The 144179-nt window shown below is 39.1% G+C and overlaps 2 protein-coding genes, 1 long non-coding RNA gene and 1 pseudogene across 11 annotated transcripts; 3 read left to right on the top strand and 1 right to left on the bottom strand.

Annotated features, from left to right (window-relative positions):
• The first annotated feature begins 57023 nt into the window (after positions 1 to 57023).
• Positions 57024 to 71371, top strand: CCDC90B (coiled-coil domain containing 90B). 2 transcript variants are annotated; one of them, XM_045818260.1, is made up of 9 exons: positions 57024 to 57528; positions 59766 to 59885; positions 61121 to 61224; positions 62712 to 62813; positions 63471 to 63512; positions 63608 to 63679; positions 63776 to 63829; positions 65176 to 65290; positions 70085 to 71371. In XM_045818260.1, exons 1-9 carry the CDS (start codon positions 57429 to 57431, stop codon positions 70138 to 70140), a joined length of 765 nt encoding a protein of 254 aa, XP_045674216.1. In that variant the 5' UTR covers positions 57024 to 57428; the 3' UTR covers positions 70141 to 71371. The 2 variants fall into 2 exon arrangements, with proteins under 2 accessions (XP_045674216.1, XP_045674217.1); XM_045818261.1 differs by having other exon boundaries at positions 57027 to 57169.
• Positions 71372 to 76851: 5480 nt separating this feature from the next.
• Positions 76852 to 138507, bottom strand: ANKRD42 (ankyrin repeat domain 42). 8 transcript variants are annotated; one of them, XM_045817996.1, is made up of 12 exons: positions 137603 to 138507; positions 135914 to 136080; positions 130016 to 130123; positions 125638 to 125757; positions 123992 to 124127; positions 112492 to 112692; positions 106121 to 106246; positions 100074 to 100179; positions 97180 to 97355; positions 85673 to 85799; positions 81361 to 81505; positions 76852 to 76992 (listed from the first exon to the last, which is right to left on the bottom strand). In XM_045817996.1, exons 1-12 carry the CDS (start codon positions 137658 to 137660, stop codon positions 76903 to 76905), a joined length of 1560 nt encoding a protein of 519 aa, XP_045673952.1. In that variant the 5' UTR covers positions 137661 to 138507; the 3' UTR covers positions 76852 to 76902. The 8 variants fall into 8 exon arrangements, 7 of the variants coding, with proteins under 7 accessions (XP_045673952.1, XP_045673953.1, XP_045673955.1 ...); XM_045817997.1 differs by having other exon boundaries at positions 125659 to 125757; XR_006783304.1 differs by lacking the exon at positions 85673 to 85799.
• LOC123805299 lies at positions 112901 to 113629 on the top strand (annotated as a pseudogene).
• Positions 138508 to 138706: 199 nt separating the features above from the next.
• On the top strand, positions 138707 to 141892 carry LOC123805504. Its single transcript, XR_006783315.1, has 4 exons — positions 138707 to 138885; positions 139150 to 139192; positions 140244 to 140287; positions 140614 to 141892. It is a non-coding gene; the product is annotated as an uncharacterized LOC123805504 (long non-coding RNA).
• Positions 141893 to 144179: the final 2287 nt, after the last annotated feature.

The following is a 144179-nucleotide window of genomic DNA, read 5'->3' as shown; positions in this document are numbered from 1 at the left end:
AATGAAAACTGCGCTGGAGCTGCTTGGCATCATATAGACAAATAAGTGAACAAAAGGAATAGTGGGTAAATCCAACAGGAGCTATGATTTCCTACCGAATTGGAGAGGCTGCTTTGTATAATATAAAAACACTGCACATGGCTCAAGAAGACTTAAGTTCTGGTACATGATTTTTTTGAGCCTCAGTTTCCTTACCTGGAAGATGGGCATAATATTGGCTGTACTATTTTCTTTCTCTGTCATTGTGAAGATCAAAACAAGGTAATTAACCTGGAAAGTGTAAAGGGCTGCATAAATTTAAGGAAAATCAAAGTGCATTTTTGCATTTCTTTATAAGCCATGAAGAATAATAATGCCTTAGTTCTGCAGGCCTATCAGTCCCATGGTGTCCCTGCTGCATTCCTACCTCCTGTCACAGGGTCTAGCAATTGTACCTGCCTAATTAATGTCTGATAAATAAAAGAATTAATAGCTACCACCAGCATTTCCATTTTTCTAATCTTTAACACTCAGTGAAAACATCATTTTAAGTGAAAGAAAAGTATAACTTGGTGACTCATACAGACCTGGGTTCAAATCCCAACTTGACCACAGCTGTGTAAGGCTAATCGGTTAATGGCTCTGAGCCTTCACATCCTCTTCAGGAAACAGTAGACAGAGGATTCTTATCACACCAAGTTGCTGTGAGGAAAAGATGCAGAAACAAATGTACATAAAGCTCCTTAGTTGTTACTGGTTTGCCTCTGATGTTTTTCTCAATTCAAGAAGTTAGTTTCATATTAACTCGGAACCATAAAGATTCTTAAATATTTTTTATTCCAGTTTTATCAGTGGAAACCTGAGGCCTGGGAGTTAAGACAACTCTCCAAGTTCACAAACCTCTCACATGTGTTCCTTTAAGTTGCCTTCCATCTGGGGCACCTGGGAGTTTTGGGAGGTGTCACAGCACAAAGAAGACCCCATCCTCTCCCAGACAGTGCAAAGAGCCCCATCTGCCTGCTGTCCCCCTCCCAGAGGGCAGGGAAAGGCCCTATTAGGGATTGTAACAGTGGGTTTAGTGTAGTTTTTCTTAGTTGAGCTCCTCTGATCTGCTGATTTCTTTGTAGGTATTTGTTCTTGATGAAAGAAATTTTAAATGTTTGAGACTGAGCATTATCTTTAGTGTGGTTTTTTTCTTTTGCTTGTTTGTTTTTTAATGATTCTACATTTTAATTACCATAATCTCCATCTGCTTTTTTTCAATTAAGAAGAAAGTACTGGAGCACATATCCTATGACATTCCTCTAAAGATACAAAGGACCTGAATTCTGCATAGTTCATTATATTCCTTAGTATGCAATAATTACACTTACCCAAAACATGTGCTCCCATTCCAGCTGAGAAACATCTACACTGAGAAACTTCTGCAAAGCAGAGCAGAGCAGGCAGAAAACTGACTGATAGGAGAAGGGCTTCTTTGGGGAAAGGAGTCTGGATAACACTCCAAACTTCCTTCTTCACCTATCACTGCAGAGAAGTACGGTGATGGCAGAATCTAAGGTCAAACAAAGAGGCAACTTATCTAAATACTTGCAAGGACATCTTTTGGCAGGACACATGCAACTTCTTAATCCTGGAAGCTGTGTGAGACATTTTAAGTGGTTTCTCATCGCTGAAGGTCCAAGCAGAGCCTGATGACTATTGGGGGTGGGGCGGGTAGCATTGTCATCATAATGATAGTTCCAAGTACACACCAAGTGCTTCACATCTCTCATTTCTAAGTCTCACAATAGCTCTATAGTGGGTATTATTATTTCCATGTAGGACAGATGTAAGAACTAAGGCCTGGAAAAATTAAATTAACTCGCCCAAGGCTCTATAGCTGGTAAGTACAGAGCCAGAATACAAACTTGGGTCTACCGGGCTTTAAATGAAGACTATGTGTTTTTTCCAACTATCTCACACTAATGCTTAAGGCCCTGTGTTCTTTCCTACAATGCATTCCAGAGAGAAAGACGGGTTGACATATGAACGAGGAGTCCAGCTTCAAGTAGAGTCTGATAAGCAAGGCCTAAGGATCCTTCCTATCCTGTGGTGCAAAGACTACAAGATAATGTTTCTGTGTGTGTGCTGGCAATCACCAAAGTCCTCTGCAGTAACAAATTGCTCTTAAGCCTCCGATTCGCAGCTTGTAGTGGCCTCTGATCACTTGTTCCTATTCTTTGGCCCTCCTCACCTCTCTGTACATTGTCTCCACTGAGAAGAAGAACCAAAATGTATAATCACCATAAAGTTCCTGGAAAAGGTAACTAGGCTATTCTCTGCTTTGTTAGGGGAGGTGGGGATGAAGCTCTCTGACCTGGAGAGATGGAGCAACAGGCGGTTCCTGCCTCAGTATCAGCTGGAGTGACACTTGCTTTAGAAAAGTTAAAGTACATATTTCTTACCAAAAAAAACTATAAAGAAAGTACCGAGACTGATAAATAACCCCTTTTTTACAAACCTCCATTTACAAATGAGGAAATGTGAGGTGCAAAGAGATGAAACAACGTGTCTGAGCTGATAGGGAGCAGAGCTAACATTCAAGCCCAGAAAGTCTGGCTCCAAAATCCAGATCTGAACCATGGCCATATACTGTCTCTTAAAGCATATTGCTTCCTAGGGTGGCACCATAGGTAAACACAGCTCACCTCCTTGCCCAATCACATCAAAATTACAACTAAAATATAGAACAACCATCCCTCAGAACCATCAGAAATTGAGTTGAATGGAAGTCTGACTACTACAGAATTAAAGAAACCACATCCATCCAGACTGGTAGGAAGGGCAGATATGCAGAATGGGCTGGTCCCATATCCATGTATGGTAGCTAAAAATTCAGGAGAGACATCTCAGGAGCAAGAAGTCCCAGCCCCACACCAGGTTCCTCAGCCCAAGTTTCCAATGCCAGGAAGATAAGTCCCCATAGTTTCTGGCTGCAAAAACCAGTGGGGATTGAGTCAGTGGAAGAAACTTCTGGAGTCCCAAGCAGTTCCCCTTTAAGAACCCACACATAGACTTACTCAAACTCACTCTCTCTGAGCTCTATCACCTGGGTAGCAACTGAAACAGCACCAGTGGCATACAGGGAGAAACTAAAGTGTTCAGAATCAAGAGAGCAGCTGGGATAAGCTTTTTCTCAGACAGAAAGACAAGCAGAGGCCATTGCCACTTTTCTGAGCCCTCACCCCACAGAGTCAGAGCCAGCAGGCAAATGCCATATCTGAGACTCCATCAACCTGGCTAACACTGTTTGCCCTGCCCTGAAGATCCCCTGAGAATCTGTCCAACCCAACTTATAGGCCCATCCAAACTGTTAACAGAGACTTTTCATATGAATGGCTGGTCTTGGCTAATGCTTCACAACTTCTTAAATCCTATTAAACAAACAACAGCTAAGTTGTCCCAGGCTTGGCACAAGCAGCAGCCAGTTTAGATTCATAGCTTGGCTTTGCCTGGGAATCTCCAAGCCCAGCACAAGTAGCAGCCATCTCAGATTGTTTTATAGCTCAGGCAGGATGGCCCTGGGTAGAACACAAGTGGGCACTGACCTTGGCCTGCACCACCCAGGAAACCCCAGAGCCTATGCATCCAGTGGATAGCTACTGATCATGTTGGAGCACCACCACCCAACCCCTGCACAGCTGATCCTCCACAGAGGCCAGAGTTTGGTGATCAGTGGTCACAGCCAGTCCTTGCAGCTGACTGGCTTGGGTAAATTCCTCATTAACCTGCCAATAGCAATCAAGTCTCCACTATGAAAGAAGAGTATACTCAGCTCACACAGAGTACGTACCTTGAGCACCCAGTCTGGATGATAGGGGAAGCTGAGCCACTGGACTCTACAGGACACCTACTACATTAGGCCACACTACCAAGACACAGAGTCAGAAAAGCTCTACCTAGTACATAAAAATAAACATAGGAAGGCTGCCAAAATGAGGAGATAAAGAAACATGGCCCAAATGAAAGAACAGATCAAAACTTCAGAAAAAAAAATTTTTTAATGGAGATAAGCAATCAATCAGATGCAAAGCTCAAAACACTGGTTATAAGAATGCTCAAGGAACTTAGAGAGGATCTCAGCAGCATAAAAAGATCCAGTTAGAAAAAAAAATACATTAAATGAAATAAAAAACAATTTACTGGGAAATAACAATAGAGTAAATGGAGCCAAGAATTAATGATTTGGAACATAAGGACGCAAAAAACAAACACAAAAACAAAAACAATCAGAACAACAAGAAGAAAGAAGAATCTAAAAAAATTAGGATAGTGCAAGCAGCCTATGAGACAACTTCAAGAAGTCCGACATTCACATTATAGCAGTGCCAGAAGGAGAAGAGAAATAGCAAGAAATTAGAAATCTATTTGAAAAAATAATGAAAGAAAACTTCCTTAATTTGGTGAAAGAAATAGATGTGCAAGTCCAGGAAGCACAGAGTCAAAAACAACATGGATGCAAAGAGGCCCACTTCAAGACACATCATAATTAGAATGCCAAAGGTTAAAGGTTAAAGATAAAGAGAGAATCATAAAAGCCAAAAGAGAAAAGCAGTTAGTTACCTACAGAAAAGTTCCCAGAAGACTATCAGCTGATTTCTCAAAAGATACTTTGTAGGCTATAGGGTTTGACAAGAAATATTCAAAGTCTTGAAAAGCAGGGACCTACAACCTAGATTATTCTATCCAGCAAAGCTATCATTTGGAATGGAAAGGCAGATAAAGAGTATCCCAGACAAGAAAACAACTAAAGGAATTCATAATCACTGAATCATTATTATATGAAATGTTAAAGGGACTTATATTAAAAAAAAGAAGAAAATCAAAACTATGAACAATAAAATGGCAAAAAATACATAAACATCAACCATTGAATCTAAAAAACAAACTAAGACAACAAGAAGAACAAACACAGAATCATGGATTCAGAGAGCATTTTGATGGTTGCCAGATGAGAGGTGGGTGCAGGGGAATGGGTAAAGAGGTGAGGGGATTAAGAAGTACAAATAGGTAGTTACAGAATAGGCTTGGGGATGTAGCTAAAGAACTTATACACAGGACCAATGGACAGAAACAATGGTGTGGGGATTCCCTGAGGGATTTGGGGGTGCTGGGTGGAGGGGTGCAAAGAAGGGAAAATTTGGACAACTTAATACTATAATCAATAAAACATAATTTAAAATATATGCCCTGGCTGGTGTGGCTCAATGGATTGGGTGTTGGCCTGCAAACCAAAGGGTCCCCAGTTCCATTCCCAGTCAGGGCACATGCCTGGGTTGCAGGCCAAGTCGCCAGTTGTGGATGTGTAAGAGGCAACCACACATTGATGTTTGTCTCCTTCTCTTTCTCCTTCTCTTCCCCTCTCTTTAAAAATTAATAAAGTCTTTAAGAAAAATAAATAAACTACATGCAAAGTAAATAGACAAATAAATAAAACACATTGCTTCCTAACACAGGTCTAGTAATACTAGTTGTAAGAATGATTATGAGGAGGTGCCCAAAGTCCAGAACTGTCCACAATATGTGCCACATGGTGCAGAGCAAGCACATTTGGAGATCGACGCAGGGTTTATTGGAGGGAAGATAATTTGTCAGCCAGGGAGAATGACTGTATTCTATACACTGCTCAACTGTATACAACTGCCAGATATGAGCCAGGGATTAGGAGACAATTCCTACCACAGATGATTCCACAGTACTGAGGACATCAGCAGTGACCCATGTAACATGGTAGATGATGTGACCCCATGCCCAGCGCTGCTTGTATAGCGAACTATAGATTTCAATCAGAAAAAAAATTAAAAATTAAATTGTTAAAATTTCAAGTCAGGTCAACAAGTGTGTATATTCTGCTTACTATGTGCCAGGCAATGAGCAAGGCTCTTACACACTTTATTTAATTTAAACCTCATAAAATTTCTCATTACCAGATAGGTAAACTGAGGCCACACAGCTGGTGACAAAGTGCCATGATGTGAACCACTTTTTTCTGGCTTTGGATCCTGTGCCCTCCTCCCATAGAAGTTAGAACACTGGGACCCAGAATGAGGGTTCCATGGGACACAGGCCCATGACACAAATCAGTGTGGGAAGAATGCTTCAGGGAAGGTGGAGGTGTTGTGGTGGGGCAAAGATGAAGGGAGAAGAGCCAGCATTCACTGCACATCCACTCAGTGTCAGGGTCGTTGACTGTGTTACACAAGTAATCCTCGCAAGGACATCCAGCGTGAGCCTCCATGTTCTGGTTCTGCAGATAAGGGAACTAAGACACATAACTTGCCGAGGTCACCTAGATGTTAAAGTTTAGAGCCACGATTTGAACTCAGCTCTCTTTAATTCTAATCTCTTCCCATCATACCATTTTTTAAATAAATCACATCAGATTGAGGGTGGCAGAAGGGGACCTGAGTAAATCTTTAGAGAGAATATGTTACTTAAAAGGACCCATGGAAAGATCAGTGGGATTTCAGCTGGTGGAGTTTGGAATGCAGTCTGGAATGGCAGGGAGATCGCAGGAGCCACAGCAGAAAAGCTCAGGAAGTGTTTGCGGAGCATGAGCCATGGTGTTTGGCATGAGCTTGGGGTGCAAGTGGTGAAGAGGAGGCAGAGGTGGATGCTAACTGCACGCAGGGCCGGCCTGAGCAGCAGGTCCCGTCCACCCTAGCACAGCTGCAGCAGGACAACTCCTCTGAGGACAGCGGTGACCAGGTTTGCAGAGAAAGCTCCAGGAGCAACAAAGCTGAAGTCGGCTCAGCAGAAGTTTGTTTTGCCATCTGTGCACGGGCAACAGGGACTGGAGATCTGGAGCCATGAGCAACTGGGAGATTTAGGCAGGAAGAAACAAAGCTGTCAGTGTATTTGTCCACAGATGATGTGTATTACACAACATCCCAAGAGAACCTACATTCAAATTCTTAGAATTATAGAAATATTGGTAGACGAACAAGATATGGCATATCCATATAATAGAATATTATTTAGCTTTAATAAGAAAAGAAATTCTGACATATGCTACAACATGATGAACCTTGAAGACATTAGGTTAAGTGAAATATCCACAAAACGATCAACACCCACTTATACTAGGTACCTAGAGGAGTCCAATTCACAGAGACAAAAAATAGAATGGTGGTTGCCTGGATCCGGAGTGAGGGGCAAATGGGGAATGATTACTTAATGGATAAGAGTTTTGATTTGGGAAGAAGCAAAAGTGTAGATGGATAGTGGTGATGGTTACACAATAATATGAATGTACTCAATGCCACTAAACTGTGCACTTAAAAATGGTTAAAATGGTGTTTTATGTTATGCATATTTCACCACAATTTTTCAAATGATATTTTTAAGAAATAGGTGTGTAGATAAGAAACTTGGAAACACAAAAACATTATTGGGGTAGTGAAGTTGTGGGTGACTTTCTTCTATATGTTTGTTGCTATAAAGCACTTGCAGAGAATAAACACTTCAAAGAAAAAAAAATGGGCAAAGGACTTGAATAAAGCTTTTTTCCAAAAAGATATGCAAATTATTAAAAAGCACATGAAAAGATACTCAATATCATTAGTCATTAGGGAAATGCAAATCAAAATCATAATGAGATACCACTTCACACACACTAGGATGGCAAAAATAATTCTTTTAAAACATGGAAAATAACAAGTGTTAGTGAGGTTATGGAGAAATTGGAACCCTCATAGGCTGCTGGTGGTAGTATAAAGTGGTGCAACTTCTTTGGAAAACAGTCTGGCAGTTCCTCAAAAAGTTAAACATCAAATTACCACATGACCCAGCAATTTTGTCCCTAAATACATAGTCAAGAGAAATGAAAACACATATTCACACAAAAACTTCAACATGAATGTTCATAGCAGCATCACTCAAAATAGCCACAGGTAGAATCGGCCCATCTGCTTAAGAACGGTGAGAGGATTCTAAGTTGGCAGTCACTGTCTCTCAGCCCTTAGAACATAATCCACCCACATCCCTGGCCTTTATTATTGACGTTGAAGAATCTGAATGGTGTTTTTCCTTCTGGTTTTGTTTCAGATTTTTTTCATTTAAGGTTTATTTTTTGTTTGTTTGTTTGCTTTGTTTTTTATTTTTTGGTGGGATTTTTCTTTTTTGCATTTTCAGTATGAAGTATCTAGCTGCAGTATTTATTTTATTATTATTTTTAATGCTGCTTGAGACTTTTTGGGCTTCTTAAATCTGATTGAAGTTTTCCACAAGTTCTAGAAAGTTCTGTTATTATTTCTTGAATGTTACCTATTCTCTGTTTTTGGAAATGCCATTCAACCTATTAAATTTCTTCCATTATCCCCATTTATTAATATTTCCACCATTTTTTCCATATCTTTATCATTCCATGCTCATTTTCTCTATGCTCATAGATTGGACTCAGTGGATGTTTTTAAAAGTAATTTAAAGAAACAGTTTTATCCATCTACTGTGGCATTTTTTTTTAATTATTCTTTCCCTTTTAGAGGTCTCAATCATGATTTGTTTTTGTATTTATAAGGCCAATTTAGAACTTTCTAAACCACCTCTTTTTTACACTTTTTCTTTACTTAGAGTTTCAATTTACTTTTTTATTTATTTGACTATCTTTTAAAAATATCTACAGCCCTGGTTGGCGTAGCTCAATGGATTGAGCACAGGCTACGAACAAAAGTGTCGCAGGTTCGATTCCTAGTCAGGGTACATACCTGGGTTGCCGGCCATGACCCCCAGCAACCACACATTGATGTTTCTCTCCTTCTCTTTCTCTCTCCCTTCCCTCTCTAAAAATAAATAAATAAAATCTTTAAATAAAAATAAAAATATAGTCTCTCAGATTGTTCTATGTTACATAATTTTTGGAGCACTAATTTTTTGTTTTTGTGTCTGTTGATTCTTTTTCGTTGCTTTCTTCTGGGTTTTTAACTTTGTGATCCTCAGCTCATGTTCAGCCAGGCTTTGCCATCAGACTCTTACATAGCTTGGGGTCAGGGAGTGTTCCTCTGGGTTGGGGTTGTGATCAAAGGGCTCAGGAGCCAGTTAGAAAAGGCTCCTACTGGACAAGGTGGCACAATTAAAACTTGGATAAGAATAATACTTGCCATTGATTGGTATACATCATATATGTTTAAAGCCATGAGTAATGACACATTAAAATAATTTTATTAGTCACCTTTGAAAGATGCTCTTTCCTGTACATACTATATGTAAAGGTAACTACTAAAGAGCTGATAAGAAGTGCCTTTCCATAAAAGAATTTCCAACTAATAGATGAAGAAGAAATGATTCAATAAGATATCACCATTTTGCAACTTCAAGTGATACAACAGTTTTAGTCAATCACCATTAATGGCCGCAGAGGGGAGCAGCCAGTCCCTCGGTGGGAAACAAAATCTGGCATTTCAAGACAGAACATTACAAATGTCCTTTTCTCACTATTGACATAATGAAGTTTATTACTCCTTTCTATTAATAATGGGGGAGCTAAGCATTTTAATCAAAAGTCCTCATTTTGAATCCTCTCTGCCATTTGTTTCTGGTACATTGAGTTCCTGGGTCCTTTTGTGAAAAGGCCGGAAACAAAAGGCAAAATGTCACCATGTGAATGGAAATCAAGCATGAGAACTTATTACAGACCCAGGTGAACTGAAAATAGAATAAACAGTCACCATAGCCCAAACAGGAAACCACTAATGAGATTTTGAGCTCAGCATAAACGCCTCCTAAATTGTACGTTAATACAGGAACTCACTGTATATTGATTCAATTTTCCTGAATTAAAGGATGCACTGACTAGATGTGTCCCCAGAGGCTTAATTGTGCTGAGCATCCTCCATCCAGCAATGGTTGCACTGAAATGTAAATAGCATTGTGAGTCATCACTTGTGTCCATAGTGTTTGGAACCTGGTGGTTCTGAATTATTATTTTGATCTTTTTTCTTGTCTTGGCCTTAGGAAAATACCAAAAAATGGCCAGAACTCATTCCCAGTTCAGACAAACAAACCCCTCTATATTAATTAAACACAAAGAAGGCCCATAAGGCTAAGTCCCTGTACCAGTATGACAGCAAACAGTCCTCAGTAAGGATGCGGAGTCCATAAGCCTTAGGCTTGGGGACAGGTAACTGAAAGCATGGCCTGCTCTTGGCAATCGCATTGTTTCAGGGTGAAAGCAGGAAGGAAAAGAAAAGAGCATCACAAGGTTGTAAATAAAGGACAGAGGAAGGTAAATGCACCGTGGGGAACTATTTGCTGGGTAGTGGAGGGGCGGGACAAACTTTCCTTTACCCTCAAGATTTTTCTGGCTGCCTAATAATCAAATGGACAGGAAACAGATTAACAAGAGAAAAGAACCAAATTCAATACATATGCATGGGAACCCCACATACATGAGACAGAGAGACAGAAACCTCATATGCAGGAGAGGTTCAGAGAGAGAAAGGGAACGTGGATATGTAAGACCTCCTGAGCTGGGGATGAGGTGATGCGCCGGGGACATCACAGGGTCATTGCAGGATGATATAAGAACAGACATTTGGTAAATAGAAGGTTGTCCTGCCCTACAGGTAGGTCAAAATAGGTTATCTCCAATAGTCACTTACTATGGAGAAGTCCCCTAATTCAAGTTCTCCTAGCAGTTAAAGGGAGGGACAGAAGTTTCTCTTGAGCCTATAGCTAAAGTTGACTTTAGCTCAAAACAATCTGCATACCACAGAGACACATCTTGGGGTGACTCATTTTGGACCCCCACAGTTGAAATGTAATTGAGGAAGTTTTTAGCACTTGAAGACATAAGCCTAACATTTCATCTTGACACAGTTTAACTCAGTCCACCACCAGAATAAACTGAGTACCAATCAGACATACACTCAGGGCTCAGGCGATAGGACAGATATTTATATACAGTTCTCCTGGGGTTAGCTTCCTGTAGAACAGTTTGCCTCCCAGCCTGTTTTATGTTTGGAGAACAAGGGTGGCTGCCTGATTTTGAATTTCCCCCACCCCACAGTCCCTTAAAAGAAAATAAAATCAGCAGTGAGACCAATGAGGACACTCCTGAAAAGAGTAGGAGGCAGAGAATAGGGAGAGGAGGAAGGAAATCTACCAAAAATGAATTAAAGTTGATCAAGCTTCTCCTGAATCAGTGGTTCTCAAAGTGCGGTCCCTGGATTATCAATATCACACTTGTTAGAATTGCCAATTCTCAGGCCCCACCGCAGACCTACCATAGGGAACTGGGTGTGGGTCTTGCAATCTGGTTTCTCAAATCCTCCAGGAGATTCAGATGCAAGGCAGGACATGAGAACCACTGTCTTCACACATTACCTCCCTAAGATCGTGCCCCTTTTCCAGTTTTTAAATCAGTTGCTTCTATTTCTAACACAATATTGTAAGAATGATGCTTCAATCTGACACTGACCCTCACACCCGACTCCTTAGGAAGGAAATTCAGACAGAACCTCCCCCGTGAACTCTGACCCTGTGACAACTACCCGTCCCCTTGCCGTGTTTGTGACCCGGGTCTGCCTCTGAGCTCAAGACTTCTCATTTTGTTTTTCTTTCTAATTGTACTGTCTTGCCTGCTAATCGGGTACTGCAAAGAATCTTTCTAAGGAATAACTAAGTTAACTCCATGCAGATTTCAAGTTCAAATCAAGCAGCACATTGATGTGGTCTCAAGAAAATTAAACTAGTAGCATTACTGCACGTTTATAGTCGACATCGCTTTCATAATTTATAAACAACTTTATTAAATCTCCTATCAACTTCTAATAATTATTTTCCAGAGAATTCCTGGTATTATGCATATAATTTTATATGTATATAATTTTTCCAGAGACTCCTGGATATTATAAATACCCTTGGTTTTCTCACTTTTAAAATAAGACAGTAATACTAAACTTTCAAGGTCATTTTGAAGACCAAATACAATATAGTGTTTGTCACCAGTGTGCCCTTAGTAAATGGTATTTAATATTGTTATTTTAGCTTAGTCTATTATATCTAAACTTCCTAAATAACCCAAAATAAAAATTTCACTCTAATAACCCTATGACTAGCCTAGGAAAATAATGGCAACTTAAAGTTTTAATTTTCAGAATCCTTAAATACTTAAGAGAATAAACACAATAAAATAATCTTCACCAGAAGATACGTTTATTCATTTTAGAGAGAAAGGAAGACAGAAAGAGAGAAACACTGATGTGAGAAAGAAACATGGATTGGTTGCCTCCTGCATGCACCCCACCAGGGATTGAACCCGCAACATTTTGGTGTACTAAACGATGCTCCAGCCCACTGAGCCACCCAGCCAGGACTATCGTTCTCTCTTTCATAACCACAATACACCAAGTAGAATGGTTCTTAAAGTCCTGTAGGTTGTCACTATGGACATGGGCTTGGAAGAGAAGCAATCACTAACTGAATGGCGGTAGCAGAGGAGGTAGTGCTCAGAGTGAAGGACTTGAGCTCTAACAGGAAGTGAGTGGTCCCATCCCTTCTCTTCTCTACCAGGGAGGAGCTCAAGCATGTGTGTGGCCTGTGAGTTGAGACTGCCTGCATTGGAACCTGGGCTCTGTCACTTCCCAGCTATGTGTTCACACACAAGTCATTTAATATTGCTGCATCTTTGTTTCCTCATCACTAAAATGGAAACAAAGATAGCACTTGAATTGCCTGGCATATAAGACTAAGTTGTCTCCAAGGGCTTAGTATGAGCCGAGTACCATTCTAAGTTCTTTATATGTATATGTACTAATTTATTTAATTCTTTTTTTTAAGATTTTATTTTTTTTAGAGAGAGGGAAGGGAGGGGCAAAGAGAGAGAGAGAGAAACATCAATGTGTGGTTGCTGGGGGTCATGGCCTGCAACCCAGGCATGTACCCTGACTGGGAATGGAACCTGCAACACTTTGGTTTGCAGCCCGTGCTCAATCCACTGAGCTATGCCAGCCAGGGCTTATCTAATTCTTAGAACAGTCCTGGGAGCTAACATCATCCTACAGCTAAAGAAGCCAAGGTACAGAGTGGTTGAGTGATTCTCCCCAGGGTTTCATAGCTAGCCAATTACAGGCCCAGGGATCAAACCCAGACAATCTGAATGTAGAACCTTCTCTTCATCTGCTACCTTGCGTGGCTCCCTTACAACAAACAGGAGCAATTATTATTACCACCACTGCTTCTACAGATGGCATATAATTTCAAACTCCACAAAACTTAAGACATTGAATAAGCACCCGCTGTGTTCAGAAAACAATTTTGTCAGGCATAGCTCTAAAACTCGGTCCCTCTCCTCAGTAACTTCTAATCTATTGGGGGAGATGAGATAGGCCAGAATTTGCTCACTACTTATCAGATGTGCAAAGGAAGAAGGGGAGGAAGGGAGGAAGGAGAGAGAGAAAACTGTGGGTATCATTTCCTATAACTTATCTCACCTTTCTCTTAAGCCCTTATCCTACTAACATGAGGGGCGGGGAATGTGGGAAGGAGAAAGTTGGAAAATGTAAACACTAGGTTAAGCTATGCTTCTTCCCCTTGTTTTCTTCCCGTTCCTGTTGCCTCCGTTGTTGACAGGCAACAACGTTGCCTGGCCATCAACGTTGATGACTGGCCTTCACTGGGTCTTTTCCTCACTGAAGTTGAAGACTGATGTCTTGCTCACTGGCGTGTCCCGCCCTGGATCTTACTGGAACCAGTGGTCCTCCAGGGACCTGCAGCTGCTCTGAGGTACCCAGCATTGTGGCCTGCCCTGCCCTCTGCTTTAATACCCCATCACCTATGACTACTGTGGAGACCCACTTGGACTTCTCAGCGCATCATCCAGCATCTCCCAAGTGCCCTGATGCCTGAGGGCCACACATACTGTACTTTCTGGATGCTGCCGTAGGGGACAGATGGTAGAGAACTAAGGCCCATGTCTTGGGTACTTCTTTTAGTAATTCCTACCCTACCACCCATGCGCCATATAGGCAAAGGTGCCAGAACAAATTCTGGGTTTCTCTCTGGGGTTTATAATGTATTTGGGCCACGTGTGAAGAGCACCAGGCACCAGATCATTTGTTTTCTGTCTTCATGCTTCTACCATCCTGTGCACAGATCCACCACCATCCTCAATATCTGATCCCAGAGGGAGGGAGGAAAGGTCATTTGCACCTAAACTTTGCCTCCCTTCTTCTGTCTCACCTCTTCCACCCAGTACCAAAAGGTCTTCTAATTTCTTTTTCCCTCTAGAAAGGGACATTGCCTTCTGCTTTCCTCACTTCAGCCTTCTGGCCTAGTTTTATTGGAGAAGACATGATGGGAAAATAGAATTAAGAAGTAAAATAGCAAAAGAGTTAGTTTGAAAATATTATCTCTGTTACATGGACTAAACATTAAGCTGTCCAAGAGGGCTATGGTAATCACTTGATAAGGTATAACAAGATTCAGAGGAGTTCAAAGGAAAAGCACTCAAAGCTAAGATAATCTAGGAAGCCTTCATGAAACCGATGGGATTCAAGCTGAGTTTTGGAAACTCCATATTCCTTGGACAAGCAGAAAAAACTGAAGCTGGCATTGTAGGAAGGGAAAACCGGATGAGAAATGGCATGGCACCTGCAAGGTTTCCTGGGCACACCAGTTTGGAGAGATCTAAGGTTTATTTAAAGGAGCGGTGTGAGACAAGGTGAGGGAGGACACTAATGGCCAGATGAGGATGGACTTGAAATGCCAGACTGGTGCTATCCCAAACGTCACCTTTTTTAATCCTCACAAAACTCTATCAGGTAGGCAATTCTTGTATCCTCATTGTAAAGATGAGGACATAGAAGACCCAAGAAAGTGAGACCAAAGAGTCACTTGGCTCTAGCCAGCTAGCCCAGTTAGTTAGAGCGTTGTCCTGATATGCCTAGGTTGCAGGTTTGATCCTCAGTCGGGGCACATACAAAAGTCAACCAATGAATGCATGGGTGGGCTGAACAACAAATATCTCTCACTCTTTCTCTCTCTCTGTCCCTCAAAATCAATAAATAAAAAATTAGAATAAAAAGACAAAAGGACCACCCTAGCTGGTTGTGGCTCAGTGGATTGAGTGCTGGCCTGAGAACCAAAGGGTCACCAGTTTGATTCCCAGTCAGAGCACATGCCTGGGTTGTGGGCCAGGTTCCCCAGTAGGAGGCATGTGAGAGGCAACCACACATTGATGTTTCTTTCCCTTTCTCTCTCCCTTCCTCTCTGTCTAAAGATAAATAAATAAATTTTTTTTAAAAAAGATGAAAGGGCCAGTTTGATACAAAACCTGTCAAGTCTTTCCCTTCATACAACTAAAATAAAGTTATATTTGATGACCAATGCTTTCATCTTCCCCCTGATGCCTTGATGTTGAGAGGCTGGTATCCATATATCAGAGTCATTTCTAGCCTCTCACCAACACACACACACGTGCACACACCAGGTTTCTCTAAGGTCAGCTTAGATTCTTTATGCAGCTTGAACTTCCATATGTTTGCTGTAGGCATCATAGATACCGTTGGCACTGACAGTTGGAGGCAAATTGAGTTTTCTCCTTGGCATCTCCACAGGATGCAGTGTACCAAGCAAAGCCCTCTCCTCTATTCCCCAGCTCTGAAAACATGACCATGCAGGGCACCATCATGTAATGTTGGTGTTACAAGTTCTAGTCCATTGACTCTGAAATGTCATAAGAAATTGCTTCTGTCAGAGTGCAGGCCTTGGAAATGAAGGTCTGCTGGGGTGTTGTTGCAGCTGATGGGCAATCACTGCTGCAGGCTGTGGGTGGAAACCAGGCAAGGCAGAGAGCCCAGCATGGAGAGAGTCTTTAAGTTTAGACAGATAAATATAAGAATGTGAGGGAGCTAACAGGCCAAAGTGGTGGGTAAAGTGCTCACAAGGAACTAAGCTAAGACAAAACACTCCTCCCAACCTCCACTCCAGGCCCCCAGCTCTTCCCATGAGGAATAAGACTCTCGAAGCCATGTTCACTCTGAGTTCAGCGTCTCCACTAGGAAAACTGATCCAGGGCAAAGCAGCTTTGAAATATTTCCACTCTAAACTTCTCTCAGCCTGAGTACAGTGACTTCACCATGATTAGGTTAAGTATAAGATTCTAATCAACGTCTGACCTAGACATATGGATTTTTTTTATTCAATTTCAATTATTTCCTTTTTAGTATCTATTTTTAGTTTTTTCTCCACAACTTCTCTCAGAAAATGGGTCAACATTCTCCACTGACTTTATATATTAATGGTTATCATTTCTCTCTCTCTCTTTTTCTTCTTTTTTAAAGCCCATTTACTTATATTATGTAATCTTGGCTATAAAAATATGCCCTTGCTTCTCTAAATCATGCACCAATGCATTTGAGACAATGAGCAAAGTATATTAAATGTCAGCTCTTTCTAATAGACATTCACCATGAGAGTCTGCCCTGGAGTGCCACATGGGGAAGGCCATCCTGGTCACAGCTGTTCTGAGGAGGCCGCGACCACATGCACTTGGAGCTCCCCCCGCCCCCACTCTCAGATTCTGTAAGACAGGCCATTTTTACCTGGGTTTGACAGGACTGCTCTCTCAGCGTTTGCTTGCCTTGTTTTTGGCACTGAACTCTGGTGCAAGATTAGCCCCTTTCTGGTCCTTGGCTACAGGTGTGCACAGGCATGTTATTGCTTTTTCTTAACTTGTGAGCATCTTGTTTCATTTCTATACCTTGAATTTTGATTTTGCACAACTTCCTCCTGCACAGATGGCCCTCAGAATACATTTTGTTTTCCCATAGCTTTGGACCTTTGCATATTGCTCTCTCTGCCTGAGACACCGCTCTCCTAGAAGATATTTCCTGGAAAGCCTTCCTTAAGTATCCCCAGTGGGGTACAAATGCTTCTTTGTGATCTCTTTGCACTTTATACATGTGGGTGACCTTTAGGGCAATCTTCACACTGAAGCAGAGTTGCTTGTTTGCATGTCTGTTTCAAGAGGCACTGAAGTGCTTGACAAAAGGGACTATCTTAGTCCGAAAAACAGAGCAAATAAGATATAATATATTTTTTTATTTAAACAAATTAACTCATGCGATTGTGGAGTCTTGGTGAATCCAAAATCTGATGGGAGTGGCTGACAGGCTAGAGACTCAGGAAAGAGCTGCCATTCAGGCCCAGAGGCGACCTGCTTTAGAACCAGAAAGAGCCAGTGTCGCAGATGAAGTCTAAAGACAGTCAGCTAGAAAAATTCCCCTTGCTTGGGGGAAGAGGTCAGTTTTTTGTTCTATTCAGGCCTCCAACTGATTGGATAAGGCCCACCCACATTATGGAGGGCAATCTGCTTTACTCAGAGTCCGTCAATTTAAATGTAAATATCATCCAAAAACACTTCCATAGAAACATCCAGAATAATGTTTGACCAAACATCTAGGCACAGTGGCCCAGAGAACTTGACACATAAAAATTCATCATTGCAGGTCTCTGTCTCATTTGTCTTTGGAATCCTCAGCACCCAGCAAAGTCTTAATATACAGAATGCTATTTTAGGAATAAGACATTTTATTATTATTTTACTATTTAAAATAGTAGTGAATACACTTGACTGCATTTTCTCAAATGGCAAACGAGACACAAGATAACATTTTTCTTTGATTACTGAAAACATCAATATCATCTGTCTTTTGTAGGATTCAATTTCTTACAGTGTCTGTGATACTGCCCATAGGGATACCAACAGTGCTTTGTAGCAAAGAATATTTTGCTAAGTTGTTCTATCATAGGTCCTTGCTCAAAGCGTCCATCTTTTTCTTCTAATTTTGTTTTCAGTACTTGATCCAGTGCTTCTTCATCATTATGCACAGGATCTGGCCGAGGGATAGGTTCTGTGTGTTCACAAGGAATGTCCACAGAAGGATGGTAGCAAACTATCGTCCTGCCATCAGACGTCAAAGCAAGCTCTCCTTTGCAAGGATAGTCATCTGGAAGAGAAGAATATGTGGTTTTATGACAAACACAATACAAAGCTCCGTCTTCACAGCTGCTCACCACAACCCTGCCGTCTTGCCTGCCAGAATGTTTTGAATGAATACGGTCCAATGAATAGAGAAGCAACTTTTCCCAAACTTGATCAGTATGTCCCAGGCATTTTCTTTCTCTTATTGCTATAATTACAAAACTTCTTAAAACAGTGGCGGTATTTTATTTAGAGATTGATGAATAATCTTGACCTGTACGCAAAAATGTTAGGAACAAATACTGTGCAGAGTAAAACAAGCCTGTGTCCGGGGATGAGAAAGGATATGCCATGCCATACCTAAAGCTGAGACCATGTGATGATATTCCCCCTCATGGCTCTTTTCCTTCACTGGGCCCCTGAGGGAAACAGAAACACATCCAGCAAAAATCTTTAAACAAACTCCTGGGCACAGGCTGCACTTACTCTGCCATCCCTCTTGCTCTTAAGCCACACAAACCACAGGCAGAGATTTCACTCAGTAAAGTTCAGGGTTTTGTCCAATAAATTCAAAGAAGCTACTTCCCCCATTTTTCCATCCTTTGGTCTGTATTTGATTCTCCAAACCTTGCACATGGCTCCTGAAGCCAGGGTGGGAAACGTAGGGGTTGGAGGTGCCACTGTGAATTCTACGAAGATTATACAATATTTAAAAGTAAGAGAATGTCCTTGAAAGACCTGAAATGGTTTAACAGACACATGAGGGCATTCTATCTAACCATCAATAGAGGGAAATGCTCCTGGAGTTGCTTGAGGGTTGTATTTATTTGATTTATTGCACATCTTTTTAAATGGAATTAGTGAACTGAGCTCCTACCTTGGGACTCATTTTTGTGATTTTGATATGGCTCCATAATTTTTGAGAAGAGCAAAGTGTCTGAGCACTTATTTACTAATTCAAAACACATTTACTAAGGCCCTATGTTAAGCTACAAAGATGAATAAGACCCGGTCCCTGCCTTCAAAAGGCCCAGTGGGTGGAAGCAGCCATATTCAGATTGCTGGCAACCAACCAAAACCATCCATCAAACAGAGAATAGAAAAATAGCTTGGAGTAGGCCCATAATCTCTAAATTTTGCAAACTGAAAGTGACTTCATAATTATTTGGCAGAAGAGCCTGACATGAACCAACATAAAGCTTACTAGTGTCTTTATTATTTCACTTAGAGTGAATATTTTCTACATTTTAACAAGAAATATTCATATATCTGATTATAAATGCTTCTAAAATTCCAGTGGGTGTGTATTATGTAATTGATGGAATTACCTATATAAAAACAAGCAGCCCTGGCTGCATGACTCAGCTGGTTGGAGCGTCAGTTACTCAGTGCACCAAAAGTTTGCTAGTTTGATTCCCAGTCAAGGCAAATACCCAGTTTGTGGGTTCGATTCCCAGTAAGGGCACATGCCTAGGTTGCCAGTTCAATCCCCAGCTGGGGTGCCTATTGGAGGCAACAAATTGATGTTTCTCTCTCACATCGATGTTTCTCTCTCTCTCTTTCTCCCTCCCTTTCCTCTTTCTCTCTAAAATTCACTGAAAACTTGTGCTCAGGTGAGGATTAAAACAAACAAACAAACAAACAAAAAACAAGCAAAAAAGGCTATGGGCCCCAGGGAATTTTACTAAAGTCTTGAGGACCTGTATACTCATACAGTCAGATTCCTACCAGCAATGAAAATGAATGAGTTACAGTTATACATAGCAACATGGATGAGTCCCAAAAACATGTTGAATGAAAGAAAGCAAGTCACAAAAGAAAATATTCAGCATGATACATTTCCTAAAGTTCAAATTCGAGTAAAGTTTAACTGTATTACTTAGGAATGCACACATTTTACCAGTAACTAAAATTGTAACTAAAAGTGAAGAAATCATAAATACAGATTCTGAGTGGTGGCTCTTTTGGGGGGTGGGGTTCACAGTGTAAAGTGATCGAGTAGGTAGGGCATTGGCAGCACTGTGGCACAAAGGCTTGCTGAAGCCTCTGCAAGCCAGGTAGAAGAGCTTGAGAAGAGAGCCTGTCGGGGTGGGAGATGTGGTAATAGGCTCGTATCTACTAATTGGGAGGCTGCTGTAGTCCTCATACAATGAATTCTTTGCAAAACCGGGTGTGGAACCTGTGTCTAACATGACTATTGATGTAGTTTCCTACGTCTTTCTATCCCTAAATTTAACCTCACATTTCCTGACTGCACAAAATAAGTTGGTTCATATAGGAGCTGTCCATAGGAGGCGGGCTAAAAATGAAGGTGTGAGTAGTACAGGGTCCTCTGATGAGAAAGGATGCAATTAATTATCTCCACTCAACAGGAAGTCAGGGTATAAGTGATTCACCCCTAAGCTTGCAATCCTGACTTTATGAGCATTTCAAACAGTTTGTGGAAATTACAAATGAGCATGGAAACCAACTTGATATGCAGAAGAGTTAGCCTCATTAAAAACTAATTACACAGAAGCCGCCTAACTGAACCCCACTGACGGGTAGAGCCTGAGGATGAAATTGCAGAATTCTTAAATTGTCATAAGTTTTACAATCATGGCAGTGTTCTCAGTAGTACCTGGGGGAGAGGTAGACGTGACTGGGAACAGTGGATGACGGAAAATAGTATGTATCACATGGTCCTGATTGTAACTCACTGAAGATTTTTATCCATCCATCCAACCATCCATCCACCCATCCACTCATTCTTTCCCTAGACAATCAATGTTCCAGGCACTGTGCCAGACACTGGTAGTTAGAAAGTTGACTATGGCCCTTGCCCGTAAAAGAGCTCCTGTTAGAAAGGGATACAAACTTGAGAATAGAGTATTATAAGCAATGTAGTAAATGCTGCGATAGAGTGTACACAAGGGCACCCACTGGACGACTTTGTAGAATAAATAGACTATTTATTTACAGAATAAAATTTCACTGCTTCAATGATGGGTGTTAGGACAACTGTGGATGCTGCTGAAATACACAGAAGGACTGGCCAAAAACTGAGAAGGCTCCATGAGAGTGTGGTATCAACCTGAGTTTGGTAGAATGAGTAGAAACTTGCCACATGAAAGAGAGAAAAAGGTGGGTGGGTGTGCATGAAAGTACAGTTTTGTTTCTCATGACATAAGGTTTATTCTTTAGCTTGAACCATTTAACCATGAAGGTGTCACATCTACTTTCTGTCAGTTCCCTTCATTCTCGAGAAAACTTCAGGAGGTGACAATCTGCAAATTCTACTTTTGACAGGAAGAAACACCACAAGGTGCAACAGACCAAGCACGTGTAACTATCCAGGGGAATCTAGAATTTGAAAGCCTATGAGGGAACAAATAAATGTAAAGAATAATAAAAATAGTTCTCTTACTTGAGTGCCAACTCTGCTGCAGACCCCGAACAGGGTACTTTGTGAATAACATCTCAATGAATCCTTGCAAAAACTGTGAGTGGTGTGTACAGGCACTGCAACTGAGGCTCACAGCAGTGAATTTACCTGCCCAACGCCACAAAGACAATAAGTGGGGGGCCTAGTGTTGTTTGATCCCAAAACTTTGCTCTAGAGGAAATGAAATAAATGAAAACATAGTAAATCTTCAAGAAATCTTGTGAAATTCTCCCTGTTCCAGATCACTCCAATTGTAGTTTTGCAGGAGAATCTAATTCACTCTACCACCTCCCATGGCCTACTGAAGGACCCACTTCTTTCACAGATGAGTAAGAGTAAAATAATAGTCTTGAACTTGTATCTTTTTAGACATTAATCTTAAGTGATGCATTTTTTTAATATTCTCAGGCATCCCCTTTATTTTTATTATTTTTTAATTATATTTTTTAATCACAGTTTACATTCAATATTATTTTGTATTAGTTTTAATTGTACAGCATAACGGTTAGACAATCATATATTTTACAAAATATTCCCCCTAATATTGTCATTACCCATATGACACCATACATAGTTATTACAATATTATTGACTATGTTCCCTTTGCTATATCAACTGATGCACATTTTTGAGAAGCATTTCCAATACTTCATTACAGGTACAAATCATATCTGTATAACTGCCAAAGAAACTACCAGATAACAACTCCAGCTTCAGTAAAATAATTATAAGTTATTGTGTGCAGTGGATTTTATTACTGGTGAGAATTATACAAGTATATCCCACTTTCTCATACAACTGAAGCCTAGAAGGGACATTGTTCAACAAGTCAAAGGAATAAATAAACAACATTGACATTGAACAACAATATCCCCTGGCATAAACAATAAAAATAAGCCTTTGCTTTCTCTTTTAAATCATGAACCAGTTTGAACAAAGCATTTCTGAGTCATAGACTTGAATGAAAAGATATCCTTCTGTATTAGTAAAAGTTCTCCAGATAAATAGAACCAATAGAACGTATACATAGAGAAAAGGAGATGTAAGGAACTGGCTCACAGGATTGTGGGGACTGGCAAGTTCGAAATCCACAGGGCTGGCTGCCAGGCTGGAGACTCAGGGAAGTTGACATGGAGGTCCTATGTCCGAAGGCCATCTGGGACCTGTCTGTACTCTTAAGGCCTTCACTCGATTGAATGAGGCCTACCCACATTATGGAGGGTAATCTTCTGTACTCAAAGTCTACTGGTTTAAATGTTAATCATGTCTTTAAAAATGTCTTCACAGCAACATCTAAATTGGTGCTTGACCAAACAACTAAGTACCATAGCCTAGTCAAGCTGACACAAAAAATTAATCATCACATCTCCCATATTCCAACTCTCAGTAAATGATAGCACCATGCACCAGCTGTCCAAGTAAATATGGAATCTTCTAGATCTTTTCTCTTCCCTCGCCCCACATATCCAAGTTCCAAAAATACTAACCCTCAAATATTTCTACACTTAGTCTTCCTCCTCACCTCATTCTACTCCCAAACCATTGTCTCTGACCTGATTTATTAAAATGATCCCTTGACAGGTCCTCAAGTCTTGAATGTCATCATTTTCCATTTCAAAACCATTAAATTCATTTTCCATCTTAAAATGCTTCAGTGATTCATTGTTTTTAGATAAAATCCAAGCTCCCTAGAGCATGGCTTACAGGCCCTTTATGATCTGACCCCAGCCGGCCTCTCCAGCTTCATTTCCCTCCACTAACCCTTCCTCACCCCAAAACTGGATGGCTACTTGCAGATGCCAAACCTCTGTGACTTTTTCATATTTTAATGGCAGTTCACATGCTGCTCCCTCTGCTAGTAATGTCTTGTCTATCTGGCAAATGCCTCCTCTTCTGTCATCATGTCCCAAATTTTCTTTCTTTCCTGATCATATCGACCTTTGCCACCCACATTTCATACATTCTTTTTTTTTCTGAGTTCCCATGGTACTTGGCTCATACTGAAATCGATCACATTTTAGGTATACATGAAAATGTATCTATTTACATATTTGTCATTACCATTAGTATGTGACCTTGTTAAAGAATTAAATTTTTGCCTTTATTCATCTTTGTACTCTCAGTTCAAAAGACAAAGGCCAGTATGCCCTAGCTAGTGTGGCTCAGCAGGTTGAGCCCCAGCTGCAAACTGAAAGGTCACCAGTTTGATTCCCGATCAGGACATGTGCCTGGGTTGTGGGCCAGCTCCTTTGTTGGGAGTGTGGAAGAGGCAACTGATTGCATTTCTCTCGCACATTGATGTTTCTCTCCCTTTCTTTTTCTCTCACTTTCCCTCTCTCTAAAAAATAAAAAATAAGAAACATTAAAAGAAGACAAAGGCCAGTATAGTGCTCATCACTTAGTAGTAATAACCAAAAATGTTTGCAATGGCTTTTTACTTATTTGTAAACATCTCCTTCTAGACTTAAGCTCCTTAAGAAACATGATTGAGTTTGTTTGGTTTACCCAATGCCTGGCATAGAGGGAACATCTAAAAGAGCTTTGTCAAATGAGTGAGCACCTTAACCATTAACTTTGATTGTCTCAACCTCAAATGTTCTCTCAATTTTTCTTGTACTGAAGTCTGCAGCTAGGAAGACTCTTGCTGGCAGAGACAAGTTCTTCCAGTTTTTTTTTTTAATTCTCACCCAAGGACACTTTATCACTGTCTTTTAGAGAGAAGAGGAGGAGAGAGAGAAAAATGATGATGCAAGAAAGAAGCATCAATCAGTTGGTTCCCAAACGCACTTGAGCAGAGGATCGTACATGCCGGCACGGGAGATCTGACCCACAAGCTAGGCACATGCCCAGACCAGGGACTGAGTCCACAACCCTTCCATTACTAGATGATGCTCCAGCCAACTGAATGACACCACCCAGGGCAAGTCTTCCATTTTTTTATTGTGCTTTCTCCTCTCTGTCCCCACCCATCCTAAGATATAGCCCAGTACCAAGTGCATACTAGGGACTCAGTTAATATTTGTTGAATAAGGGACGAATATGTTTTCCACCTGTGTATTCTTTTTTCTGAATCAGAGCTTGCTCATATCAAAATTCACCCAAGCCTGTTGCAGTGAACTGTGGAAAATCAGGCTGAGAGAGTCTATCCAACAAGGTCAACTCTGCCCAGGAGAGATGGAATGCATGTCTCCTGTGATTACCTGTACACATCTTAGGAAAGTACATACCCATACTCTCCAAGATGATTATATTTTGTACATTTCCTCAATGATACTCAGGTGAAGGATGAGGGCAGGAAAACTCAGAAGGTGGAAAGCTGATTCTGAAGAAGGGAGTTACATGTAGGTACCTTGGGACTAAAGTGAAGACAGAGCTCACTGGAGTTAAGTCACAGGGAAGTTGAGGCTTCATCAAGAGCCAAAAAGCAAGAGCTCACCCTGAGCAAAGCAACTTGCTGTACTTCTTGGGCAACCAGCACCTGGAAGACAGTAAGCCCTTTATAGCAAGGGTATTTTGATCAGAGTTCTGGGCATCCCAGCCATAACCCAGCCAGCAAAAGTCCTGAACTCCCAAATTTCATTTCCACCTTGACTCCTCACATCTCTATTCTTTTTAACTGTATCTTCTGTTTCTAGGTCCAGGATGAATAGGTTTTACATCTGTGTATTTTTGGTCAACCCCCAGGACAAAAAACCAAGTATGACTTCTCCAGAGTGGCTCTCAGCCCCTCTCTTGGACGTGGTTTTATAGGATAATCAGTGTATCAGAATAGAAACAGCATAGGCCGTGGAGTTATCAGACCTGGACTTGAATCACTCACCACTGAGTTCCTTAGGCAAGCTTCTTAACTCCCCCTTAGCCTCTGTTTCTTAATGGATTAAATCAGATTTACCATATTTTTAGGACTATAAGATGTACTAGACCATAGGACACACCTAGGTTTCAAAGGAGGAAAATATGAAAAAAATTTTGAAGCCAAAAAATGTGGTAAAATATTTAATAACATAACATAGGCCACCACCCCGCCCCCCAGCCAGCCAGGTAAGCTACATTCAGACTATAACATGCACCCCCTTTTCCTCCCAGATTTGGGGGCGTGCATCTTATAGTCCAAAAATATGGTAATAATATTTACCCTATTAGTAGTCTGTTCAGACTGAGATAACTAAATATGATAATTAGGTATCTTATAAATGACAAACATTTATTTCTCACAGTTCTAGAGACTGGGAAGTTCAAGATCAAGGCACTGGCAGATTTGACATCTGAAGAGGGCCCCTTCCTGGTTTGCAGATAGAGTCTTCTTGCTGTGTCCTCATGTGGTGGAAGGGCTAGGGGAGATGTCTGGGGTCTGTTTTATGAGGGCACTAATCCATTCCTGAGGGCTCCGCCCTCATGATTTAATCACCCTTCAAAGGCCCCATCTCCAAATACCATCACATTGGGCATTAGGTCCCAAAAATAAAATCTGGAGTAGGGGGCAGGACACAAACATTCAGATGACAGCAAGGTAGTTTTGTGTATTAAATGAGATAAGAGTAGTTATTATCACCATCATTCACCCTCTTTCTTGATCTGCATTGGTTGTTCCTCCAACCTAGAGGTAAATGGTCATGTCAACACATACAGCCAATTATTATATCCTCTTCTTCTGGCCACAGCAGTTAAAATGGGCATGTGCCTCAGGCCTAACAAATTAGATCAATGACTATGAGGTTTGAAATAGAAGATGGGAGGTTTAAGTCTTACTTTTCTTTGGAATCATAAGCTCTAAGAAAAACACGAGACTCTAAGAACAAACTATATAGCTGTCTTCACCATCACGTTGAAAGACCTTGACTGAGAATTAAGCCAATAGAGGAAATCTAAACCAAGATATGCAGAGACTGGGTTTTAATATGTCTGAACTCCAGCGGTACCTAAAGCTAGGTCTGCTCTTAGATTTTCTGCTACAGAAACAATATTTCATCTTTTTTGGCTTATTTTAATTTGAATTGAGTTTTTATCACATGCAACAGAGTATACAACCTAGATTCTATAGAGCATAGATTCCAAAGGAGAGCTGTAAGGGAAAAGATGTCTCAGTCCCTACTCACTACTGTCTTTCTCTCAGATCAAGTATCATCTGGCCTTTCTGAAAAACTATATATTCTAAAATTTACTAAATCATATGCTATATATCAGAAATGAGAGGATGATAAGAAGTTTTATCCAGACAGATCACAAAACAGTTCTCAGTTAACTGGTAAGAAAACAAGACCATTCTATAGATTTATTTCTGTATCAGTCTGTGAAGCTGTCTGGGTCTGGTCAGGAAAAAAGAAACCACTCAGAGGATTTCAGTAGGGGAAATTACTACAGGCAATTGGTTAGACAGATATCAGAGGGTTGAAAGACAAAGAGGGAACTTTTGAGGTACCCAGAGACAGTAACCACATTAGATATCACCATTGCTAAGGCTGACAAAACATAGAGAAAGACTAAGGAGGTACCTCATGGTGCTTCATTTTGCCTCTAGAACCTGGCTGCTGCCAATAGCACTGAAGGGGCAAGATGAGATCAATGGTGGGAGTTCCCAAAGAAGCTAGAGGCTAGAATCACTGGGGCAGAGGGCTTTAGCTGGAACAATGGCGACCAAAACAAAAAGCAAAGAGGACGAGGAAGGTCGCTTTGGCCCTCCTCTTGCCTTCCAATTTCCTTCTAGTACCTCCTAGGAAGATGCCACCCGGCAAAGGAGATAAACATTATGCACAGATCTAGCACCAGCATCACAAAGAGGAATACAGAAACTTGGATTGGGAGCTGAGTGACAATAATTTAATAACCAATACAACTTACTTTTGAATCATATTTCCAACTTGATTTATCTCCCCTCTTAACAGGTTCCTAGACAATTCTCTTATCAAGGCAATCTTCCCAGCTCCATTTGTCTTGCCTGTCAAAGACAGAGCTCAAATAGTTCCTAAAAGGTTTTGTTTGTTTGTTTTCCAAGAGTCAACTACATCTTTCCAAGATATTTCTCAAATGGAATTCCAAATAATCTCACAGAATCTTATGAGAATAGTTATGAATGTTTTGGGATCTCTTCTCCAGGGACTACCAGCATAACCATAGTAAGGCAGAGAGCAAGAGAATAAAAATCAATCTAAGGAAAATGCTACAGCCCTTACAGGAGGAAGTAGGTTGTATTGCTATCACTCCTAAAAAGTTCGCATGTCCTTAGAAACCCTTCAAAGTCCACCTTTCAATGATATATGCAGTACTATTGCAATGATATATGGTACCAATTACAACCCATATGTGCCCTCAAGCCAATGAATATGTATAGTTTATGTAATGTCTTTATTCCTCTCCATTTATCCCACTATACACATTAGTGTGACCCAAGGGCAAGGTCTTAAACTGCTGCTTAACTTGATTATTCACCAGAGTGCAGTGGATTCAGAGGTACAGTAGAATAAAAAATAAACATGCTCCGACAATTGATTGCTTACGTTGGAGTTGTGACATTTCATGATATAATAAAATGCCTTGAAGTAGGGATTTTTTTTTATTCATTGTACTGAGCATTCAGTGAATTCAAAAGAATTCTTTATTCTTTTAGAGTTTTCGTTTTCTCTCTTGAATATTTTCTCTCTCCTTCTTGGTTCTGGACATATTTGCAAATAATATCTAAGGTACTGAAAATCAACTATTGAGCCTCTTGGCTTTTCCTCTAATTGCATCTCCTTTTTCCCCTATATTCCATCTTTGTCTGGCAGTCTGGCTTTTGGTAGCTTCGTGGGAGTAAGATGGTTTGTGCCTCACTGTCTAATATGTAGGCTTTCACTTAATTTCTACTGTTTTCAATAAGATCTCTGTCCTCTGCTGTCCCTGGTATCTTAAGTGCAGAGCCTGCCTAAGTCAATTTCTCCAAAGAATAAACTCCTTTCCCTTGTCTGCTGGAACTTGAGAAGTGGTTGCCTGATTGAAGAAGGTTCAGAGGGCATCCAGTGGTTTTCCTTTTCCTCATATTGTATAATCCTGTTAGCCCCATCCCTCATTTCCACCTTGTGAAGCATCTCATACTTCCAATTTCTCAGACTTTCTGAAGTTCTGGCATTGAACTGCCCTTGCCTCTTCTTGGTATCTCCTTGTGTGAGATCCCATAAAGTGTCTAAATAATATAGTAAAGCATTTAAGAGCACAGAGCCTATGTCCAGATAGCCAAGGTTTGAATCTTGGCCCCTCTTCCTACTAACCATTTGACTATGGACAAGTTATTAAACATCTGTGTTTCTCTGTTTTCATTTATAAATGGAAGTCATAACAGTATCTATTGTTACAAAGATAAAAGAATACCTTTAACACATTTACGGAGGTGAAAGGGTTGTACATTGAAAACAAGAAAATATTGCTGAAACAAATCAAAGAATATAAATAAATGAATCTCCAGATTAGTATAATTCTTACCAAAATCTCCAAAGCATTTTTGAATGAAATAGAAAATTCCATCCTAAAATTCATGTGGAATATCAAGGGACTCTGGAGAGCCAAAACAATCTTGAAAAAGAACAAAGTTGGCGTCTCACACTTTCTGATTTCAAAAGTTATTACAGAGTTACAGTAATCAAAGCATTGTGTTTACTGGCATAAAGGCAGACATATAGACCAATGGTATAGAATAGAGTCCAGAAATTTGGACAAGTGTGCACAAGATATGGCATTGGAATAGCTGATATTTGCATATGAAAGAATGAAGTTAATTCAAAATGAATCCAAGACCTAAATGTAAAACCTAAAACTATAAAACTCTTAGAAGAAAACATAGGGGAAAAACTTCATAACATTGGATTTGGCAAAGATTTTTTTGGATATGACACCAAAATACAGGCAACAAAAGTAAAAAGAAATATGCCTTGGCTGGTGTGTCTCAGTGGATTGAGTGCCAGCCTTTCAACCAAAGGGTCGCTGGTTCAATTCCCAGTCAGGGCACATGCCTGGATTGTGGGCCAGAACCCTAGTAGAGGGCACATGAGAGGCAACCACACATTAATGTTTGTCTCCCTCTCTTTCTCCCTCTTTTCCCCTCTCTTTAAAAATAAATAAAATCTTTTTTAAAAAAGTAAAAAGAAATAAATAGGACCACATTAAAATTAAAAACCTCTGTGCATCAAAGGACATAATCAATAGAGTAAGAAAGCAAACCATGGAATGGGAGAAAATATTTATAAATCATATATCTGAAAGTGGTTAATATCCAGAATATGTAACAAACTCCTACAATTCAAAATAACCTGATTTAAAAGAGGGGAAAAGACTTAAATAGACATTTCTCCAAAGAAGATACAGAAATGGCCTTTTCTCATCTGGCTTCAGTCCCAAAGAGGCAACCCTACCCTCCCAGTTATCTCTGGTGAGAAATGAATCAGACAGTAACTGTCTCTGTTAGGATCATTATCAGTCTCTTAAAAGGCCACCTTACAATCCACAAGAGAGTTTTGAAAACTTGAGCACTTATTACAAACAATCTCATCTACCTTAGGGCTCTTGCATGTAAGATGAGGCACCTGGCCTTAGATGATGGGTAAGGAGGAAATCTTTACTTTCCCAGATAGTAAAGCTGAAAGCCCAGGACAGCCTGCAAGGCACACAGATTGACAGACATTCAGTGGCTGCTCCCTCTCTCCTATTTAAATCACAGCCTGGAGAGTCTGACCTTTCAGCTCCCCATGTTTCTGGTGCTAAATCATAGTCCCTTAGAAAATCAACACTCTGAGAGGCATTAATCATTTCTCTTCTCATGGATAAAATATTTTTTTCTACTGACTCTGGGCAGGAAGCTCTCTCAAAAATGATCTGCATTCTTTGGTTAATCTCTTCCAGTCTCCCCTACCCTCTTCCCCTCTGAAATCTGTCAGCCTGTTCCATGTATCCATGCCTTTGGTTTTATTTTGTTCATCAGTTTATTTTGCTCATTAGATTTCACATATGAGTGAGATCATATGGTGTTTGTCTTTCTCTGACTGGCTTATTTCACTCAGCATAATGTTCTCCAGGTCCATCCAAGCTGTTGCAAAGGCATAGCCTATGGACACAGCAATGCGGTGAAGGCTGGGGTGGTGGCAGAGATTAGATGAAGGGGACAAAGGAGGAGAAAGGGGAGTATATGTCAACAATAAAAAGATAAATAAATAAAAATAAACTTAAAAAATAAAAGGATCTGTATTCCCAGGTGACTCCTTTCAATCTTCCCATCTCACGGAAACACTTTTCCATCCAGGGTTTCAGCCTGCATCCTGGCACTTCTCCTCATGACTTACTCTGGCATACAGACATCTTAGAGGTCATGTCATTTGCCCCTCCCTGCACTTTGTATATAGAAGGAAAACTGAGGTTCTGAGAGAGGTATAAGGCATGACCAAGAGGCTGAGCTGTGAGGGCCTGATGCAAGTCCGGTTTCTATCCAGCCGCCTGTCCCACAAACAAAAAGCAACCATGTATTTTCAGTACCACCAATACCACACTGTGGAAGCCTCCAGATAGTCTTAAGAGACTAGGTTTTAAGGACCTCCTTCTTTCGTACTGTGTGATCCTGAGTGTGTTACTTACCCTGTGGTCCCCAGATCAGCAGCCCTGGTAATACCTAGGAAATGCAGAAACTCAAGCCCCACATCAGACCTACTGAATCAGAATCTGACTTTAACAAGATCCCCAGATGATACATATTAAAGTTTGAGGGAAACTGAATTAAATTATCTGAGTCTCAATTTTTTCATCTATTAAGTGCGATATTAGTGCCTACAACTTGTGAGATTGTTCCAAAAATTAACAGTAAAGTGTCTTGCAAGCCATAAGATGCCTTGATTTGAAAACTCAGAGATTCTCTTCAAGGAGGTTTCAAACTCAGCCATCTGGTAGAACTAAAATAAGTGAAATCTCCATACATTGCTTCAATTTAATTCAAATATCTTATAACTTATGGTAATGATTACAGCAGGAGCTAGAAAATTATTCAAATTAAGAAACTATATATTTAGTTGTTGGCTCTTGGGTGAGACTGCCTGGGTTTGCTCATTTCCTAGAGAGGCAACCTTAAGAGAGATATTCATCTTCATTAAACTCAATGTTTGCCTCTATAAGGTGAGGATAACAATGATACATCATGTGAGGACAAGAATTCAGTGACATAATCCATGGGAAGCACTTAGTACAGAGCCTGACACATGGTGCATTTCCAGGGAAGGTCAGCTCCCATCACCACCCTCATCACATGTGTCCTTGTCATTCATGACATGTCCTCCATTATGTCACTCAGTGACTGTGGCTTGGGAAGATCTCAGCAAAAGTGCTCCTAATGAGAGACAGGACAGGAGCCTCTCCCTCTTCGACATGAATAATCAATTGAAACCTTCGTTTCCCTTCCATGAAAATAATCTTACCAGTGGCAAGTAAACTCAGCTTTCTCACATTTAAGCTGCACTTCTTACTAGTTCCCTTTGTCCTAGCTAATTAAGTAAAATTTTCTTTTTGCCAAACATTTCATGGGGAAAAGCTCAAGATGGCTGCATGCAGCTTGCTAAAGGTCTTTTTAGTCTCCTCCAGTTGAGCACAAATAATAGCATTTCAGCAAGTGAACAGCTACGTTCAATTGAGAATTGCAAACTAGATTTTCACCAAGTTTTCATACTGTCTGCAATGCGAATTCTCTAAAAAGGCGTTGCAGGACTGAGATACTCAACTTATCCCCCTGCCCCACCAATTACACAAAAAGAGCAGCCTCCATCTTTCATATCAGAGCATGTTTCAGAAAAGGAGATTCAATTCAGCTCATGTCTTGGTATAATATATACAAAATTACCTCAATACAACTCCTAGTACATAACTGAGGTCCAGAGATCCTTGATAACTTAGCAAATGGTAATTGAGGGACCTTGGTAGGTTGGCTGAAGTTACACAGTTGACCTAAAGGGACAATACCCAGGTCTTAGAAAGCTCCAAGGTCTCACAGTCAGTGCCTCCTAACTCTTAAAACCAGGTTTATTCTTCTGAAAGTATGACTCCATCCCTTCTGCTGTAGTCCAAGCCTATTTTCTCTTGCCCTGCCATCTACAGGGATTCATCAGTGGGACTTGAAAAGTCCCACTGACCTTGCCTTTCACACAGATTCTTAATGGGGAAAATTTGCTCAACCCTCTTAGCCTCAAAGTCTTTGAATGGGAAGAGGTGAGTCAGAGTGTAGTACGTTCACTCCCTTGAGAGTTTGAGGTAAAGGGGCAGCTTGTGAATTGCGGGCACCCTACGGTAACAATCAAGGTCACTGTCTCCAAGCAACAGAGAACACAGGGAGTAATTACAGGTTCTTGCTTTTGTATTGTGCTCAGCATTTTTCAAAGCACATCAACATCCTATTGAGCCTTCCAGCCATCCCATGAGGAGGGCAGAGCAGGAGCTATCATGCCTCATATCAGGCTCAGGAAGGCTAAATGATTTTTCCAAAGTCACAAAGCTAGTGAGCAGCTAGGCTGGGACCAGACAGAATCAAGACCATATATTGTTCCCAGGCTTTCTCTCACACATTTGAAAAGAAATCTCAGAATGGAGCATGCCTAAGCTATTTTTAGAAATTCTCTTATCATTAGTTGATGCTTTAACGGCAATGAAACTGACAACTGAGAACAAGAATGGTACACAAACCCAATATCATGGGGAAGCCTGGGTGGGGCCAATTGGAAAAAAGGGGAGGAAAGGAGGCTTCCCAGACAAACACCTCGAACTCCAGTTTTACTGAAGAGGAAATCTGACCATACCAAATAAACCCATATGAAAGCTCTTTTGGCTCTGGTCCTAGGCTGGGACTCTGGGGAACAGAGACTTTATGTCTCCAATGGCCAGCACTGTGCTGGGCACAGAGTAAATTCTCATACAGGTTTGATGAGTGGATAAATGAACGAATGTCCATTGTAACTCCTGGTTTTGTCTTTCACAAGGTCATTGCCTTCATCTTTGGTTTTCTCCTCTGCATCTTCTCCAGTATCTCTAGCAGGGTCAGGGCTGCTAATCAAGAAGGGAGTTACAGTCCAGTGAAGACCTCACCCTGGCCCAGCACAGCGTGCAAGCAGCTCCGGTCCTGAGATGGCAGTTTCCAGCTGAACCAAGCTAATCAGGTCTATTGCTCATTGCTCTCAGACACATCAGATTTGACATTTCTCCCAGTAGAGGGATTTCTTGTTGCAAAACAAAATGAAATCAATACAATTTTATTAACCATCCATTGTAATAAATTTGCCCCAGATGACAGCTTCTAGGCCTGAATCTTATCAATCCAGCCCAAGTCTGAGATACAAAAGGAATTTGTTCAAGTATTATCCACTCCTCCAGCCCCACACCCACCCTCAGACCCCCATCCTGAGCAGCAGCCCAGCAATCCCATCCTGTATCACTTTTGCCTGCACTTCTGCACAGTCTCTTTTTCACTCTCCACTGCTCTAGGCTTTCTCCCTCCAGCCATTCTTCTCCTGATCTGAACATTTCCCTCTTCCTGTGGCATTCAAGGTCCTTCACAGTGTGGTCCACCTCTCCTGACTGGTTCCTCACCACTCCTCCCAATCATCCTAAGGATCAAAGGAACCATTCTCCAGACAGCGCCTGAACTTCACCGCCCCTGGACCCTTGCTCCGGCTAGTTCTTCTGCCCAGTATGTCCCCCTACTTCTTTACCAGAACTCCTACTCATCTTTCAAGGCCCACTTCCTCTGGGAAGCCTTCTCTAAAGGCCCCAGAAAGAGGCAATTACTCCCACTTCCATGCTTTCTTAGCATTTTATTTATAGCCTGATTCCCGAGATATTATCTCTTAATATTCATTACTTGTCTTTTCTCCCACTAGTAAACTCTGAGATGAGAATGGAGTGTTAGTCAACCTTTACAAATCCTTAAATACCCCATGCCTGCCACAGTGTCTGTTCCAGGCACACAACAGTGTGTTGACCTTCCACAAAAGAGCTACTGAATATTGTCCAAATCTCTAGAGAACTCAGGAGCCATTGGTTCAGGCAATTCATAGATCACACACTGGTCAGAGCCCTTGAAAGTTTTGCATAAAGGTATGCATATTAGTGAAACTTTTTAGAGTGTCATATAGCAATATATTTCAACATTTTAAATTGCAGACTCTGGCTTGGCCATTCTACTTCTAGGAATCCTTCCCATAAACATTTTATGGGAATGTATGTACCGAAAAGGATCTACAGGAATGTTCAGTGCAGTTTTGCTTATAATAACAAAAAAAAATTTGGATACAACTTAAGTACCCATTAATAGGAATGCTAGTTAAAAGGAAAATGCTTTAGCTATCCCATGTATTAATATTCAGTTACTAACAAAAATGGAAAGACCTAAATAAACTGACTTGGAAAGATGTCTGAGATACAAATAAGAAAAGCATAGTGCAGCACAATGGAAAACCAACACACCAAACTATGAACAGTGTCTACCTTTAGGACATGGTGTTAGAGAATAATTTCATTCTTAACACCATAGACTTCCATACTTTTATTTCCAGACAAGCAATTGATTTATAATACATGCTGTTGTTGTTGTTATTTTATGCAGCATCCTAACTGGATACTGTGGAAGATGAGCCAGGAGCTGTTCACAGGCTAGAAAAACCAGAACCTGCTTCTCTGCAGGCAGGCACAGCTCTTCCTGCAACTCCTTCCCAGCTGCTAATCACGCCCCTCTTCTGCTGATGCTGGGGGAGGGAGATTACAACAAAGCAGGTAGGGAGGGAGTGGGTAGGTGGAAGAACTGTGATGTCAAAAACTGCCTCTGCCTCTCTGTCTTACCCTTAAGGCTGTTTTACAGAGACCAGAACGAGAGGGGAAATGAACTGCAGGTACATCAAAGGACTGCAGAAACAGCCCTCCACGTTCACTTCCAGTGGGATCCCTGGTCCTGGACAGGGTGTCCCACACAGCAGGGAATTCTGCAGACACAGAGGCTGGGCCACTCAAGCACTGGCTAGAGGCAGATAGGGACACAGCTCCTTGGGAAGGAAAAGGACAGAAACAGTTGAATGAATTGTTAAATTGCCTAATCTAATCTATTCATTTGGATGAATGTCCTTTGTCTCTGCTTTATGTGATGGAAAAGGGCACTGGGGTGAGGTTGCTGCCAGCTCTCTTCTCACTAAATGACAGGACTCAGGTCTGACATCAATAATATTCCAGAAGTCTTTTCCAGAAAGAACATTTTGGCAAATGAGCCTCTTCCTCCCTCCCACGGTGTGTGCTCTAGGATATGAGCTGGGCTGGGAGTGCCTGAGATAAACATACATGGTAAATAAAAATAATTCTAGTGATGCTGTTATTCTAATAATGCTATTATTATTATTATTAGGTATAGAATAGGTCAATAAGTATGTATTACCTTTTTACTCTGTTAAGTACTGTGTAAACGCTTGATATACATAATCTCATTATAAAGATTTTATTTATTTATTTATTTTTAGAGCGAGGGGAGGGGAGGGAGAAAGAGAGGAAAGAAACATCAATGTGTGAGAGAAATTTTTATGGGTTGCCTCTCGCACACCCGCAACCAAGGACCTGGCCCTCAACCCAAGCATGTGCCCTGACTGGGAATCAAACCAGTGACTTTTTGGTTGGCAGGATGACTCCCAACCCACTGAGCTACACCAGTCAGGGCTAGCCCCATTCTCAACCACTATACTACAGTTGTTGGTACAGTAGAATCTTGGCATTCATGAGTGATACACCAAGATGAGATCAAAATTTTCAACTGAGCATACACACTTACCTCCTTGTTAAAATCCTATAAAGCTTTGGGAAAGATATTTTGAAAAAAAATAAACCAACTGACATGAAAAGCAGTGTAGTATATTAGTTAAGCATATAGCCACTGGAGCCAGATAACCTAGGTTCAAATCTCACATCTACCAGCTGTGTGACCTTAGGCAAATTATTTAACCTCTCTGAGCCTCAGTTTCCTCACTTTTAAAATGAGTTGTTTTGAGGATTAAAAGAGATTATAGTTAAATTATTCATTTCCTATTGCTGTAACAAATTACCACAAATTTAATAACTTACAGTAACATATGTTTATTATGTTACAGTCCTGGTAGTCAGAAGTCCAAAATGGGTCCCAAAGGGACTCAAAATGGGCTAAGTCAAGGGCTGTGTTCCTCCTGGACTGTCCAGGGGTGCTTTCATTTTCTTACCCTTCCCAGTTTCTGGAGGCCACTCTCAGTTCTTGGCTCATTGTTTGTATTCGTCTTCAAAGACAGAACAGCATCACTTCAACCCCTGCTTTCAGTGTCTCAGCCCTTTGTCTGACTCTGACTCTCCTGCTTCCCTCTTTCCTTTATGAGGGTAATCCAGGGAAGCACCCCATCTCAAGATTTTTCATTTAATCACATCTGCATAGTCCTTTTTGTCATTAAGGTAACATATTTACAAGTTCCTGAGATTAAGATATGGGTATTTTGGGAGACAATTATTCCACCTATCACAGTGGTACCAGATAGATAGATAGATATGTAGGTGGGTAGGTAGTAGATACATAGACAGGTGGATGGAGAGATGGTAGAAAGATGGGTAGATGGTGGCTGACAGCCAGGTTTGCCCAGTGGGAGTGAGCGCTATTGTGCTGCAGGCTGGGAGACACGCTACCAGCACGTGTCCTGCCTCTCTCCTGCCATGGTAACAAAAGCAGAGAGTATAATCTTTATCCAGAGATCTTTAAAGTATAATCTTTATCAAACACAAATTGGCATGTATAAAAATAAACACTAATGAGGAGTCATCTGAGGAAAACAATATCCATGAAGATTAGAACTAAATTTAACGAATAAGAACTAATACCTAAAGAGCTAGGAGAAGAAAACTTATTGTACATTCAGTTTAATTACACTTCTCAGGGAGATTTGAGAAGATATTACTTCCTAGAAAAAAAAAAGACTCAAAATAACTAAAATTAGATAACAATATTGTATTAATAACAATAGAATGAAATATATATTTGTTGAGTTGAAAATCTTAAAATACACTTTAAATTATTCTTAAAGAGAGAAAAATAAAATTACGAATTATTTTAAAAGTAAAAAACCATGAAATTACTAAATATCAAAACTGTCGAAAACCATCAACACAGTATCAGAAAAAAGAATCTGCCCCGGCTGGTGTGGCTCAGTGGACTGAGCACCAGCCTGCTAAACAAAGTGTCACTGGTTGAATTCCCAGTCAGGGCACATGCCTTGGTTGCAGGCCAGGTCAGACCCCCACTAGGCAACCACATTGATGTTTCTCTCCTTCTCTTTCTCCTTCCCTTCCCCTCTACCTAAAAATAAATAAATAAAATGTTTTTTAAAGAAAAGAATCCATAACCTTACACACATTTATTAGAAAACAAAATAGAAGCTAGATGGAGGGAGATAACAAACCCCCCTAAAAGTAGAAGATAGAAATTAATAAAGTAAAAAAAAAAAAGAAAAAATTAAGCTGATTAATACAATCAACAGCTTATTCTTTAACAGGCCTAATCAAATAAAAAATGTCTAACAAATTTAGTCAAGGGGAAAAAAAGACATCATATACTAGCATTAAGTTAAATGAAAAGAGGTATTATAGATGCAGAGATTATTAAGTTATAACAGAATAAGATCTTTGCTAGTAAATTTGAAAATCTAGATGAAAGGAATTACTGTTAGGAAGTATAAATTGTCTAAATAATTCAAGAAACGGTAGAATGTCTGAATAAGACACCAATAACCAGGGAAGATATTGAAAAGGGTCTTAAAATATTCCTTTTCAAAAGACAACAGGTCCAGGTTTTGCTAGGGAATTCTACCAAAGTTTTAGGAAAGAAATCAAATGCAGCAATAGTAAAGAGCTATAAAATACTTAGAAATAAGCTTACTAATATTTTTAAAAACCCTATGAATGACACAAAAGAAAGTCTGGATATACCATATTCTACATTGTGAGGCTTAATATTATGAAGATGTCAATTCTTTCCAAATTCATCTGTAAATACAATTCATTTCCAAGGATAATTCCAGTTGAATATTTTACAGAATTTGGAAAGAATGGGGAATGCACTGAAAATCTTTTCAATACTCAAGTTACAAATATCACTCTTTGCTTATAATTTTCTTTATAAAACTTGTGTTGTCTAGCTAAAAATCTCCATTCCTTATTTTATTTCCACAAGCACTAATAGCAATTGGCTTTTTCTCTTGGATTACTATTTTGTAAAAGAAACAAAATTCATTATATATAAAATAAATATAATATACTTCATACTTATTACATACTTCACGCTCTATGTGAATTCATCAGGTACTGTACATATTATCTCATGCAATTCATGTAACTCTGTATAAGACACCTTCAGTTATAAGAAGTACCCTTGATTTACGTACCACTAAAAAAGGAAAATCTCCACCATTTAATCTACACATCCCAGTTTCAGAGCTTATGTAGCTAAAAAGCAAACATGTCTTAGAGAATCAGGGAAGGATGGCAGTACAGCCATGGCATGGGTGAGAAAGGTTAGGTACATTCCGAGATTTAAGCACACCCTCCTCCGTTGGTTTCTCCTGTGCTCTGGCTTGGATATGTCCTATGTGGATTGTGTTTTCCCTCCTATCCTCATTGAATACTTAGAGCTGGTTTTGTCTGTGCATTTGTCTTTAATTAAGCATGGGCATAAAAACTACACCACACTTTTCCTACTAGAAGAATCCAAACTTGAATGACTCTAGAAAGGCCATGACCATTTAGAGAACTGGGTTCTCTGTGTTCAAAGGCAACTCTGGTGTTTCATATAATGTAAAGACAGGACCCCTTCCTCAGGCAGATTATTTCTTGACTTTCCCACATATTGGAAATGTCTCAGGATTTGGGGAGACTGAATGGGAACACTGGAACAGGAAGGAAGTATTCCTTAAAAGATGAGCACTTAATAGAGATCCTGAGGCCTCATCCCAGTGGTGATCTTCTCTTTGGGCCACCAGGATTGCTGAGAGCCTGTGAGGAGCAGCAGCTACAGCCTCCCCAGCTTTCCTCATTCACTCACTCAAGTTGGAAGGGATCCTAGAGGACCTCTGCTCCAACCTCCATGCTACAATGAGGAAACTGAGGCCCTCACAAAGGGAATGACCAGTCCCCACCACACAGTCCATGGGAAGAATATGGGCTCTGGAGTCTGTCCCAGGCCTGGGCACAAGCCCAGCTCCTCCATTTGCTGTTTGAGCAACCATGGGCAGGTCCCTTAACCTCAATGGAAAAAGGTGTAATGGTTCTTCCCTTCATGTGGTGAGGATTAATGAATATCTGACACACATCCTGGTACAAAGAACGTAATCAATTAATATCACTTATTATTCACTACTTGCCACTTGCCATCATTTAACCTGATTATGCCTTCTTGAGCTGTGCAGAGTAAGTCTGACTCCTGTGTAACACGGCAGCCCTTCAAATAATCAAGCAGCACAGGCCTGTCTCCCAAGTCTTATCCAGATTAAACTACACAGTCCCTTCAATTCCAGTTATTTTATTTTTTATTTTTTAAAGATTTTATTTATTGAGAGAAAGAGAGAAAGGGAGGGAGAGAGAGGGAGAGAATCAGCAGTGTGCGAGGGAAACATGGATCCATTGCCTCTTGCATGCCCCCAACTGGGGTCCTGGCCTGGGCATATACCCTGACTGGGAATCAGAATCAGACCAGTGAACTTTTGGTTTGCAGGTCAATGCCCAACCCACTGAGCCACACCCACAAGGCACAATTCCATTTTTAGGTGACATGACTTTTTGCTCATTGAAAAATTGCTTTTCTAAATGTTTCTTTTAAAATGACACAAAATACTAAGGAGTCAACATAGAAAGAAAAAGTGATATATCATGGAAAAATATTCACAGCATACATTAGATAAAGGATTACTATCTCTCTAATATTTAAATGGGAAAAAATTAATACCATACACTACATTTTTTTAAATTTAAGAACCTATTTGGTAACTGGACAAAGGCTATAAACCCAAAATACACACAAGAGCTAGCAAACAGCTGGAGAAATAATCAACCTCATTAATAAATAAATAAAGATTAAAATTGATTATGAGATGTCATTCCATATGTAAAATTCATAAAAAAAACACAAGGTTTTGGTCATGATAATATCTAGTGCTAATGAGGGTACTGGAAAACCAGTGCATTCAAAAGTACAGATGATACTAGGATAAACTTATACTGCTTAATTTTTTATGACCTTAAATTTCCTTTTTTCATATTTTTTCCACTTTTAGTTATGTTTCACTGATTTTACTATTACAATTGTCCTGATTTTCCCTTTTTGCCCCCCTCCACCCAGCACCTCTAACTCCCTCAGGCAATCTCTTCACCATTGTTCATGTCCATGGGTATTATAATGTTCATGTCCATGGGTCATGCATAGGTTCTTTGGCTACTCTATTTCCTATATTGTACTTTACATCCCCATGACTATTATGTAACCACCTATTTGTACTTCTTAATCCCTTCACCTCTTCACCCATCCCCCCCATACTCCCCTCTCACCTGGCAACCATCAAAACACTCTCTGTATCCACGATTCTGTTTCTATTCTTGTTTGCTTAGTTTGATTTTAGATTCAATTGTGGATAGATATGTATTTTATTATGCCATTTTATTGGCATTTTAATGGCATTTTATTATGCCATTTTTAATATGTCATTTCATTGTTCATAGTTTTCATCTTCTTTTTCTTAAATAAGTCCCTTTAACATTTCATATAATAATGGTTTGATGATGATGAACTCCTTTAGTTTTTCTTGTCTGGAAAGCTCTTTATCTGCCCTTCCATTCTAAATGATAGCTTTGCTGGATAGAATAATCTAGGTTGTAGGTCCTTGCTTTTAATGTCTTTGAATATTTCTTGCCAATCCCTTCTAGCCTGCAAAGTTTCTTTTGAGAAATCAGCTGACAGTCTTCTGGGAACTCCCTGTAGGTAAATAACTGCTTTTCTCTTTCTGTTTTTAAGATTCTCTCTTTACCTTTAACCTTTAGCATTTTAATTATGATGTGTCTTGGAGTAGTCCTCTTTGCATCCATTTTGTTTGGGACTCTCTGTGCTTCCTGGACTCGCATGTCTATTTCTTTTGCCAAATTAGGGAAGTTATTTTTCATTATTTTTTCAAATAGATTTCCAATTTCTTGCTTTCTCTTCTTCTGGCACACCTATCATGTGAATGTCAGATCTCTTAAAGTTGTCCCAGAGGCTGCTTATACTATCCTCATTACTTTAGATTCTTTTTTCTTCTTGTTCTTCTGAATTAATTGTTTTTTGCTTCCTTATGTTCCCAATTATTGATTTGATTCTTGGTTTCATCTACTCTACTGTAGTTTCCCTGTAAATTGTTTATTTCAATCAGTGTATCTTTCATTTCTGACTAGATCTTTTTTATGCTGTTGAAGTCCTCATTAAGTTCCTTGAACATCTTTATAACCAGTGTTTTGAACTCTGCATCCAATATATTGCTTATCTCCATTTTGTTTATTTCTTTTTCTATAGTTTTGATCTGTTCTTTCATTTGGGCCATGTTTCTTTGTCTCCTCATTTTGGCAGCCTCTCCGTGTTTGTTTCTATTAGGTAGAGCTTCCTTGACTCCATATCTTGGTAGCATGGCCTAATGTAGTAGGTGTCCTGTAGGGTCCAGTGGCACAGCCTCCCATATCACCCAAGCTTGGTACTCCAGGTGTGTCCTTCATGTGGGTTGAGTATGCCCTCCTCCTGTAGTTGAGCCTTGGTTGCTGTGGGAAGATTACTGGAAGGGATTTCCCTAGGCTAGTCAGTTGCAAGGATTAACTGTGAACACTTACTACCAATCTCCATCCTCTGTAGAGGATCAGCTGTGCAGGGGCAGGGTGGTAGTGCTCTGACTGAGTGTGCTGGCCCTGGAGTTTCCCAGGTGGTGCAGGCCAAGGTCATCCCCAACTTGTGTTTTGCCCATTGCCAACTTGCCTGAGCTATAAAGCAGTCTGAGATGGCTGCTACTTGTGCTGGGCTTGGAGATTCCCAAGCAAAGTCAAACTATGAATCTAGGCTGACTGCTGGTAGTGCTGGCCTGAGGTTCACTGAGGCCAGTGGTTGCTTGTTTGAGAGGATTTAGGAAATTCTGAAGCATGAGCCAAGACCATCGATTCATATGGAAAAGCAGCTTGGGTGGGTTCTTAAATTGGGTGGGGTGGAGTCTCTGGGGGTCTCCAAGGTGAATCAAACAGTGTTAGCCACGTTGATGGAACCTTAGAAATGGCACCAGCTTCCTGGCTCTGCGGGGGGAAGGTTTAGTAAAGGGACAACAGCATCTACTTGCCCTGATACCAGACACTTCACTTTCTCCCTGTATACCACTAGTGCTTTTTAAGCTGTTACCCTGGAGGTGGAGCTAAGAGGGAGTAAGCCTGAGTAGGTGAGCCCGTGTGTGGGTTCTTTAAGGGAAACCGCTTAGGGCTTCAAAAGTTTCTTCCACCAACTCAATTGCCACTGGTTTTTGCAGCCAGAAGTTGTGGGGACTTATCTTTCTGGCACTGGAACCCTGAGCTGGGGGGCCTGGCATGGGTCTGGGACTCCCAGCTCCCAAGATATCCCTCCTAAATTTTTATCCACCACACATGGATGTGGAACCTACCCATTCTGCATCTGTGCCACTCTTACCAGTCTGGATGGATGTGGTTTCTTTAATTCAGTAGTTGTCAGACTTCCATTCAACTCAATTTCTAATAGTTCTGAGTGATGGGTGCTCTATATTTTAGTTTTAATTTTGATGTGGTTGTGTGTAGAGGTGAGCTATGTCTGCTACACCATCATCTTCTATTCTGCTTATTTATAAAATCAATTTGGCAATAATAAATGTTTATAGACTTATGCAATAAAGTCAATTCTGGAATTTTATCTTTAAACATGAAACATTTCATATTGTTTATTAAAGAAGGCTCAAATGGCCAATGATAATAATTGTTTTAAAAATTCAATCTACATTGTCTAATATAATGGTTTAAAAGTCTCTGGAAAAATGGCAATAATATATAATGTAACTGTTAACTGTTTATTAACTGTTTAATTATTATATTAAACAGTTAAATAGTTCACATTAAGTTTTTTAAAGTAAGCTATAAAATTGTATATGTATTATTTCTTATGCAATTATGTTTAAAGAAAAGGTCTCATAAGAAAAAAGACTGTAAATAAACACACTAAAATGTACATAATTGTTTTACTAGGATAGTGGAATAATTTTGTACTGCTTTTTCACTGCAGCTCTGGTAGTTCAGGTGGTTGTACTCTGGTCTGCTCTGGGTCCTGGTGCACTCTGGGAGCCTGTGACCACAGAAATATCAAATACCTTGGCAGGAAAATCCAGCTAAGTGAATCTTTGCTTTGGCTAAGAAATTTCATCAAAAACAGTTTTTAAATAATAATAATTGCATTTATTTCAAAAGCAGGTATTGCCAAAAACAATTTTCCTAAAACCACTCTACTCCAGTATCTGGAGGCTGGTAAAAACATATCAGATTGTGAGGGATGCACACATAGCTGTATAAAAAGATTTCATGGCTATTTTCATTTGGGAACAGATCTTGCAGTTGAAATGATAAATCTGTGCTGTTTTTACCAGAAGAAGATAAAACTATTAAAAGGACAGCAAGTGTAATATCTTGTTAACTATACTTTTGAAAACAGCTCCTTGAGAACATTTTGCTTTATCTCATTAGCTGGCTATGTCGGGGAGGGTCTCCCCTCTAATCCCATTTCTGACTGTAATTACCTATAAGACTGAGCAAGTTATTTAATTTGTCTAAGCTTCAGTTCTCTCATCTGTAAAATAGGTATGAATCTTGGATATAGATTCAGACTATAATGAATAAATGAGAAAAACTGTGTATTTCCAAGGACTTATCAAATCACTGGGAGCCAAAGGGATTACGAGGTGGATGGTTGGACACCGTAGCCTATTCCCCTACCAACCCACAAGATTCCTGAGGGAAATATGAGTGGAGAGCAAGGTCTGGCCAAAGAACACCCTTCATTACTGTGAGGCTGGGGACCCTAATGCAGACTGTGCACATACAGAACTCCTTTGTCCAGATAGCCTGGATGGTGGGTTTGAAGCCCAGTGAGTGGCCTCATTTGCTCCTTCCCTATCAGCCCACACAAGAATCCCAGACCCTACAGCTCAGGTAGGAAGGACAGACCAATGCAGGAAGCACACAGGTGAATAAGAATCTGCATGTACAGGCCACCAGAGCTAGAGGTCCTGGTAGGCCTGTCTCCCATAGAGCTGGTCTGCGCTTCACAGGCTGGGGCAGTAAAAGCAACCCCTGGCCTGTCTCACCTTTACACAGCACAAGACAAGATGCTAAAGGAGCACAAGAGAGCAAGAGAGGTGATGACTTCATTGTTCCCTGAGCAAGAGAATGAAAACTTTCTGGAGGGAAGAAGTTCTGGAGAATTTAGGCCCATGTGTAAGCTCTGAGCTCTAAGTGGTTCAAACAGCAGATGCTCCCCTCTCTGGTCAAAAAGAACGTGTGCAGACCTGAGCGATCTGTAGCGAGGCTCTTCCTGGGTGAGGTGGAGAGATGAGGCAACAGTGAGGACCGTGGAGTGCCTGCCAGTTGCTTCAAAACCCCCAGCTGAGGCATGTCAGCCATTTCCTGCTGGGACCCGGACTGTTCCAAAGACTTACAAAGAAAAATAAAGAAAAGTCACCTTGATGGTACAGCAACAGAATAAGAAGCTACAAAATCCCACTCCTGAGGCCCTGGATTCTGAAAGTACTTCCTTTTGGGGCTCCATGGTGCCCTGACTCTACTAAGGATCCCCTCTTCCCCTGAGGTGAGGCCTTGTCTTTCAACTTTCCAGGGCTGGGCTCACATGTCTCTTCTATAAATGCCCTGTCATCTTGCTCTCGCACCACCTTTGGTGGCCGGGAGGCTAAAGGAGGGCAGGCCCTCACTCACTGCTGGTGGCCCACAGAGCCAGCCCAGCGGTTGGAAAAGCCCAAGTAGCTGCAGCCACCATTAACTGAGTGCTCGGCTCCATCAGAGAAGGAGAGGCCCACTCAGAGCCTGGATGTGGACTCGGACTGGGGCCCACAAACTCCACTGTTATCTACGTGGCAAAGTAAATGAAATAGGAGCAATTTGGGCCCTGCTATTACAAAGGAAGCTCACTTACACACATCCTCTTGTAATTCAAGCATCGTCCTCTCCAGGTCTTCTTTAGTGATGACTCTTTCCCCATCTTATGTTCTGCGGAAAGAAACTAGAGCACAGCCTCACCTATGTGTTCACAGCCTCAAACATCCAACAAGCTCTTATGATTCCTTTTGTGTCCTGATTGCATTAATATTTTTAAACTCGCTGTTACTTAATTTTTCTGTTCTTACACCTGTTCTCGTATTTTATCTGGGAGGCAACCTACCACATGTTGACCTATAAAATGAGAACCTGAAAACTAAAAAATAAACCAAGAGTTGGAATAAAACCAAAAATAATTTTAGTCACTCTCAGAGACACTGGAGAGGAGGAAGTTCGTGCAACCAGGACAGTTGGACTAGCTAACCTCCAGAGCCCTCCCAGCTCTAGGAATCTTTGTGAGAATGGCTTTTGCCTGGAAGTTACCTTTGCCTGGAAGTCGAATGCTGGTAGGCTTGGCCAAATTCATTGCTAGAATCCATACCCATTCTCTTCCAATGGGTGTGGCCTGGGGGTGCTACCTGACTCCTCCCTACAGCACCATCCTCTCCCAGTCTCTGGAGCGAGCCCTGTGTGGAAGCAGGCATGAGAAGTTCATCCTGACCATTTCTGTATTGTTCCTTCAGAGTGTCAGTACCCCAAGGGAGGGAACTCTTCCTCTGCACCTCCCCTGACTCAGGCCCCCAAACCCAGTAGGTTCTTAGTGAATGGTTGCTGATTAAATGAGGGCATATGGCCCCCTGTGCCTAATTCCTGTCCTGGCAGCCTTCCTAGCAGCCCCACTGTGTGAACTGGGTTGCTCTGGCCCCTCCATGGTGCTCTTAACAGAGGCTGCACAACTCAAAACACAATGTCCAAAGCTTCTTTTTATCCAGGTTCTGAATGTGATTTAGTTTCTCTCATCAGACGCACTGATGTGAGACTTAAATTAGGAATGGAGTTGCATGGGAAAAGAGACAAAGCCTGAGGCACCAAGTTTTTTGTGTGCTGGAGAGCTGAACAACAGCTGTGCCAGCAGCTTCCTGGTTCTGCAGCTTCCTGATCTTGGCGAAGCCAGCGACCCTGCAGTGTGATTCTAGGGAGTCATTCCTGAAAGGGGAGGTCCATCACTTTCTGTTCCTTCAGCTCTCCCAACAATCCTGTGAACCATGATGCTTTTTCATAAACACCTTTTTGCTTAACCAGGTACAACAGATTCTATTATCTCTAACTACAACCCTCACAGCCTGTCGGACAGCTCCTGGCCTTCCACCTTACCAAGTTAATCCCCAACTCAAACTCCCACAGTCCTCATCACGGCCTAATGTACCTAAACTGTATTAAGAACTTGCTCTGCTCAGGGGCCCTGAGCTAGATACCAGAATTATTGACGTGAATGGGACCTAGCCGCTAATCATATAATCAAAAATTTATCAATCAGAGATAGAAAACCCAAGAAGGTTTTCAAATGGGAGATATTTATGTTCGAGGAAGCTCATCCCCATTCAGCAGGTGTTCACTTGAGAGTTACTCTGAGCACCTTCTGGAAAGTGCAGCAAGGACCACAACGTTTTGTGAGATGAGTCTTTTAAATCTACTGTGTGCAAACAACACTGGTCCCCCGAGCCAGGTTGACTTCCATAAGGACAAACCACACACACACCCCACCAACACTACCCTGCTTCTCCATAATATAGGCTCCTGCTCATTGCTTACAGTGGTGCAACGGGTACCCACCCACAGCTGCTGGGGAAAAGAATGCTGCTTGTCTTGGAGATTCCAAGGGCTTTGTGCCGTTCCAACACTATCTCCTATCAATCTCTTCATTCATCCTGAGGCTTGGGCACATCTAACTTCCACCATCCCCCAAACATGACCTTCTCTGTCTCCCTCTGACCTACCATACTACTCACTTGACTTGTCCAAATCCTAGCCATCCTGCATGGCTCAGCTGAATGCCACCTGCACCACAAAGCTGTCAGTCACCCTGGGTACAGGATTAGTTTGTTCCATATCTGTATCCTAGACCCTTGACATTTCCAGACTTAACATTCTCCACTTTGAACATTTTTGAACCACCGTAAAGGTCCAACACATGGAATAACTTCAAAATTTGTTGAGAAGTTATATCACAACTGTTGTGTGAGGCTGGTGTACAGGCAAGTGTTCCTGAGCCAACAGGGCGGTAACAAAGTTGGGTATAAATGAGGCCCTGGAGGTTAAAGAGGACAAAGAACCATAGTGCTTCCTATTTCCACCCTCACCTTTACCCCACTCTTTCAGAGAAGAAGTGCTGGTAAGGGATTAGAATCCAGTCACTGAATCCCATTAAAAGGGTCTGGGGCATCAGGAGATGTGGGCCAGGTGCTCTAATGGGGGGAAGGGAAGGCTCTGCAGGGGAGTGTGCCAGGGACCCAGACAGCAGGAGTGAAGCACTGCTGATCAGAAAGCAGGGCTCAGACACCAGTTGTCAGGTAGGAGCTTGAGGTCTTAGAACCAGAGAGCTGACCAGGCACTGAGCAGATGAACATCGTATTTCCATAGTCTTTCATTATATCTATTGATTGAGCCTGATAGGGTCACAATATTTCTGTTACATTTTTTTCTGAATCCTGTAGAAAAACATAGAGCATCCACCAAATGCAGAGGTCCCAAAGGCCTTGGTATGTCATTTCTGAAATGTGAAAGTTTGCTGGACTTGAGAAGAGCCTCCATCACAGCACCCATCACCTGGGGAGTTCACGCTGGCCTGCGAATCTTTCCCTTTGAGTGCTTGAACTTGGAACCAGAGGAGATTCAGTCCACTTCTCTCTGGTGGTAAAGTTAGGTATGAAACTTCAGGGCTGTCAAAGGCTGTCTTCCTATCACATGGAAAAAGTCAATCTGCAGTTAAATGATAGAAATAATAGTACTAATAGCTAAAACTTGTAAGGTACCTTCTCCATGCTTAAACCAGGCACTTACGCTAAGCATTTCATGTGCATTAACTCATTAGTCCTCATAACAACCCCAAGAGGTAAATAATGTGGTCATCCTTGTTTACAAATGAGGAAGATGAGGCAAAGCAAGGTTAAGTCACTTGCTTGATATCACACAGCTAGTAACAAAGCCTAAGGTTGTCTGGCTCCAAAGCCCATTATCTCAAATACGACTGTGCCTTGCAGAGCTGGCAGGCAGAAAGGACTAACAATGAAAGACGGTGAGGGGGCCCATCATGTTCAAGGCCTTGTTCCAGCTGTTGCAGACTGCAGGAACTGTTCTGCCCTGTGTCTGTACAGGAGGACAGCTGTGCAACCAACACAGGGTTGTTTCTGAAGATGAGTTTCTGTCACTAACAACCAAAAAAATTCCTGCCAAACATGTTTCCCCAGCATGTAGCATGGTGTCCACCAACAAGTTTCTTCCTCTACATCTTACTCTCCCAAATCAACTGGACTGCCAAACTGAGAGTCAAACTCCACATGAAGTCATATCCTTAAAACCCTCCAATATGCTTCGAGGGCCCTAGGAGAAAGTTAAGACTTCCCTGTGTAACATACAAAGTTCCTCAGGGTGTTGCTCCTGCTTCTTTTCTCACCATTGCCCTGTTCCTGCCCCCTTCCCATAGTGATCTACAACTAAAGGGGAAAAAATGAATTCCTGGGCTCCCATGTGCTCTTCTCCCCCAACCCTACCACCATTTTTCCCTAAATTGTTGCTCCCAATTAGTTCCCGGGATTCATGTCTGTTCTAAATCCTGATACCTTCCCTTCCTCTGTTGGGAAGGCCAAAGACAGAAACTCGAGACCTTAGCATTCCCAGACATGGACTGCTACACCTGGCTGACTCCCCAGCATTGTACCCCATCATTTCCTCTCACTGTGCTTCAACTACCTGGGATTCTGCTACCTACCTGAAATGACATCTGAGAAAGTACCCCGCTAGTGTGTGGCATTTTCTCCCTTCCTCTCCTCCTCTCCGGAGAACCCTTTTATTGAAGTGCTATTGTCCTCATCCCATCCCCATGAGAGCATCTCAGGACAGACTCCCCACTTCATATGCCCTATCGCCTATCTGAGAACTGTCAGGCCCCCCATCCAACTCATGGGATCTCACAAGAATGGGTCAAGTTCTAATGCCTTAGGTCAAGGTGAGTATTACTTTAGAGCTGGGTCTCAAAGGATCTAACTGTGAAGAGGAAAGAGCTTCAGAGGCTGGCACCCAGCAGACCCAAGAGGGCTTGCCCACACAGACCTTTCCCTGACCCTAGAGTCACTATAAAAAGAACAGGCTCCATGTAAGCTGTCTGGAAACACTGTTCCATCTTCACAGCAATTCTATTTTTGTCAGAAGAAAGAGGGTTGGAGCACCCCATTTTGGTATAATTGGAACAATTACCCCTTAAATGTTATAATTATAGTTTGATCATTTTTTAGGCAAAGGGAAGATTGGTTCCAAGATTTTCTCCTCCTTGTTGGAACTTTCTGTGAGGAAATTGCCTATGTTCCCGAGCCACAGGCTTCATATTTCAAATCGAGATATGAATGTCTTCCAGTGCCTACCTTACCAAAGGAGCACAAATTCTGAAATTTCTCTTTTGTACTATGCTGCTCCACTTAGAGAAAGCCAAGGCAATTGTCTAGGTAATTTAAGCCAGAAGAACTAGACCCTTTACATGTGCCCATCAACTTCAGAGCTGTCTTGTCAGAAACCATCCTGACATCTTGGCATCCACTTGATCAAGGTGGCAGCATAAATAGAGTCTCTATCAAGCCCTTGAATACAGGAAAAAGCTTGAGTCAAACCACATTTTGTATCTGTGAGCTGCATAACTAGTCTGTCTGCTCTGGACATCAGAATCTTATCTGCATGATTCAAGGTTTAGAACCGTATCATGATGGCAAAAGGTTGAGAATGAGCAAACTCAACCTATGGAATTAATGATATACAGATTACTGTGCATATTATTTAGCACACGTATATAGAAAACCAATTATAACCACCACAGTGTGGTAAGAATGTATCTTTGGGAGTGGTGAAACTCTTTGATCCTTAGCCAGGCAAGTCTAAAGAAACACTTCTGCCCTCTTCCTGTCCAGAATAATCTTCATTTGTCATCCTGAGCCCGCACTGTGCTCCTTCTGTATATCCCACAGGGCCCAGGGCCCACACACATCTGCCCCTAATGGTCTGGAGGTTTTCAGAATTCTCAGCTGATCAAAGTTCATGCCTTAAGTACTGATAGAATCACTCCATCAATATTTTTATGGTTCCAGCAGCCGTTGTTCCCAACACACCAACATGAATATCCATGAAATGCTCACACTTAAACAGGTTCACAGGTTCACAGTCCTGCTGGCCTTTCTGCAGCTGCTTGGAGCTCAGCCATGTCACAGGTGTCCCTCGGGCTTCTGGAAGGAAGAGCATCACCGCCAGACAAAGTGCCATCATCAGGAGTCTCCCACCACCTGGAGGCCCTCTACCCTGGACTACTTTTCATGTGTCACAGACAGGCCTGCAGCAGTCTGGAGTTGCTTCATTTTAAATTCTCACATATCTAGCCTCACATGCTCTCCTAAATCTGGGGAGGATACTGCCTGTCATCTCCAGGCTTTCCTAGAGATGTGTGCTGGGAATGGCATATGTGCTGCCCCACCCCGTCCTGCATCCACAGAGGGCAGTGCCATTCAGCAGTGATATTCTTTCCCACTGCGTCAGAATGGGCCTCACACAATTCAGTGCTTTGTTCTGAGCAGTCAATGGAAGGGAGCTGCATGAAGACGAAACCTGTTTGCCACCTCTGTACTAGAGGAACACAGGAAAACAAAATGGCCCCTTGGAGGGTGAGAGGTCATGTGTCTCAGAGTAGTTGTGATTTCACAATTTGTGCCCTGTGCCCAAAGAAAATGAATAGTGGACCGAGAGTGACAAGGTGACTTCTCTGTACAGTATGCAGCATGTTCAGTTCTGAGCTCCACCACTTACTGGCTCTGTGCCCTGGGACAGGTCATGTCAGCCTTCTCAACCTCAGTTTCCCCACCTGTAAAATAGGAGCAATAATACCCAACTCAGAGTTGCTAAGGAGTTCACATGAGCTACTGCATGTGAATGAGTTCATAGGAAGAGGTAAAGCAACACCTGAATATCAGTTCTTCAGGGAAAAACTGTGGCTGGGGAGGGGAGGACACAGGCTATGGTGTAGCTTTGGTGAGATCTGTCACCTCTCCTATACTCCACTGCAGAAGTTGGGCCCCAAAGGTGAGGAGACCCTGAAACCCTATTTTCCAGCAGGTCTTGGTGAGATCCAGGCAGCCAATCCTCCCGGTGAGGAAGGCTTCCCTGATACCGCACCGTGACACAAGCCGCACAGAGTGAGGACTCCATGTGGACCTGCCAGGCGAGGGGCTGTTTCTGGCCAGTGGTGAGGGGCTCTCCCAGCTTAGTATCTAGCATGGGGACGTGAGTGAAACACTGTGCTGTGATTCCTGAAAGTCCAGACAGAAGAAGTGAGCAAAGAGCAGGCCAAGACCCTTTATTTTCAATGTCAGCCCCCAGTCTAACAGCCTCCAGTGACTCCACTTTACCCCTGATGAAGTCAAAGTGAGCTTGAGGGCCAGGCCCACCCTTGCCAAGCCCACCATCTGAATCCCTCTACCTTCAACCCGTCTCTCCAACCATTCTTTCAGTTCCTAGACCAGCCAGGCTCTCTTGCACAGATGTCCTGGCTTTTGCAAGTGTTGTTGCCTTTTGCACACAACTCACTTCACTCAACTGTCCACTAAATCCACTTCATTAAAACACTTTTCTAGTCATCCTTCCAAATGAAAGCCTTCTGAGGGCTCCCTGCTTTGGGTAGTATGATCCTCTCTTATGCATTCCCTTGGCGGACTATGCTTCCTTTCATCGTAGTATTGATTACAGTTAGACTGACAGCAACCTGAGGGCAGGACTGTGTCTCTGTGTGAGCCTCCTAGCTCAGCACATTGCCTTGAAGCATTGAGAGTGTGCACCAAGAATTAGTTCAAGGAATAAATGGTCAACAAGCATCACTGTCTAAAGGAGACGCTGCAAAGTACATAATGTCTTAACAGTTCTTTTTTTTCTTTTGTTTTAATCATTCTTTTTTTGTAATCAGCAAACTTGTAATTGGGTGTCTTTGCCATTCCCCTAGTACAATTCAGGAAAAGAATTTGCCCCAGATTAGTGAGGGACAGGGGTTGGTGGCCACTTGCAAGCCACGATAAGTGTGACATTCACATAAAGTAACACAAAGCTTTTGTGACAATGGACTCCTCTGATTCAAGAATTATAAAATGAATTGCAGAAATAAGAGCAAAGGATTGTCCTCTGTTCTGTCCTCTTACTCCCTCTAGCGTCAAGAACTCCAAGTAAGGAAATGGAGACCACTGGGTCTTAGGCTGTCTCTCTGTATTGTTCACCTGCTTCAAAAAATACCATTGGGATTCCTTCCCATCGCCGACCCCAAGAGAGAAGGCCCGACTCATGTGAGGGGTCCAGGCTGCATCGTCTCTCCTTGAGGTAACTGTGCAGGAGGGCCTTTGGCCATTTGTGCATTTGTGTCCAACCCAAGTGTCCAAACCTGAAAGAGGGACCCCTATTGGGGTCCTTTAAAAGGTTCTAAAATTTCAAAATGGCTAAAGAAATTGTACCATCACTGAGATAAAACTGAAAACCACCCCCAAAATTGGCAAGTGTCTTCACTTTCAGCTGCAATGTATCAGCGTGGTGTTGGATCAGCAACGCTCATCTTCCACTCACTCTCTGGCTTGAGTTGAATATAGCAAAATAATGCTACCTACATGTGGTTGATAAAGAGTGTAAGATATGTTTAAATTTGGGGCTCATGAGGCTGAAAAATAACAACGAAAGTGGTCCTTCACAGTGAAAAATCCAGGACCCACTTCTCTGCTACCCTACTGGCCTCTGAGGGGTGGAGAAACCAGGCCGCTTTCAGACAGGGAGCATTTCCCAGGGCCAGGCCACGCTGTGGGACATTTGGAGGAGAGGCGACTCATTAGCCTGCAGCAGTGAATGCCAAATAGTTATTCTGTGGAAAAGCACTCACACTGGCTTTCATCACTTTGGGCTCAAAAACTTTTGAAGTCTCCTGAGAGTCTCCTGTATGAAACCCAAATTTGTTTGTCTTTTCTATTCTTTTTTTTTCAGTTTTCTGTTCTCCAACTTCACCCAACCTTCCAAATAACTCCTATGTCCCAGTCTATCAACTTTCCTTATTAAACTAGGTGACTATATTTTGAACACTTACTTATTCATCCATCACATACTGACCACAGACTCATTATGGGTTAGGCACTGTGCTAGATGCTGGAAAAAATGGTGACAGATGTGTCCTCTACCATCATGAAGGACTCAAACAAGGGGTGCGGAGACATGGGAAGGTAGGGTTGCTGTAAGAGTCCATAACAAAAACACAAAATCCACATGTGGGGAGTGGGGCACCTCCTAAAGAAGTGCCATTTGAACTGAGATCTGAAGGACAGGAAGGAATGAACCAGGTAAAAAGGAGGAGAAAGCATCCCAGGTTGAGAAAATACCATGTGCAAAGCCCTGAAGTGGGAAGGAGCAGAGATTACTAAGCCATCCTTGCTCATTCCATCCTCTCTCTTAGATTCTGCCCTACAATCTCCACCTAACAAAAACCCTGAAAAACAGGGCTCAACTCTTACCTCTTACTGATAACCATGACTGAAAAGTATCATTCTCAACTGAACCAAAGGTTTCATTTTCTGTAATCTTTATATGACACTAATCTATTACTGCCTTGTGTGGAAGCTATAGGTATATTTGTTCTGTTCTCCCAATTATATTACAAGTTCTTGAAGAGCAGAAGTCTTTGCATATAGGAAGAAATACAATAGCTATTGGACTGAGTTATGTTTCTTTACATTCCTCACATTAACCTTAAACCTAGCTGGCACTTTTGTGAGTAAAATTGAAGGGATGAAAAAAAAAGTAAAGTCCAGAGTAGGCAATGATTGTGAAGAACTAAGAAGGGTCTGAGATCCAACCCTATTTGCGGGCTAACAAGTTAGCCTCTCACAGTTGCATGGATGCTGGCAGAAGTCATGAGGATCCTTAACCAGAGACAAAGGACATCATTACTCACGGCACAGCAAGCTGCATAAGCATCAGCATATTTGTGCCAGTTCCTTGGCCCCACGTCTCACGGGGGTGATGCAGATAGGCCCAGGGATGCACCTAAGTGTGCAGTAGATTGCATGACAGAGAAGGACGCTGAAAACCCAAATCTTTTATAATAGGCAACAAGCATGAGGCCTTTTGCTCCAGAGGGAGACACTATATTTCCCAAGGCTGCCCATGATACAAACTTCCTTAAAAGAGAGTCCATAACAAAAGGCAGAGAGGGCCTCTGCACGTAGGGCATGACAGATGCACAGAGAATTCTCTCTTAACATCGAGCATGGTCAACAGGCATTATTAATAAAAATGGCTACTGTTTATGGGGTGTGTATATGTGCCATGTAATGTGCTAAGCATTCTATTAGCTCCTTTACTCCTCTCAACACACTAATAAAAATATTAACAAATTCATAGGAAAATCTTTTTAGAAATTAAGACTTTCAGCATACAAATATATAATAGCAACCATGGAGATTCTGGAAACACACAGAAGCATTACAGTGTCTCAGGGAATAGCTAATCTATTAATACCACTCTTACTCTATGTGCTCTCCCTGCTACTGCCTCTTCGTACTTCTCTCCCCAACTGAGCAGAATATGGCTGTCTCAGCCCTGAGCTTACTTGCTAAAGTTCCAGCCAGGCTCAGAAAATGATTAAGAATCCCTGAATCCAAGCACCAGTTCTACAAAAAATAACATGATTGGTCTAGCTTTGGTCACATGACTATCAACACTTGTATTTGTGTTGGGGAGTTTTATAGTAACATAAAGCATAACCAGTATTAATAGATAAAGAGGCATACTTTTATTATAATTACTTAATTTAAGGTAAGTAGAAATATTGTGGTCCCACTTCTGATCTGTATCTTCCAGTGGTTGTGAACTCCTCCAGAGTAGGGATCATATCATTTAACAGAATTATAATCATACTGGAGATATACAGTTGACCCTTGAACAACACTGGCTTGAACTGCCCCGGTCCACTTATACACAGATTTTTTTTTCCAATAATTACAGTAGGCCCTTGGTATCCATGGGTTTCTCATCTGTGGATTCAACCAAGCTCGGACAGAAAATAGTATTTTTCTATTTACAACCACGATTCCCAACCACAGCCAGAAAATACCATTTTTGGTCCCCAGGTGGTTGAATCTGTGGATGGGAAGGGTCTATTACAGAGTCAAAAGTTATATATAAGTATTTTTGACTAGCCAGGGTCAACACTCCTAACCCCACCCCATTGTTCCAGGGTCAACAATTGAGCACACGTGTGTGTACATGTGCGTGTGTGTATGGATTTTCCTGTCGCTAAGATCTAAAATTAAAAAAACTTAATGGTTTCATATTATTCCAACTTGGAACATTTCTGTGAGTTACTGAATCACTCTGAATATTTAGATTATTTCCAATTTTTCATTATTACAAGTAACACTGCAAGGTCTATAAATCATAAAAGTCTTAGCTACAAATGTGATTAATTTTTCTTAGGATAGATTCTAAGAAGTGAAACTTTGGCTATTCACTTTTCAGAGTTTTCATAGACACTATTAAATTGCTTTCCAAATATGCTGTACTCATTTACACTCCTGCCAGCAGCATGAGTTGCCCGAATTGCATATTTGATAGCATTAATAATCATAACTTTAAAAAATCTTTAATGGTTTTCCTTAAGTGGTGCGATTGACCTGTCCTTTCTTATTTATTTTCAATTTTTAAATAGCCATTTATATTCCTCCCCATGAATGATTTGTTAAAGCCCTGGCTGACAGGAATTAAGTGTTGTTCTTTTTATGTGCCTCAGTGGTTAGAATGGTGCTTGCTACGCAGCTGATGTTCCCAGGGCTTTGAAAACAAATGGGTGGGAAAATACAGTGGTAACTGTTTAGACACTTGTGAGAATAATCAAACCCCTAAAAACTAACTATTGTGTACCATTTGAAGACCTACAAAATATGTATTAACCCCGCAACTACTGTGTGTTATTTTCAGCATTTTACCAAGTGGAGCAAGTCTGGAGTAAATGAGGTCTGAGAAGGATAAGTATAATGGTAATATCAATTCTACCCTAGAATCAGAGGAATTCAGTTTCCCTGACAAGAGGGACTAAACTAACTTAAATTCCTCCTTCTGTGCACTAGGGGGCGAAGCTGCAGGTTAAGTCCCCAAGAATGAGAAATTCTCTGGACTACACTTCCCAGAAGGTTTCTATGTGACCAGCTCCCCCAGAATGCTCACCGGCGAAGTACTTCAGGTCCCAGATTGCTGTGCGGCTAAATGTGACTCCAGCTCCCACCGACCCAAACGTGCGATGGCTGCTGGCTACCTAGGGTTACTCCGCTGTTGAACTGTATCTCATTGCCAGGAAACATGCGCCGGAAGGCTCAAAGACAAGATCCCGCTTCCTATGGGTGGTAACGGCGTGCAGGCGTTGGGAAGGGGTGGTGGGCGAAGCGGAGCCGCTTTGAACCATGCTACTGAATTGTGGGTCAGTTTGTGAAGAGGCCCTGCTTTGTGGAATCTCAGGTCAAGCAGGCGCTGTACGGAGTGTTTGCGACAGTTCAAAAACTACATTTCCCAGCATCCTCCCGGCCCCAGAACTACCTTGCCCGAAAGCCTAAGCGTGATTCATTCAGCCTTTCGTTCCCTCCTTCCAACCCGGACGCTGAGGATATGTGGAGTCGTAGTGTTTGGAGGCTCCTGTTATCTGAAAGCAGGGGAGGGCGACAGGTTTCAACTCCCCATGGGCGTTTCTCGCGGGCGCTGCGGAGAGGTGAGAAAAGGCGCCGTGTCACCAATGTTTGAGTGCGTTCTTGAAAGACGATTCTAGTCCCTGCTCCGGCGACTGAGAGGCGAGGGTGCCACGCCCTCCTGCCCAGCCCACTCTTGGCCCGGGAGACCCTCCTACCGGGTCTCGCCCCAGGGGGCCAAGGACCTGGAGGAGAACTGTCTTCCTCCTCTGAGAGCGAGTCTCTGACGGCCTGAGGTTCCCGCCAGGCTACACCATTAGAACCCCGCCAGGCTTCTTTCTGAGCTCCAATTCTCTTTTTACCGTCAATACCAGTGATTCCCACCCTCTTGTATATCTGTCGTGAGCGAGCAAGCGGAAGGTAATCTATGTCTCGGGAGTCCTGGTTTCTTCCGTGGCCTGTTCAAATTTAGGCCCTGTTATGTAGGTGCTGGACTCGAGCCTAGGTTTTTGGTAGACTGCAGCACATGCCAGGTCCGCTTTATTCTTTCTCTAATTCTCAGTCTCCTGCAATCATCACGTAGTAGTCATTCACAAAACTGAGTGTGAATGCTGGAACCTACAGGTGTTGAACTAGTTGGCACCCCTGTTAGCAGTGTGACCTGGAGGACATCTGACTTTATTCTAAGAGACGTTTTCAGAATTCTGCCCTCCCCCCGCAATTTCTAAACTCTTTAAGGTTGTCCGGAGAGTGGGCCCTTGGTACTAATATCAGCATTCACTGTTCACCTTGAATCTTCTGCGCCAGGTGAAATGACCCAACCAGTACCCACTGTACTTTGTGCTGTTTTGCTCATTGCTTCCTTTTCCTCACATGGTTGTTCATGCCGGGTAAGAAGGCTGTGTAGCTGCCAGGCCCTTCACGTCTTTGAGTATACATTTAGGTGTTTAGCATGCATATGCGTTAGATGGCCTTGACAAAAATAGGAGGCAGCATTTTTTTGAACCTTGGAAAATCACTCCAGTCTCAATCCTATCTGTGTAAACTTTTGGAGGCGTATGTTGTTTAAATACTCAAATGAAAACAATAGTTTAAAAAATTGCCTACTAATCTATAAAGTCAGTGAAAACATGTTGTGCCTGCTTTTGCTCATCATTCTCTGTACCTTAAAAATTGGGAATTTATTGTGGCTCAGTTGGTTGGGCGTCCTCCCGCAAGTGAAAGGCTGCCTATTTAATTGGTCTGATACCAGGTCAGGGTACATGCCTGCATTGTGGATTGGGTCTCAGGTGGAGGCCCGTACAAGAAGCAACCAGTTGATGTTCTCTCTCATATTGATGTTTCTACTAGCCCCTCACTTTCTCTCTTCCTTCCCCTCCCTCTAAAAATAAATATTTTTTTAAATTGGGAATTTATTTAAACAGGACATATATTTTTAAAATGTGAAACTTGTCCTAGGAGTTTGTGTTCAAAGTAAATAGTCCAGCTTTTAAAATAAAATTCATTGATTCAAAAATAAAATACTGTAATCCAACTGTTTGCCAGCACTGTTCTAAGTATTAAAGATACAGTATTGAAAAACAGAGTCAGGGCCTCATGCAGCTTATGTTCTGGTTCAGGGAGACAAATAGTAAACAAGATAATTTCAACTGAGAACTGTGTGGGAAATAACCTGTAAGAGTGGGAGTACAGAAAGCTACTTTGCATGGGCAGATAGGTATAAAAATTTCTCATAAGTGTATATAAAAGACTTCTAAGCACTGAGGAGAGTTGGGCAGTTTCTGTTCTCCAGTTATTAAAGAAGTGGCAGCAATATTCAGAACTTTTGATGTATATTATACTTTAGACTGACTTTTTTTAAAAGATTTTATTTATCCATTTTTAGAGAGGGGGGAAGGAAAGGAGAAAGACAGGGAGAGAAACATCAGTATGTGCTTGCCTCTCACATACCCCCTACTGAGGACCTGGCCCACAACCCAGGCATGTGCCCTGGCTGGGAATTGAACCAACGACTTCAGTTCGTAGGCCCATACTCAATCCACTGAGCTACACCAGCCAGGGCTAGACTGATTCTTAACAAACTACTTCTGAATACTAAAAGAAGGGAAAAAAACATTTATTGAATGTTTGCTATGCCGAATAATGTTGACACTTTTGGATAAGACGGGCTCAGAGGAGTCAATTATCTACCCTGAAATTACAGAATTCCTAAATAGGAGAGCTGGACCTGTATTATAGATGGGGAAAATGCTTGAGAAGGTAAAGCATGAGGCTTCCATTTATTACTACAAGAAATAAAAATGCTGTCTTCTCTTTTCAGACTTCTTCACCACTACAACCAAGGAAGAATATGACACAAGGCGAGTGGACATAACTCCTTTAGAACAAAGAAAATTAACTTTTGATACCCATGCGTTGGTCCGGGACTTGGAAACTCATGGTGAGAAACATGTATCTTTTGAAAGAAGTAAATTAACACCACTCATAATAAATTATCTAGTCAAGACAGTATCGCTATTAGGAACAATTGTCACTAAGTATAAGTTCCATCAATACAATGGAATATTTTATAGTCATAAAAATGGTATTACTTGAATAAAGTATGAGAAATGCTAAAGGTACATTAAATGAAAAAAGCATTATATAAAATTACATGTGTAGAATGATTTCCAATTATGTAAAAAGACAAAAAAACACCTGTAGCTTCTAGGCTGACATTGAAGTCCATGTAGAAGTACAAGGACAATGTTTAAGAAGAGCAAAAAAGAAAAGCAAAGAGCAAGCACCACAAAATGACCAGATGATCTAAACAGTCTTTTAAATTATGTGATACCACATAGAAAAGTTGATTATAGAATGGGATTCAGACACACACACGGGTTTACCAAGCAAATTTAAAGGCAGCATCACAAATTAGGTAAAAGAAGGACTATTTAACAGATGAGTTATAATAAATGGCTAGCTAGCCATGTGTGCTATGTGATATTTCTAATCACATAGTATATATGATTCCCCTTACTGAAAAATAAATTCTAGGTTGACTAAAAGCTAAATGTAAAAAAAATGAAAGAAAAACTAGAAAAAATACTAGAATATACAGTAGTTTTAGAAGAAGCAAGACATAAAACTTGAAAGCAATGAAAGTAAAGACAGGTCTGGCTATAGAAGTATTTAATTCTGTATCTCAAATGATATCCATAAAGTTAAAATTATTAGCAATACACAGGACAATGAGCCTATTGCTTTAAAATTCGAACAGTTCATATGAATCAAGAAGAAAAAGTTAAGCATTTTTAGACATAAATGGGCAAAAGCTATAAACAAATAGCTCACAGAAAAATAAATATCAATAACCAATAAATATATGGACAGATGCTTGACCAAGGAAATGCAAATTTTAAATACAAATTAAAATAACAATGCAATATCATTTTGATGACAATTATGTGCTCAAAATAAAAATAGACTAGTACTATCCAGTGTTGATGTAGATTGGGGAAATGGATCAGTGGAAATCAAAATTGTAGAGTGCTTTTAGAGAGTAATTTTGCATACTCTGTCAAATTTTTAATTGTAAAGATATTTAAAAGAATAATTTATAGGGGAAGTTATTCAGCTGTCTATTCTGATAAGAATGTGCACTTTTTAAAAAATATACCTATTTGCTGCCTGCAGGATTTGACAAAGCACAGGCAGAAACGATTGTATCAGTATTAACCACCTTATCAAATGTCAGCTTGGATACTATCTATAAGGAGATGGTCACTCAAGCTCAACAGGTAACAGTTTCACTTTTTGTCACTTAACTGCATCTCTTGTCTTATCTACTAACCTCTCAAACACACTCATATCTTCCTTATTGTTCTGTCTAAAGGAATCAGAAACAAAAAAATCCCTTTAGTAAAAAAGTCAGCATCTAGAGAGATTAAGGAGTTAGAATAGTCATAACAATTATGGTAACACACAGAAAGAAATTTTACCAAATTTTCATTGTAAAATAATTACATTATTTGAATCATGAGATGGTGGTACATTGTTAGTGAAATAACTTTGCCCTGTTGAAAGCCCTCCACAGTAGAAGAGCTAACTCTTCTATATAATAAAAATATGCCCTGGCTGGCGTGGCTCAGTGGATTGAATGCCAGCCTGCGAAGGGTCACTGGTTCAATTCCCAGTCAGTCAGGGCACGTGGTTGGGTTGTAGGCCAGGTCCCCAGTAGGGGTGCATGAGAGGCAACCACACATTGATGTTTCTCTCCCTCTCTCCTTCCCTTCCCCTCTCTCTAAAAATAAATAAAATCTTAAAAAATATATTTTACTGCAATGATGTTTATATTCTTCTTAATTTTCACAAACTTAGAAGGCTGGATGGGACTTACATAGCTGGGAATGACTTCATAAATCATCTGGCTAAGATGCTTTAATTTGACTGGATATACAAATAATGCCATTTACTAAGAATTTAGGATATGAGTGTTGGGGACTTTTCACATGTTATTTAACCCCTTTAACAACCTTAAAATGTAAGTGGAATTATTCTCTTGCCACAGAAGAGATGAGCAGAGAGGTTAAGTAATTTGCAGAGCTGTCATCGTGCTGTGGACAAAGGCAACAGTTTTCTGTAAAGGACAGAGTAAGCTCAGCTGTGGAATAATTCATAGTTTGTCGTCATGAGTTCATTCACTATGTTTAAGAGTCTTTTCATTTGATTATATTTTTTAAATTTTAATTTTTCAAACTTAGGCTTCCTTTCTTAAATATTTTACAGCAGAGAAATTAGGGGTTCTTATGTAAAATTAGAAGCTCTTGCATAAAATTTCATTATATTAAATGACTCAAAAGCTTTTTCAAGTTTTTTATGATAATTTCTAATTTGACATTCAGAATTAAAAACATTCAACCCTTGGATGTAACTTACCTATAAATTTGTGTGTGCATATTTTAGCTTAATTTATTCAGAATCGTAACAGATTACTAATCCACTAAAGAAAAAGCCAGTCATTTAATTCTCCCAAACCTCTGAGCTGTCCTGAAACAGCTAATTGAGCCCAGACATGTACCCTGACTGGGAATCAAACCGACGACCCTCTGGTTCACAGCCTGCGCTCAATAGCTATACCAGCCAGGGCTCTTTTTTTTTTTTTTTTTTACTTAGCCAAGTGATGTGTCTTGTAGCATAAGATACTCTTTAAGTTTCATGAAAACAATTCCATGTTAAGGGGATGGCATTCCATAGATGACTAGATGATTTTGTCTTTTTTTTCTAGGAAATAACAGTACAACAGCTAATGGCTCATTTGGACTCCATCAGGAAAGACATGGTCATCCTAGAGAAAAGTGAATTTGCAAATCTGAGAGCAGAGAACGAGGTGACAGAAATTTTCAGTTTATTACCAATAAAATAATGTGTCACAAGTAGTCTACTTGGTGAATAGGACCAAATAGCAAGTTTATGTGGTTATTAAATAATTATTTACTTGTTCTTTTTTTTTCTATTTACAAGTTCTTAGGTAAAAATATACTCTTATCTTTAACCATACCTAATCTCTCTATGTATAAAGCATAGTTTCTTGCATACTAAAGAATGAGTTATATCTTATGTATATATAAATATTTGAGCTCTATGTATTACATACAATTTATCATAGTTCATAGTATAATGAAAGGAATGTGACATTTTCCATTTTACGTGATTCTGTACTAATTACTTTAGTCATTTAGGAGAAAAATGTGTTTTTGTCATTCAGTTGGAACTTTGTTATCCACCAGCTTAAATATTTTTAAATTTAGAATATCAATCATTTTAAAAAGTAGAATGCTAAAGCAAATACATTTTCTAATATTTTATAAGAATTATTTTCTGAATATGAAGAACTATTCTTTTTTGTCTTTATTTTTAATCAAATCCTGTATTAGAAATCCATACATCTAGTTTTTGCTAACCTAGGGTTTCAGATTTTATGAAAAAAATTATAATATGGGCTCCTAGTTTCATGTTAACTGTATGTGATCTTTCTTATATCTAGAAAATGAAAATTGAATTAGAACAAGTTAAGCAACAATTGATAGTAAGTGAAACTCTTCTTCCCACTTAAGAATATTTTATCAATTTCAGAATATTCATTACAAGATCGCTTTTTAAAAAATTTAATTTTCTTTAAAGAATGAAACCAGTCAAATCAGAGCAGATAATAAACTGGATATCAACCTAGAAAGGAGCAGAGTAACAGATATGGTAATGTGCCTTTAAATGTACTTTCTTGATTATTTATTGCTTTTTAATACCTTTTAGTCTTTTTTTGTTAACTTCCTGATGCATGATACCCTTTAGTTTACAGATCAAGAAAAGAAACTTATGGAAGCAACCACAGAATTTACCAAAAAGGTAAGCTACTATATAAAAAATTTCTCTTTTACAGCTCTCCTGCCTTGTGTAACAGCTTTTATGTGTATCACTTTATAACTCTGGACTTTAAACAGCTAGCCCTTGTAGAATCCATGACTTTCTTAGAGCTGTTACAGTCTAACCAGCACTGGGAAAGCTGCCACCAAGTGGATGATAGTACCCAAGCGATGACCTCTGAGTCAGAATCAAGCTTTCCAGGTAGCATACTTTTTAACTAACTTATTTATATATTAAAAAATAACTATTTTTAAAAAGAAAAGAATTCACAATTAGTATTTAAGTGAGTGCCTAGATTAAATTTTAAAAAATAAGTAAATATTTGAGTGCTTATTATATGTCAGATACTATCCTGCTTACTTTATTTCTGTCTGTTAAGTTCTTTAACCCTTGTATCAGCCTCTGTGAGACAGGCAGTCTGTATTCCCATTTTACCAATTTCAAAAATGAGGCACAGGGACGTTAAGGTCACACACCACTTATTAGTGGTACAACTGGGCTATGAACCTGGATTTTAAACCCTATTCTCATTACTACTGATTACCCTCTCAATAATCCTAAATTGTCATAATTAATATTTGTGGCTTGAGTAAAACTCAGCTTTCTGGCTTAGCCTAGTCTTTTTCTAAAAAGTTAAGAGCCATTTGGTCTACATTCTAACAGAAGAGACGGCACTGTTAATTGCTTCTAATATTGTAGAAGGTCCCATTTGTCCTTCTAAGCATCCTATTCTCTTCTCTTTCTTTTTGGCCAGAAAAAGGAGATTAGGAGATCTAAAATCTGTCCCACCACTCATTTCTGAGCTCTAAGTGCCATTTTTTTTTCTCTTCCTATTTCTTAGTTCCTGTACGCATAGCATTCAGTGTTGCCCTACAAACATTTCTGCCATTTCCTGTCATTGGTGCCAGTTCACATTATAAACCTGGTTAAGGTTCTTTTTCAAAATACATTTGAATTTTTAACTATCTTATCCTAAGGGCTTTTTATACATAAAATGATAGTTCAGTGACTAAAATTTTTTCTTCTTAGTTTATCCACTTATACATTTAAATCTCAAATATCTTACTATGAGGCTTTTAGTAGAATGTGCCCAGAATGTGATAATCTTAATAAATAGTCTCCAAATATTAAAGTAAAAGGAATAGTTTTTGTCAGTTTGTAATGTTCAAATAATGATTTTTTTAAATATCACACTGCTTTTACATTGTTTCCTCAATTAAGACTTTAGTAATACACAATTCACCTATAAATAAGGGTTTCTAATGTAAATATTTTTGCCAGTATACATAAGGACAAAACTTAATTGTCTTCATTCTTATTTGCTACAGGATACTCAAACCAACAGTATTATCTCAGAGACCAGTAATAAAATTGACACTGAAATTGCTTCTTTAAAAACTCTAATGGAATCTAACAAGCTTGAGACAATTCGTTATCTTGCAGGTAAGGCTGTCAGAGAAAGGAATTATCATCATTTGACTTTCAGACTTGTCAGCCCCTACCAGGTAATGCTGGCCAGCACAGAAGAAGAAAATGGAGGAGCTACCACAGGTTTCCTTAATTGCTTGGTCCCTGCAGTGAGTGAAAAATCTAAGTTTGATAGGCAGTATGTTCAGGATATAAGTTTAACAGGTAGCTCTGCAACTTACTAAGAAGAAAAGACTTATGGATGTCCAAGAAATATATAAACACAACTACACAATGATGCAAAGAAAAACAGGTATTCCACAATGAAAAAAATGTTATTTTTATTGGCTGTGCTCTCCCATCAGTATTTGAGTGGACTTAAGGGGAAGCATAACTAAAATATATATAGGCCATTAAAATTCGTAGCAGGCAGCCCTGGCTAGGTGGCTTAGTTGGTTGGGGTGTTGTCCCATACACCAAAAGGTTGCAGGTTGAATTCCGAGTCAGGGCACACACCTAGGTTGTGGTTCCATCCCCAGTCGGGGTGTGTACAGGAGACAACTGCTAGGTGTTTCTCACATCAGTCTTTCTATCTCTCTCTTCCTCCCGCCCTCTAAAATCAATACATATATCCTCAGGTGAGGATTTTTTTTTTAATGTGACTTCTTTTTTTTTTTTAAGATTTTATTTATTTATTTTTAGAGAGGGAAGGGAGGGGGAGAGAGAGAGAGAGAGAGAGAAACATCAATGTGCAGTTGCTGGGGATCATGGCCTGCAACCCAGGCATATACCCTGACTGGGAATCAAACCTGCGACACTTTGGTTTGCAGCCCGCGCTCAATCCACTGAGCTACGCCAGCCAGGGCTAGGTGAGGATTTTTTAAAAATCATAACAAGCAAAGAGGAAAATTAACTCCTACCTTGAATCCAACTGACTGAGCACAGATACTACCCCAAAATTAGATTATTTGTCCCATACTGGGTTCAAGTACCATGTGACCTGGAACAATTACATGACCCCAAGGAGGTAGGAAGTATGCCCTAGTCTAGTAGTAATTTTTTCCTTTCTTCTTATAAAAAGTAATATATTTTCATTATAAATTGTTATATAATTCAAAGCAATAGAGTAAGTCTACTCCCTCCTCATAGGTATTTTTACTATTAGTAGTATATATCTTTGTAGGATTTTTCTTCTTTATATAAACATTACAATTTTTTAAAATAATAAATAGATCATACTGTACAGACTTTAAAATGTAACCAAATGTCTTGAATATCTTTCCACATCAATAGACATCTTTTTACTAGAAAGCATAGTAATCATTGTATGAAATTGCTATAATTTATTTATCTAAACATCTTATTGACATTCTGCTACCAGTTTTTCATCATTAAAACCAATATTGCACCAAACAACAACATACATGTTTGTGTTTTAGTAAATGTAAACATACACACCCCTACACTCCTTTGTGCCCTTGTGCTAGTATTTCTGTATACATTGTGTTGCATATCTATACTTCTGGGTCAAAAAGATATGCATATTTAAAAACTTTTATATTATCAAACTGTTGTTCAAAATAAAATTGCTGATTTATACCATCAGTGGTTTTCTGGGCAGCCACTAAGTATGAGGTGGCAGTTAGAAGTGACGATGGAGCCCCCAGCCCTCAGTGACACATAACTCTTTCTTTCTACAATTTGAGTGGCTCAACTTCTCTCTGTTTTAAAATATTGGGCTTCTGCCAAAGATTTATTTGAAGAAAGGGTTCTAAGGTGAAAACAAGTTTTGACCACCCCCATTCTAGCAAAATCTCTGGAACTGGAGACAATTCAGTGGTAATGCTTGGGAAATTTCTAAACAGCCCAGTTTGGAATGTTTGTTCCCACTTTCAAAAGAGATTTCAAAACAATCCAGGTTAGGGACAGCTTCAAATTCCATTACAGGAAGAATCAATATCATACTTAAAAATAATATTTATGCTCAGTTTGAAGATAGTGATGGTCTCCATAAGGCTTTCCTTCAGTAGTGGATACATACAAGGCTGACTCTAATAGACTTAATGACAGTGGCAAAAGAAATTAGGAAGTCATTGTTTGGAAAAATACCTTTCCTAGGTTATCTTACTTTACTTTTTTTTTTTATGAGGATTTGCAGCAATTTTTCTGATGGCATTGTCTTTCTCCTACCTTATCTTTCTCCAAATATCTGTTTACTCCTGCTGTTACTGATAAGCCTTTTAGGAAATCAGTCCCACACGCTCAGCAGGTGGGAAGTTAATGCCATGAGAGGATCCATTGGGTCCTAGAATACCTGCCATGTTGCCAGTAAGACAATAATACTTCACTTACCTGAGATTCAAATATTAAATTCAATTATGAACACAGACAGTAGAAAAAATACTAACAAAGTCCAAGCCTTAAAGGTCTTATATTCTCCTTAGAGAAGAAATCCTTCTAAAATTGTAAATCATAATCATTTTGGTTTCCCAGCATACATCAACCAAGGCTCTTTCAGTTTCGATTATCGTATTTTTAACTTGCCCTAGTTTAGACGTAAAGGGGAATTTACTGGCTTACATATTGAATTATGGAAGAGCAGAGGTACAGCTGCAGCCCAGGGATAATTGGAATCACAACTTTCTCTACATCCTTGATTAGAAACATGGCAACCAGTAGCTCCCAGGCTTGTATCATTCCAGTTCCACCAACCAAGAAAAATTATCTCTCTTTAATTTCAGTCTTATGTTTTATATCTCTTTCCTTAATTTAAATCAGAAAATCCCAGGGAGGGATCTGAATGGCTGCCCATATTGAGTCAGACACCACCTTTGACCCAGATCACTGCTGCCAAGGAAACAAGAGCTGTGAGATAATGAAAATAATGGCAGTTGCCATTTAACCGATAGAGTTAATGTGGCAGACTCTGTTCTGGGCAGAGGAATAAAATAATAATAAACACAGTAGTTAAGATGTACCAGCCACATGCTCACCTGTGCATGTTATGTATCCAAAGGAAGTGTCCTGAACAGGCCATATAAGTTAACAAATTTGAAAGCAATTTGGGACTGGTACAATGACAGCAATGAAAAGTAACAGTTGACAACAGAAATGAAAGAGAAACTGAAAGAGAAACCACTGTTATGTTTTCTAATTAAGGAATAAAATGCTCACTAGTAGTCTTAGACAATTTATCAGCCATTTGGGTTAGCAAAGAATATAATCACCTAGGTAGGCCCTGGCAAAGTAGCTCAGTTGGTTAAACACAGGAAATGATCTTACCATTAACCAAGTTTCATTAAGAATGGGATCGAGTGAGATAATATATAAATTTACACATTAAAATTAGGATAGTTGTACTATGAAAGTCTTTTTCTTGTATCTGTAGTCAAAGTAGTTTGCCCTTCAGCTCAGTTTCTCTATTTTAAAAGCCATGGCTGTTTAAAAATTATAAAAAAGAAAATTAAAATCATTCATAATCCTACCAATTAGAATTATTACTGACGTGTTACTGTATTTATTTAGTCTTTTATTCTATGAGTACATGTCATTTTTAATGGCTATATAATAGGCAGTCTAGTATCATAAATTATTTGTTATAGTTAGGTTATTTCCAATTATTTTCTATGTAAATAATAATGTAATAAATACCTTTGTGCATGGGGGTGAGGGAGGGAGTCGACTTTAAACAAACTAGAAACTAGGGAGTCCCTGAAAGCCTCACACTGATTCACCTTCTTAAGGAGAACAGGAAGGTTTTCTGTCTAGAACAGTGTAACAAAGAGCAGGTGGTGTATTAATTGGTAAAGAAGTCTGATGCTTGCACTGCTATTTCTTCTACCTCACTGAGATTTTTTAAAGGGTTTTCAGTCTCTCTCCACCTCCCTTCCCCCTCCCTCTCTGTTCTCTCTCTTCCTCCCTTACTCTCTCTTTGGAGAATGCCTGTACCTTTTCCCCTTTGTTTCCGGAAGGCATGTACCTCTGCTTTCTCCTGAGCTCCAAGGGCCCTTCCTTTGCCTCTCTAACTTGTTGCCTGAGCCACGTGGCCCAGTTGACTCACTTCTTCTACCTCTGTGACTTTCTAAATAAACTTTTGCTTGTATTTGAAAAAAAAATAAGGATTTTCATTAAAATTTAGTTTTTATTTAGTTTTTAATATAAATCTTAGTTTTGAGAAAAGTTATTTTTAAAAATATTCAAAAGGCAAATGAAATTTTCTTCTAATGGATGATATAGGTGAAAGTTTTTCACTTACTATAAGATCTGAAATTAAAGGTTATAATGCTAATGTTAATAATGACTTTAAACAGTTTATAGATTCCAACTGACATATGATCTACATTTTTAAATTATTGTCTTCCTTACTGGGTTTAAAATACAAGAAGCTTATAAGAATTGGTATCAGTCCTTACCCCAACAGCAGATACCCTTTATCTTTAACTTAACTTTCTAGGGAATGGAAAAACCTAAGATTGCCCTGACCAACGAGGCTCATGGTGGGGTTGGGCGTCGGGCGTCGTCCCACAAAGCAAAATGTTGCCAGTTAAATTCACAGTCAGGGCACGTACCTGGGTTTGGGGCCAGGTCCCTGGTTGGGGGCATGTGAGAGGCAACCCATCAGCTGTTTCTCTCGCACATTGATGTTTCTCTTCTTCTCTTTCTATCTCTCTAAAAATAAACAGAATCTTAAAAAAAAAAAAAAACCTAAGACAGAAAATTGGTTGGATTCCCTTTGCTTTTTTGTTCATTTAAATTGAAAATGACATTCTGTTTCTCTCTGCAAAATAATCTCAATTGCATGACCTGTAACATGGTTTCTTCTTTTCACAGCCTCAGTGTTTACTTGCCTGGCAATAGCATTAGGGTTTTACAGAATCTGGAAATAGCAGTGAAACAACTATACTGCACTCCTGCTGCTGCTGCTCTTGCTTTCCTAAAACACTGTGCCAGGATGGCTGTACTTTGAACACTGAAAGTTGAAGCAAGACTTAATACAACAAGATTGTTCAAACTACATAGGTACTAAAAGAAAACGTTTTAGAATAAGATGTATTTTGTCTTTGTTTTTATGTATTTCATTATGTTGAAAAGCTGCCATTCAAAACCTGATTAATTTGAGATAGAAGGGTCTTTTGTCTGTAACCTTTGATAGTTCATAGAAACTGAACCAGAGTTTTCTTGTGTTTGCATGAACAATTGTGCGAATCCTACAGGATTGCTTTGGTTATCTTATACCTACATATTTTGACATACAACTTTCCTGATAACTACTGCACTATTGCCTTTTCATATAAAATAAAATATAAGACAGTTGTTTGGATTTTAAAAGTAACCATATAGCTGCAGATTGTTTTTTTTTTGTAATGAACAATTAAAAACAATAAATTTAAAATCTTAAAATGTGTGCCCTAGTGCAAGTGTATGCCACTTAATAGGAAACCTGTAGAGCTGCTAAATCCTGAGCCCTGATTATTACACATATTTTTTAATTTTTTCATTCATAAAAACCATTTTATCCCTGCTTTATATTTATTGCATAAAATAAAGCTTTTTCTTATGGTATTTAAATGCACTAAACATCTACTGATATATAATGCCTACTTTCAAGAAACTCATACTTTTGTTTTATTGCTATTGCATGAACTATATTTTTCCCTATATAATAGTATTTACTAACAGTATATGTGTAATTTTAAGGAAAGTACAAAATATTTTCAACTCAGACCTTCAGTTTTACCTAGATCAAGAAGCCAAAGCCAGGAAGTGCCAAACACTTCAAGATTTCATAATGCCTTGGCAATACCTTAAAAGTTCAATAACCATTATTCAATATATTAAAAAGAACTCCATCACCATTTAGTTATAAATTGGGAGTTTGAAGAATAGAGTGGTCAAAGACTAGCCCATATGGTCCAGTAAGTGGTAATCATAGGCTTTCCAACTAAATTTTCTTCTAACTGCTGGATTGTTTTCAAAACAAAACACTATTTTAATATTTTGTTATGTTCTGATTCATGTCTATTTCAGAATTTGCTTGCCTAAGAAAATTCTTGGCACATTGTAGATACATTTTTATTGTACTAATAAATATAGACCAAAAGGTTCCATTGCAACAAACTCTGCAGTGCGTTTGTTCACTGAATAAATAAGAATGGCAGACAACATAACATACTCGTCCCCAGGTGCACAAAGGTGAGCATGGTTTTGTTCTTATGGAACTGACGATCTTAGTGGAGAAGATAGTAAACAAGTAAATGACTGGTTTGTTACAATTTAAAGTTTAATAAAATATTGAGAGGGCATACTTCTTTCCTCCATGTGAAAGAAACTCGAGTAGCATAACATTACTGTCATCCGTCTTCCTCCCCTCATCCACTCTGCCCCAGGTGAAGTAAAGTGAAAGGAGAAACAGGGCCCAAGCAGCTACTTCCTCCCCACTCCTGTCTGGGACCAGCCTGTTTACACAGAGCATTCATTCTGTTCCACTTTCCGCAGGATCAGGCTCAGCCTCTGCAGGGTGAAGCCTACCCCAGTGTAGTGTGCTTGGGGCAGGGTGAATTAGTCCAATTCTGAGGTTCACTAATAGGGAACTTACTGAAGATATAAACACAATCTCTAGTATCAGCTTTATCAGTAAATAAAGGCACTATTTAGGACTTATCAGTTCATTTGTTCTTCATCTTAATTAGGTTCACAACCCAGATGGGAAGGAGGGATGCCATTTATTGGATCTCCTTAAACCTCAACAAACAAAGATGCATATTCCCAGTTCATAGCCATTAATGATAAAATAGATCTGTTCCATCTTTAGGGATTTTAGCAAGGTGCTTTGTATCCCAATAATGGAAGAACAAAAGTATACACACCATACCCAATTCCCATAACTTCTATGGTCTTTTCCAGGGAGACTTCATTTTGGTGTTTTGGAGTTTAGATAGTTTTTTGTTTAGGGTATGTAAATATCTGAAATGAAGAAAAATGAGAGGATTGTTATACCTGTATTCCAGCACTTGCACCCACTATAAAACAGCTATTGTTGTATATGCCTGTTTCTTAACACTAAACTGAGTTCCCAGCTTACATGAGGTACTTCGTAAATTCATGTGGAGTAAATGATGTGACTAGATCTCAATCTTAATCCAAACTTTTAATATTTTAAATACTTTATTATGGGTATGGTAAGAGAACATTTCATTTATAGTGTTTTTGAGAACGCTAACCCTTTTTGGCACTTTCTGAGGTGGTTCAGTAAGTCCCTAAGAGGATTAGTTACCCTCACCTTGTACATGGCCTAGACTAGATCCTAACTTGCCCATTCTTACTATTTGGTGACAGTAGACCAGGCAAGATAATGGAAAGACAGTCAAGTCAATAAAAACCCTTCACCATACTTGGAAAAACAACGCTTACAATGCCCATTTTATCAATCTTTAAAAATTTAGATACTTAACATCTTAAGTTTTAAAGTTTAAATAGTTAAAAGTTTTAAGTACTTTTTAATACAAAGAAAAGATGAGACAGTGGGAAAGGCTATGGCTCACCAACACTGAAATTAGTAATTGTCACTGTGTAGCCAAAGACCATACAACAGTGAATACGCTAGAAGAAAATATATATCAACTCACCTAGTTTTCACAGCAATCCTCTTAGGCAGGTAGTAGTACCCTCATTTTACAGCGACAGAAATGAGCTAAGCAAAGTTAAGTAACTTACCAAGGTCACATAGCAGGTAAGTGACATAGACTTAAATTCCAAATCTCGTGTTCTTACTCAATACCCTAGTAATGTCTAAGTTGAGTCCTCTATCTCAAGAGATGGACAAACTACTGATGCATGGGGAAAAAAATTACAGTTTCTACATACATACTTTTTAACATCTTTTTTACTTTATGTTTGAGTTTCATTAATATAATGTAGCATAATATTTGAGGGGGGACCAAAAAGAACCCGGAATATCTTCTGGAAGGCAGATCCCTTGTAGTACAGGCTTCCCCTACTAGGTGAGTGTTCTAGGAACCCACCTGTATCTGTGTATCAGCTGGCATTGTTGTGAGAGGCTGTGTTTAGCTTCACTGAATTGTTTTTGAAGACTCAACGTGTTTGCCCATTTCATGAGGGGTGATTTACGAGCCCACACTGTGCTGAGTGTTCAGCAGTTTTGAACCAAAAATGGCAAGACCCCCATACCCCACCCTCCCTATGCACCCCAACTTGCCCACAGTGACTCTTTTAGTTTCTCCAAAAGAAAAAAGTCCTCAAAGGGAAACGTTTTACAGGTATAGAAGAGGTGAAACAAACAAAAAAAGCACTAAAAGGCATCAACATCAACAAGTTCAAAAACTTTTGAGCAGTGGAAAAAACATCTCTATAGGTGTATTGCATCAAATGGAGAATACTTTGAAGGTGACTGAAGTTTAAATATAAGAATACACAATTTTTAAATTATTTTTTACTTAAATTATTTTGTTATTTTATTGTTCAGTTACAGTTGTCTGTATTTTCTCCCCACCCTTCCCCCCATTCCCTCCAAACCCACCTCCCTCCCTTGCTTCCACCCTCCCCCTTGGTTTTGTCCATGTGTCCTTTATAGTAGTTTCTGAAAACCCTCTTTTTTATAAGTGCTATTTTTTGAGGGGGTCCCCCCTTGTATATTTGGGTTTTGTCCCCAATTCCTGGCACACAGCTCCTGAAATCCTTGGAATCTTCAGTGTCTTTTTTTTTTTTTTAAGATTTTATTTATTTATTTTTAGAGAGAGAAGGCAGAGAGAAAGAGAGAGCGAAACATCAATGTGCAGTTGCTGGGAGCCATGGCCCGCAACCTAGGCATGTGCCCTGACTGGGAATCGAACCTGCGATGCCTAGTTCGCAGCCCGCGCTCAATCCACTGAGCTACACCAGCCAAGGCCAGAGTGTCTTTTTTTTTTTTTTTGTCGCTGAGATGACTGGTAGCTAGGAGCTGCTACATAGTTTCAGAGTAGGGACTGGTTGCCAGAAAGACCAAGGCATGATTAGAGAGTTGAAACTTTTAGTTGCCCCTACCCCCTACCTAAACCTTCAGGGAGGAAAGAGGAGAGGAGAGGAGCTAGAGATTGAGTGCAACCATCCATCGCCAACCCAGTGAACACATCGAGGTACTGAGGAGGGGAAAGACCCAGAGAAGGCAAGGAAGCTCCACGTACCTCTCACCCCATACCTTGCCACATGCATCTTCCATTTGTCTGTTCCTAAGATGTATCCTTTAACAAACTGGTAATAATAAGTGAAGTATTATCCTGAGTTCTAGAAGTCATTCTAGCAAATTATTGAACCCGAGGAAGGTGACATGGTAACCCCCACATCAGCAATTAGAAGTACCTGTGACAACCTGGGACTTGCAAATGATGTCTGAAGTGGGAGCAGTTTTGTGAGACTGAGCACATAACTTGTAGCATCTGATTCTAAACCCTGGGTAGTTGATGTCCAAATTAAATTGCTGAACACCCAATTGGTATCCAGACAAATCAGAATTGCTTAGTGTTAGAAAATACCACCTATAACATGATAATATATTTTCATGATTTATAATCAAATACACATAATTTTGAGACCTAGCTGCTATAATAAATCCCAAATAACAGTGGCTTAAATAACACAGAGGTTTATTTCTCTTACCTACCACCCAAGTGTAACCATTCCAGGGCTATTATGTCAGCTCTGTGTATCAGGGGCCAGGATCCTACTTATCTTATTGCTCTGACTCCCTGCTGTGGCCCTCACCCACCAGATCCATGACTCACCACAACATCCACATTCCAGAAGAAATGGGCCAGAGGTGGGCAAACCCTTTCCCTTTAGAGGCATGACCCTAAGGTTATACACACCATTTATGCTCACACTCTATCGGCCACAACTTGGTATCTTAGATGCAAAAGAGGCTGGAAGGCAAGTCCTTACCCTGAGCATCCATAAGCCCAAGTAAATTCTAATATAGAAAAAGGGAAGGATACTGGGGGACAGCCAGGGAACCTGGGCCACAACAGCGCATACTTCTCTTACAGCATTGTTCTATTTCCTACAGTACTCATACAGAGAAAGACTGGAGATGTAGCCTTAAGAAAACTGAAGCAAGTATAACAGACTACTTCCAAGATTGGGTTTAACTTTCAGGTCATCAGGCTAGAAGGAAAAAGTAAAGTTGTGTCCCAGATGGTGAGAGAAATATGGATTTGGGAATCCCAGCAGTGGTGAAGAAGAATGCAGACTGAACTTTCCCTGCTAAGGTCAGAATCCTGGCTCCACACTGTTGTCTGATTCTGGGCAAATTATTTTTAACCTCTATGTATAAAATATCTATTTTAGCTGTTGTGAGAATTGAGAGAATATCTGTAAACGACTTGGCACAGATCCCACACATAGTAAGTGCCCAATAAACGTTGACAATTATTACTACAATACATTGAAAGCCTACTGGAAACCACAGAAAAACTAACAAAATGACTATAAAGGTTATCAAAAAGGTTTTAACACTTAAAAGACCTTTGACCAGCTCTGTACTGGTCTTAGCAATCACATACACTCATATCAGGGCGTACTGGCCCTGGTGATACTGGGTCCAAATAGCCTTTAGTGTCCATGTAAAGTACATGCCAGGGACTAGAAGGTTGGCAGTCTGATGTACGCCAAGAAGCTGCTGCCAGGCAAGCCCAAAGCTACATTTCAGATCTTCAGGGGAAAGGAGGATACAACTGCCCTAGGAGAGAGACAAATGTTTGCTAGGTCAAGGAGGAGTGGGGCTGGGTAGGAAAGGGAGGGAATTGAAATCAGAACTGAAATGCAATGCCACAGTTGTTTTTTTCAGTCAGCAAAGTCAAGGGGGAAAAAAACAAACATGTTTTTAGTCTATGCAATTTCCCTCATCTCTATATCCTTTCTTATAGAGCGTGTAAGACAGAGCAATGTTTGAATTTTAAAGCAGGTTTTATTTAAATAGGCATTCTTAGTAAGCATAGATTATGGTTTTGTTTTCTTCCTTTAACAAGCGCTGTTCTCCATTTTTTGTAAAACTTTCCTGAGTGAAATACTTGGTTGTTATTGTAAAGAAGTCTGTTTCTAAAAGTTACTGGTCTTATGTTGCATTTTTCTCCCAAGTCCAGATGCTTTTTAAAGTCAAGTCATTTGAAAACTTTAAAAGTTAAAAAATTAATATTTACCCTAGTAGTAGTAAAAGGTAGCCTCTAGCAAGTAAAAGAAATATAATTCCATTATAATGGAATTATAATAGAATTTATGGAATTTATAATGGAATGCTATAATAGAATTTTTAATAATTTTTAATATGTAGAATAATTTTTAACATTTAGTACTGGATTTCTTTTGAATTCTAGATGCTACCATATTATATTTTAAAGTTTATGTATCTGCTAAATTAATACTGATAAATCTAGAATCTTGACTTGCCTACATAAATATAAAAAGGATGTATCGGGAGGGGAGTACAACTGAGTTCATGTAATTTTAACTATTGCTTTGACATTATGGAACATATTTCTGCCTTCTGATTTGGAGTAACAGTGCATCAGAGTATTTTTAAAAGAGTTTACATAGATTAACACATCAACTTTTAAAGTAAAAGAGAAAAATCAAGCAAGTTTATTTAGTTATTTCACTGATTAGTACCTTCTCACAAAAACGCCCCCGGAAGACACTTTTTTCTTCATTCGCCTCTTCTCTTTGCTTGACTCACAAGAAGAGGCATTTTCCTACAAATGAAAAAAAAAAAGAGAACCAAATAAGATTTCTATCCTAGACACAATTTATCTTTCTACATTATCTGTTCCAAAAAAAAAAAAAAAGTAATGATACTAACATTTTCAACTCTGGATTACAGTTCTTTTAGGATTTTGTATAAATAAATTCTTAAAACTGAAGAACCAGTGCATCATGTTGTGCTGACTCCCAAGACTAAGAGATGCCTTGAGAAACTGCCCAGTACTATTCTCTACCTAATATGTCCCCAAAATAGAACACTTTGTTGTTTCTACTTCAGACTGAGACCAGTGATTTTCAACTGGTGCACCACAAGAATTTTTAAAACATGCAATACCTGACTTTAGTCAGGGGAAACTGACCTCTTTTCCCTTAGATTGTCAAATAAGAAAATGACAACAGCCAACACAATAGCCATCAGTGTGGAAGAATCAAAATTATACCTATTTTTTGGTCAGATCAGCAAAAATATATTTTTGGTGTGCCATAGAATTTTAAAAATTAGTTTATGTGTGCCATGAGATGAAAAAGGTTGAAAATTGCTGACTTAGACTAATATTTCACAACAGATTGCTAACTGAAATGCACAAAGTGTTGCTATGTCATCTATATTCTTTGCAAGCCCCACAGTGCTAGAAATCATATTTCTTGGCTTCTCCATTCCCTCCTCCTCTGTGTTCACACAATGTCCCTCTGCTGCCCTTGTCTCATTTTCCACATTGCCCTCCCACCCACTGTTTCTGAGTATTTTTATCCATCATGTTCTTCTCAGGACTTAACACAGAAGAATCACTTAATAAATGCTATGGGAAGGACAAAGAGAGGGCTAGAAACACAGTGGATGCTCACTAGATGTTAATTATCTTTGAATGATTCTTTCAGTCAAAAATGCTTGCACCTAGTTAGGCAGAACCAATCTGAATGCAGGGGCTCCATGACAGCACAAGGAACAGGTCCAGGGGAGGTCCCATGGCTGGAGTTGGTATTCCCCCACATGTCCCTGCCCACACCTTTGCTAATGAGGTCAGTCAGCTTAACTCAAATCATACTGTCCAAGCATAGAAGTAAGCTGCCATTGTCCCACCACCACCTGAAAAAACAGAACCACATGTCTGTTTCTTCCCCCATCTCAGCTGCAAACTGGAGAGAGGACTAGATGGAGAACTGGGTAGCCCTCCCTTACAGTGTGGCAAGGCACTGGTGAGCATCGGGTAAGTATAGATGGTCTCTTCCCCTGGAAAAATATACCAACTAATCTGAAAACCAATAATAACCAACCTTTCATTGGGAGCTGGCATATGATGCCACTGTATTTCATAGTTTACATATATAACAAGGTGAAGTAGTACTATTACCAAACTTTTATGGTTGGCCATCCTTAATTAGCAAACATGGCCCAACGCATTGCGCTAATGACTTCCTGAATGATACCAGTTTGGGAGATCTGCCAGATATAAAGTTCATAGCACTGAGGCTAACACATAGCCCGTACTCAGTAACTTGTAAATGATACAGATGTTGTTATTATGGTAAGTTAGATGATGTCACAGAACTTAAATTTCAGTACTGTGGGTAAAGTAAGTACCCAGCTAAACTCTACTACAAGTGATGAGGTGCGATTAAAACTGTACGAAGTATTGGGTAAAAGAAGGAGAGATCATGTGTAGTCAGGGGGATTAAGTCTGGGCTCATTAACAAGATGGTTCCTAGAAGAATCAGAGAAGCAGAGCTGACAGAGAGCTTTCCAGGTATATGGACAAAATAAACAAAGGCTTGGTGGTGGGGAAGTTCAGAAAATACAGGCTACATGTAGGAGAACAGAAGAAAATAAAGCTAGTGATGTTTAATGTGGGCTAAGATGAGACAATATGTGAGAAAGCACTATACCAATAATTATTATCAAAACCAGTTGTGTTATAAAAAAGCCATTTAAGTGCATAATACTGATCAAGCTATCCTAAGAAAGTATCATAAGAATTTTTTTCTGGATAAAAATTACACTATTACAGATTCTATTACATGGGGGAAAGTCTTAAAAGTATAGCTATAATCAATTATTGGCTCTGACCAGAAAGCGGCAGGAGAAAAATTTAAGTCAGAGCTTCTTGAAGAATCGACATAAATAAGCACTGAATAAACAGGACATTTTATTTATACTTTATTTATTTAGACTCCAAAATAAACTAACTTCTCCTACTCTCAAATATATAAGGCTCTTACACATTTATTTATCCATGGGCTATGTTTGTTCAACTTGAACACAGAAAATGGAAAGAAAGGAGAAAAAAAGAAAATGATAAGAGGAGGGGAGAATATAATACTATAAATACTTCTAGAGAGGGTTTCTATACAGTATTTCCGTTAACATCAGCACAATGCCATGAGGTAGATGTTATCCTCATTTTAAAGATGAGGAAATTGAGACTCAGACACATTTGCGGTAGAAAATAAGCAGCACCAAGGTTGTAGCTGCCACTAGAGGTCAGTGACATCGCTCATTTACAGAAACCAGATAACCTAAGGCAGGACTGCACAACAGCTGGCCCAAAGTGTAGGGACCTTGAGTCGGCTCTCCAAAAAACCAACACATTGTTCACAGAGAGTGATGTTTTAAGAAGGATGTGCTGTAGAGTATGAAACTGAACCCCACTGTGAGAAGAGAGCTTTTGGGAAAGAAAAGGGTATTTTTAAATAGCTAGAAAACTAAAATTCTCTAAGTAGACAATCATTTTAGAATGACTCAAAAGGTGTCAGCTTCGGTGATGTCCAAAAGGTTTAGGTAGCTGGACAAGAACAGCGTATGTTCATGCCTTTGAGGGGACTGTTCGAGCCAGCAGAGTTCCTGCCTGGAGGTGGAGAGGGAACATATTTTGAGTAAAAGTGGTTAGTTTACGAAAAAGTGTGTGTCTTCAGCCAACGCCACATGGCTGCACAGGCTGGCCCCTCCATACTAAAGTTTCCCCAGGGGCTAAGGGGGGTACAAGGTGAACACTGCAAAAATGAAGAGAATGGACTATTTATAATTAATTATATTCCTTGGAAAATTTAAACCCAGGAAAGTGTTTGAATTTGTATATGCATAGAAATACACACATGTGTTTCTAAATGAACAGAATATCATCTGAAATGAGACATACCAAATCGTTAACAGTAGCTTCCTCTGGAGAGAGGAACTCAGTATAGAGAGGAATGTCTGCCCTTTTTAAAAAATATTTTACAAGCAGCACATATATATTTTATTATTTAAAAGTGGTTATTTTAAAGAGACTAATGATGAGTTTGTACAAAATAAAATTAAAAAGTGCCCAGAAGTTTGCATTATAGATCAGATTTGAGGTGATACAGGGTCTGGAGCAGAACTAATTCACCCTTGATGACTGAAGAAAACATTTCCCTATGGAGGCAATATGTGAAATGCACCTGAAACCCTGCACTCTGTCACATGAGCTGTCCACAGGTGCCACATCATGGCTGGCTTCACTCCCAGAGAGAGCAAGGGTCAAAGTGTCTCCAGTGTACCTTCTGCTGTTCTACTCTGAGACCAGATACAAGGCCTGGGGCCTGAAATGCAAGCACCACTAGGATTTCTTGCTGTCACTGTCACTCTATCATGGAAATACTCTACCTGCTGTCCTGTATTTGTTTCTATTTCCATATCAGTTTCTTTTTAGCTTTGTTCTGGATATCTATCCTTTTCATTTATCACTCTAAGCATTTTTCTAAATTCTAGAGCTATATTCTGAATTCAAAATTCAAAGTTCTAGCTGGGAATTATGAAAAGAGCTAAGGGTATGGAATCAATGATTACTTTGCAAATATTTTTTTTACTTACATGGTACAATAACATATAACATATGTTACAATAACTTGTGTACCATGTTATTGTAACATGTTACAATAACAATAAGCACAATAACACTGCACATTTATCAACCAGGCTGCTCTTCTAATCAATACATATATGGATGGATATACACAGGGATGGGCAAAAGTAGGTTTACAATTGTGAATATGCAAAACACTTTAATCTTGTATTATTAATTTGTATTTTTCCATACAAATAACTATAAACCTACTTTTTATATATGTGTATATATAAAGTTATATCTGTATCTCTATATAGATATATACACACACATATATATGCATGTATACACACACACATATATATTCCTTTAATCCTTACAACACTCTAGAAAGTATAAATTTACAACTAAGGCAGAGAGAAGTTAAATGACTTGTTCAAACCAAAAAGGATTACAGCCAGGATTCAAGTCCAAATAGCCCCAGTCCAAATCTTGTACTTTAGCTATTCCTGTATGCTATTTCTTGAGAACTACAAATGTGTTAAGGACACTAACCACTGCGATAAAGTTGGGGACCTGAGTATTTTCCAGGGTCTCCCTAAGTTGATCCACCTCTGCTCGACACTCATCCAGCTGACATTCTAATTGTTCTCTGCGTAGTCGTTCATACTCCAGCTGGCCCTGCAGCTCTTGGATAGTCCTGTCAAAAAAATATTTTGTTTTTAATCAATCTCCAATATGAACTAAATATTATTTTTCATAATAGTGAAAAGCATCCATGCATTATATTTAAGGCAAGTAACAAATAATTGCTTATTCAACAAAATGTATTGAGAGTCTACTATGAACCAGCACTGATCTAGACTTTAGACACTGGGGATACAGCAGTGACCCTCACAGGCCAAATCTGCCCTCATGGGGCTTGCCTTCGCAGGGGAGGAAGACAGACAGTAAAGAAAATAGGTAACTAAATATGGCATGTTGGAAGTTGATAAATGCTATGGGAGAAAAAATAAAACAACAAAGAATAACATAAAATGTTGCTGAAGGGGGGGTTAACACTTCATACACAGTAGCCAGGGAAGGACTTACTGAGGTCTTCTGAGCAAAGTTCTAAAGAAATAAGAGAGATAATCAAGTAGACACCTGGGGGAAGAGCATTCCACACAAAGGGGACAGCAAGTCAGAAGAATGCCTGGTGACCTGGAAGAAAACCAAAGGCCAATGTGGCTGGAACAGTTTAAAGTATAAAAGGGAGAGTAGCAGGTCAAAGAGGTGAAAGGGGTCCAGAAAATGTAGAGCCTTATAAGGCATAGCAAGGACCTAGGCTTTCACTCTGAGTGAAATGGGAAGCCATTGGAGAATCTTGAGATATGATAGTAAGAAGCTAGGAAAATTCCTGGGCAATGATAGGGAAACAGACTAGAAAATTAAACAAGGTTGAACAATTTGAACAATGTATAGCCAGTTAGTGGAGCACAAGACCTTATCTTTCCTAACTTAGGACACTTAAGAGCAAATAGTTTATACCTCTCCTCCCTAACCAGAGAATACATAGTTTAACTCACTCTCATCTGGGAGATAGAGAACAGAGATCCGATTCACACCATTTGCGCTAGCTAAACCCAAGAACAGATGAAGTAAGAGGAACAAATAAAAACTCGATGAGAGCCAGACACAAGATAAAAGTGAAACAGTAAAGCAGACCGAAGAACAATCCCATTCTCCTCTGTACACTCATTTTGGTGCATCAGCGTATAAAAATGCCCTGCAAAGCTGATGAATATCCTGCTGAAACACTCCTGTAAGTTTCTCTCCCACAGAAAAAAGACTTTTAAAAAACCTCAAGACAAAGCATACCCATGTCCCTTCTTAGGCATGAACTTTTACTTCCTCCTAAACTCTAAGGGCCCCCATGAGACTTGCAGCCAGGGGAGAAATGGGCAGTGGCAGCTCATCCTGGGCTAACCCCCTAAATCAAGGCCACCTTTTCTCTGACTCTCAGTAAGGCAACAGCAGTCCCATCTTGGCTCACTTCCTTCCTGTAAGGTTTTTAGGGAGCCAAAGCAGAACACTGCCCAGGCTCTCCTGTTGTTTCTTCTATCCTAAGGCATTCCTTTGTTTCACTGTCCCCAGCTTTAGTAAACGTACTCTCAAAATCACCTGGACTTGTGTTGTGAAATCTTTCCTACACAAAGTCAAAAACCCACACTTCAGGCCAGCCTGAGGCACACCCACTCGGTCTGCCCCGCCAGGTAACAGCCTGAGCGGAGAAATGGCATGATCTGACTTAGATTTTTATTTTGTTTGGCTTTGCTGGTTTTTTTCTAATGATGTAAAATTTACTTTGCAAGAAATACACAACTACCAAGTGAACCAGTCAATGACTTTTGATTAATGTGTAAACCTTTATACAGACCACCACTACCAAGATACAGAACACTTCCATCACCTTAGAAGTTCCCTCACGCCCTTCCCAGGAAATCCTCCTTCCATAGGCAACCACACTTCTGTGTATCTATCATGTTAGATTAGTTCTGCCTATGCTTGTAAATGAAACTGTACAATATATACTTCTGTATGCCTAGCTTCTTTCAGTCAACAGTATGAGAGACTTACTGGAATTAGGGGTTTTTTAAATGATTTTATTTATTTATTTTTAGAGAGAGGGGAAGGACGAGAGAAACAAAGGAGGAGAAACACTGATGTGTGAGAGATACATCAATCGTTTGCCTCCCACACACCTCCAACCAGGGACCTGGCCTGCAACCCAGGCATGTGTCCTGACTAGGAATTGAACTGGGACATTTCAGTCTGCAGGACAACATCCAACTCACTAAACCACATTGGTCAGTGTTCGATTCAGCTTTTAAAATGATTACTCTGTACACTGTGTTGAAAACAGACTGCAGGATGTGGAGTGGAGAATTAGGGGTCAGTAACAGGAAGCTGAGAGACATCAGGAAGATTTTAAAATAAATGCAGGCAAGAGGAGTGAGTGGGGTTAAGATTGAATGTAGAGAAGAATGGCAACTGTGGAAGATTAGGATTCAGCAAAGAAGAGGAGAAAATCACCCCCAGAGTAGAGTCACTGCATTGTTGAGTCTGGGCTAACTAATAGATAACAACAAAAAACAAAAGGACTTCCCTGAACTCAATACTTACCCAGTTTTTCTTTACAATTAGATCTAAGATCAGGAGTTTGTACCCAAACAATAAATGCCTTAAGATGCATTCAACACAAAATTGAGAACGAATTCTACAAAGGAATCAAAACTCAGAAGGAACACTACAGTCTCAGCTGATAGGAAACTATATTCTGGCACAAAAGCTAAAGCCGTCTCCAAAAAAAATTCTGTTCAAAATCACTTACATCAATAATAGAATCATTTCTCACTGAAATGGGAACATGAGAATTAAAAGTTCCATTAAAGAATGTTAAAATTGTAATAATCTTAGATAACAGGTTTAGAGACACTTAGACTCAGGCTCAAATTCTGGCTCCACCAAATTCAGGGGTCCACCCCATTGCTCCTCCTCCCTACGTGACGTTATGCAAGTAATTTAACCTCAATATTAAGTCTGGGTTTCCTAATCCATGTAGTGAGCCCTTGGAGCTGCAAATATTTCAGGAGGTAATGTATACAAGAGGCTTATCTAGTACCTAGCATGTGGTAGGTAGTGCTTGGAAGTAATTCAAGCAGCTATAGCATAGAGTAACCCACTTAGAAGAGAAGCAAAGAAAATAAAAATTTTAATACTTACTATCTAGGAAAGAATTGCTCCATTGTGAAGTACTTTTCTAGACTACAAGGGATCTAAAAACTTTCAGTTAAGCTCTTATACTAAAAGTATTCTACATCTCAAAATCCTGTAATCAATGTATAGGAAATGAACAGCTAACTAAATGATGTGATTTGTGAGATACCAAGAAGGACCCTGATTAAAAAAAATTTTCCTTTGGTTTTCCAGTTTTGGCTTAAAGCTGTGTCTTCTCTTCAATTTCCCAAGTACCCATAGAAGGATAACATATTAACCCTTATCAAAGATTTAGATGTTACTCTGAATATATTTACCAGACCTCTTACTGAGTCTATATTCAGAAGAGGATGCAGGAACAGGAAACAGGAGGTTCTAAGAGTACGAGCGAAAGAGACCCAACCAAAGGAGAGGGCGGGGAAAAAGGAGACTCCATGTGGACTGCTCTTTACAAAACCAAGTTCATATTAAATCAAAAGTCTCCTCTCCTGTCTCTCTTTGTTCCCTGTCCACTTTGAAAAGAGATAGGCAAGCAGAAGGGCAGTGGGAGAAACACTATGCATCCTCCATTCCAGCAGCAATTAAGTAGAGAGGCACCAAATGTGCAGAGAGCCAACTTAGGGTACAGGAAGGAAAGGACGCAACTGCTCACTGCCTCCAGTCTAGACACAAGAGCATTCTCTGACGTGGTACTACAGTCAGTGAACACAGCAGCAGGCCTCAGATTCATGAGTAAGCAGTCCAATTTGACAGGGATGGTTAGAGAATGTGTTGGTTGAAAAGCTTAAAGTAGTTGTAGTCTCAAAATAAATCAACTCTACAAGATGAAAAGAGTTCTGGAGATTGGTTATGCAAAAATGTGAATGTACTTAACACTACTGAATTGTATACTTAAGAATATTTAAGATGATATATTACATGTATATTTTACCACAATAAAAAAAAAAATCTCAACACTTTCTCCATCTGGGGACATGGGAGGAAAACAGAATAGAATCTTCTACCCTTCAGTGGGATAAAGAAAAAAACAAGTTGTTGGTCAACAAGCCCTCACATGGCATTTAGAGAGGTAACTAAAAACAAACCATTAAAGTTTGGAGGATATTACTTTTCAGACTCCAGTTGTTCTTTCTTCTGCTTTAGATCCTCTTCTGTTATCCCTCCCAAGTGTTTATAGTTGCTCTCAGCAATTTCCAGGAGATGTCTCAGTTCTACAATTTTCTTATAGGCTCTCACTGTGAGACAGGTCAATAGAAATGCAGTTTAGACAGGTGGTCACAGGGTTCCTGTTCTTCCTCTAAAGTCAGTGTCTGTGTGCTTTGGGGAAGTGAGTGGAGGGAGGCGGCATACACATAGAAGGATAAATATCAGCAACAGAACATTTGGATGAACAAGCAATAAAAAAATTAAATGGAAGCTTCTTTTCCTGATATTGGAGGATGTACCAGATTGTTATAACTATTAATACTATGAACAAGAAGGTTTAAAGACTAGCAATGTTTTACTAGTGGACTAGTGGAATACTGCAGGACTATGCATAATCTATGGTATGTCAAAAATTTAGAAAAACTGAAATATGTTGGATTTATTTAAAACAAGTAAGAACTAACCCAACCCCCAAATTTTATGGTTAGTTACATGTAATATCTACGTAAGAAGATACTAAGAGAAGGAGGTATGTTAAGAGCCACTTTTAGCTATTCTCCAACTATCAAACCTATGGATTTTCTTTCCTTTGTGGTAGTACTAAACAGCCTGGGGTGATTTTCTCCCCCAAGAGACATTTGACAACACCTGGGTACATTGTGGTTTTGAACTTGATGAATGGAGGGGAACAGGCTATTGGCATCTCCAGGATCAGGATGCTACTAAACATCTTAAAATATACAAGGAGACACCCCCCCGCACAACAAATAAGTATCTGGCTCAAAATGTCAATAGTGCAGAAGCTGAGAAAGCCTACTTTACAGGACCAGGTCAGCAAATTTAAGCCTCTACTCCCTTATACTTAACACTCTGATTTCTCTCTCAATAGGCCAGAGCTACAGGTTTAAAACTGCATACATCAGAATCAACTGGGATGCCTTTTAAAGTATACACACTTGAGCCCCATAACAGACACATTCTGGTATCAGTACTTAGTAAAAGCTCCTCAGACAATTCTGATGGGCAGACAGGTTTGGCAACCACTAACTACTAGCAAACAAGCAGAGGGAGTTAAAAAATGTTACATATGGAAAGACAGAACTGTGGCTATTCACTTTATATACTAATTCTTTAATATTTAAAGGTCACACTTTAAAAAAACTGTTCTATGGGGTCATCAGAAGTAAGAACTAGGATTAATTGGGATAAGCTCCAGTAAGAAAGATTTTAACTCAACAAGAGAAACTTTCCAGCAAAAACTATAAGAGCTACCATCTATCGTGGAATGCCTATGATGAGCAAGATACCACACCAAGTACCCTAAATATTTCGCTCCTCACAAGAATCCTGCCAAAAGATGGAAATAGGCTCTCTGAGCAACAGTGAGTGCCTTGTCACTGAAGGTGATTAAGTGGATGCTGGATGACATGTGACAGGAATGTTGAGCCCAGACTCAAACCTCAAAGAGTTACAGGGTGCTCTGATATTAGGGTCCTAAGTACAATTCACTAAAGAATGTTCTAAATTGAGGCTCAGTTCCAATAACTCTGGGATGACAAGAAATCCAACCAGTTCTACGTAGATGCTCTGGTAAAACCTAGTGTCCAAAGAACTGGTCATCTAGTCCTTTGAGTTTCACCCTGGAATAAAGTTAAATAGGGACAAAAAAACAGCACATAACATCACATACAGTACCTTTCACTAGCTGCAAGCACCCAAGCTGGGCACCAGTGTGCTGTACTGTATGGTAAGGTATGAGAGCGCATTTGTATTAGATACACCACAGTAGAAACCTGTTCTGGCCACGTTCTTGGTCTTTCCTGAAACATCTTTTAAAAATTTTCTAATTCATTAGCAATGATCCCCTCACAAATATCTCTTACTAAAATAATTTCAGAATAAACTGATATTCTACAAATCGCTCATTTTCTAGAGTTCAGAGTCCTTATTAATTTTGAATGTAACCAACAAAAAGAAATCTAAGAGCAAACAACAAAAGTAGATAAATTGGAATTCATCAAAATTAAACATTTTCATGCTACAAAGGACATCAAGAAAGTTCAAAGACAACCACAGAATAGTAGAAAATATCTGAAAATCATATACAGGCAGGGGCAAAAGTAGGTGTGCAGTTGTAAACTCTGTTTTGCATACTCACAACTATAAACCTACTTTTACCCCACCCTGTATCTGATAAAAGACTTAAAGCTGAAGGTACTGTTACAACTCTATAATAATAAGATAAACAATTCAGTTTAAAATAGGCAAAGGAGACTTCTAGTCAAGATGGCGGCATAGGCAGACATGGCTCACCTCTTCACACAACCACAGTAAAATTACAACTAAGATATAGAACAACCATCACCCAGAAGTGACAGAAATCAAGTTGAATGACAGTCTGACAACTATGGAATTAAAGAAACCACATCCATCCAGACTGGTAGGTGGGGCACAGACGCAGAAGGGCTGGTTCCACACTCATGTGTGGTAGATAAAAATTCAGGAGGGATATCTCAGGAGTGAGGAGTCCCAACCCCACACCAGGGCACCGAGCTCAGGTTCCAGTGCTGGGAAGATAAGTCCCCATAACTTCTGGCTGCAAAAACCAGTGGGGATTGAGTCAGTGGAAGAAGCTTCTGGAGGCCCAAGCAATTCCTCTTAAAGAATCCACACATGGACTCACCTACTCAGACTCAACTCCCTCTGGGCTCCAGTGCGGGGGTGGCAGCTTGAGAGGCACCAGTAGTGTACAGGGGGAGGCTGAGGTGCATGGCATCAAGGCAAGCAGAGGCCATTGTTCCTTTTCTGGGCCCTCCCCCTACAGAGCCAGCAGACAAGTACCCTGTCTAGGATTCCAGCAACCTGGCTAACACTGTTTGACCCACCTTGGAATCCAGCTGAGACTCCACCCCACCCAATTTATGGACCCACCCAAACTGCTTTTTCCATATGAATGGCTGGCCTTGACTCATGCCTCAGAACTTCCTAAATCATCTCAAATAAGCAGCAGCTGGCCTCAGTGAGCCTCAAGCTCAGACCTAGCAGTCTAGATTCACAGGTTGGCTTCACTTAGAAATCCCCACACCCAGCACAAGTACCAGCCATTTCAGATTGCTTTACAGCTCAGGCAGGGTGGTTCCAGGCAAAACACAGGTGGGGGCTGATCTTGTTCTATACCACCCTGGAAACCCCAGGCTCCAGTGCACCCAGTGGACAACTACAGACCACATCAGAGCACCACAACATTGCCCCTACACAGCTGATCCTCCACAGAGGACAGAGGTAGGTGGTCAGTGGTCACAGCCAGTCCTTGCAACTGACTGGCCTGGTAAATCCCTCCCATTGATCTGTCAACAGCAATCAAGGCCCAGCTACAAAAAGAAGGTGTATTCAGTCCACACAAAGGGTGCACCTTGAGTACTCAGCTTGGGTGATAGTGGGGAGGCTGTGCCACTGGAGCCTACAGGACACCTACTACATTAGACTACACTACCAATATAAGAAGTCAAAGCAGCTCTACCTAATATATAGAAACAAACACAGAGAAGCTGCCAAAAAAAGGAGACAAAGAAATATGGCCCAAATGAAAGAACAGATCAAAACTCCAGAAAAAGAATAAAACGAAGTGGTGATAAGCAATCTATCAGATGCAGAGCTCAAAACACTGGTTATAAGGATGCTCAAGGAACTTAGTGAGGACCTCAGCAGCTTAAAAAATATCCAGTCAAAAATGAAGAATACACTAATTGAAATAGAACAGTTTACAGGAAAAAAACAATAGAGTAGATAAAGTTGAGAATCAAATCAATGATTTGGAACATAAGGAAGCAAAAAACAACCAATTCATAATAATAAGAAGAAAACAGAATCCAAAAATTGAGAATAGTATAAGCAGCCTGTGGGACAACTTTAAGCATCCAACATTGTCTTCATAGGGATGCAAGAAGGAGAAGAGAAAAGCAAGAAATTGGAAATCTGTTGGAAAAATTAATGAAAGAAAACTTTCCTAATTTGGTGAAGGAAATAGGCATGCAAGTCCAAGAAGCACAGACAGTCCCAAACAAGGTGGACTCAAAGAGGCTCACTCCAAGACACATCATAATTAAAATGCCAAAGGTTAAAGATAAAGAGATGGGAGGGGGGGATGTGGGAGAATGCGTGAGAGGATTAAGAAGTACAAATAGGGCCCTAGCTGGTGTGGCTCAGTAAACTGATTGCTGGCTGGCCTGTGAACCAAAGGGTCACCAGTTAAATTCCCAGTCTAGGGCACAGGTCTGGGTTGTGGGCCAGGTCTCCATTACGGGGGATGCAAGAGACAATCACACATTGATGTTCCTCTCCGTCTCTTTCTCTAAAAATAAATAAATTAAATTTGAAAGTTTTTAAAAAGATTTTTAAAAAAGAAGTACAAAAATAGGTAGTTACAGAATGTAAAGTACAGTATAGGAAAGGGAGTAGCCAAAGAACTTACATGACCCATGGACATGAACAAGGGTGAGAGGATTGCCTGAGGGAATAGGGGTTGCTGGGTGGTGGGGGGCAAAGGGAAAAAAATCAAGACAACTTTAATAGCATAATCAATAAAATATAGTTTTTTAAAAAATTCTTAAATAAAAATAGGCAAAAGATATAAATACACATTTCTCCAATAAGATATACAAGTGAGGTCATGAAAATATGCTCAATATCATTAACTGGGGAAACACCAATCAAAATTACAAGATACCACTTCATACTCACTAAAGCAGCTATATTCGATAAGAGAAACAATAACAAACCCTGGAAAAGAATGTAGAGAAACTGGAACCCTCATATACTGCAATTGGGAATGTAAAATAATACAGTCACTTTAGAAAAGAGTTTGGAAGTTCCTCAGAATTTAAAAAATAGAGTTATCAGATGACCCAGCAATTCTGACTCCTAGGTATACATCTAAGAGAAATGACAATATATATCCACATAAAAATGTGCACACCAGTGTTCATAGCAGCAATATTCATAATAGTCAAATTGTGGAAACAACTCAAATGTTCATCAACTGACGAATGAATGGATATATAAAATAAGGTATATCCATAGAATATTATTTGGCAATAAACAGTAACGAAGTACTGATCCATGTCACAATGTGCATGAACCTTGAAAACATTGTGCCAGGTGAAAGAAGCCAGTCATGAAAGACCACTTATGGTATCATTCCACTCATGTGAAATGTCCAGAACAGACAACTCTGTAGAAACAGAAAGATTAGTGATAGCCTAGAGATGGGGTTTGGGGGAAAAGGAGGTTGTAGAGGTAATGGGGAGTAACTACTAATGGTTGTGAGGTTTCATTTTGGGGTAATGTAAATGTTACAAAATTTATTGTGGTAATGGTTGCATAAATCTGGGAATATACTAAAAAACCATTAAAGTGTGAGCCTTAAATGGGTAAACTGAATGGTATGTAAATTATATCTCAATAAAGCTATTTAAAATAAAGCTGTCAGAGAACTCTGAAGGTCTCATTAACTCTGAACCTCTCTGTGAGGTGATCTAGGTGGCTCTTTCTTGGGAGACTTTCAACATCTTCAGGTCTATCCATGGTTGCATTCATCAGAAAAGAGGCTTCCACCATCCCCTGGAGAATAAGGTTCTGCCTGACAGTATCCTGGGAGTTCTTAGAATTTTTTTTTAAATGTAGACATAAAATAGAAATTCTCCTCAGAGAATATACTTTTCGTACAACTAGTTTTTCCTGCCAGAATAACCGAAAACACTTTCCAGAAAGTGATGAAGCTCTGATGTCTGAATCAAATACCCAAGCTCTACTCACTTTACTACAGCTGCCTTTGTTCTGGTTAGCCTCAGTTCCAATAGATCCTTCTCATCTTTCCTGTAGGAAAGAGCTCCACTGAAATAGTTCTTCTCATCCATTCACATGAACCATGGCTCTCTGACCAAATATCATGAGAACTAAAATTAGAGTTATATGGCAAGAAAATATTCGTTCATGAGGCAGTGTGTGTGGTGACAAGGGTGCCATATAGTGAAATCCTAGAGTCTTACTTCTAGTCACTGTGTGACTTTGGACAAGTAACTTAGCTTTTTTTGAACTTCAGGCTCTTTACCTATCAAATGAGGATATTATACTAAATAAGCATTTCTTGAGATAGAAAACAGAGATATCACCTGTCTCACTGGCTTATTATGAATGATGTATGTGGAGATGCTCTGTAAATGCTGTAAAACACTACAGAAGTGTAAACAGTTACTATTAGGATTTTTGAGAATAAAAATTCTAAAGGAGAGTGATATGCCAGTAACTGTGATACCAGTAGAAATGCTATAGAAATTAAAATTTGCTACAATTACTAAACTTCAGTTTAGTTCCAGTATGTTCAATAATAAATATGACACTGAGATAAGCCACTGTCCTGCTGCCTCCTGGATATTCATCTGCATCAACCTATCACATGTCCATTTAAGAAACAGAAGCACTCCCACTTTTACTCACTAATTTGGTGTACTTTAATGTTTAACCATTTGTTACAGACAATGTTTGTATCTCCTCAATGTTAACATGTTGAAGCCCTAATCCCCAGTAGGATAGTATTTGGAGATAGAATTTTTGGAAGGTAATAAGGTTAGATGAGGTCGTGAGGGTGGAGCGCTGGTCCAATGGGACTGGTGCCCTTACAGTGACACCAGAGAGCTTGCTCACGCTCTCTCCACCATGCGAAGATAGAAGTTGGCCAACTCCAAGGCAGAAAGTCCTCAGCAGAACAGACCCATTGGACTTTGACTAGGAATTTCAGCCTCCAAAACCATGAGAAAATAAATATCTGCTGTTTAAGCCACTTAGTCTTATGGCACTCCATGCCCACTAAGACATCATTTAATAAAATAAGATTGTTATTCATTTGTAATTATGAAAATTAAATCTTTGGGTGACTTCTGGCCAAGATGGAGGCATAGTTATACTTTGCCTCCTTGCACAACCAAAAGAAGGACAACAAATTTAAAAACAAAAAACCACCAGAACTGGCAGAAAATAGAACTGTATGGAAGTCCAACAACCAAGGAGTTAAAGAAGAAACATTCATCCAGACTGGTGGATGGGGTGGAAATAGGAAGCTGTGGTGGAGAGAGCACACAGCAAGGCAGTGGCTGACAGACTGGGTGGTCCCAAATTTGCGTGCTGATAAACTGGTAGGAACAACTAGGGAGCAAGACAGACCATGCAACCCAGGGTTCTAGCACGGGGAAATAAAGCCTCAAAAACCTCTGGCTATAAAAATCCGTGGGGGTTGCAGTAGCCAGAGAAACTCCCACCCCCAAGGAGAGTTTATTGGAGCAGCCCACAGGATCCTAGAACATAAACAAACCCACTCAACCCAGAATCAGCACCAGAAGGGCCCAAATTGCTGTAGGTAGAAGGGGAAGTGACTGAAGGTTGGTCCAGAGCCAAACAAGTGACATTGTTCCCTCTCTGACCTCTCCCCCACATATAGTCCCACAATGCAGCAATGTGGGTTGCCCCGCCCTGGCAAATACCTAAGGCTCTGCCCCTTACAACGTAACTGGTACACCAAGACAAAGAAATGTAGCTCAAATTAAAGAACAGATTAAAGCTCCATGGCAAATACAACTAAGCGGCCAAGAGATAGCCAACCTATCAGATGCACAGTTTAAAACACTTGTAATCAGGATGCTCACAGAAATGGCTAAATATGGTTGCAAAATAGAGGAAGAAGTAAAGGTTATGCAAAGTGAAGTAAAGAAAAATATACAGGGAACCAGCAGGGATAGGAAGGAAACTGGGACTCAAATCAACGATTTGGACCAGAAGGAAGGAATAAACATTCAACCAAAACAGAATGAAGAAGCAAGAATTCAAAAAAAATGAGGAGAGGCTTAGGAACCTCAGCAACAACTTTAAACATTACAATATTCAAATCATAGGGGTGCCAGAAGGAGAAGAGGAAGAGCAAGACATTGAAAACTTATTTGAACAAACAATAAAGGAGAACTTCCACAATCTGGCAGAGGAAATAAGACTTCCAGGAAGTCCAAGGAGCTCAGAGAGTCCCAAAGAAGTTGGACCCAAAGAGGAGCACACCAAGACACATCATAATTACATCACCCAAGATTAAAAATGAGAGAATCTTAAAAGCAGCAAATGAAAAGGAGGCAGTTATCTACAAAGGAGTACCCATAAGACTAGCGGCTGATTTCTCAAAAGAAACCTTACAGGCAAGAAGGGGCTATGTATTAGTCCCTGGAAAGAAGTATTCCAAGTCATGAAAGGCAAGATTACTCTATCCAGCAAAGCTATCCTTTAGAATGGAAGGGCAGATAAAGTGCTTCCCAGATAAGGTCAAATTGTAAAAGTTCATCATCACCAAGCCCTTATTACATGAAATGTTAAAGAGACTTATCTAAGAAAAAGAAGATGATCAAAACTATGAACAGTAAAATGACAACAAACTCACAACTATCAACATCAGAACCTAAATAACAAAAACAAAAGCAAACTAGAACAGGAACAGAATCACAGAAATGGAGATTACATGGAAGGTTATCAGCAGGGAGCGGGAGGGGGGAGAATGTGGGAAAAGGTACAGGGAATAGGAAGCATAAATGGTAGGTACAAAATAGAGAGGGGGAAGTTAAGAATAGTATAGGAAATGGAGAAGTCAAAGAACTTATTTGTACAACCCATGGACATGAGCTAAGGGAGTAGGGTGCAGGGAATGCTGCTGGGAGGGGCGATACAGGGCAGAGGGGAATAAAGGGGAAAAAAAGTAGGACAACTGTAATGGCATAATCAATAAAATATACTTAAAAATAAAAAAAGAAAATTAAATCTTTGGCATTTAAATCTGTATGTCTCTATAATGCAATCTATGAAACAAAAAAGTATTTTTATTAGTTATAAACTTTAATTTAGTTAAAAAAAGAGCAGATAATGAAGACTTTTATAGCTTTAGAAAAGTCAACATCAGACAATTTAGGAAACAAGCAAATATAGAGAAATGATATCTGTTCACCAATGGAACCCTAGCACCTAGAACAGTGTCTGATACATAATCGAGTCCTTAATAAACATGTTTAATGGTGGGAGAGAAAGAATTGAAAAAGCACAATTTCAGTCATTTCTTTTAATACTACATCGAATAGGTTCAAAACGTTTTCTGAATTTCAAAAAGCAGGACTATTTGTGATACAGTGCCTAAAGTCCCTTAATCCAGGGCTGTGCACACAGTAGGTACTCAAATATATGTTAGATGAATGGAATGCCTTCCTTATCTATTTGTCTGTCTAAACCCTGGCCATGCTTTACGGAAAAGTCAACATTCCACTTGTGAAAAGCCTTCTCTGCTACGCTGTAGTTCTGAGCGAAGAGTCCTTTTAAACTCGTTATCTAGTAGCACAGGCCAAGCAAGAATCTAAGAGTCAGCCTTGATTACTCTCATTCTCTAACACCTCCTATTCAAATCTATCAGCAAATCCTATCAACTCTCTGTTCTAAATACACCCAAATCTGATCATTTCTCACCATTTCCATCATTCTCAGCCTAGTCCAAGCCGAGATCAAATCTATCCTGAACAAGGTCACAGCCCCCTGATTTCCCTGCTTCTACTTTTGCCATGTAAAGGGAAATGGGCTTTCCACAACACAGGAAATTTAGAGGCAAAAACAGTCGAGGCCAACTGGACCCTGATTCAGCTTTCTCCACCACCGCCCTCCAGACAAATATGGTCTTAACTAACACTGAGTTTGGATCAAGAACCAAAAAAAGCCTGATGGACCATACTTGGCCATGTATAATGCACACCCATGTTTTTGGCCCAAATTTTCAGAAAAAAAATCTTTCATTTTAATTTTTTAATTCAATTATTTATTTATCTATATCTAGATACTTGTTTTTTGTATTGTAAAGGAACTTTAGCATTTAGTTTTGAATATATTATGGTACAAGAAATTTTACGTAACAAATGATTACGAAACCCAAGTACAGATACAAGGTATTTTGGGTACTACTCATGTATAATACACATCCTTATTTTTCCCTCAAGAACTTGGGGAAAAAATGCATGCTATTCACAGAAAAATATGGGTATATAAATATTACCTTAAAAGAAAATAAACAGACGTTTATGTAAGCTCTTCTGGAATGGTGGTGACAGCCTTTCGTATACAAGGCTGAAGCAAAACAACAATGGAGATTTCCAGCATCGTGGTAGCTGCAGGCCTACACGGGGGACTCCAGGAGCCCAGGAACTCTGTGCAGATATTCTGCATCTTCTCTTGTACAATTCTAATTTAGTTTTCTTGGCAAATCTAAATTATTTCAGAAACTTCCTCTAACCCTGCATTAGCAGGTGAGTGTGTTCTCTTCCCACCTATTCAAAATGCATCTGAAATGCTATGCTCTCTCCCATCTCCCAGTCTACTTTCCAACCAACTACTAGAGTGATGTTATTTTTTTAAGATTTTACTTATTCATTTTTAGAGAGAGGGGAAGGAAATGAGAAAGAGATGGAGAGAAAAATCAACATGTGAAACATTGATCGGTTGCTTCTTGCATCTGTCCCAACTGAGAAGCAGACCTGCAACCCAGGAACGTGCCCTGACCAATAATCAAACCGGCAACCTTTTGTTTTGCAGAACAACACTCAACAAGCTGAGCCACACTGGTCAGGGCTAGAGTGATGTTATCTTTAAATACAAATCAGATCACACCAACCCCACCTCAAACCCACCAATAAAATCTAAACATAAAATCCTTATTACGCTCTATTTGATCTCATTGAGTCCCTGCTTATATCTCCAACCAAATCTGTCACTAATCCAGTCACACTGAGCTCGAGTCCACCTCACAGTGTTCCTCTTGCTTGAAACAGTCTCCTGAGATCTCCATGTGGCTCACTCTCATCAGTTAGGTCTTTTCTCAAATGTCACCCCCTTAAGAGAGGCCTCCTCTAATGGTTATCTTATCTATAGCAGCACCCCACTTCATTTTATTATGTACCTTTTTTTTTATTAATTATCTGACACCACCACCATCACCAGAATGTAAGCTCTTGGTGGTAAGGAGGGGATTTTGTAGTTCACTGTTTCACCAATACCTGTAACAGTATCTGGCACATAGTAGGCAATAAATATTTACTGCCATTATTATCTGTAAAAATCATTTGCCAACTAACAAGGGAAACTCTTGAGATGTTTCTTCCTGTTTTCCTATGATCCACTTAAATAATGTTACCTTTCATATAACTTTTTCCTCCTTGAGGGAAAGAGATCATGTCTTACATTTTGAAATGTTCAATATCCCATAGCGCAAAAATTACTCTAGTTCTGGTTCCCTTCCAAAATCAAAGTAATTTTACTTCATAGATGGTAAATGTCTTCAGGATAATTTTCAAATTTGTGGTTAAAAAATGCCACTTAAAGAATAAATCACAACAGAGTTGGCACACTTACTTCTGGCATCTGTTTTATCCGACTCATTAAGACATAAATCATCTTTGGCATCAGTGCTTCCCTCAACACCATGTCTTATAAAAAATTTCGTGTCATTTTCATCAATTTTATCCTCATCATCTACATCATATTTCTGTAGCCCCTCTAACAGCTTTACTGCTGCTAAATGGGCAAACCTGTAGAAAAAAATCAACAATTAACGAGAAGCACAATTTTCTAATTGAAACTGCAGTTTGAACTTAATTTAGGGAATTACACTCTGTACATTACGCCACCAGCCTACACACCAGTAAAGGAGCAAAATTGTATCTGAAGATCAGGGTCAATTTGATGTTAGCTACATGGGAAACTCAAACAGTCACTGGACACTAAGGGCAAGCAGTCACATTAAAGACAGATTCTATAACTTTTATTGGCAAAAACCCAACTGAGAGAGGAGACCCAAACAGATTTGCTAAATTGTACAGAAAGCCCAAAATCACCCTATTTGATCACCTGCATTTACTATCTTTCTCTGATGACCTAGTTTAGACTGTAGAATTAGTTCTGGTTCCAGTTTTAAGGCTAACTATAGGTCTAGCCCCCTTAGTCTTCATCCTTCCTCAGTCCAAAGCACTTGGCATGGCTTTAAATTTAATGGGAAAATAATGACTTTTCCCATCCATATCTTCTATTTTCTTTGATCTTTCCCACATCGCTATGAATCTTTTAGTAATATACCCTTGGTTTGGGAGTGGTTGTAAATGCATGTAATCTGCATATTTTTCTACAGTTTTGCTAACTGAGATGTTTAATGCTTTCTCTTAGAAAATGGAGAATTACTCGCTAAACACAAAAATCTCAAATTCTATTTTTTCATACACTTACATAACCACGGTTTCCACTGCTGGTGGGAATGCAAGTTGCTACAATCACTTTGGAAGGTACTTTTGCAGTTTCTTGTAAAGTTCAAGATACCCATAGCATATGACCCAGCAATACTACCCCTAAGAATTTACCAAAGTGAACTGAAAACTTTTATTCACACAAAAGCCTATGTGTGAATATTTACAGCAGCTTTATTCATAATCACAAAAAAATGGACACAATCACTATCTCCTTCAACAAGTTAGTAGCTAAACTATAGAATACTCCATTGGAATTCTATATCCAATGGAATGCTACTCAGCAATAAGAAAGAAATGAACTATAATGCATATGAATTCTCAGAATAATTATGCTGAGTGAAAGAAGCCAGATATATGAGTACAGACTGTATGGTTCCATTCATATAAAACTCTAGAAATGAAAACTGATCCATAGTGACAAAAAGCAGATCAGTGTTTGCCTGGGGGAGCCAGCAGTGAGAAGGAGAGAGATTACAAAAGAGCACAAGAAGATTGTGGGGATTCATGAATACATTCACTATCTTGATTGTGATGGTTTCATGGGTATATGTATACACAGATCAGAATTCATTAATTTGTACTGTACAAGTATGTGTATACTTTATTGTATGCCAATTATACCTTGATAAAGGTATTTATAAAAATAAAGTGGGCTCAATTAATTATGAACCTAGGTACAATGAAAATACACTCCAAAGTTTCAAAGAAATTCCACAAAATTTTAAGAAATATGAACTCACAAACAAAAATTGCATGTCAATTTAATGAATGATTAGGTTCCCTGTCCTTTCAAGACTCATTTGCATCTGTTAGACTACATTCCTACTTTATTGTTTTTAATTTATTGATTTTAGAGAGCGAGACTGATTTATTGTTCCATTTATTTATGCACTCATTGGTCCATTCTTGTATGTGCCCTGACTGGGGATCGAACCTACAACCTTGGCATATTAGTGTGATGCTCCAACCAACTGAGGTACCTGGCCAGGGTACGTACTCCTACTTTAGATTTAAGCAGTACTGAACCCACATGCAGTTCCTGAAACACACAAGTGTTTTGTTATAGCTCTTTCTCCTTCAAGTGTCAGGCATAAGTGTTGCTTTCTCCAAAAAAATAATTTTCCTTGACCTCTATATAAATTCTGTGCTCTTACAGTTTCCTTCATAATACTTAACATCATCTGTATTAATATTTCTCCCCCACAACTTTCAAATAGGAAGACTTGCGCAAGTCTCCTATGTTCTTACTATACCTTATATATAATGTAATACGATACAATGATTATGTATCACTAGTTATGTTTATACAAAATGATTATAATTAATAATGATTATTACAATAATTATAATTTATCTCTCCACAAGACTCTAAGCTCCTATGAGGGCAAGAACTGTTTTTTCATCTTTATAATCCTAACACTAACTGTAGTACTTGAAACATGATATGTATAATAAAGTTGAATTTGTAAAAACCAAGCAAATAAACAAAAGAATGGGCTTGACCTGACCTGAACGAGCTGGAGGCATTTGATAATAGGTGTCATATTTAATCCAAATGTAAATACCAAAATTTGTTTCAAAAGCCATGTGGCTCTTTTTGATTACCCCTTTTTAGCACACAATATTTCTCAACAGGTACCAGCATTTGGTAATTATTCTGTGCTGTGTGACACTATTCTGAGTACTGTAGAACATATAGTATTTAACCATTCCTGGACTTAACTTCACTAAATATTAATGATAGTCACTAGTAATTGTGACAAACCCCGACATATTTCCAAATGCTCTCCCCACCAGGAAAGGGGACAATACTACCTCCCAGTTTAAAATCACGGTTTTAGAGAGAAGAGTTGATACATTGTCAAATGTCTATTCAGCTTGAATATTGTCATTCCATCAGTATTTGAGTCCTATAATTCATTAAATCTTCAAAGATTTCTGAGCATAAAAGACTATATGCAAAACTTTAAAAACAAAACAAAAAGGGAACAAAAGAGATAAGGATACCTCTTAGCCACATCACTGGGTTTCTCCCCTGCTTTGTTGGTAATATTTCTGTCTGCTCCCATTTTAATTATCCACTGCAAACACTCTATGTGGCCTTGTCCAGCAGCTGTAAAAAAAAAAAACAAACCCACAAAAAAGTTACTGTTATTAATAGGAATTTTCCAAATTTTGAATAGTACCATTAGAAAGTACCAATAGTACTTTTATGAATGGTACCAATAGTACCATTCATAAATACTGATCCTTGCAATAACCAATGAAAGTAAGTTGGGTAGATGTAATACCCTATATCATTTATTCATTAGTTAGACAAACATTTAATCCATGATGTACTGTACTCATCCCCTACACAGAGAATTTTACATACAGATATAAAAGGTAAGGCTCAAAGAGGTTATTTACTTAACATCACACAGGTAGTAATAGATTTGAAGCAATAATCTAGTTTTTTCTAATACTTGTCCAGTGCTCACCAACTGCTATTTATATAGCTGCTGATCAATCTTACATCGCACCAGAATGAGAATGCAATCTAGCCATAGAGAATCACATTGACTTTGAAAATCTTGTGCCATGTTATATTAATAGCTTATTCCTCTGACCCTCACAACTCAAAACTTACAGGTCCCTCACTGATTACCTAAACTGTTTACCACCTATTTCTAAATTTTGTCCTCAAAACACATGCACTCAATATTAACTTTCACCTCCACAACTCTGCTGATGTGCCTTCTTAGCTAGTGCGCATTACTCATATGTACTTATCTAACTTCTACCCACCCTTCTAGGTCCATCTCAAGACTCAGGGAAACTGGGAAAAAAACTTAATAGACTTAAAAGACCTAAATTTAAGTCTACTAAACAATCAGATTGGAGGACAAAACAAAATTTACCAAGCAGCTGGCATATACAGACCTCCAATATATGTTTATAGAATTGATGAGTGAACGAATGAAGAAAAAAATGAATGAAACCTCAGCTCTGCTCTTACCAGTAGAATAATCTCAGTCAAAAAACCTGGTTCTACCCTAGCTAAGTGGCTCAGTTGATGGAGTGTCCTCCCATATACCAAAATGTTGCAGGTTTGACCCCTAGTCAGAGCACATACCTATTGAAGGTTGCAGGTTCAACACCCAGTCGGGGCATGAATGGGAGGCAACCAACCAATGTGTTCTGTCTTGCATCCATTTCTCTTCTCCTTCTCTCCCTCTCTCCTCCCTCCTCCTTTCTCTCAATAAAAAATCAATTTTAAGAAACAAGCATATCCTCAGGCAAAGATTAAAAAAAAACTAGTTCTTCTGGACCTCAATTTCCTCATCTTTAAAAAAGATAATTTCATATTTATAAAGTAGTAGTGACTTACACTACTGCTATATAAAATTACAATAAGGATTAAGTATGACAGTTTTGCACCCTATTAAATATCATATAAACATAAGGTATTATTTCCAAATTCCCCTGAACACTTCCTCAACAATTTAACCCTTAGTGACTTCTGTTCAATTTCTACTCCTGAATTTCTACTGCATGTATTGGGTTGGCCAAAAAGTTCATTTGCTTTTTTCTGTAAGACACTTCTATAGCACTTAGTTGTCTTTAACTTCATTTGAAACAATTTTGTTAGATTGCAGTATGACAGCTGTCATATCAATGTGCATTTTTTTAAAAACATCAAAATTGGTGAATTTTCTTTAGCCATTTTAGTACTGAAGATTGAATGATATATGCAACATTTTTGGCATACTATGCTTTATTATTTCAAGAAAGTTAAAAATGCCACTGACATGCAAAAAAAGATTTGTGCAGTGTATGGAGAAGGTGCTGTGACTGATTAAATGTGTCAAAAGTAGTCTGCAAAGTTGCATGCTGGTGATTTCTCACTGGATGATTCTCCATAGTCAAGCAGATCAGTTGAAGTTGACAGCAATCAAATTGAGACATTAATTGAGAAGAATCAACATTATACCATGTGGAGATAGCGCAAATATTGAAATCAATAAAGTTATTGGTGAAAATTAAAAATGTGTATTTTCTTTTATGGAAAAAAACCATATGGACTTTTTGGCCAACCCGATATTTTAACAACCAAATCCTTTTTGCCATTTAGTGCATATTGACTTATACAAATCTCTAGTTGTTCATGGTGTAAGTATATAACTCCTTAACAGTAAGGCCTGGATCTCATACTGTGTCCATGGTGCGGGCACATAGTTGGTGCTGCATATATATGTGCCTCTGCAAAATAAATCAGAGTATGAACTTTTGGTATGATTTTGGTGCCTTAAAAAGTGAATCCACCTCCAATACTGAGAACAGAGAAGAAAATATACAAAGCCAGATCCAGTGACAAAGCACCATCACTACAACCCTATGGCTCAGCTTACAAAATGTCTGCAAGGACTCCTGCCCTTCCTTTCTCTAATTGACTCAGAGCCATCTGCCAGACTCAGTTAGCTCCTGAGGAGCTCCTGGAGCTTCTCTTTCTCCTACAGCAAATCCAAACCAAATAATTCTACAGGATTACCCATACCTCTAGAAATAACCCCACTTTACACAAAACCAGCAACATCTCCTCTCTTTAATACTTACAAAATCATATTTATGTATCCGAAACAATGGTAAGTTTTATACAACAAAGTGAGTTTAACCCAACATTTCCATTTTATTACACAGGTAATATTTACAATGGGACTGGGGAGCTAAGTAATTGTTCTACAAGGAAATACAATAAAAGAATTTTTATCCAAAATCCTTTTTGTATATTGATTAGAATATGTTAATTAATTTGATCAGTGTTTTATAAGAGAACAAGATAAAATTATGCAGTGGCTAGAAATTTTTAAAAGATAATTTGAAATAATTATGGCTTAAAAGTAAATGAAAGAGAGGAGAAGTCATAGTGGATTTAGCAATCATTAAACAACTAACAGATACTGCATTTACTTACTGAATCAAAATTAAAATGAAAGAAAAAGAAGCAGATATACTGACAAAATGTGAATTAAATTATAAGAAAACATCAACTTTTATTTACTCAATATGATTTAAACATACAGATGTCCCCCCCAAAAATGATAATGTATACAGAAATGCCCCTTCCCCCTGCTGTAGTCACTCATCACCCCTTCACCACACCATGTGATCTACCCCAGCCCCGGGAGCCTTTAACAGACAGACTCACAAGAGAAGGGGTGAAAGGCAAACCCTTTTGGTTTCTTTTTTTTTTAATTACTCTATTGTTCAATTACAGTTGTCTGCATTTTCTCCCCACCACTCCCCCCACCCAGCCTAACCCACCTCCCTTCTTTGCTTCCATCCCCACCTTGGTTTTGTCCATGTGTCCTTTTTAGTAATTCCTGAAAACCCTTCTCCCCACTGTCCCCTTGGTGGTTTCTCATTTTCACCCTCTTGCCTTCTCACAATGGCTGTATCCCAAACACTCTGTTGCTGTACATCAATCTCTTTAGAATCGTCTTCTAGATCCCTCATGCTCATCTCAGTTCAAGTGAAGAAATAAAAGACTGAGATAGACTGAAAACCATCTGTCAATAACACCTACTTGATTGTTCCTCCAAAGACCCATTATACATACCATGAGCGAGCCTCTCTTTTACTCTCATAAATGACACCCCACATACACAGTAGGAATAAAAATCGGTTATACACAGGATATGAAATGGGGGCTTTGCTCCAGGGCAACAGAGATATGGAATAGTACACACAAAAAAATTAAACTAGACCACCAACTTATACCGTACACCAGAATAAACTCAAAGTGGATAAAAGACTTAAATATAAGTTGCAATACCATAGAACTCCTAGAGAGAAACGTAGGCAGAAAAATTTCAGATATCCCAAACAGCAATAATTTTACTGATACATCCTGGCAAGGGATATAAAGGAAAGAATAAACATATGGGACTACATCAAATTAAAAAGCTTCTGCCTGGCTAAAGAAAACACCTTCAAAATGAAAAGGGAACCAACTGTATGAGAAAACATAGTTGCCAACAATACCTTGGGCAAGGGTTCGATCTCCAAAATATATAAAGAACTCATATGACTCAACACCAGGAAGATAAACAATCCAATTAAAAAAATGAGCAAAGGACCTGAAAAGACACTCCAAGGAAGACATACAGTAGGCCCAGAGACACATGAAAGGATGCTCAACATCACTAGCCGTCAGAGAGATGCAAAATAAAACCACAGTGAGATACCACCTCACAAAGGTCAGAATGGCCATCATCAATAAATCAACAAACAACAAGTGCTGGAGAGGATGTGGAGAAAAGAGAACCCTAGTGCACTGTTGGGAATGCAGACTGGTCCAGCTACTCTGGAAAACAGTATGGAATTTCTTCAAAAAACTAAAAATGGAACTGCCTTTTGATCCAGCGATTCCACTGGTGAGATTATATCCTAAGAATCCTGAAACACCAATTCAAAAGAACCTATGATCCCCAATATTCAAAGCAGCACAATTTATAATAGCCAAGTGCTAGAAGCAGCCTAAGTGTCCATCAGTAAGTGAGTGGATCAAAAAACTGTGTTACATATACACAGTGGAATACTATGCAGCAGAAAGAAAAAAGGAACTCTTACCCTTCATGACAGCATGATGGAACTGAAGAGTACTATGCTAATAAGTGAAATAAGTCAGTCTGTGAAAGACAAATACCATGTGACCTCACCTGTAAGTGGAACCTAATGAACCAAACAAACAAATGAGCAAAATAGAGCCAGAGGCATGGAAACAAGGAACAGACTGACAGGGACCAGAGGGGAACAGGGAGGAGGATAAGAGAGGAAAGAAGGGAAGATCGGAGTTAAAGAACAAGTATAAGTGACCCATGGACATGGACAACAGGATGAGAATTGTCTGTGGGGGTGGAGGTGGTGGCCAGGGCAAGGGAGAGTAACGGGGAAATTGAGTCAACTGTAATAGAATAAAAAAATGAAAAAAAAAATAAAATAATTTTAAAACCAATATTTTACACACATTTCCAGTCTCCACGCCATGTATAAATCCCATAGTAAAAAGCTTTAATGCCAAGCCAGTTAGCAGTAATCAATGAAGCGAAATCCTACAAGTATAGAGTAGTGTTTACCAAAATGAGGACCTCTCTATGTGTAAAACAAGCCCCCTTCACTTCCCCTTCTTCCTGCCCCAACCACCCTTTCTCCTATAAACTATTGGTTCATGTGGTGCTTAAGATTCTTAAAATATATTATGAATTAAACAAACTTTAATGATTAAGAACCTAACCAACAGAAACATAATCTGTGACTGGCTGTAACATAATCAAAGTTATTTATGAAATACAGTCCAATTCAAACACATGAAGATTTTTATAAGAATTACCAGCTATCATTTACCAGCTATTACCAGCTATATTTAAAAAACATAATATCACAAATGAAGCAAAATGGAAATTTCAAGTACAGTAGGTTAAAGATTTGGGTTTTGATTTTATAAATAAAAGAAAGACTGTCAAGGATAAATCCTAGAGATGTACTCCTGACACTGAGTTGACAATCTGAAAAAGCCTGATTAAAAAGCAAAACAACTGATGAAAATTCTAGAATTCCACATAGAAGGAAACAGAGTACAGAGAAAAGTTGCAGACATCTTCAAAATGTGTTCAAATCATGTTAATTGATATTTCTAGGGAAGTAAAAACACTTTTGCAGAGTATAGGAAAAAAAGAAAATTCTGCTAGATCTTTTTCAAGAGATACAGTTTCTGTTTTAGCATGAGTAGGTCATTTTAGTCAAAGAAAATGTTAGTCCTAAGAAACTTCTCTAGAAATGAATTTCACATCTTAACTACATGACAATATAAAAAGAGAATTTCTGTTGAAATTACCCTCAGATGTCATAATGTGTGAATGTCTGACATCATAAAAAAATCACAGTGAGTTAAAAATTAAGTACTCTCTATATGATACATTTTCATGTGTTTCTGATGTATAATTATTTTTAAAAGTAAATAATTCAATAGCAATTGTGTCAGAATTGAAAATTAAGCAGGAATCATAACTCACCTTTATGCATAGGAGTTGATCCATTATTATCACGTTCATTAATATTGATTACTCCATCTTCTATTAATTTTTTAAGCATTTCCAAATCACCCTTAAAGGCAGCCATATGACCTGGAAATGCTAAAGCTATGAACAAAAAATTCAGAATTTCAGTAAATAAGAGTTATTCTTTTTTCCTTCCTTGAGCAGTCACACTTTCACATTTCAGTATTAGCTGAAGTACAAGAATGCTATACCAGAATTAATTCAGTCAACTCAATGGCACGTATTAAAAAGAGACCCATAAAAGATTATTATTAATTGTGTAGCCCTTCTACCCTCAGGACCTCCAACATGCTAGGAGTAGTGGTATAACAGAACTATTCTTAGCCAGATTTACTTCTACCCATGTTCTACCACGAAACACAAGGAGATGGTCATTTTCAGCCCTTTGCAAAAAGACGTATTTGGTCTTAAGTCTTACATTTGCACAAACTACTCTTTTCCTGTGTTTGCAAGGAAGTAAAGACAGCAAAAAAAACAAACAAAACCACCACAACAAAAAAAACCCTAAAAGCAGGTAAAGTATATGTGTGTATGTATACATATACAAGTACATATACATGCAACTATACATGCAACATATACATGAGTAAATATAACCTGACCTAGTGCCTAGCACATAGTAAATACTTTATAAAGTGTTTTTAATAACTACATATATTGAACCCTTACTGAATGCCAGACACAGCTGTAAATACTTCTAAGGAATGCCTCATTTAACCCTCTTAATTCTGAGATACAGCTATTATCATTCTTATATATAGAAAGGGAAAAACCTAGAACAGCCAAAGGCTATTTAAAAAGCTATAGACTTAACACTACCTGATTCTAAGTCTTACTATAAAGCTACAATAATCAAGACATGTAGTAGTGGTAAGTAAAAAGGCATATCAATAAAACAGAATGCAAAGGCCAAAAAAACACCTATACGTATATGGTGACTGATTTTTGACAAAGCTGCTGAGAATTTGCAACAGGGAAAAGGAAGGCTTTCCAAAATATGGTGCCAAGACAAGTGGCTATATTTTTCTTAAATTAAAATCAATACTTTATTTCACTCATTACATAAAATTTAACTTGATGTAGGTCAAAAATATGAATTAGAAAGCTAAACTGTAAACCATAGGAGAATATCTTGCTGACCTTGGGTGGGCAAATATTTCATAGATAGGACATGACCTGTGAAAAACATGACCTGTGAAAAAATCGATAAATTGTACTTTATAAAAATTTACAATAAAACTTTTGCTCTTTGAAAGACACTACTAAAAAATAGTCAAGCTTCAGAGAGGGAGAAAATATTTGCAATACATATATCTAACAAAACATAAAGAAGTGAGTGTCAAAATTCAATAATTAGTAGACACGCAACCAAATAAAAATATGGGCAAAAGAACTGAATGGACACTTTATCATAAAGAACATACGTGAATGACCACATGAAAGATGCTCAAAAACATTAGTTATCGGGAAAATGTAGATTAAAACCACAATAATATGACACTACACATACATTAGGATGGCTAAAATAAAACAGACTGACTATATCTAATGTTGGGAATTCCATGGAGCAAAGAGAATTCTCATGCATATCTTGTGGGGACGTAAATGACACAATTACTTTGAAAAGCAGTTTGGAAACTTTTTATTTTATTTTTTAATATATTTTATTGATTATGCTATTACAGTTGTCCCATTTCCTCCTTTCACTCCCCTCCACCATCTCCCACCCACATCATCCCCTTTAGTTCATGTACATGTGTCATATTTATAAGTTCTTTAGCTTCTACATTTCTCATACTATTCTTACCCTCTCCCTGTCTATTTTCAACCTACAATCTATGCTACTTATTCTCTGTACCTTTTCCCCCCCTCTCCTCCTCCCACTCCCCTGTTGCTAACCTTCCATGTGATCTGCATTTCTGTGGTTCTGTTCCTGTTCTAGTTGTTTGCTTTGTTTCTTTTGGTTTTGCTTTAGGTGTGGTTGTTAATAATTGTGATTTTGCTGTCCTTTTACTATACATGTTTTTTTTTATCTTCTTTTCTTAGATAAGTCCCTTTAACATTTTATAAAATAAGGGCTTGGTGATGATGAACTCCTTCAACTTGACCTTATCTGAGAAGCACTTTATCTGCCCTTCCATTCTATTCTAAATGAAAGCTTTGCTGGATAGAGTGATCTGGAATATAGGTCCCTGTCTTTCATGACTTGGAATACTTCTTTCCAGCCCCTTCATGCCTGTAAGGTCTCTTTTGAGAAATCAGCTGACAGTCTGATGGGAAATCCTCTGTAGGTAACTGTCCCCTTATCTCTTGCTGCTTCTAGGATTCTCTCCTTCATTTTTACCTTCGCTAATGTAATTATGATGTGCCTTGGCATGTTTCTTCTTGGGTCCAACTTCTTTGGGACTCTCTGAGCTTCTTGGACTTCCTGGAAGTCTATTTCCTTTGCCAGAATGGGGAAGTTCTCTTTTATTATTTGTTCAAATAACTTTTCCACTTGTTTTTCCTCTTCCCCTTCTGGCACCCCTATAATTTGGATGTTGGAACATTTGAAGATGTCCTGGGGGTTCCTAAGCTTCTCCTCATTTTTTTGAATTCTTATTTCTCCATTCTTTCCTGTTTGCTTGTTTCTTTCTTCCTTCTGATCCACTCCATTGATTGGAGTCCCAGTTTCCTTCCCATCACTATTGGTTCCCTGTGCATTTTCCTTCATTTCTTTTATCATAACCTGCATTTGTTCATCTAATTTGCGACCAAAATCAACCAATTCTGTGAGCTTCCTGATCACCAGTGTTTTGAACTGTGCATCTGATAGGTTGGCTATCTCTCGGTAGCTTAAAAGGATGAGTTCTGGGGCATTGATTTGTTCTTCTGTTTGAGCCGTCTCTCTTTTTTTTTGGTCTGGTTGCTCCTATTATAGTGAGGGGAGGAGCCTTAGGTGTTCACCAGGGCTGGGCACCCCAGTCGCTAGATTGTGACGTTGTATGTAGGGGCAGGGTCAAGAGGGAACAATGGCGGTAGCTCTGTTCTCCGTGGGACCTCAGTCCCTTCTCTCGGATCCTGGGTTGCGCGTTCTACCCTGCTCCACAATCACCGCCTCACTGGGTCTGCCAGCTGCCACTTGCGTACTCAGGGTCCACCCGCTGAGATCTTGAGCGCCCCAGATGCCTTACGCTCCCCTGGTTGCCTTATGCGCCCAACTCTCTCTGCTCTCTGTGCCGTGACCCACGCCTGGCTGCTTGTCTCCGCCTCTCCTGCCAGTCTGGAAGAATGGGTCTATTTCAACTTCTTGGCTGTCCGACTTCCATTCAGATAAATTTTCTGTCAGTTCTGGATGTTATTCTGCCTCTAAATTGTTGTTGTTCCAATCTTGGTTGTTCATGGAGGTACGGTGTGTCCACCTATGCCTCCATCTTGGCCGGAAGTCTCTGGAAACTTCTTAATGTTAAGCATACATCTACCATATGCCCTACTCCTATGTATTTACCAAGAGAAATGCAAACACATGTCTAAGTAAATGTGCAGAGATGCTTTATTAATGGCCTCAAATTGGAAACAATCCAAATACTCATCCGCAGATGAATGATAAGAAAGATATATATATATATGGTACATCCATATAGTAGAATATTATTCAGCAAGAAAAAAAGAATGAACTACTAATATACATAACAGATGAAATTCAAAACGGTTCCATTTAAAAATTCAAACTAGCCCTGGCCAGGTAGCTCAGCTGGTTAGAATTTTGTCCTGATACACCAAGGTTGTGGGTTCAATCTCCAGTTGGGGCACATATAAAAAGCAGCCAATGAATGCATAAATAAGTGGAACAACATATCAGTGCCATTCTCTCATTCTCTCTCTCTCTCTCTCTCCCTCTCTCTCCCCCTCTTTCTACCCCTAGTTCCCACCATCTCATTAAAATCAATAAATAAAATTTTTAAAAACTTCAAACTAATCTATAGCAGCCATTTTTAACTGGTGTGCTGCTACAATTCTTAAAGCATACAATATCTGATTATTTAGTCAGGGGCACTGACCTCTTTTCCCTTAGACTGTCAAATAAAATAATGACAAAAGCCAACACAACAATAGCTGTCCAGTGTTAATGAATCAAAATTATACCTATTCCCTTTGTCAAACTGGCAAAAAATGTCTTCTTTAGTTGTACTGCAGCATTTTAGCAGCTTATGTGTGCCATGAGATGAAAAAGGCTGAAAATTGCTGATCTACAGTGACAGAAAATAAATCAGCAGTTATGTGGGGCCACAGTCAAAGGAGGGATGAACTTCAAGAGGGAATGAAAAAACTCTCGAGGTGATGGAAATGTTTTGTATGGTGACTGTAGTTTAATGAGTGTATACAACAGTCAAAACTCATCAAATTGCATACTTTAAATGAATACAGTTTATTGCATATAAATCACACATTAATAAAGTTGATTTTTTAAAAGCAAGGATATCATCAAAGTGAAAAAACAAACCACAATGTGAGAAAATATATCTATATCAGATAAAATTAATAAAGGATCAGTACTGAGACTATAGAAAGAACTCAAAGTATTTAGAAAAGGACAAAAAGATAATTTTTTAAAAGAGAAAAGTTTAGGAAGGCAAGTCATAGAAAACTAAAATAGCCAATAACTTCACAAAAAGATGTTCAACCTCACTAGAAGTCAGAAAACGCAAATCTAAACACAAATTACACCTATTCATACCCTATCAATTGGCAAAAATTTTTAAGCATGACAACACTGAATATTGTTTCTCTAAATTCTTAGCAAACATAGCTGGTAAGAGTGTAAATTCTACAACCACATTGATGAAGACTGCAGCAATACCTATTTATACTGAAGATGGGCAAATCCCACAGAGCAAACCTAAACTAGAGTTTCCCAAGTATTTACCAAGGCAGAGCTCTTAACTCCTAGTCTTCAGAAAAGACAGGCAGTACACCTCAAAAATCCTCCTCCAATGCTCCCAGTGTGCCATACAAATATCATTTTCTGTGTGCGCTATGTGTAAAAAGGGTAAGGAAGCATTTCTCTAAAGAATCTCTTGTACAGGCACATAAAAGGAGACATGGACAAGAATATTCATTACGCCCCATCTGGTGTGGCTCAGTGGATTGAGCACAGGCCTGTTAACCAAAGGGTCGACGGTTCGATTCCCAGTCAGGGCACACACCTGGGTTACAAGCCAGGTCCACAGTGCAGTGTGCACAAGAGACAACCACACATTCATGTTTCTCTCCCTCTCTCCCTTCTTTCCCCTCTCTCTAGAAATAAATAAATAAAATCTTTTTTTAAAAAAAGAATATTCATTACCATATAGATTGTAATAGTGAAAATTGTAAAAATGTAAATAGTAAAAAATGTAAATGGCAAATTAGAGAATGGATAAATAATGCTTTGTATAAAATATAATATTATACAATCACTTAAAAAGAATAAACCATGAAATATCTATCAACCTATTCTCAAAAATATGTCATAGAATGTAAGTCACAGAAGGAAACATACTCTTTTTTATGCCATTTTTATAAAGTTTGAAAAGAAGTTTCAAAAACTGATAGTTTTCTACTAAAATCCCTTTCCTTCATCAGTAATCAGATGAGGCTTCTCAGCTAGATGGTGAATTTTTCAGGCTTCCTTGTACCTACATATGGTTATGTAATAAAACTTGCCAATGGAAAGTTAGCAAAAGTGATGAGTGCAAATTAGACCTTGAAAATCTGTAGTCCTGGGCATATACTCTTGTTCCCTCCCAACCTCGCACTGGATTAGCAGCAACTACAGAGAATTCATTGGGAAGATAACAGGACCCTGGTGACTAAATAGAACAGATTTACTCTCCAACCCAAGCTGATATATAAAAGAAATAAATTTCTGTATCATTTAAACCACTGAATGTTAGGACTTCTTAGTTATAGCAGTTTGGTCTCTTACTCTAAAATTACACAAAACAATACTGCATATTTTTGTGAGTACATATATAATAAATATAAAACCACAGAATGGAATTACAAATACAAATCATCCTCTGAGGAGGAAAAAAAAGGGAACGGATGGTATTAGGGAAGAGAGATCCAAAAGATTCAACTGTATTTATAATATTTTATTCTTAAATCCAATGATATGAAGATTGTTAACTATATTAATCTATATATATTTCTGCCTAAACTACTTCACAGTGAAGACAAGAGCCTGAGTAAACATATGGACAATGATATGTAACATTTTAACATAACCTTTAGCTTACAACTTCTTTTCCTTTTCCATTTATTCTACATATTAAATGCTAAAATATTTCAAATTTATTACTTACTTTCCTGGTCTTTTGGATCATTTCCTTCATACTCATCCCCTTGGATAAACTGTAAAATGTTCTGCTTATAGAACCTCTGGGCCAGATCCAGTACATTTTCTCCATTATCATTGAATGCTTTTAAAGCTTGTGTTGCACTGCTCATTCTACTGAGTAGAAACTTAAAACAGTGAAGGTGTCCTTCCATGGCTGCTAAGTGAACTATAAGTGAGAGAAATAAAAAGAATTTCATTTTTAAATTGACAATAATCATAAAAAAAGAAACAACACATTGGCTCTAACCCTCACAGGAGAAGACTATCCTGCCCTATACAACAGAGGGATGAACAGATCTTTTTCCAGCCTACGTATCCTTATCAGCCTGCTAGTCACAACGAAGCAGTACTGACTATGAGTGTGGAAAGGCCAGATGAAGGTCACCAAACAGCTGGCCCCAGAAAATTTGCTTGAAAAGTGAAATCCCAATTATGCAGCTTACCCTTACATGAGAAAATGCTTGCAATGTAGGAGAGATAGATGACAGACAGATAAATTTTAATATTTTTTTCAAAAAAGGGGGGAGAAATAAACTAAAAGAGTCACTACACAAATATGAATGATGTTATTTTCATCACTTTTTATGTATTTTGTCACCTTTCCATAAACATTGTTGTTACTACAAACAAGATGGCTGAATCAAAATTACTGACTAAGCACATACTCTACCTTGTCATTTCTACTCTAAATCCCTGAAAATATTGAGCTATTTTGGGGGGCCCAGCATAACAGCTCCCACAAAGAAGGGTGGCAAGAAGAAGGACCATTCTGCCATCAGCGAAGTAATAACCAGAGAGTACACCATCAACATCCACAAGCACATGCATGGAGTGGGCTTCAAGAAGCATGCCCCTCAGGCACTTAAAGAGATCCAGAAATTTGCCATGAAGGAGATGGGAACTCAGATGTGCGTACTGACACCAGGCTCAACAAAACCAATTTGGGCCAAAGGAATAAGAAATGTCCCATACCATATCCAGATGTGGTTGTTCAGAAAACGTAATGAGGATGGAGATTCACCAAACCAGCTCTAAACATTGGTCACTATATACCTGTCACTACTTTCAAAAATCTACAAACAATTAATGTGGATGAGAACTAACTGCTGATTGTCAAATAAAGTTATAAAACTGCCTTTGAGGTTTGGTTTCCTGTTTCTGATGGTAGTGTAATATGTTTGTATATCTTAAAGTAGTTCCCAATTAGAGAATTATTTGGAAAGCTTAAAAAAAGGATATTTTGCCCTTGCTGGTATAGCTCAGTGGATTGAGGGCGGGCCTGTAAACCCAAGGGTCACTAGTTCAATTCCCAATCCAGAGCACATGTCTGAGTTGTGGGTCAGACCTCCAGTAGGGGGGCACATGAGAAGCAATCACACATTGATATTTCTCTCCCTCTCTTTCTCCCTCCCTTCCCCTCTCTGAAAATAAATAAATAGAATCTTTTTTAAAATATATTTTTAAAGCCATAAAAGCCTAGACAAATAAGAACACCATGAACAGACAAGAAATGTTAAGGAATCCCTGAAAGAAAATATACTGAATCAGAATGAGGGAGAGACATAATTCAAAATGGTTCTGGGGTCTTCCAAGATTAGAGACAATGATTATAAAAACAAGAGAGCCTTTAAGCTCTTGAGAAGTGACTATTTGGGAAATAGCCTAACCAATATATAAATCTTGCCTCTAGAGAAGTAGGGTAGTGCCCAAGTGACCAATACACCAATAACTCAAGAGAAACAAGAAAGATAAGTTGCTGGCACATACTACTCTACACTTTCTCAGCTGAATCTTCTACTAAAAACTCCCCCCTAAAACTTCCAACTCCAAACTCCTCTAACTGCTTACTCATCATATACACTTACATCTTAGAGGCATTTCTAACTCCACATGTCAAGAACTGAACTCCTGACCTGGCTGGTGTGGCTCAGTGGATTGAGTGCCAGCCTGTGAACCAAAAGGTCATCAGTTCAATTCCCAATCAGGGCACATGCCTAGGTTGTAGGCCAGGTCTCCCGTTGGGGGCGTGTGAGAGGTAAGTGATCAATGTATCTCTCGCACATTAATGTTTCTCTCCCTCTCTTTCTCCCTCCCTTCCCCTCTCTCTAGAAATAAATAAATAAAATATTTTTTAAAAAAGAAACTGAACTCCTTATAATTCTTGCATACATTTTTCTTACATAGTTTCCCTACCTCCGTTAGTGGAAACTCTCTCCTTTCCCTATAGTTAAGACCAGAAACCCTGGAGCCACCCTTGACCCCACTGTCACTCTCCACATGCAATCAATCAGTAAATCTAATTGGCTCTATCTTTAAAAGATACACAGACTCCAATTACTTCTCACTATCTTTGCTACCTCTACTCTGGTCCACTCAAATAGTAGCCTAAATTATTGCATCAGTCTCCTAATTGCCCTATTTCTGCCCTTGCCACGCCTCCACACCCTCACTGCAATCTATTGTAAACATAACAGCCAAAATGATGCTCTTAACCATAGATCTCGTCATTCTTGTGCTCAAAATCTTTCAGTAGTTTGTTACCTCTCTGATCTCATCATCCACTACTTCTCCCCTCACTTCTGTTCCAACCACACAGACTGTTACTACTTGCTATTACCCAAATATACCAAGCATACCACTGTCCCAGTTTTATACTTGGTGTTACCTCTCCGTGGAAAGTTTTCCCCCTAACGAAACCCACAAGTATTGTTTCCTCATCTCCTTCAGGTCTTTACCTAATAGTCATCTCTTCAGTGAAGGCATCCCTGACCACCTTATTTTAAACTTCATCCCCTCTAACATTCTACACCTTTTTCTTATTTTATCCAAATACACATCACTATTTAATGTAATTTTGTTCTTTCATTTTGACTCTTATCTATCTCCCCCCCTCACCACCACACAAAGGCAGGTACTTTTGTCTGTTTGATTTGTTGTGATATTCCCAGAGCCTAGGAGAGGGATTAACACATACTAGATGTTCAATAAATAAATGTTCAATTAATAATTTTTTAAGAGAGAGGTTTGAACATAAGCAGTCTAATACTGAAGGCACAATGTTAACCTCTACACGACACTATTAAAAATATACTACATATGTTTAAAAAAGTAAAAGTTGGATTTTTTAAAATACGCAGGCATATTTATAAAATACTAAATAAAAATCAAATTGCCCGCTACCTTGTATTAAAGAAAAGTCAGTTCTGGGTGAATTGGAAATCTAAATGTGAAAGTAAAATAAAATTTCTAGAAGATAATGTAAAAGAACATGTTCATGACTGTAGAGTAGGGAAAGATGTTTTCAACAAGATTTAGAAAGCACTAACCATGAAGAGCTTATTAAACTGGACTATCTTACATTAATACTTCTATTAATCAACAGCCCTGACTGGTGTGGCTCAGTGGATTGAGTACTGGCCTGCAAACCAAAGGATCAGAGGTTGGATTCTCAGTCAGAGAACATGCCTGGGTTGTGGGCCAGGTCCCCAATAAAGGGCGCACAAGAGGCAACCACACATTGATGTTTCTCTCCCTCTCTTTCTCCCTCCATTCCACTCTCTCTAAAATTAAATAAAGAAAATCTAAAAAAAAAACCTTCTATTAATCAAAAGACATCTTAAAAGAATGAAAAGGTAAGCCATAGAATGGAAAAGATATTTAAATGAAAAAGATATTTGCAGTATATGTAAATGACCAAGAGCTTATATCTAGAATACATAAAGAATGCCTACAATTTGATGTTTTAAAAAACAACCAACAATAAAAGAGGTAAAAGATTTGAACTAGTATTTCACAAAAGAAAATAACCAAATGATCAGAAGCATATGAAATGATGTTCTATACATCTTTAGTCATCAGAAAAAATGCAAATTAAAACCACAAGATATTACTATATACCCAAAAGAATGACTAAAACTAAAAAAAAAGAGAAAAAAAAACAAATCAAGTATCTATGAGAAGGAGTAACTCAAGAGAGGGGAAGGGAGGGAACCATCCCACAGTCACCTCTGGTAGGTGCCCTGATTGGGGACCAAACCCACAGCATAGGTATGTATCTGACCAACAATGGAACCAGTGATCCCTTGCTTTGCAGGATGATACCCAAACAACTGAGCCACACCAGCCAGGGCTACCCACTTGTCTATTGATGAGCATTTGGGTTGCTTCCATATCTTAGCTATTGTAAATGATGCTGCAATGAGCATCATGTGCATATATGTTCAAATTAGTGTTTTTGTTTTCTATGGTAAATACCTAGAATTGGAATTGCTGGGTCATAAGGAAGTTCCATTTTAAATTTTTTGATGAACCTCCATACTGTTTTACACAGTGGTGTGCCAATTTACAGTTTCACCGACAGTGTATGAGGGTTTCCTTTTCTCCACATCCTCGGCAACACTTGTTATTTGTTGACTTTTTGTAATAGCCATTCTAATAGGTATGATATAATCTTACTTCCCTCATGATTAGTGATGTTGAACATCATTTCATATGTTAGCTGGCCATCTGTGTCTTCTTTGGAGAAATGTCTAGTCCAGTCTTCTGCCATTTTTAATTGGACTGTTTGATTTTTTGATGTTGAGTTACATGAGTTCCTTATATACTTTGGATATTAACCCCTTATCAGATGCATCATTTCCAAATATCTTCTCTCATTCAGTAGGTTGTCTTCTCATTTTGTTAATGGTTTCCTTCACTATGCAAAAGCTTTTTGGTTTCATGTATTCCCATTTGTTTATTTTTGCTTTTGTTCTTGCTGGGGGAGACATATCCCAAAAAACTATTTCTAAAATCAATGTCGAAGAGTTTACTGTCTATGTTTTCTATTAGGAAGTTTTATGGTATCAGGTCTTACATTTAAGACTTTACTGCACTACCCTGGTTGGTGTGGCTCAATGGATTGAGCGCCAGCCTGAGAACCAAAGGGTCTCTGGTTCGATTCCCAGTCAGGGCACATGCTTGGGTTGCACATCAGGTCCCCAGTTGGGGGTGTGACAGAGGCAACTGATTGAAGTTTCTCTCCTTCTCTTTCTCCCTCCCTTCCCCTCTCTCTAAAAATAAAATAAAATCTTAAAAAAAAGACTTTAGTGCACTAACTATCAGAAAGAGAAATTAAGAAAACAATCCCCATTTACAATAATTATTTAATTAATAGTTCAACTATCATTTTTAGTGACCCTCACTCCAATCTCACTGTGACCATCCCCTCTTATCAATTTCTATAGCACCTCTTAGAAGAAGACAGGGTGTTCAGAGGATGGATTTCAATGGGCCAGTTGATTGCAGGCTGCTCAACTGCAGTTGGCAAATTAACTCAAATACACTAGTGTCCACCACTTACACTATTTTTTTTAAGTTGTCTCTGGGGTGGAGATGTATGAAGTTAAAAAATAATAACACTAGACAGTAGATGAAGGAAACAGCTGGCTGGAAAAAAATCCAGAGACCCAAGATGGCAGAGGAGTAAGTGGAAGCTATACTAACCTCCTCCCAGGACCAACCTGGAACTACAGTTCAATTGTAGAGAATTCATCCTGAATAACCAACTGAACACTAGCTAGAGAGAAGACTTATAACCAAGGACAGACACAAGATACCACTTTACCAAAATGAAACTGGTAGGGAGAACAGAGGAGGTGAGAGAGGGCTGGCTGGGCTCCCACAGGTGGCGGCGAAAGTTCTGGAGGGATATTTCAGAGGCCAGGGGCAGGGTTCCCCCTGAGAAGTGTGAGATCTAAACCCCAAGTTGGGCTCCCCATCCTACAGCACCAGAGCCAGAAAGGAAATCAGATAACATCCAGCTGTGAAAAGAAGCAGGGTTTCTGTCTGCCAGGGAGACATGGCTGGAGACACAGAAAGACTCTTAAAGGGCAAATGCACAAAATTTTGTTTGCAGCCACTTACCCTAAGCTTGAGCAGAGGGAGGGCAAAGTGGACTAAAGATGCTTGAGGAGAGTCTGGAGTTGATAGCTCTGGGGAAAGAAATGAAGGAACAGCCACCGGGATACTTGTGCTGAGTGATTCCCCATACTGAAGGAGTCATCTTTCTCAGGCAGAGCACTTCCCTCCAAGTGGTATCAACAGAAGGGGAAGCAATAGCCCCACCTACAGGAATTACTCTGTTCCCCCACTGTGGTGCTTAAGTTGGGCTGCTGATTACAGCTTGAGGCTATATCAAGGATTAGTTTAACTAAGGTTGGTGTGGCGGGGGGATGCGCCAAGTGTGCCAAGTAGAATTCATAGAAGCAGCCAAAATGGGAAGACAAAGGAACAGACCTCAAATGAAAGAACACGAGAATTCTCCAAAAGAAGAACTAAGTGAAATGGAGGCAAGCAATTTATCAGATAGTTTAGAATAATGATTATAAGAATACACAACAGCATGAAAAAAAACACAAACCATAAAAAAGGACCAGACAGAAATACAGAATTTAATATCTGAAATAAATAATACATTGGAAGGAATAAACAGTATAGCTAAAGCAAAGGATCACATCAGTGATTTAGAAGACAAGGTAGGAAAAAAACACCCAGGCAAAGCAGCAAAAAGAAAAAAGAACTTTAAAAAATGGTACAAAATAGAAAGGGGGAGGTTAAAAATAGTACAGGAAATGTAGAAACCAAAGAACTTATAGACCCATGGACATGAACTAAGGTGTAGGGTGGGAATGTGGGGTGGGAGGGAGTGTGCAGGACAGAAGGGAACAAGGGGGGATGGGACAACTGTAATAGCATAATCAATAAAATATATATTAAAAAAGAAAAATAAGAAAATTTAAAAATGAAGAGAACTTAAGAAATATTTTGGACAATATGAAATATAACATCCACATCATGGGAATACCAAAAGGAGAAGAGAGCAAGCAAGAGATCGAGAACCCATCTGAAGAAGTAATGACCAAAAACTTCCCTAATCTGGTGAAGGAAAAAAGACACACAAGTCCAGGAAATTCACAGAGTCCCAAACAAATTGGACCTAAAGATGGCTATGCTGAGACACAACATAATTAAAATGACATGGCTTTCATTTCAATGAAATGACAAGGAGAGAATTCTAAAAGACACAAGAGACAAGCAGGTAGTTACATATAAAGGAGCACCAATTAGACTGTCATCTGATTTCCCAACAGAAACATTTCAGGCCAGAAGGGAACAGCATGAAATATTCAAGGTGATGAAAAGCAAGAACCTACAACCAAGGCTACTTTGCCCAGCAAGGCTATCATTTAAAATCAAAGGTGAAATAAGGAACTTCCCAGACAAGAAAAAGCTAAAGGAATTTGTTAACACCAAACCAGTACTACAACAAATATTAAAGGGCTTGCTTTAAGAAGAACAAGAAGAAAAGAAGAAAGGGGGAAAAAAAAACACAGGAAAAGGGACTAATGATAAAATGGCACTAAATACATATCTGTCACTAATCACCTTACATGTAAATGGCTTAAATGCTTCAACCAAGGGACATAGAGTAGATGAATGGGTAAGAGAACAATACCCATATATATGCTGCCTCCAAAAAACCCATCTCAGATCTAAAGATACACACAGACTAAAAGTAAAGGGATAGAAAAAGATTATTTTATGCAAATGGAAAGGAAGAAAAAAGCTGGGGCAACAGTACTTATATCCAACAAAACAGACTTTAAAATCAAGGCTAAAGTAAGCCTTGATAAAGGGACACTACATAATAATAAAGGGAACAATCCAACAAGAGGATATAACCCTAGTAAACATTTACGCACCGAACACAGAAGCAACTAAATACGTAAAGCAAATCTTGATGGACATAAAAAGAGGAACTGATAGAAATACAGTCATACTCAGGGATTTTAACACTCCACTGACTTCAATGGACAGATCTTCCAGACAGAAAATCAATAAGGAGACAGAGGCCTTAAATGACACACTAGATCAAATGGATTTAATCGATATCTTCAGAACATTTCACCCAAGCAGCAGAATATACATACTTTTCAAGTGCACATGGAACATTTGCTAGGACAGACCACATGTTAGGACACAAAACAAGTGTTAAAAAATTTAAGATTGAAATCATATCAAGCATCTTCTCTAACTATGATGCTATGACACTAGAAATCAATCACAAGAAGAACACTGAAAAACACACAAAGACATAGAAGCTAAATAACATGTCATTAAACAATGAATAAATCAACAACAAGATCAAAGAAGAAATCAAAAGACACAAATGAAACAAATGAAAATAAGAATACAACAATCCAAAATCTGTGAAACACAGGGAAAGCAATCCTAAGAGGGAAATTCATAGCATTACAGGCCTATCTCAAAAAAAAAACAAGAAAAAGCTCAAATAAACAATCTAATATCACACTTAAAGAAACTTGAAAAAAAAAAAAAACAAATTCCAAAGTGAGTAGAAGGAAGGACATAATAAAGATCAGAGTAGAAATAAATGAAATAGCCTAAAAAAAGATATAAAAGATCAATGAATCCAAGAGCTGGTACTTTGAAAAGATACACAAGATTGACAAACCTTTAACCAGGCTCATCAAGAAAAAAAGAGTACTCAAATAAATAAAATCAGAAATAAAAGGGGAGGAATAACAAGTGACACCAAAGAAATAAAAAAAAGTGAGAAAATACTATGAACAACTCTATGCCAACAAACTGGACAACCTGGAAAAAATGGAAAATTCTAGGAACATACACTTCTAAAACCAAACCAGGACAAATCAGAGAATCTGAATAGACAGATTACACCAAGTGAAATTGAAGCAGTGATCAAAAATCTACCAACAAAAGCCATGGACTGGATGGCTTCACAGGTGAACTCTAACAAACATACCAACAAGAACTGACATCTCTCCTTAAACTATTTCATAAAATTCAAGAGGAGGGAAGGCTCCCAAACTCATTTTAGAAGGCCAACATTATCCTAATTCTAAAACCAGGTAAAGACACTACAAAAAAAACAAAATTATAGGCCCTTATCCCTGATGAACAGTCACTAAACCTAACCAAAATATTAGCAAACTGAATATAGCAATGCATCAGAAAGATCATACACTATGGTCAAGTGGGATTTATTCTAGGAAAGCAAGGTTGGTATACAACATTCACAAATCAATTAATGTGATTCACCACATAAACAAAACCACATGATCATATCCATAGATGCAAAAAAAGCATTTGATAAACTCCAGCACCCATTTATGATAAAAACTCTTGGCAAAATGATAATAGAGGGAACATACCTAAACATAATAAAAGCCATTTATGAGAAGCCCACTCCTACCATCACACTGAGCAAAAACTACAAGCGTTCCCCTTAAGATCGGGAACAACAAAGGGATGTCCTCTTTCACCTCTTTGATGCAACATAGCCCTGGGAGTCCAGACCATAATAATCAGACAAGAAGAAGAAATAAAAGGCATCTAAACTGGAAAGGAAGAAGTGTCTTTATTTGCAGATGACATGACACTGTACATAAAGAACTCCAAAGATTCCACCAAGAAACTACTAGAACTGGTAAATGAATTCAGCAAAGTAGCAGGATATAAAGTTAATATTCAGAAATCAGTTGCATTTGTATATGTCAATAGCAAACTAACAGAAAGGGAAATTAAGAAAACACTCTCATTCACAATTGCTTGAAAAAGAATAAAATACCTAGGAATAAACCTATCAAGGATGTAAAAGACATATACTCAGAAAATTACAAGACACTGAAGAAAGAAATTGAAAAAGATACAAATTAGTGGAAGCACATAACATGTTCATGGATAGGAAGAATTAACATCATTAAAATGCCCATACTACCCAAAGCAATCTACAGACTCAACACAATTCCTATCAAGATTCCCATGACGTATTTCACAGAACTAGAACAAATATTTCAAAAATTTATATGGAATCACAAAAGGCCCTGCATAGCAACAGCAATCCTGAGAAAGAAGAACCAAGTTGGAGGAATCATGCTATCCAATATCAAACTATACTATAAGGCCATAGTAATCAAAACAGCATGGTGCACATGCAATTGGCTAAAGATAGTTTACTCAATAAATCGTGTTGGAAAAATTGGACAGCTACATGCAGAAAAATGAAACTAGACCACCTTCTCACACCACACACAAGAATAAATTCAAAATGAATTAAATACTTAAACCCAATATTAGACCCAAAACCATAAAAATCATAGAAAAAAACGTTGGTAACAAAATCTCCAACATTGCTCATAGCAATATTTTATTGGATATATCTCCCCAGGCAAGGAAAACAAAAATAAATAAACAAATGAGACTACGTCAAACTAAAAGGGTTTTGCACAGCAACAGAAAACATCAACAAAATAAAATAAAACCCATAGAATGGGAGAGCATTTTCTCCAACACATCTGATAAGGGGTTAATAGACAAAATTTATAAAGTGCTTACAAAGCTCAACACCAAAAGAACAAACAATCCAATTAAAATATGTGCAAAAGACACTTCTCCAAAGAGGACATATTTGGCAAAAAGGATAGCCAATAGACATATGAAAAGATGCTCAATGTCACTAATCATCAGAGAAATGAAAATTAAAACCACAACAAGGTCCCATCTCAGACTTGTCAGAGTAGCTATCATCAATAAATCAACAAACAAGCGCTGGTGAGGATGTAGAGAATGGGGAACCCTTTTGCATGGTTGGTGGGAACACAGACTGGTGCAACTACTGTGGAAAGCAGTATGGAGATGACTCAAAAAATTAAAAATGGATCTGCCTTTTGACCCAGCAATCCCACTTCTGGAAATATATCCAAAGAATCCAAAACACTAATTCGAAAGGACATAAGCACTCCTATGTTCATCGCAGGTACGGAAGCAGCCCAAGTTTCCATCAGTAGATCAGTGAATAAAACAACTATGGGACATCTACACAATGGAATACTACTCAGCCTTAAAAAAGAAGAAAATTTTACCCTTTGTGACAGTGTGGATGGACCTAGAGAACACTAGTTAAGTGAAATAAGCTAGTAAGAGAAAAATATCATATAATTTCATTCATATGTGGAATCTAATGAACAAACTGAATAACAAGGAAAATAAAGACAGACAGACAGCAGGGTGACAGCTAAGTGGTCAGGGGGAGACGAGGGAGTAGAGGGATGGAGCAAAAAGGACTCATGTGGACTTGGACAACAGTGTAGTGATTGTAGGGGCAGGGAGGTATAAGTGGACTAAATGTTAAAGGAAAAAAATCTGAATTTAATTTTGCCAATTTCTCTTTTGCCAATATAGCTCCAAAAAAAATCAATCACATGATAGGTACACAATATAGGAGTAATACAAGATTTAAAAAATGTTCATGTTAACATATTTACTACTTAAGTTCTGTGAAAGACTATTAGAATAATGACAGATTAAATTTCTTTAAAAATGATCAACATTTTTAAAGCTTACATTAATGAAAAAACAAAATTAGTTCCTCTTGTGAATACCTGGAAGGTTTCCATTGTAGTCCACATCTTCTATGCCACATCCCCATTTAACCAGAAGTTGCAAACAGCCAAGCCGTCCATGAAAAGCTGCATAATGTACAGGTTTCCATTCTCTAACATCAGTTATGCTGGGATCCTAGAGGTAACATTCACAAAGACTAAGTTTCTTTCCATTTTGTAGGGGAAACACTAAGTCTAGCAACTTAACTCTGAAATAAGAATGGGTGGCTGTTCTCAAAATTATAAGGCAACACTAAATATAAAAGAAAACTTTACTGAAACCACTGATTTGAACATATAAGCCAATAACATACTTTTAAAAAGAACACAAGTAGTCATATAAAAATAGGTTTAAGCCCTGGCTGATGTGGCTCAGTGGATTGAGTGACAGCCTGCAAATCAACATCACCAGTTTGATTCCCAGTCAGAGCACATGCCTGGGTTGCAGGCCAGGTCCCCAGTGGGCAGTATGTGAGAGACAACCATACACTGATGTTTCTCTCCCTCTCTTGCTCCCTCCCTTCCCTTCTCTCTAAAAATAAGTAAATAAAATCTTTAAAAAAAATAGTTTTTAAAAAGACTAAGCCCTAGCTGGGTAGCTCAGTTGGTTAGAGAGCTATGTCAAGAGTATATGTCAAGGTTGTGGGTTCAATCCCCAGTAAGGACACATACAACAACCAACCAATAAATGCATAAATAAGTGGAACAACAAATTGCTGTCAGTGTCTCTCTCTCTCTCCCCCCCACCCATTTCTTCTCTCTCTGGAATCAATTTTAAAGAAGGAACTTTACTAGTCATTTTACTGGCCACAGGTTCCTGGATAATAAAATGAAAGGAGTGGATTCAAATGATCAAATCATATCTTTAAGAGTATAAAGAGTTAATGAAAAAAATACTAAGATTTTACACTTTTCACTACAGAAGTACCAACTCTTACCATAATGTCTTCAATATAGGTAGTTCTTTTCTTATAAGAAGTTATTTTCTACAAACACTGAGTAATATTAAAAATAAATATCATAATCAAGTGTCTGGAGATATAAATCACTTGATAAGTTATTATATGAAATAAAAGCTACACACAGAAATTCAGAAAGATTTACAATCACAGGTGAACATATGTTTGGAAGCTTCAGAATCCGCCCAATTAAACTCTGAACAACCCATAGCCTCTGAAATAATTTATACTACTAAACTGGGTTTGTTTTTAAGGTTTATCTAAATTATTGTTCCTATGTTTAAAGATAGAAAAGCTATAGAGTTCAAATTACTTCCCTAAAGGCCTGGCCTCTGTGGCTCAGTTGGTTGGAAAGTCATCCCATAGACCGAAAGGTGCTGGGTTTGATTCCTGGTCAGGGCACATACCTGGGCTGCAGGTTCAATCCCATGGGGGCACATAGAAGAAGGCAACCAATCGATGTTTCTTTCTCTTCCTCTCTCTCTCTTTCTATCTCTCTATCTCTCTCTCCCCCCTTTCCTCTCTCTCTAAAGAGCAATGAAAAAACGTCTTTGGGTGAGGATACAAAAAATCATTTCCCTAAAGTCATGGAGAGTACTTAGAAAGTCAGGAAAAGATAATCAGACCACCAAATGCTATTTCACTTATATGATTACATATTCTCATATATTAAGAGGAATCCCTCACCACTCCACTGCGGAGCATTACTTGTAAAGTGAAAGAATGTCCATGTGTAGAAGCAAGGTGTACAGGAGTGCAACCACGATCATCCTGAGCAGCCAGATTTGCTCCATTGATTATAAGAGCCTAACAACAGAAAAATATGAATGAGTTCATATGAATATAGATTTTAAATCATAAATGCAGATGGAGATTATTCAAAGGCAAGCAATTTATAACTCAGTTAAATTATTACATATGCTCTTACATATGTGCCACAGGAAACTATGAGAAGTTCCTAGCTAATCCAAAGAGAATGTTTAAAGTCTTTTTTAACATTGCGTAGGGAATCTTTATAACACCTGATTTCACATTCTGATCTGAGCATTATATACAGTTTATAAGGCACACTTTTCGTGAGCATTGATTAATATAACCACTGAGTTAAATACTTTAACCCTAAACTAATAAAAGTGAAATTTAAACTTGCATTATTTCAAAAGCACAATGTTTTATTAACTGGGTTTTGAATATAATAAAAGGATTTCATTATTAAAGTAATAGTTCTAAGCTCCAAATCAAACTTCTAACTGCATCTGAGAAGATTCCATCTCAATTTACAAGTGGCCCAGTTTCTATGCATGGATTATATCGTATACACAGCATATCCCTCTATATGATGTCTGGAGTAATTGCTTCAAAAAATTATTAGTTAGTGTTTTTTAGTTTTTTCTCCCTGAGCATTTTTTTCCTTTTTAACCATCCCATATTTAGCAATGTCTTAGAAAAAGTTTAGTTAGTCATCACTCCTATCAAGAGTTTTAAGAAGAATAATCCCATGATTTGATCTGACTTACATTAACAAACTAGTTTAGACATCACAAACCATATATTAAGCACTTACTATGTTTTAAAAGTCACTACAAAGAATATGAAGACATATCAACTTAGGGAATTAGGCTTATGTAGAGACAAAGATAACCATACAGATCTATCCTTGATAAGCAAGAACTTAAACGTATACTACAAAAAAGTACCACACCAGCTCTGAGAAGGAAGAGGTCACTTTGAGAAAGAGAAGGACAATCAAGGCAGAGAGAATGGCTTGAACTATTGCTTCATTACTAGAGGAAGGAAAGTATCCAGTAAAGCTTCATTTGACCTCAATGTCCCCTAAAATTACCATTTCCACTTTCTACTTCTCAAATTAATACCTCAACTCCAAATCCACCTGCAAACTGAGTGTCACCACCACCACTGCATAGAAATACAGCCAGCCTCCCCCTATAAAGAGCTCTTAAATTCAATGGCACTTCCTTAAGCTTTATTCCCTTTAGTTTTATCTTGTAACTGATACTCTGCCTAATTCTTAAACTTCTTCCTTCACTTGCACAGCCTAATGGATCCTGGCTCTATCTCTCAGACTTCCTCCTGTGAATTCCTTACATTTTTTTCTCTGCTTCCTTCCATCCTTACTAGTAACATTCTTTAACATTTGAGACTCAGTACTCACTGTTCTCTATACTTTATTATCTAAAATATTTGTCTCCAGTCCCCTTCCAACTGCCTGCACCTTCTGCACCTGAATGACCTACAGGCACCCTAAACTGCTAAATTGAACGCAACCTCTTCTCTCCCAAATCTCCCTGGCCTTTCAGATATTCCTTTCTACAGTTTCATAATTATCTGTCATTCTGATTCAAAACTTTAAATTCTCACCATACTCGGTCTATGACTACTTCGGTAGATGTCAAATCACCTTCTCTCTTTCCCACTGCCATCACCTAATTTCACCCTCTATGGTCAGTGAGTACACCAAAAACCTCTAACTGATCTATGAAGAACTGTGCATAACTGTGCACAGCCCTTAAAACAACCCAAACAGATAAACAACTTCAAAGATAAAAAGGTCTCTTGTCTTATATCATTTGTTTAAGCAGATAGTTGATACTAAAATATCTAAGACATAGAATCCCATAAGTTCTTATTTAGAACATATTGTGTTGGCCAAAAAAATCCAATTAGTTTTTCCATAAAATAAAAGATACATTTTTCATTTTCACCAATAACCTCATTGATTTGTACATTTTGAGTATGTTAGTGATCTCCTGCTATTGGCTTCTAGTAGGTAAAGGCCAGGGCTGCTGCTAAACATCTTCCAATGTCTAAGACAGCCCCAAAACAAAGAATTATTTGGCCATAAGGTCAATAGTGCCAAGAAACTTTGCAAACCACCTCTGACATGTTCAATCAGTTATACCACCATCTCCACACACTGCACAAATTTTTTTTTCACATTTCAGTGGTGTTCTTATCTTGCATGAAAGTATAATATGCCAAAAATACTGTGTATTTTCTTCCATCTTCAATGTTAAAATGGCTGCAGAAAAATTCACCAATTTTGATAAGTTTTTTTAAATGCATGCTGATATGACAGCTGCCACAATGCAATCCAACAACAGTATTTCAAATGAAGTTAAAGATAACTAAGCACTACTAAAGCCATCATACAGAAAAATATAATGGACTTTTTGACCAACCCAATAGAAGTGCAGTGATTGCAGATGGGGCGTATAGGGAGACTAAATGGTAATGAAAAAAATACAATAAAGATTATTAAAAAAAATTTGGAACAAAGTCAAGGAAGAGGTGATAGATAAGGAAAGAGGTGCTTGTTTTGGAATTGGTATCAGCTGAGAGAGAAGTTTCAGTTGGAGAACTGAGAGAGCATTGGAAATGTAAATTGTAAGAATTAGCAGGTGGACTGTGAGGAGGGTGAGGCCAAGATCTGGATGGAAGCCCAGAAAAGTATCTTAGTGAAAAGTGGAATATTCCAGGCAGCTGAAATTCACATGGACTTCTCAAAAGAACTGGCATTTATAAACATTCCCTCTAAGATATAGATTCTTTCTAGGGTTTTCTAATATTCCTAATAGAATCTCCCAAGATATAAAATAAATAATAATTATTTTAACATAACCTTGGATTTCTCCTTTATAGTTACATGAAGTGCATGTCTGAATAATCTCAAGGTTGGTATAAAATTACCATGGCTTTTTTTTAAAGAAATCACTCTAGGTATCTGAAAATAAACATGTATTGGTGAATCAGCTATACTTACTTCCCCAAACAGAAATCTGTTTGGTTGGACCAAAGTGACACCTCACTCTTGCATTCTGTTGCTGGATCCTAAACAGAACTGTTATGTCTTGAATTCCTTCAGCTGTGCTCTCAGTTCAGCTTCTATGCCTGTGCCTTTTTTTTACTCTCCAGGCGACAACCATGCTCCACCCCATCCCTCCTTTCTTTTCTTGCATCTCCAGGTAACTGACTCTCCTTTCAGTATTTTTTTTGGTGCAGATTTTACTTTCCTCTGAAGCACTTGCTCCAAGCCAGCTTTGAAGCCTGTGTCTGGGGCCAGGATTCCTTGCATTCTAAACAGCACAGAGAACATGAACATACTTAGCTGTCACCCTGATCAGATTGCATCCCTTTACATCAGCCCAGGCTTGATGGCAAAGGAACTAGGTCTTATCTCCTCAACAAGGTGGAAATCTGATGGTCAGTCCTGCAAAATATGGGAGGACAGGGCAGATAGTATGTCCACTGGCTTGTTAGGGTATGAACAACATGGGGTATAACATGGAGGTTGCCACCTAGGCACTAGGGCCAGACAGTCTGAATTAAGGTCCAGCTTTACCACCCCTTAGCTGTGTGACCTTGGGCAAGTTCCTCAGTCTCTCTGTGCCTCAGTTTCCTCATTTAGAAAGTGGAAATTCTAATAATCCCTACGCCACAGAGTTGTTATGAGGAGTATGCTGTGTAGTAATAAGCAATTGTCATGATTCTAATCCCCAGACTGGTGATCTGAAGCTTTTTGAAGAAGGGGAGGAAGTATATAACTTCAGATTATTAGGCCTTGATCAAAGAGAATGTCTAATTGGCCAATAAACATTATTTAAGGTGAAATGACTATTTTCACTACCACTCCATTGAACACATTTTGTTTAACTTTCACCTGAATTCTTACTTTACCTGTATGTCCATGCCCATGTTCTAACACCCCAGAAGTTTTATGAGGCACAATGTTAGTCCAGCTTCATAATACAATTAAGTAACTAAAAATTTTTGCAAAAAAAATTAGAAATAAATGCACGCTGATATGACACCTGTCACAATGCAATCCAACGAAATTGTTTCAAATGAAGTTGAAAACTAAACACTACTAGAGCCATTGTATTGAAAATACCTAACAGACTTTTTGGCCAACCCAATAGAAGTAAATCTACAGAATCAAATTATTAAAATAAAGTCAAATTATTAAAATAAAAGCAATAGCTTATCAGAACTATGCTGAAGTATTAAACTTACTAAATTTTTAAAAAGTAGACAAAGCTATTATTACCTGCATACATGCATCCTGACCCCTGATTGCAGCTATGTGAGCTGCTGTCCAGCCTCTCGTAGTTGCTAGTGTAATATCGGCTCCATGCCAGAGGAGCCAATGAAGACACTAAATTAAGAAAACAATCATATTCACAAGTGATAGGCAGATGTTTTGAACATTTTTATATCTTTTAAATTTAGTCTGTTACCATGAAATACAGCAGCCAAAGAAGCCTAAGAGAGTAAGGGAACCAGATATAAGAAAAACAAAAGAGCAGGTACAATGATATGGTAACCAGCATTTAGACTTTTTTTAAAGATTTTTTTATTTACTTATTTGACTTACTTACATCTTTATTTTTAGAGAGAAGGGAAGGGAGAAAGAGAGGGAGAAAAACATGGATCAGTTGCCTCTCGCAGGCCCCCAACCAGGGACCTGGCCTGCAACCTAGGCATGTAACCTGACCAGGAATCGAACCAGCAACCTTTCAGTTTGCAGTATGACTTCCAACCTACTGAGCCACACCAGTCAGGGCTTGGCTTTACGGTTGGGTAAACAATAGGTAGCAGTGGGAACTGTGACAAACTGGAGACAACACTCCTCGACAATAAGGTGCTACTCAATTCCAGCCAGTCATCGCTATGAGTAAAATGTTGATCCAAATCTAATATTTAACCAATACTATACAACCCAAACAAAACATGTGTGAGCCAAATTTGCTCAGAGGCTGCTAGTTTGCAACCTCTGCCAAGGATCTTTCAAATGGGCCCAGAAGCTTCTGTAGCAAAGAAAACTTTGCTATTCTGATGATACTCTCTAAAAACATAGTGATTTATATTTTAAAAATGGGAATCAAATGCATCTTCATTTAAGATTTTTAAAAACTGCCCTGAGTCTCATTATAATATAGTACTTAGAGGTATGTGCCACATGTAGTATTACTGTTTTTATATACAGTAATAACAGTACTGTATATACTGTATATACAGTATGGTACAGTATATATACTTTACTGTTCAAGTTTGTAGGTTCTACCTTCAGGAAGTTGTGTTTTTTTTAATTGATTATATCATTGCAATACACTAAAATCAGTTATTGCCATATCATTTGTTGAAAAGGCTTACTTGCCCTGGCTGGTATAGCTCAGTGGATTGAGCGCGGGCTATGAACCAAAGTGTCGCAGGTTCAATTCCCAGTCAGGGCACATGCCTGGGTTGCAGGCCACGGTCCCCAGGAATTGCACATTGATGTTTCTCTCTCTCTCTCTTTCTCCCTCCCTTCCCTCTCTAAAAATAAATAAATAAAATCTTAAAAAATAATAATAATAAATAAGACAAAATTGTTTTAAAAAAGCTCAATTTCACTAATAATCACAGTATATCATTCATTTACTCAACAAATATTTCTGGAGAGACTACCATATACTAAGCCTGTTCCGATATTGGAGAATACTGTAAACATTCATGTACAAGTTTTTTATTTGTCCTGGGTAAATATGTAGAAGTGAGATTGCTGGAACATAGGTAACCATATGTTTAACTTTCTAAGAAGCCACGAAACTGTTTTCTAAAGTGGCTGTATCATTTTATACTTCTACCAGCAATGTATGAGAGTTCTAGTTGTTCTATATCCTTGCCAATATTTCACATTGCTATTTCTTGAGTATTTTTGTTTTTGTTTTGTCATTCTAATATGCATGTAGTAGCATCTCACTGGGTTTTAATTTGCATTTCCCTAATGCCTAATGGTGTTAAATATCTTTTCATGTGTTCAGTTGCCATCCATATTTTTGAGAAAGTGTCTATTGAAGTCATTTGTCATTTTTTTAATTGGGTTTTTTCGTTTCTTACTACTGAGCTGTAAGTCTCTCATTCTGATCACAAGTTCAGACATATGATTTGCAAAGATTTTTCTCCTAATTTTTTCTTCTATAAGTTTTATAAGGTTAAGTTTCAAACTTTTTTACACATAAATGTCCAACTGTGCCAGCACCATTTAATGAAAACAGTATCTGTTCTCCATTAGATTACATTGAAAAATCAACTGACAAATAAGCAAGAATTCAGAAATGGCTAAGTGAGGAGCTTGGCAAACCCTCCCCAAGAAGCAATGATAAAACTGGACAAAGTTGTCAAAAAACAAGACCCTGGAAGACCCTGGAAATTGACCACAGGCAATATAACAAAATAAGGAGAATTTATTCAAGAAAATCTACTGAATCTCAGCAAGAACAGGAAAGCTGAGACTACAGCTACCCCTCTTCCCCGCTGCATGGTGCAGATGATCTACCTGTGGACAGGTAGATCCATAGGACAGCTCCATTGTCCTCCTGGAAGGGTTGACTTAATTAGGAGCTAAACATGAAAAGTTCCATGCCCAGGCATGTTGTCAAAAACACTTCCACACCTCAGAGCAGCCTGAGAAAGCCAACATCAGAGCTAGCCTGAAGTCATGTTGCTGGTTGGGGCAAGCACAAAACTACAGACTACCCACAAAATTAATAGGAAAACCCAAGAAATGAGATGGCCAAAGTGGGCCTTACTAAGATTCCATTTAATCCTTGTAATCTAAAAGGCTGTGTGCATGTACAAGGCTGCTCAGACTCAAGAAAAGACTGAAGAGGAACTAAGTTAGCTAGACATCCCTGGCTAACCATGAAGCCTTACAAACACATTTTTCTAAAAAAAAAAAAAGATGTCCAGCCAATTTTTAAATTGCTTGGATTTTGAAAACATTCGCCAAGCCACACAGAGACTCATCAGTAAAAGAAGAAATCCTTACTGGCTCAAAATATTTAAGCATGTGCTCTCATAAGTCACTGGCTAACCACCAAACTATGCTGACCCAGGGGTGAACCCTAAAAAGCCAGGCTTTAAAAAAAACAACAAGAATTAAAAGAAACAACAACTGAGCAGTGGCTACATGCTGTGAGGAAACCAGACTCCACCTAATTAGTCCAGGCAAGTAAACAAATGCAAGCACACAGCAGCAACCACCATGGGCAGGGGAGAGGAAGTAGGATCAAACTCCAGGGTTGCTACAATATATAATCTGAAATGTCCAGGGTTTTTTTTTAAGATTTTATTTATTTATTTACTTTTAGAGATGGGAAGGGAGGGAGAGAGTGAGAGAAACATCAACCAGTAGCCTGTTGTACACCCCCAACTGGGGACCTGGCCCACAACCCAGGCATGTACCCTAACTGGGAATCAAACCGATGACCTTTTAGTTCTCCATGAGCCACACCAGCCAGGGCTTAAACGTCCAAGTGTGTTGGAAGATGGGATTGGAGATATAAATCTACCATATTAAATAGCTTTAACTGTGTCCTATAGAGGGTGAGTGTTAAGTAATGTCAGATTTTGGTTTAGAGTGGTAAGTTTGTATACAGAATATGAACTAGAAGTAGACAAGACAAAAAAGAGAAAACTAATTAGATCTAAGGCAGTGGCTATGAGGACAAAGAAGAAAAATCGAAAACCAAAGATGGAATAGAACCAACTGACCTAGTGATCAGTTCTTACTGCATCAATGTGGACCATGAAGGGCACCTTCACCTAGAGGAATGTTGATAATGTGTAATGCTTCTGAAAAAAATTAAGACAACTCAAACAGATACTTTTTAAATGATCACATTTGGTGCTTCTCAGATTTCTGAGAAAATTGCTTTGCACTTTATATTACAATAATCATGACGGACAATATTGTTTTACAACAGTCCTGTGGGGGTTTTCTGTTGTTGTTGTTACTAAACAAATATTCCAGATAAGTGATTTTCAACCAGTGTGCTGCAAGAATTTTAAAAATATGCAATACCTGTCTATTTAGTCAGAGGCAGATTAGACCTCTTTTCCCTTAGATTGTCAAATTTAAAAAGTGACAACAGCCAACACAACAATAGCTGTCTGGTGTGAATGAATCAAAATTATATGTTTTTTGTCAGATTGGCAAAAAATATATTCTTTGGTGTGCTTCAGAATTTTAGTAATTAGTTTATGTGTGCCATGAGATGAAAGGTTGAAAACCACTATTTTAGATGGTGAAAAAAACTGAAACAACTCAATAATGATTCAAAGTCCATTAGCCTTGAAAACTAAGAAAGGGATAGAAATGAATAATAGTTTAGCTTTACAGAAATTGAATTTGAGACGCTAGTCAGATATGCATGAGTTGTTGATCAAGCACCCAATACATGAGCCAGAATTCAGGATAGAAAGCAAATCCATGAATTATTATGTAGAAGTGATAAAGCCAAGGAAATTAAAAAAAAAAAAAACTGCCTGGAGAGAGAGAGAAGGCAAATGCATAAAAACACCTATATTTATAGAATAGGCAGGGTAGGTTAACCAAAGAAGCCTAAGTGAGAGTAATCAGAGAAGCTGAAAGGATACCAGAAAAGAGATTAAATAAGTAGTATATCAATTAGTCCTATACTACTAGAATATGGCAGAGTAAAATCATCAAAAAAAGAAAAAGAAAAACAGGAAGAAAACCCCATCTTTGATGAAACTAGGAGACATCTGAAACTCAAATCACAAAACAGATGGGAAAGCTGCCAAAGTATAGATTAAGTGCAGGGGGCGGGGGAGCAAAAAAAAAAGAAAAAGACTGCATAGTGAATAGACCTACTGCAGCAGGCTGGGGAAATGTAGTAGCTAAAATAAGCTCCCCCCACACAGCCTTGAATCTTGAGAAAAAAATCTCAGTTATCTTTGTACACAGCCCAAGAATAAGAAATTTTGCATAAAAAATTTACTAGGCACTGCTTGTACTAGCTAAAACTTGAAACCAACTGAATATCCATCCATTGAAAAATGAATAAATTCTGATATTAGTCTAAGAATAGACTGTCACAACATGGCTGAAAGAAATAAAGTAGAGGCCTTGGCTGGTGTGGCTCAGTGGATTGAGTGTCGGCCTGTGACCCAAAAGATCACCAGTTGGATTCCCTGTCAGGGCACATGCCTGGATTTCAGGACAGGTCCCCAGTTGAGGGCATGTGAGAGACAACCTATCAATATATCTCTTGCACATCCATGTTTCTCTCCCTCCCTCCCCTCTCTCTAAAAATAAAGTCTTTTAAAAAATAAACTACATTACATATATTTAACCACATGTATCAAGATGCAGAATGATACATGTCATTTATATAAAACATGTCATTTAAGACAATGATATAAGCATATGCCATAACAGCATAAAACAAAGATGGGAATAATCAACACCAAATTCAGGGTAATAGTTATCTCTGGAGTTGGAAGAGGAGAAATGGTGCCTAGGAGGGGTGCACAGGGACTTCAAATGTATCTATAATGCTCCATTTGTTTTCCAAAAATCGGAAGCAATTATAGCAAAAATGTTTGGACTTAAGAAAACTAGGTATTCACTATATTACCCACTCTAAGTTACCCTTTATGTTTGCCTTTGGAACCCAGCCACCACACTGTGAGGAAGCACAAACCAGCCCAGGTGGAGAATTTCCACCAGTAGGTCCATGTGGAGGAGAATTAAGGTACCCAGCCTAAAGCCAACATCTATCACCAGACATCTGCGTGAATAAGACCTCAGAAGGTTCTAGCCCCAGCTTTTCAATCTGTAGCTAAACCCCAGATATCATGGAGCAGAACAAGCTGTCCCTGGGATCCAAATTCCTGATTCACTCCTGAGCATAAATAAATGGTTATTTTATCCCACTAAGTTTTGGGTTAATTTGTTACAAAGCTCGGGTTCACTCCTGAGCATAAATAAATGGTTATTTTATCCCACTAAGTTTTGGTTTAATTTGTGACCAAAACACCCCACATTAGACTGAAATGAAAAAGAAAATATTTGCAGTGCCTCATGTAGGACCTCAGTCCTATTGGTTAAATTTGCAAAACTGCTGTAAATTTAACCTAGTTTTATTTAGCTTCTTACCTCCAAACTTCCAGAATGTGCTGCCCAATGTAAAGGGGTAAATTTATGGATGATGTCAACTTCATTAATGTTGGTTCCATGTTCTACTATTTCTGAAAGCTGCTTTACATCTCCAGCTCGTACTGCATCATGTATGCTACCAAAATGCACTTTCCTCCTGGCACCTACCGAAAAATTGAATTGTCTAAATTATATTACAATATAAAAAAATACTGAAGCAATAAGTCAAAAGAAAGAAAAAAATGGCTTTGATTTTCCAAATAATTTACTACAAAGACAATTGTGATTAACGTGTTGATCTGACTTCCGTTTCAGTTCTAACATGTAACAAGCATGGAGAACTGGTGAACAAACTGAAAACCAATGACTTTTCTTGGACTGATCAGAGAACCGAGGTCTCCAGAAAGACAGGCAAATACAGAGAAACACATTAAAGTTCGGGTTACCTGGAGCAGGAGCCATTGGAGCCATAAAGAGCTAGAAGCACTTAAATGGGGAGTTGTTGAGGGATTTTAAACAGAAGAATAGTAATTATCAGATGTGTAATGCTGGGTGTATAGGACTGGCTGTGGTTAGGGGACTGACTCTGAAGCAAAATTTCAACACTAGAGATTCAGGGAGACCATGTAAGAAAATAGCTATGGTAGTCTACAGCAGAAAGGTTGAGACCTGCAACCAAGAGAGTGGCATTAGGAACAGAATATTCAACAAATACTATGAAAACAGGTTAAACAGAAATTGGATGTGAATAGTGGACAAAATAAGGGAAGAGTATGCAAGGAATCTGGCTTAGTTCCCTGGTGTGGTGCCATTGAGACAGTGAATGCTAAAGGACAGAGAAGGCATATGGATACAAAATTATGTTTTAAGCATGTTCTCCAGGTGCTCAAGCAACAGTTTCAGAAAGGACTTTAACATATGAGTCTGCAGCCCAGAGTCGTGATGTGAGGTTCAGACCTCAGTGTTAGATGTGTCTCAGTATTAGGTAGGTTTTTCTGATACCCATCCTCACCTCCTACTGGAACTAATGGCACTCTACTCTTCTTTATAATACTCATCACATTAGTCATTATTTGTTCACTATTTATCTTCCCCAGTAGAAGGTAAGGAATATGCTTATCTTCTTTAATGATATATCCTTAAGACACAGTGCATTTTATCCAGTTCATAAGTATTTACTAGATGGCTGAATGAATAACATAATTTGGGGGTCCTCAGTAGGATTGAAGTACAGTGCATAACATGGAAAAAAGCACCACTGATGGCAGCGTCCAGGGAAAAAAAGCAACATTTAAGGAGAGGATGAAGGAACGTCAGCAAAGAAAAGGGAGAGTCAACAGAGCGGAAGGAAGAAAACTAGGTAAGTTTAATGTCATCTTCACAGGGTAAATGCTTCAGAAAAATCCAGGAAGAACTTAAAAGCGTTCTTAAGATTTAACGAGAGTGGACATCAATGGGTAAGAAGACTGAGGAACGTGCAGATGGGAAGAAAGGCAGTAAAGCTAAAATAAAGTAGGTTGGGGAAAAGGTGGACAGCTTTGAGACCCACTGAAAATAGGTCAGTCACTTAGAGGAAATGAGGAGTGACAGCTGAGAAAGGCAACTGCCAGAAAGGGATAAGGTTGCTGGGGGCAGAAGTGAGAAAAGGAGTACGGCAGAGACAAGGGCCATGGAAGTAACAGGACTCACACGGGGTTGTGTTCTCCGCAGAGGAGGTGGAAGGGCCTGACCCGGGCACCCCAGGCATGGTGCGATCCCACGGACTCCAGGGAGGAGAAGAGTCCAGGCCCCTGCTGCCGCGACGGTCTTCACTGGCTGTCACCCATGAGCCACTGCAGCGGCCGCCTTCGTCTTCGCTAGGACCAGGGCCGCCGTCCTCCCTTGCTCTCTCCCAGGAGCCCCTGCAGCGGACCCCTCCGTCTTCACTTTCCTTCTCCCAGAAACCACCGAGGCGGCGGCAGGAGTCTTGGCTGCCGCTCACCCGGGAGGAGTCGCTGGCCGCGTAGCCGCGGTCTTCACTTACTGCCTCCCAGGAACTACTAAAGCTGGGGCCGCCATCGACACTCCCTCCTCCCCAAGAGCCACTGAGGCGGCGGCTGCGGTCTTCACTGCCCCTCTCCCCCGGGTCGCTGGTTCCGGGGCCGCGGACTTCCCTGACCCCCTCCCAGGTACCACTGAGATGGAGGCCGCAGTCTTCTCTGACGGTTCCTCCAGAGTCACTAGACTGGTGGCCGCCCACTTCACGGAAACGGACGTCGCTGCTGCCAAATCCGCGGTCTCCTCTCACTCTCTCCCAAGAGCTGCTGTGACCGTGGCCACCTTCTCTCCTAACTGTCTCCGGAGAACCAGCGCGGCGGTGGCCCAGGTCTTCACTGACCCTTCTGGAGTTACTGATGGAAAAGATAACGTCCTCACTTACGCTTCCCGTAGAGACGCTGCAGCGACGGTCATCATTTTCAAGGGTTCTTTCCCTGTCTTCGCTGAAACTGAACTCCTGATCTTCGCTACCTCTTTCCTTTGACCGGCCGCCGCGATGGCTGGGTCGGCCGTTTATCCTCCACACACGAGGGCCAGTTGTGGCGGCCGCCGTCTTCGGCTGCTATTCCCTGCGAGTCGCTGTGGCGGCGACCGCCGAACACGGGTACGCTCTCCTTGGAGTAACTTGACAGCGTTCTGACTCCCGCCACCTGCTTGGAGGGCCCACAGAGCCGTCGCCTTGGAAACGAAAACTTCCGGCGTGCTCTGGTCATTTCCAGTTCCTTACGGCTTGCGTCACTTCCGTCTTCCTTTCCTTCACCTTTTTCCAGGCTTACCTTCAGGAGGAGTCGGATCCTGGTACATACCGGTTTTCGGTGAAATTCCTCTCGGTCTCACACCCATGCTTATCTAGGCCCTGTCTTTAAAACTGCCAGGCCTGGATCGCACCCTTCATGGCTCAGCGCTCAGGTGGAGGCTCCAGGATTGCGGTCTGCGTAGGTGACCTGTGTGGCGCGTGCCGGGCGGGGCCTTTCGTCCTTGACAAACCTAGTGTAATTGTTTAAGTGCTGGTTGGGACGTTGAAGAAAGGCTATTCTTAACCCTAACTTCTCACAAGTGTGGCAAAAGACCTACAGGGAAGTTAGCAGCTGCAGCCGCTCTCACTATTGAGTGCTTACTATTGCCTGGCCCTTTGATAATCGCTTGGTACTTAATTCTCACAATAATTTTGTAAGGTAGGTGTTACTCCTATTTTACAGGTAAGGACATTCAAAGTATCAGTTATTTGCTGAGGCCAAACAGGTAAGTTGTAGAACCAGTGCAAAAAAAGCAAAACAAAAAAACCACAGGTCATTTATCAAGAGATTGCTCCAGGTCTTCTTAGAATCCAAGGTTCCTTCCACTGTAACTGTAAAATGTTTACTTTGAACAGTTTGGCCCAGATCTTTTTCTTCAGCCCTATTGCTTAACGTGTATTCTTCCATTAACTATTTATTATAAATGTATGGGTCAAATGTGTGCAAACGTGCTGGCAGCTGAGAATACAGAAATTAAAATTGTCCTCCAACATCATCACCCACCTTGATTCTCATGCTGTTTTTTTTTCCCTCCATCATTATTGCCTTGCCAAGGGAGGGGTTTTGTAGTTGCTATAGTTGCTACTTTTTTTTTTAGCTACAAAACTTTTAAATGTTATTTTTCAATTACAGTCGACACTCTTATTTTGTGTTAGTTTCTGGTGTACAGCATAGTGGTAGGCAATCATATACTTTACAAGGTGATCCCCCTGATATTTAAGTACCCACCTGGCATCATACATAGTTATCACAATATTGACTATATTCCCTGTGCTATACTTTACATCCCCATGACAGTTTTGTAACTACCAATCTGCACTTCTCAATCCCTTCACCTTTTTCACCTCCCTTAACCTCCTGACCTCTGCTTTGCCATAGGTTTTGTGCTCTGAACATATTTGGGAAATTCCCCTGACCATATTTTTCCTCTCTTGAAATATAGTAAATTGCCTTTCTTTAACTTCCACAGCATCTTGTAATAGTAACAACTGCCATTTGTTGAGTTCATATGATGAGTCTGGCACTATAGTAAGTGCTTTATATTAGTTTTATTTAATCCTTACTATAACCTTCCAGGATAGTATTACCGTTGATTTACACAGATAAAGCACCAAGGTTAATTGTCTCAGGGCACACAACTAGTTAGTTGGAAGTACCTGAATCAGGGTTTTACCTAGATCTTTGATTTTGCTGCACATACTCTACAAAGTCTCTGAATTCCTGCAACCTTTTTATTAGACCACTTATCATATTGTATTATAATTACCTTTTAACAGTTGATTTTCACCCCTACCCTTCATGGACTCTGAGCTTTTGGAAGGTAGGTACTGTTTTCTTTCTTCATTTTGGAGTTCCTGACATCTAGAATATATAGTTCAAGGAGAAAGCTTACTAACTGCTGTGTGGGTAAGTGGGTAGGCTGATTGGTCGATTGTCTGGTGGATGAACTGATAGACTGAAAGTAAAGGTTTTTACACGTACGAGAGATTTGGGGGTTAGTCATCCCAATTACCTCATTTTTAGAAATGGGGCAATTGAGGCATTTTACCAGATATCTGTTGAATTACTGATATGGGATAGTTTCTATGCTAAGTGATTTGAAAATAGTTTCAAATTTAATCAGTATTATTATTTCTGTTTTTACAGATGAAGAAACAGCGCAGATTTGGCCAAGATCACATAACTAGGAGGTGGGGGACTGGAACCCACTATGATTGACTCCAAATTAATATAGTGCTGTAGCCACTTACATAATAATGGTAATGGGTTCATTTTTTGCTTTGTTGTATGGATAAACTCACTGAGAGAATGAGGCAGCACATCCTTAAAGGGTGTACACCTGGCAGGAAAGAACAGAAAAGGAAACGGAAACAGCAGAAAAAGTAAAATCTCCCAAAAGATATTAAAAAGGATTTAAAAATAAAAGCAGAAATAAATGAAATGGAAAATAAATTGATCACAATAATAATTGGTACTTGAAAAGAACAATAAATAGACACTTAGCAAATCTGAGGAAGAAAAGGAAAGAAAACAATTTGGAAACAAAAGGAACATACTACAGATATGAGGGTCTTTGAAAATCAGAAATGATTTAATGTAAACTTATGCTAATAGTCCTGAAAATTGACTTGCATCATTTTCTAAGAAAGCATAAATTTCAAAAAACTGGCCTAAGGGTTAGAAAACCTTAATAAACTGATAATCATAAAAGAATGACCTATGTATGCCTGACAAAAGGCACCAGTAACAAAACAAAGAAGAAGACTTCCCAACTATGACAGTACTAACCTAATAGATGCTAAATAAGGAGAGCTTTGAAAGAAAAAAATTGTCTCTCAGTCTCACTTATCAATGTGAATGCAAAAATCCTAAGGAAACTATGAAGCCAGCAGTGCATTTAGAGAATGTCATAACTAAGTTGGGGTTATCCTACCAGTACAAGGATGGGTTACCATTAGACAGTATAGCAATGAAAATATCCTAATTTAATAAATGAGAAAAACTATATGATCTTAAGTCATACTGAAAAGTCACTTGAAAAATTAGCATCTATTACTGATTCAAAAGTTAAGTTCATATTAACATAAAAAGAACCTTTAACTGAATGAACAAATAAATAGCACACTTAATGTTATAGTCCGTGTTATCTGCAGTCATTCCTGTGAGTCTGCACTGGTCTGCAAATTTTGGCCCCAGTGTAATAATCAAGATAAATAAGGTATGATTGAAAAGGAAATTAAGATGTGATATCATTGTTGGATTCTCCTGAGACCATAAATTAGTTGCATTTCAAGTAAATTCTAATGTAATTTTTAGTGGAAATTGGCAAGATAATTTCAGATTTATCTGGAAAATTAAATGCAGGATTAAATAAAACATTTCTAGCCCTGGCTGGTGTAGCTCAGTGGATTGAGCACGGGCTGGGAACCAAAGTGTCCCAGGTTCGATTCCCAGCCAGGGTACATTCCTGGGTTGCAGGCCATAACCCCCAGCAACCGCACATTGATGTTTCTCTCTCTCTCTCTCTCTCTCTCTCTCTCTCTCTCTCTCTCTCTCTCTCTCTCTCTCTCTCTCTCTCTCTCTCCCTCCCTTCCTCCCTTCCTTCCCTCCCTAAAAATAAAGAAATAAAATCTTTAAAAAAAAAAAAAAAACATTTCTGAAAAAGGACAATTAATGAGGACTTAACCCTGATACATACTAGAACTATAAAGCTAGAGTATTTACAACAGGGTGGTCTAGGAAAAGGACTAGACAGATTAGTGGAACAAAACTATTAATAGAATCCAGAAATTAGCCCATTTGTTTATTATAGAGGTTTTATAAAATGGAGAAATGGCTCTTCAGTATTTTCACATACAATTTCAAAAGAATTAAAGATATTAGCAAAGTGTTAGAATACAGAAAATTTGTTTAATCTTAGGAAGACTTTTCTAAGCAAGACAAGCCCCAGAGACCACAGAAGGAAAAAAATAGTATAATAAACATTTAAAAGGTTACAAGCTATGTTACTACAAGATCAGACACTTATTCTAAAAATTTAAGTCAAAAAAGAAGCACAAAATAATGAGCAAAAACAAAATACCAAGAGGAAATTAACAAAAGGAAAGATATTCATAGGCTGAGCAGCACAGTGATGAAAACTAGGGACGTTAAGTGTTGAAAGAGGTTGTTTAAACAAAGCACTCTGAAGTCTGCTGGTGAAAGACTAAAGTGGTGTGACCCATGAAGGTCGCACTACCTGTCAAAATTCTAAATAACTGTGAACCAGCAGCTTTCAAGTTATAAAATCTTCAAACTGGCTGAAGTGAATGTACTAGGATAGTCATTGCAACAATTTGTAACTCAATAGTTATCCGTCAGTGAAAGAATGGCTCAAGTATGTTACTTTCATATAGGAAATGCATAGCGTTAGACATACAGATCTACATGCATTAATCAACATGGAAAGGTTTGTAAGATATGGTAAATGAAAAAAGGCAAAACTACATGTGTGTATATGTATATATGATCTCATTTAATTTCTGAAAATTGGTGAAAATTTTTTCTAAGTTTGGGAAGGATCTATGCCAAATTATTAACTCAGTGGTTACTTTATACAAGAAGAAAGGACATGAAAGACTATTTTCTATACTTGTATTTGATCTCTGAAGTTTAATTCTTCCTAAGTAAAAATACAGAAGTACAGAAAGGCATGCATTGTCACATAAAGCAAAAGATAATTTTAAGGAGTATATGACCCAGGAGAGATTAAGAGGCTAAGAAAAGCACATTGGTTTTGGCAAGGAGTCCTTGATAATACTCAAAGCAATTTTAATGAAGTAGTCAAGATGTAAAAACCAGGTTGCACAGTATTTTAAGGTAAGTAAGGGACTGACATGAAGTTTCTCAAGTGAAAAACGTGTCAGAACACACTGAAGTGGGCATCTCAGCATTCTAAGGAAATGGAACCCTTTGTAAGCAGGAAGATTATGGTTCCAATTAGGAAAAATGGCTAGTCCTCCTCTTCCACCTCCACCTTAGGTTTTCCAAAGTGAGGTAATGAATCAGTTTGTCCCAAAAATCCCTCATAAATCAGTTCTTTGCAGCTATTTCCAAAAAAGGAAGCAGGGCCAACCCCAAATTAAAACTTGAACAAAGAGGTTTTTGGGTAACCATCTCCATACTCCTTCCTGCCTGTCTACATTCATGCTTTCCAGGCATTCTCACTTTCCTTTTGGTGCACACCTGCAAATCCTAAGGGATACCAGTGGTGCTTTTTGGCTTTTTGTCCTTCCCTGCCTGCCCAATGAAATGTTATTTCAGGGATCTGACCTCATTAGGAGGAAACTTTCAAGTTCTGCAGAAGGTCAGGCCTTGATAATAGCCTGGTTTTCCATTTTTATCTCCAGACTACCTTTTTAGCTAAATCTTTTCACTTGTGGGCATGGTTAAATGCCTTAATATTTTGCTGAATATTTTGTATAAACCTTTCAGAGCATTTATTGGGCACTAAAATTGTATGTAAAGAAATCCAGGAAAATAGAATCTAAAATTCTTTTAGTTTAAGCTATTGTATGAAAATCTTAGTTTTACTTTTCTCCCTAAAGCATACTTTGTTTTTAGCTGAATAACAGATTACTGTATTTTCCAGAACATGAAAGTTTTAAGTAGGTAAATTATGTTGACAATGTGAAGGGTGTAATGAAATTTGTAGTTTTCAGGAAATACACTAT

This window comes from Phyllostomus hastatus, unplaced genomic scaffold (genome assembly GCF_019186645.2).
Source record: "Phyllostomus hastatus isolate PE091 unplaced genomic scaffold, TTU_PhHast_1.1 phas_scaffold_317, whole genome shotgun sequence".
NCBI classification, from domain to species: Eukaryota; Metazoa; Chordata; class Mammalia; order Chiroptera; family Phyllostomidae; genus Phyllostomus; species Phyllostomus hastatus.
Note: the sequence above shows the minus strand (reverse complement) of the source record. Positions and strands in the feature narration are given on the sequence as shown.

Coding starts and splice junctions, on each gene's coding strand:
- ANKRD42 (XM_045817996.1), bottom strand. CDS start 137,660: ATGCCTGGGGTGCCCGGGTCAGGCCCTTCCACCTCCTCTGCGGAGAAC. Junction 125,758..130,015: donor GTCAGGATGCATGTATGCAG/GTAATAATAGCT, acceptor TTCTGTTGTTAG/GCTCTTATAATCAATGGAGC. Junction 124,128..125,637: donor TAATGCTCCGCAGTGGAGTG/GTGAGGGATTCC, acceptor TGTTACCTCTAG/GATCCCAGCATAACTGATGT.
- CCDC90B (XM_045818260.1), top strand. CDS start 57,429: ATGTGGAGTCGTAGTGTTTGGAGGCTCCTGTTATCTGAAAGCAGGGGA. Junction 57,529..59,765: donor CTCGCGGGCGCTGCGGAGAG/GTGAGAAAAGGC, acceptor TTCTCTTTTCAG/ACTTCTTCACCACTACAACC. Junction 63,830..65,175: donor CCACAGAATTTACCAAAAAG/GTAAGCTACTAT, acceptor TATTTGCTACAG/GATACTCAAACCAACAGTAT.